Raw genomic sequence first — 144,179 nt, forward strand, 5'->3', positions numbered from 1 at the left:
GAACAATCCCCAAACGGTGTTAAGTGGTGGCAGGGGAGGGAGAGGAATTTATTAGAGAGAAAATATTTTACCACTTCCATTGATCTTAACCGATGTTGGCCGTGACTTCTCAGCAGAAAAAGTATAGAAATCTAAGATTATCGAGGAATTTGAGAAATAATAAGCCTATAACACACCTCAGATATTGTTCTGCCGTTTGTGCATATTGTATTTGCATGAAATATCTTGATTTTTAATCCTATTAAGGTCAAAATCAACGCGAAAAAATGAGTTCATTTTATTTATATAGATATATATTCTAGCGGGGGTACCCGGCATTGTTGCCCGAGTGTTTGTTTTCGGGACGGGGGGGGGGGAGTTTTAAAAAATGTTATGGTGGGTAAGTAGGAAGGATCAAACCCGGAGTCATGAGTAAAAGTAGGAAAATAAAGTGTGAAAAAAACAACAAAAAAAAAAAACATCTGCAACGTTAACAGTTCGGCCACCAAGAAAAGTACATTCCAGTTGTTTAGGAAAAAAAAAAAAAAACCGACTACGGTAGGTCGGCGCGAACGTGAAAATATAATGTTAATTGTCCAGCACGCTTACCACTACGCCACAGAGCACTGCAGCTTAGATTAGTGATTTTAAATAACTTGACATGAAAGAACTACGAAGCCAAACCGGTGTTCTCTTCTCAACTGTTCCTTGTGAATAATCCCCAAACGGTGTTAAGTGGTGGCAGGGGGGGGAGGAATTTATTAGAGAGAAAATATTTTACCACTTCCATTGATCCTAACCGATTTTGGCCGTGACTTCTCAGCAGAAAAAGTATAGAAATCTAAGATTTTCGAGGAATTTGAGAAATAATAAGCCTATAACACACCTCAGATATTGTTCTGCCGTTTGTGCATATTGTATTTGCATGAAATATCTTGATTTTTAATCCTATTAATGTCAAAATCAGACGGAGAAAAAATGAGTTCATTTTATTTATATAGAAAGAATAGAAGAAGACTAGCGGGGGTACCCGGCATTGTTGCCCGAGTGTTTGTTTTCGGGACGGGGGGGACTTTTAAAAAATGTTATGAAGGGTAAGTAGGAAGGATCAAACCCGGAGTCATGAGTAAAAGTAGGAAAATAAAGTGTGAAAAAAACAACAAAAAAAACATCTGCAACGTTAACAGTTCGGCCACCAAGAAAAGTCCATTCCAGTTGTTTAGGAAAAAAAAAAAAAAACGACTACGGTAGGTCGGCGCGAACGTGAAAATATAATGTTAACTGTCCAGCACGCTTACCACTACGCCACAGAGCACTGCAGCTTAGTTTAGTGATTTTAAATAACTTCACATGAAAGAACTACGAAGCCAAACCGGTGTTCTCTTCTCAACTGTTCCTTGTGAACAATCCCCAAACGGTGTTAAGTGGTGGTAGGGGGGGAGGAATTTATTAGAGAGAAAATATTTTACCACTTCCATTGATCTTAACCGATTTTGGCCGTGACTTCTCAGCAGAAAAAGTATAGAAATCTAAGATTATCGAGGAATTTGAGAAATAATAAGCCTATAACACACCTCAGATATTGTTCTGCCGTTTGTGCATATTGTATTTGCATGAAATATCTTGATTTTTAATCCTATTAAGGTCAAGAAAAGAGGCGAAACAATTAGTTCATTTTATTTATGTAGATATATATACTAGCGGGGGTACCCGCCATTGTTGCCCGAGTGTTTGTTTTCGGGACGGGGGGGGGGAGTTTTAAAAATGTTATGGTGGGTAAGTAGGAAAGATCAAACCCGGAGTCATGAGTAAAAGTAGGAAAATAAAGTGTGAAAAAAAAAACAACAAAAAAAAACATCTGCAACGTTAACAGTTCGGCCACCAAGAAAAGTCCATTCCAGTTGTTTAGGAAAAAAAAAAAAAACGACTACGGTAGGTCGGCGCGAACGTGAAAATATAATGTTAATTGTCCAGCACGCTTACCACTACGCGACAGAGCACTGCAACTTAGTTTAGTGATTTTAAATAACTTCACATGAAAAAACTACGAAGCCAAACCGGTGTTCTCTTCTCAACTGTTCCTTGTGAATAATCCCCAAACGGTGTTAAGTGGTGGAAGGGGGGGGGAGGAATTTATTAGAGAGAAAATATTTTACCATTTCCATTGATCTTAACCGATTTTGGCCGTGATTTCTCAGCAGAAAAAGTATAGAAATCTAAGATTTTCGAGGAATTTGAGAAATAATAAGCCTATAACACACCTCAGATATTGTTCTGCCGTTTGTGCATATTATATTTGCATGAAATATCTTGATTTTTAATCCTATTAATGTCAAAATCAGACGGGAAAAAATGAGTTCCTTTTATTTATATAGAAAGAATAGAAGAAGACTAGCGGGGGTACCCGGCATTGTTGCCCGAGTGTTTGTTTTCGGGACGGGGGGGACTTTAAAAAATGTTATGAAGGGTAAGTAGGAAGGATCAAACCCGGAGTCATGAGTAAAAGTAGGAAAATAAAGTGTGAAAAAAAACAACAAAAAAAAACATCTGCAACGTTAACAGTTAAGCCACCAAGAAAAGTCCATTCCAGTTGTTTAGGAAAAAAAAAAAAAACGACTACGGTAGGTCGGCGCGAACGTGAAAATATAATGTTAACTGTCCAGCACGTTTACCACTACGCCACAGAGCACTGCAGCTTAGTTTAGTGATTTTAAATAACTTGACATGAAAGAACTACGAAGCCAAACCGGTGTTCTCTTCTCAAGTGTTCCTTGTGAACAATCCCCAAACGGTGTTAAGTGGTGGCAGGGGGGGGAGGAATTTATTAGAGAGAAAATATTTTACCACTTCCATTGATCTTAACCGATGTTGGCCGTGATTTCTCAGCAGAAAAAGTATAGAAATCTAAGATTTTCGAGGAATTTGAGAAATAATAAGCCTATAACACACCTCAGATATTGTTCTGCCGTTTGTGCATATTGTATTTGCATGAAATATCTTGATTTTTAATCCTATTAATGTCAAAATCAGACGGGAAAAATGAGTTCCTTTTATTTATATAGAAAGAATAAAAGAAGACTAGCGGGGGTACCCGGCATTGTTGCCCGAGTATTTGTTTTCGGGACGGGGGGGACATTTAAAAAATGTTATGAAGGGTAAGTAGGAAGGATCAAACCCGGAGTCATGAGTAAAAGTAGGAAAATAAAGTGTGAAAAAAAACAACAAAAAAAACATCTGCAACGTTAACAGTTCGGCCACCAAGAAAAGTGCATTCCAGTTGTTTAGGAAAAAAAAAAAAAACGACTACGGTAGGTCGGCGCGAACGTGAAAATATAATGTTAACTGTCCAGCATGTTTACCACTACGCCACAGAGCACTGCAGCTTAGTTTAGTGATTTTAAATAACTGGACATGAAAGAACTACGAAGCCAAACCGGTGTTCTCTTCTCAACTGTTCCTTGTGAACAATCCCCAAACGGTGTTAAGTGGTGGCAGGGGGGGGGAGGAATTTATTAGAGAGAAAATATTTTACCACTTCCATTGATCTTAACCGATTTTGGCCGTGACTTCTCAGCAGAAAAAGTATAGAAATCTAAGATTATCAAGGAATTTGAGAAATAATAAGCCTATAACACACCTCAGATATTGTTCTGCCGTTTGTGCATATTGTATTTGCATGAAATATCTTGATTTTTAATCCTATTAAGGTCAAAATCAGAGGCGAAAAAATGAGTTCATTTTATTTATGTAGATATATATACTAGCGGGGGTACCCGCCATTGTTGCCCGAGTGTTTGTTTTCGGGACGGGGGGAGTTTTAAAAAGTGTTATGGTGGGTAAGTAGGAAGGATCAAACCCGGAGTCATGAGTAAAAGTAGGAAAATAAAGTGTGAAAAAAAAACAACAAAAAAAAACATCTGCAACGTTAACAGTTCGGCCACCAAGAAAAGTCCATTCCAGTTGTTTAGGAAAAAAAAAAAAAAAAACGACTACGGTAGGTCGGCGCGAACGTGAAAATATAATGTTAATTGTCCAGCACGCTTACCACTACGCGACAGAGCACTGCAACTTCGTTTAGTGATTTTAAATAACTTCACATGAAAGAACTACGAAGCCAAACCGGTGTTCTCTTCTCAACTGTTCCTTGTGAATAATCCCCAAACGGTGTTAAGTGGTGGCAGGGGGGGGGAGGAATTTATTAGAGAGAAAATATTTTACCACTTCCATTGATCTTAACCGATTTTGGCCGTTACTTCTCAGCAGAAAAAGTATAGAAATCTAAGATTATCGAGGAATTTGAGAAATAATAAGCCTATAACACACCTCAGATATTGTTCTGCCGTTTGTGCATATTATATTTGCATGAAATATCTTGATTTTTAATCCTATTAATGTCAAAATCAGACGGGAAAAAATGAGTTCATTTTATTTATATAGATATAGAAAGAATAGAAGAAGACTAGCGGGGTACCCGGCCTTGTTGCCCGAGTGTTTGTTTTCGGGACGGGGGGGGACTTTTAAAAAATGTTATGAAGGGTAAGTAGGAAGGATCAAACCCGGAGTCATGAGTAAAAGTAAGAAAATAAAGTGTGAAAAAAAAACAACAAAAAAAAACATCTGCAACGTTAACAGTTCGGCCACCAAGAAAAGTCCATTCCAGTTGTTTAGGAAAAAAAAAAAAAAAAAACGACTACGGTAGGTCGGCGCGAACGTGAAAACATAATGTTAATTGTCTAGCACGCTTACCACTACGCCACAGAGCACTGCAGCTTAGATTAGTGATTTTAAATAACTTGACATGAAAGAACTACGAAGCCAAACCGGTGTTCTCTTCTCAACTGTTTCTTGTGAACGATTCCCAAAACGGTGTTAAGTGGTGGCAGGGGGAGGAGGAATTTATTAGAGAGAAAATATTTTACGACTTCCATTGATCTTAACCGATTTTTGCCGTGACTTCTCAGCAGAAAAAGTATAGAAATCTAAGATTATCGAGGAATTTGAGAAATAATAAGCCTATAACACACCTCAGATATTGTTCTGCCGTTTGTGCATATTATATTTGCATGAAATATCTTGATTTTTAATCCTATTAATGTCAAAATCAGCGGGAAAAAATGAGTTCATTTTATTTATATAGAAGAATAGAAGAAGAAGATATATATATATATATAAGATAAGAAGATAGAAAAGATAGAATAGAAGAAGAGAAGAGAAGAAGAAGAATAGAAGAAGATAGAATAGAAGAGAAGATTATATTGGCCTCAATATCTAGTAATTATTTAAAATTAAAAAAAAAAGATTCGTGCACCACCACCGAGAATCGAAATGATAACGTTTAGCCTACGATTTAATTTTTCCTTTAACATTAATGCCTGAGTTACAGAGATATGCTTGCTGCAAGGCTAAAAATTAAATCATGAACTTATAGCTATTACGTTACGCATGCATACTCATAATATCGTCGTTCGACCTCCACCTTGCAAATTACATTTGTTTAATTTTCACATTTTGCACTGATTTTACTCGGCGAAAGTCCAAATATAAAGTTTCGCATGAGTTCGTATACGCTTTATATTAAGCTTCCTGTCTGTAGACCAAAAACTGACAAAGACGTTTGATAGGCAAAACTTTTAAACAAATATATAAATGCATACATAAATATACATAGAAAAAAAGTTGTGTTTACTATAACCTTTTTTCGCAAATATTACGCAAGTATAAATCATGTAGAATATCTGCATGGATAAAATTACATGTAATAGTAAACTAAATATGATCATCCTATAAGAAAGCCAAAAAAAACTAAGAGAGAATTAATTAAAATGAATCTTTTACAATCCTATAAATGAGGAGTCGGCCGATAGTCTACTTGTGTTGCATGTTTGGTATTCTGCACAGTCCACTTTTTTCGGCACCTCTCAACCAAAAACTAAAACTTTTAAATAAAATAAAATGGCAGTTCAATAATAAAAAATACCATTAAACCAGGCTTCAACTCAGACAAAAACCAATTTACCTCCTCCCTTGAGGCTTGCATTCATGAATCCGCGGGCTTAGAACTAATTTAGATGACGTTGAATCATTTCTTCTAGCAAACGCCCCGGATATCTAAGAGCTAACCCTAACCTAACCTACACTCCTTCATCCCCTCGAACCACGTTAACATGCCTGGTAATCTTCCACTTTGCCGTATGGACTCAGGCAGACATATGCACGGACTTGGAGTCGATATTCGAAACACCCTACCTTTGACTTGAGAAACAAAACTAGGATCAGCTGAACAAGCCTTTATGTGCTTTAGACTTAACATGCAACATAATATAAGATACTTATATTTTCTCTGTCTCTCTCCCTCGACCCAGGTCTGTACCCTAATAAACATCGTTTCTGACAGCAAAGATACAAAACTCTCTATCTATCTATCTCTCTCGATACTAGCGCACAATATATGCATTTGGTGACATCATTATCTACCATAGTAATTTGCTTAGATTCTCTACTTCCGCAGCTGGTAGCATGACACAGCTTCTCTATATTAAATTCCCTATCACAGATTGTTATGTTTCCGACACGTTTCCCAGATCAGCAAGATCAACGTGTCTCAATTCTATATCTATTTCTGACCACAGTTCCCAGTAATTGTGCAACGAATATCCAATGCCCACTCGGGAATGCTGCTCACACTGTTATAATGATAGAAATCGCCCTAAATTCTCGACCCGAAACTGAAGAGACATAGCTCAAAACAAAAAGTTATTATAGGAAGGCTGACTGGGAAGTCATCAAGGATCTCATTAGAGATGCCCCATGGGGAAATATGTTCTCTTCCCGCTGAACAGTGCGCAAATGAAACCACTAAATGGTTCAAAACGACAATTTGAGTACATTCTATAGCAAACCCCACTCTCCCCAATGGTGTACTTCTACTTGTGCAGCTGCTCAAAGGCAGCATGAATACTGCAGATTTAACCGGTACAAACAGACAACACTTTATAGAAGCTAGAAGTAATTGTAAGAAAGAAATAACGATAGCTAAAAGGGGATATACCGAAACCAGCAGAAAATGTATCGAAGCACATAAATTAGAAATACGTGATTTCTAGAAAATCTACAACAGTGTAGTAAATAATGGGCAATCACCAATTCCCCACTATCCAACGATCATAAGATTATTTGCACGGCAACCGAGAAGGCTAACAGTCAGTTTGCTTCAACTCCACATTGGAGCCAGCAAATTACTCGTTCCCTGACTTTCCTTTGCGGACAGACGCCATACTGGATGATCTGCAAATCATCCCTTCTCAGGTGCATGGTATCATATAAAACCCAAAACATTTCAAAACCAAATCTCATCTCGGGTGTGCTATTAGAAAATGCCCCGCTTGGGTTTCTCCAGTCCTCTCCAAGCTTTACAACAAATGCCTTAACGAATCTTGCTTTCCTGACTGCTGGAAAAATGCTTCTCTAGTACTAGATTACAACAATTCTGGCGAAAGAACTTACCTCTTAAATTATCGCCTCATTAGCCTCCTCCCTCTTTTTGCCAACATATTTGAGTCCATAATTAACCAAGTTTAACTCCATCACCTTACAGCTGCTGAACTTCTAACTGACCAACAATAGGGATTAAGGAAAGCCCGTTCTATAGCTGATATCCTAACTGTAATCTCTGAACGTATATACCGTACACTGAACAAAGCAGAGGAGGGTAGAGCGGTTACTCTAGATATATATAAGGCTTTTGACTGACAAGGTTTGGCACGATTTTCTCAGGAAAATAAGATCATAAGGTGTCACTGGACGAGTACTTAACATAATTAAATCCTTCTTAAATAAGAGAATAATCCAGTCGTTCATTTACACACTTTGATATAAATGCGGTGTACCTCATAGGTCTATCTTTGAACCTTTATTATTGCTCATATTCATAAATGACTTCTCGGATAAAATAGTCTCTGAAATTGGTATATTTGCTGATACCACGCTCTGTAACAGGCAAGAGGGGAATATCTAAAGAAATGGCAAAAACACGAGAGGAAGACCTCCAATCTGTGGTGGAATGAGGACAAAAATGGATGATCACATTTAATGCTGCCAAGACTAAGCTTGTTTTCTTCAATAATTACAAGAAACCTTCTCAACCACTAATAGCTTTGCCTTATGATACATTATCTGAAAGTACTTCTTTCAAACTCCTCGGCTTAACGTTCACAAGGAACATGAGCTGGAACAGATACATTGAGAGTATTGCCAGGGCCACTGCGAGAAAGGTGAGATCTCTCTTCCCTGCTTGAAAGTCACGTACTACAAGGCCACCATTCGCCCATGTATGGAGTATTGTTGTCACATTTAAACTGGTGCATCCGCTACTTGTCTCTCACTCCTGGACAGACTCCAAAAGAGAGTCGCCAATCTGATAAGTTCTGAACTGTCATCTTGGATTCAGCCTTTGTCCCATCGACGAAATGTTGCACCCCTCTGCCTGTTCTACAAGTACTATAGCGATGAATGTTCCGACGAACTGCAAACACTTGTACCTCCTCGACGTAAATACCCCCGACAAACCCGACAAGCAGCAAAATCCCACCCCTACAAAGTAGAGATTCCCAGATGTAAGTAAGCCTTATACTCTAATAGTTTCTTCCCTAGAACTGCTAGACTTTCTGCTTTCACTACTGCACTGGCATGCAGAAGTTCAAGTATAGTGTTAACATACATCTTGCTACTCACCTCCGTACAAGCATCCCCGCAACTTATGACCCCGCTAGTAGCACCCTACATTAAAGTCGCACTGTGTCGTGTTTGTGATGAAAATGAATAAAAAATAAAAAAAATACCTAGATCTTTTACATAGTAATGCAATTTCACGACTCATATATAGATGAGTGTATTTTTTTTTTAAATAAATAAAAAATGGGGTCTCATATGAATACCAATACCCACAAAAAATTATAGAAGCATATATATATATATATATATATATATATATATAGAGAGAGAGAGAGAGAGAGAGAGAGAGAGTCGTAGAATGTATACGCCGTATATAAATATATATACATATATAGTCGTAGAAATTTCCAGGTTGGTATCTGAGGGAGCATTAATTCACTTGGAGTGTTAAGACATGAATCTAGGAGATGAAAACTCATGGTTGGTTCTACACAAAACCTTCACCACTATAAACAAATCATCTGTGTGGATTTCCGAGCAACTTAATTGTTGTGGCGGAAGCTCATACGTCGAAATCGACGGGAGAGTCCATCATCATTATCAGCATAAAATACGCTTAAATATATTTTGATTGATGCTAATTGCGTATTTATTATCTACTAGCGGTACCCGCTGACTGGCGTTGCTCGGTGGAAGCGTGCACCTCCCCTTTGAAAAAAGTTTGCTGTTGGTGGTGTTATTGTTGCTGCCTAACCCCTTCTCATGTTACGAACGGTTTTCGGAATAAACATTCACAACTCCTCATGGAAAGAACGATTATCGAATGTCAAGAACGGCTGGATAGAGGTAGTGTTGTTAGGAAAACGAGCAATCCCCAGCCAGTGTTGCCAAATTAGATTTTAAAAACCCGCTAGATCAGGAAAAGAAATCTAAAAAAAATCGCTAGATTTTTTATTTTTGTCGCCTGAAATTTTCAAAAGCCGCTAATTCACACACACACACACACACACACACACACACACACACACACACACACCCACCCACCCACACACACACACACACACACACACACACACACACACACACGCACACACACACATACACACAAATCTCCAAATAGAAAAAACAACAACTGTATTTTAACTTCGTACTTAACATGTCAATATAGTATATTCAACATGCAACATGTTTCATGTTTTCCCAGTATATATTTCTGGAATTATATTGAAGCGGTTAGCTCTCCAGAAGGCTTTCGCTTTTTATCTCTTAGTTCTCCCTGTTTTTCGGAGAGGGTATATTTTGTTTTGTAAGAAACAAATCATTGAATAAAACAGTGGTTCCATTCTCTTAATTTTCACTCTTTTGCACTGATTTTACCTGAATAAAACCCAAATATAAAGTTTCGCATGAGTTTGAATACGCTATATATTGTTTCGTGTCTGTAGACCAATGAACGACAGAGGAGGAGGCAACATTTCTTAAAAAAAATATATATATATATACGCATACATAAGAATACATAAAACGAGGTTTGTATTAAATATAGACATTTTACGCAAATATTATTCAAGTATAAATTTACATAGAATATCTGCATGGACATAATTACACGTAATAGTTAACTAAATATCATTATGCCATAAGAAACCGAAAAAAAAACTAATAGAGAATTAATTAAAATGAATGTTTAAAAGAATATGCAAATTAGCTAGATCTTTTGCAGATGAATGCTATTTAATGATCCATAAAAAAACAAGGGTGTATTTTATTTTTAAAATTATAAAAAACAAGGGTGTATTTTATTTTGAAATAAATAGAAAAAAGCTGTCTTTTTCTGTTTTTCTTAGCCTTCAGGCTGGAATCAAAGTTCACTATTTTTATTGTTTACACGTCAATAAAAAAATGTTTTAAACGATTGGGTTCAAAATAGGAAGTCCCCCTGTACGAATTGGTGAATGCGGTATACTAGCTAAGATAATTTCTTGTTTAGTTCTAGAGTGACAAGGATGACCAACGGCCCCCATTCTTCCCCACCTTTTTTAGTTGGCCTTGTGCCTAAATATCTTGTTCAGGTTTAATTCATATTTTATTTGTTTAACCTGAATAAACTATTTAATAGCTCAACGTGTAGTATCTGTTCTAATGCTTGACTTAAATGAAGTTAATTGGTCCTTGGTCAATGTAGGGGAAACCCTTTCTATTGAGACAATTACTTTTTTTATACTGCCAGAGTGCTCCCATTTTTGCCCTTACTATTAATTATACATTATAAGCGACCTTGTGTCACATTTGCTTTCGTAGGGAAGCAAATAGATACCTAAATGAAAAGAAAAAAGTGTTTTTAATATGAATATCAATAAACACAAACACTTATAGGAGTATAGATTTTACATATTGAAGTTATGTGATATTGCTTTTTATTGTCAGTGACAATTTTAATGTTTACTTATACTTTAAAAAATATATTTTTATTTCTTTATTTATTCAGATATATATATATATATATATATATATATACATATATATATATATATATTTGTGTATTTATTTAAATTTTATGCAAAACCTCATTAATTTCTGTCGTTTATCCATTTTAAAATATATTCAACAAGGGCAATTATTATTGCCTTCTACCCCTATCGTCAGTTGTTCAATTATTAAATTTGTTGCCAAGGTTCTTTTTGAATTATGTTGAGTTGAAAACTCCACCAAATTGAAGAGAACTTCCGTTTTCAAGTGACAAATAAAAGCGTTTTCTTTTAATATTCCGCTTATTTTAATTTTAATGCTATATTAACATCTGAAAATTTTAATGCTATATTAACATCTAAAAATTTTAATGCTATATTAACATCTGAAAATTTCCCAATGCGCAGAATCAATTTTTATAAACATTCAAATATGAATAATAGTAAAACATTTACAAGTGTTTTCTATTTCGCCATCGTTTTCTGCTGCTATTGGCATCGTTTTCACGTGCATTTAAAGAGTTTATGCATCGAATTTCGCTTTCTTTGTGTCCGATTCTAATTTGAAAACAATAACCTGGCCATGAGAGGATTGTTTACCGTTTAAACATCTTCTCTTGTTTTTCAAGTCTCTTGCAAACATGTGATAACGAATCATAATATTATGCAGCTTTGAAATGTAGATTCATGATAGCTGTTTTAAAAAATTTGAAATAACTATTTAAAGGTTGTGCTTCATTTTTTATCTGGAATTTGGTTTCTGTGATAATAAAACGGAATAATATCAAATGATTTAAAGAGAATTAACAAACGTTCCACACTTCTAATACCTTTATTGTCATAGAAATCGGTAAAATCGCTCATTCGTCAATCAACTAAATTGACTTGAATTAAGTTAAAAATGTAAAATTCAAGTACAATGGTCTAATTATACTTTTAACAGAAACGCTCATTTTGAACATGCCCCTGTCTTATCAAAGATTTTATAGGCTGAGCTATTCTTCTTGTGTTGTGATAAAACGTCTTGAATGCAATCATTTTGTTAGACTGCATAAAAGTGTTAACTTTGACCAAAATTGGACTGTTTCTCCTTTAATCAGATTTCTTCGATTATCGATTTTTGATAACTTATCTGATGTATTCCAATACAAAACATATCTAAAAATACTCCCAGCCACATAAGGTACATGTGTGTGAAATTAAAAAAAAAAACTGTCCCAGTACCATTGTAGTCTATAGGAACGAACTCAAACACACAAACACACACACACACACACACACACACACACACACACACACACACACACACACACACAGAGGCAAAGTGCCTTTTATATATAAGTAAAGAAGAAATAAATTTCTTTCCCGTTAACGAAAAAAAAAAAAACATTAAGAAATTTACGTGCGGGGTTGGAATCTACAGACCACGTAATGAAAAAAAAACATGTAAATTTTCAAGTCTTATAAAATTCTTCGCAGTTAATGAAAAAAAAGAAGAAATTTATGAGCGGAGTTTGAACCTACAGACCACGCCATGCAAAAAAAAAAAAAAAAAAAAAAAAAAAAAAAAACACCCTATCAACTTACACACAGCAAAATTTTCACGGCCCGTTGTTCTCTATTGTTGTAAGGCGACGATATAAAAAAGATGGCTTTACTGATGATGAATTCAAATAACGGTTTCGACTATCAGTTATCGGAAATTATCGCGGTTATTCTGAGACAAAAATTAACCAAGATCACATCCAGACTAAAACACTAAAGTTCTGTAAATTTTAAAGAAAATCTGTGCAGCCGTTTCGGAGTCTATAAGGAAGGAACTCACACACAGACACAAATTTATATATATATTAAATTTGCTTTACATAAGCAATAGTTTGTTGCTACACAGTCATGAGCATGTTTCGGTCTACTAGTATTTACTAACTAGAGACCTCTTCAGGCAACAACCCTTATTTTCGAAAATAAGGGTTGTTGCCTGATGAGGTCACTAGTTAGTAAATACTAGTAGACTGAAACATGCTCATGACTGTGTAGCAACAAACTATTGCTTATGTAAAGACAAATTTAAAATTAACTTGCTCTAATGCTGTATTGAGCACTCTTGTATAAACCTCGTTATATTTCACTGGTTACCCTACCTTTGAAAAATAGCAACCATCAATTATATATATATATATATATATATATATATATATATATATATATATATATATATATATATACATATATATATGTGTGTGTGTGTGTGTGTGTGTGTGTGATTTATGATGTAAAATTCTTGTCGCAGACTAAATGTTTTTTTCCCTAAATTATTTTACCTTATACCTTATATATGTATTATGTGTGTGTGTGTGTGTGTGTGTGTGTGTGTGTGTGTGTGTGTGTGTGTGTGTGTGTGCTGTGCATTTAAAAATAAGTCATAATTGAAAAGCAAACGAAAACAAACCAAAGCCTCGTGTTGATTTGCAGTAATATTTGAATTACCGGGGCGTACATTTGTGTAAGTTGGGATTGAAATGACTGACCGTTTCTAGGTAGGTGGGAGAACTAAATGCATAGTGATCACGCGGAGAGACGACAAAAAGTAGGCTTGGACGCCATTGGCAAAGATGGCTGACCGACATCAACGATTGAAAAGTTTATAAATTTTATTGATTTCGACATGAATGTCACGATCAGATTTGGTGAACGTTATTGAATATTACAGGTGGTTCTGTCCGGGCGCAGATCGATATTAACGACTGTGAAATTGTCTGGCGGATACATACAAGCACAACACTTCAAAGGAAGTTGGATGAATACAGCAGCAATTGCTGAAGTCAGTGGACTTCCGGTGGAGGTGATGACGATGTATGGCGAACGGCACGATCGGTTGCAGTGATGACGTCATTGGCAGTTCATGAACGGATAGAATTCAGTTACGTTAATTCAGTCTGCGTGTTTGCACATATATCGATTTTTAACACGATATAAAAATTATTATATAACGACTAAAATGATATTTGTATTAAAGAATGGCATAGCGTCTATTTAATATTAAGGAAAATGTTATTTAAAACTTTGGTGTTACAGATCAACATAAATGCTATTTAAAATTTCAAACGTTACCATTACAAAACAATGAAAATTCTATTTCAAACTTATGTGCCATAAAGTGAAATGTATGCTATTTAAAAATTTAAGCGATATTTCAAACATTAGTGTAATTGACCTAACACAACCGACAAAAATGTTATTTAGAACTTAATCATGACAGAGCAAAATTAAAGCTTAACCGTGAAAAACCAAATTTCAAGTATAACCGTGACAGACCAAATTTCAAACTTAACCGTGACAGACCAATTTCGAATATAACTGTGACAAACCAACGATATTTCGCACATATGCGCGATTAAGAGACATAAATTCTGTTTGAAACTTAATCCTGACAGAAAAACATGTCTGTCATTTCAAACGTTAGCTTGACAGATCAACATAACTTATTAATATAACTACGACAAAGCAAATCTTTAATCTTACTGTGATCAACCAACGGAAACGCTATTTTAAAATTAAAACTACCCATGGTAGATAAATCCGTGACAGAACAACGAAAATCCTACATATATGCAATTTATATCTTAACTAGTGAACATAGAAATACATTTTATTTCAAATTTACCAGTGCCAGATGACATGAATGCTATTTTTATCTTAACCATTGATTTTAAAAGTACTATGTCAAAGTTAACCGTGACAGACTAAGAAAAATTATATTTCAAACTCAAGCATAACATACCAACATAAATGATATGTTAAAATCAAGCATAAAATACCAACATAAATGCTATGTTAAAATCAAGCATAACATACAAACATAAATGCTATGTTAAAATCAAGCAGAACATACCAACATAAATGCTATGTTAAAATCAAGCATAAAATATCAATATAAATGCTATGTTAAAATCAAGCATAACATACCAACATAAATGTTATGTAAAAATCAAGCATAACACACCAACTTAAATGCTATGTTAAAATCAAGCATAACATATCTACATAAATGTTATGTTAAAATCAAGCATAACACACCAACATAAATGCTATGTTAAAATCAAGCATAAAATACCAACATAAATGCTATGTAAAAATCAAGCATAAAATACCAATATAAATGCTATGTTAAAATCAAGCATAAAATCAAGCATAACACACCAACATAAATGCTATGTTAAAATCAAGCATAAAATACCCATATAAATACTATGTAAAAATCAAGCATAAAATACCAACATAAATGCTATGTTAAAATCAAGCATAACATACAAACATAAATGCTATGTTAAAATCAAGCATAAAATACCAACATAAATGCTATGTTAAAATCAAGCATAACATACCAACATAAATGCTATGTTAAAACCAAGCATAAAATACCAACATAAATGCTATGTTAAAATCAAGCATAAAATACCCACATAAATGCTATGTAAAAATCAAGCATAACATACCAACATAAATGTTATGTTAAAATAAAGAATAACATACAAACATAAATGTTATGTTAAAATCAAGCATAAAATACCAACATAAATGCTATGTTAAAATCAAACATAAAATACCAACATAAATGCTATTTTAAAATCCATCATAACATACCAACATAAATGCTATGTTAAAAGCAGTTCACACACCAACATAAATGCTATGTTAAAATCAATCATAACATACCAACATAAATGCTACGTTAAAATCAATCATAACACACCAACATAAATGCTATTTTAAAATCAATCATAACACACCAACATAAATGCTATGTTAAAATCAATCATAACATACCTACATAAATGCTATGTTAAAATCAAGCATAACACACCAACATAAATGCTATGTGAAAATCAATGATAACATACCAACATAAATGCTATGTTAAAATCAATCATCACACACCAACATAAATGCTATGTTAAAATCAATCATGACATACCAACATAAATGCTATGTTAAAATCAATCATGACATACCAACATAAATGCTATGTTAAAATCAATCATATCACACCAACATAAATGCTATGTTAAAATCAATCATAACATACCAACATAAATGCTATGTTAAAATCAAGCATAAAATACCAACATAAATGCTATGTTAAAATCAAGCATAACATACCAACATAAATGTTATGTTAAAATCAAGAATAACATACAAACATAAATGCTATGTTAAAATCAAGCATAAAATACCAACATAAATGCTATGTTAAAATCAATCATAACATACCAACATAAATGCTATGTTAAAATCAAACATAAAATACCAACATAAATGCTATTTAAAAATCCATCATAACATACCAACATAAATGCTATGTTAAAATCAGTTCACACACCAACATAAATGCTATGTTAAAATCAAGCATAAAATACCAACATAAATGCTACGTTAAAATCAATCATAACACACCAACATAAATGCTATGTTAAAATCAATCATAACACACCAACATAAATGCTATGTTAAAATCAATCATAACATACCAACATAAATGCTACGTTAAAATCAATCATGACATACCAACATAAATGCTATGTTAAAATTAAGCATAACACACCAACATAAATGCTATGTTAAAATCAATCGTCACACACCAACATAAATGCTATGTTAAAATCAATCATAACACACCAACATAAATGATATGTTAAAATCAATGATAACATACCAACATAAATGCTATGTTAAAATCAATCATAACATACCAACATAAATGCTATGTTAAAATCAATCATGACATACCAACATAAATGCTACGTTAAAATCAATCATGACAAACCAACATAAATGCTATGTTAAAATCAATCATAACATACCTACATAAATGCTATGTTAAAATCAAGCATAACACACCAACATAAATGCTATGTTAAAATCAAGCATAACACACCAACATAAATGCTATGTTAAAATCAATCATCACACACCAACATTAATGCTATGTTAAAATCAATCATAACACACCAACATAAATGCTATGTTAAAATCAATCATAACATACCAACATTAATGCTATGTTTAAATCAATCATAACACACCAACATAAATGCTATGTTAAAATCAATCATAACACACCAACATAAATGCTATGTTAAAATCAATCATAACATACCAACATAAATGCTACGTTAAAATCAATCATGACATACCAACATAAATGCTATGTTAAAATCAATCATATCACACCAACATAAATGCTGTGTTAAAATCTAGCATAACAAATTAGCATGAATTGCGTTGCACAATCAAGCGTGAAACAATATTTGTTGCGATGATCTAAAATATGTCACTAATAAATTTGCAAATCTTGTTTGAAACATATGTGACCGACCGACCGACGAACCGACAAATAGAGCCTCTTATTAGAATACAAGGACGCAATTTAAGCTGAAATAAAAAGTGTGTAGGTTTGGCTCGAAGCTCTTCTATTTTAAAGAATCTGACGATACAATTGGGAAATAGTTCATGTCTCTATTCGACTCGACAGACGTTAACTTCGTTGACGCATGAGACACCAGCTTGACAGATTTCTTTATCGTCTTGTGTAGAAAATGAAACTCTCACTGGTGATCGGGACACAATTGATCGATGCTGACAAAATCAATAATCACCTCTCCACGTATGTAAGGAAACTTCACTTTGCAAGACCCACTTGTAAAATATAATTATTCGATATTAAACAACGCCGTGAATCTTTTTTTTTGTTATTTCTAAAAACGTAAACTTTTCTTATGAAATCCGAAGAGTACATTTGCTAGAACGGGTAAAATTTATTCACCGAAAGAAACAGATTTGCACCACTTTCATCCCTTTTTATGATAATTAAAGAAACACTGATATTAAACGTCATGCTTGAAATACGAAATCTAATTTTAATCCAACTATTACTAAAATGGTCTTAAATTTTAAAGTAATTGCATTTATGTTGCTTAATGACTATCAATAAAATTCAATACGCATCTCTAATATTTTAATTTCGAAAAATTAACTTGTTTCCATATTGCACTGCCTTATTTCCTTTAAATAATATATTTTAATAATTATTATTGCAGTTTCACAAAAATCAGAGTTATCTAAATTTTCGAAAAAGGCTTTCCCTTTTGCACAAAACTATATTGAACCAACTATAAATCTACGTGTCTGTAACACAGTACGTGGGAGCACGTGCAAAGTATCAGCACCAGCGAAAAATGGCGGGCATTTGAAAAGATTAGCAGCAGTAGCAGAAGCGTACAATCGCGCATATGCAAATTAAAAAGAAGAGGAAGGAGACAAAGGAGAAAAATGCAACACAAGTTTGGGAGGAGAAAAGACGATGCCGAAGGAAATAAAGGTGTGAATTTGTAGACGAGAATATGCCAGCTGTGCCTGGCGTGTGGTTGGAAGAAGTAGAAACGCCAACGAGGCTAAAATAGGCACGTGACAGCGAGAGATTTTTTAAGTGGTGCCGTAAATTATAAATTATAAAAGAAAAAAATGCCGACCCAGATTTTTATTTATGTATTTTTTGCCTTTGTTTGTATATAACGGCAACTTTGCATTATATTTATTTTGGGTGGCGTGAACTTGCCTCTTATCAAAAATGGGACAAAAAAAAAGAAAGAGAAAAACATTAACACGGAAAATACAGTCACAAAAGCGGGGCGAAAATAATGCAGTCGCAAAAAAAAGACTTAAAAATCAACCCGCTCAAGAATCGAAAACTTCAAAAAGATATTGCATCATTCAGTGAATGAATTTGTTTACTTTTCTTGTCTGCTCACTTTTGAATTTTCGTCTGTTCCTGTAAGTCATATGTTAAAGACAAATGTTCTAGTCTTGTATTAACATAAGTAATATTGTTTCATACATGTTTTACATAAGTAATATTGTTTCATACATGTTTTACATAAGTAATATTGTTTCATACTAGTTTTACATAAATAATATTGTTTCATACTAGTTTTACCGTTGTAAATAGCTTGTTTTATTTTAGAGAGAAATTTGGAATAAACCATTTTCAGTTGAAGATATTTTTTATAAGTTTGTGTTTGGACTTTTTATGTAGTATCTATAGTTTTATTGTTATGAATAACTAAAGTTTTAAATTTGAAAAACGTAGCTGGACATTTTGGAAGAATGGATAAAATGTTTAAACAATTGGTGTGTAAAAGTACAAATACGTACTAAAATAAGTACTTAAAATAAGTACTAAATATGAAATAAAAAATAAATTAGACCTTTTTCTCTAAAGAGTAGTAATTTCGTCCTAAGCTTATGGGTCGTTTATTTTGGATTAATTTCCTGACATTGTGAAAAATTATTATTAAATATGATTATATTATATTTTTCCTTCATTTGACACTGAAAAAAGACATGCTTAATTTAAGCACGGACTATACTAAGCAGCTTATAAATAATTTTCCTTTTATTCGTGAAGTTTATCTCGTGTTTTTGTTTGTAGGTATTTTGCTTCCTGGATTCAGATAAATACGGAATACTGAAATGTTAAAATGTTAAATCGTTCTAATCTTGAAAAAAAGCAAACAAAGCAATAGAAAAATCACATGAAAATATTTTTTATAACTGAAACTCTTCATGACGATAAGGCGCATCACTTTGCATTAAAACTGGTGTAGAAATATAAGCATTTTGGGTGCTCGCAGTCCGCAGTTATGCAGATTGAGGATATAAATAGCGACGGATTTGTTTCTGTAAAGTGTCCGAAAGTTGTCAACAAAATTCGGGCAATGAATCAAATTTCCATGATATGCACGTAACCTAGCTATTTGAGGTTTTTGACTGGAATTTGGTTGCACGGTTAAACAGATAGTAAAAAGTAGAGGGCTGTGAATGAAAATTAGTGAGTCAGAATTAGAGAATAGTGAGTAAGAATTAGAGAGTATTAAGTGAAAAAACAGTGCTCGATGCTTAATGATAAGGTTAAAGTTTATTGTGACACGAAAAGGGGGGAAATGCAATATTTGTCGTATAATGTTGATATGCGACTGACTCGGGGGTACGGATAATGCCTCTGGTCCGGTGGGTCAGTGTCAAACGTAATTGTATCGAATAATCTCGTAAAAAGTTACTGAGCACGCCAGAGACAAAATAGGTTGAATAATCTAGACAGGGGCTGGGTCGTTAAAAGATAAAAGGGTTAGAATAACTCGTGCTTTCTCAAATGATCTCGTTTAAAGAAAATGAGCAATAAAGAGATGAGTCATAGGACTTGGAACAATATTATAACAAGTTTAGTCAAGGGTCTCAAGAATAAGTTTTAACCAAATTAAAATATTTGGACAATCGGCGTCAATATCTATTAATGAGCAAGGAGAGATATAAATGCTATGACTGATAGGGTATTGAAGGGGAATCGGGGGGTTATGTAAGAGAATAAAAAGCTGTACGAGAAAAAACCTCACACGAAAAAAAATGTATAAATGTGTCTTGAAACACAATTAACATTATAATATATGTTATGAAGACTGCCAAAAAGCAAATAAACTTACTTTGTTACTAAAATAAAAATATAACGTTTCAGTTTGATGACTTTTCTAAACAGGACAACAAGCATGCACACTCTGATTTGGTCTTGCAATGATTTGACTGTTTTTTATAAAATATTGTTAACATTTGAAAATGTATTCTTGTATAATCAAGCTGAAACATTGCGACACTGCTTCGGTGAAATTTCTGAAAATACAAAAATAAACAAACATTCTTTCTACATAAGCAATTTTCTGATTTTCCCCCTTAAAGCGTATTAAAGAATTGCCTTTAAATATTTACAAGCGTATTAAAACATTGCCTTTAAATATTCACAAATGAAGAGAAAGAATAAATAAGGAAAATAACTTTTGACGGAAAAAAGTTATATAACGGGAATATCGAACAGAATATGAACTAAGATAGTTTATTTGAATTTAATTATTTATGTTTTATTGTGTGAAATTTTGAGTTTTTTCTTGCTTCCTTTTATTCGCTCAGACAAAATTCTTGTAAAGAACATTTTGTTGGAAAAGAAGGTTTGTAACATAGTGCGCGCGAGCGCGTGCAAAGTATCAGCAGCAGCGAAAGATGGCCGACATGCGGCGAAATTAGCAGCAGCCGCAGCAGAAAATAGAGAATATGCAAATTAGGCAGTGTGTGCGAGAAGAGGAAGGAAAATAGGAGAAAAATGCAATATGAACTCGAGAAAGAAGAAAGACGACCATCGAAGGAAATGGACTTGTTAAGTCGCAGATTAAAATCAGTCGGCTGTTATCGGCGTGCCGTGAGAAGTAGAAACGTGCGCCAGGCTTAATTGGACATATGGCAGCAAGAATGCTTTTCAAGTGGTAACATTAATAATGGTAATACAAAATATTTAAAAAACGAAAAAAATATTACCAACATTTTTATTTATTTCTTCCTTGCCTTCGTTTCTAACGTCAACGTTACACGTGCACCACTTGGCATCGAACATTGTAAGTAGGAAAGTGCGAGTTCACAATAAGCCAGCCAGTGACATGCACATTAGGGGAGGGTTGAGTTCACTCAAAGTAGATGAAAGAGTATGAACTCTTGTTGACGTTAGCTGAAGCAATGTAAAATTAGACAACAAATTGACGCGCTTATCACAGCAGTCGTTGGACGTAATGAAGAAAGGAAAGCGACATGAGCCTTTATTCATAAACAAAGCTGAGCTGGACGCGGCCATATAATCATTGCTATTTACAATAGTATAACACAGTGAAGACCGTAGTGTTCACCAATACATGAGTGCCGTTCTAGGTGGCCTTGATTCGAAAATCTATTGAAGCTCAATAGATTAGTCTTGGTAGGTTTTACGCTGACGGAGTTGGTGTGAGATTCCTGTATTCTTTACTCAACTTTACTCGCAGGTAAAGAACAAAAGCATAAAAAATATATGGAAAAACATTCAGAAAGTCCAAAGTACAGAATTCAAAGTTTCCATCCTCTCCTCTTGCTTGCTGTCTGCTCAAAGAAATTACTTGGTATCATTCATTTGCAAATTAATTACAAATTCTAATCTTGCGTTCCATTTGTATAGATTAATTATTAAATAATTCTGATAAAGGAAATAATGTTGTGCTAACAATTATGTACAATAGAAAAGAAAAAAAATAAACACATGCTATGTCTATTTCTTTCACAAGAATCTGCTTAAACAGTTATGTAAACGTGACCTTTTTTCGACAACCAATTATCTCTTCTCCCTTTATCAGACAGTCAGTGAACGGGGACTACATAATAAAAATAGAGAAATTTATATAAGAGGTCATGCTACTTCGACAAAAGTGGCATATTCCGTATGTAAAACTGTTTTTTATAAACATATAAAGCGCTATGAATTAGCAAAGCATTTTGTTACACAAAAATTTTCCTAATTACCTTATACATATAAAAGATATACTGCATGTAAGCTGCCATTTATCAGTTTCAAAAATGAAACAAAATCAATTAAATAAAGACACAAGCTTAAAATTAAAGAATTGTATGTCATTTGCTTTGTAAAAACAATAAGATTGATTTCTGCGATGATTTTTTTTGGTCCCAACATTAACAACGTCGTTTTATTGCATTTCTTATGTTAAGTGCATTCCATTATAAATCGATTTGAGTCGTATGTTTTATTTGACTTTATTAAGGTCATGCGGTACATGGAAACGGAACGTCGAGCAGCTATAAGTTATAATAAATGTTTTGACTCAAAAATGTGTACATAAAACATCATTTACTTCCGTTAAAGCCTAATGTATTTTTGGCAATGAAAATCATGAAATTGGTATGGCCCCCCGTTTGAAAGAGAGAGAGAGAGAGACCCGTTGCAAAGTAAATGTTTTAAAGTGCTTTTTCCATAAGTGACTTTTAAGGATAATTTCATCTGTAGTCGATTTTTCATACACATAAATATGGAAAACAAAAAAAAAAAAACAGACAATGGGTGTTGCCTTTCATAGTAAGATAACTACCATCCTTATTTTAATGAATACGCGCGCACACAAAGACACGGACACCCACACAAAAACACACACACACACACACACATATATATATATGTGCCTTTTGTTTGTTCTTATGTTTTTCCATCAGTGTTTAAAAAGCAGGATGTCGTCAATGATTCTGAAATATTCTATATTTGAGAGTAATCTGAAATTTAATAGAGTAAATTCTAATCCTTATATAAATTAACCGGCTGGTACTTCTCTTTTTATTCGTAGAAACATTTTACAAGTTAGAAATAAGTCATGTCAGCGGTACATCACAAGAAACATATTGTATATTTATATGCATAGGAGTGCTGGAAAGGAATAGCAAACACATAGTGATTATTTTTAAATGTGTTTAAGTTTAACCATTTTTTGATGCGGACATTGGTACACGAGAAAATTATGTGTAGTCGTGTATGGTTTTGTTTAGTATGCCAATATTTAAAAAAAAAAATTAGTCACCAAAAATTTCAACTGGATAGTGGTGATGGTATAACTATTATGCGTGGTACTACAGATATTCATCGGTTCATGCGGATATCCGGTTAATGCGTTTGTGGAAGACCATATAATGTGAGAATATCAAGGTTTTACTTGGTATATCATCCATTTTTTCTCATTTTGATATGTTTTTGACGAATATGTTACAGATATCGATGTATTTATATATTTCTCAAGTCTGTGTGTGTATGTGTGGCATGATCGCCTAGGGGAGCGATATCGCTCCCAATTGAGGAGATTAAGACCCCCGAAAACTGAGTAAGGCCAGATAATTATGCTGATAATTAAGCGTAAATTGGATGCGCGGACAGCGGCCGGTAACCTATCTGAAGGGTTGAATTTATTGTGTTTTTGTAAAATAGACATATATTTTATGGTTTGAGAAAAGTAACAAGAGATGTCAGATTATAGTTAGAATGAAATGATATATTCGTTCTTGGCCTGACGAACCTGTGCTCAGGATGTCTGGCTTTCTGAGTGCGAGAGGTCAAAGTGTTACCTTTCTTGGCGTGTGAATAAATTTGAGTTTTGATCCCAGTTTCGCAGGGCTATGAAAGCTCTGTTGGGTTTGCACTCACGCAAGATTCGGGAATTCCCCGATTGAAGTGCTGAATCCTGATTGGTTTAGCAGATTACCCCAACTAACTCTTTCCCTTGGAATATAAGCGAATGCCCGAGATTAAATTATCAGATCGAAGCCGAATCTCGAGAGAAAAAACATCCACCCAAGAAAACGCCACCCACCCCACTTTTCCATCTCGTCACCGTGGAGATCGAAGAATAAGATTTCGGACTGTTTTCTGATATAATCGAACTGAACATTGTATATATGTAAAAACACCTGCAATTTTCCTGAATTAACTTTTAGGAGACTAGAACCCTCTGAGTTTGTTTTCTTTTGATCTGCATGAGAAGCTAATTGAATTTCAGCGGACGCGGACAACGAAGTCTACGAAACGAGAAAATCCTGGGAAGTACTTCCAGAAGACGATCACGACCATTCCAGTTTCGACAGGGTCAGAGGCTACATCTGCTGACTTGCGGCGTGAGGCTCACATATGTATCTACGAATGGGGAGCAACTAGAATGCAATCTTTTCCCTTAAAAATCGCTAAGGGAGCGAAAAAATACCACAGATGCGCTAATAGAAAATAAATAAATAAACAATTACAAACATTATAAATATCTCCCAAATGGAGGGCGACTAGAATGTAAACAAAGGGCAAATAACTTTCTTCTTCAAAAATCGCTCAGGGAACGAAAAGAAAAAACACTACAGAATCACTAATAAATAAAAAAAATAAATAAACCACAATATATATATATATATATATATATATATATATATATATATATATATATAACACATAAAACCGCCGCATCTAACATGTGACAGTTCTAATGTCATATATATATTGCTCCATTTGCAACAATGGAGGATATATTGGAGAAACACTAACACGTTTTCCAATCCGCCTAAACAATCATAAAGCGACAATCAGACAAAAAATCTCCCACTCCACTAGCAAACCACTTCAATTTACCTGGCCACACTATAAACAATATTAGATGCCTCCTAATAGACTCAAATTTCCTATCAACAAAAATACGAAAACAAAAAGAAATACAATGGATCATCCGACTAAAAAGGTCTAAACACGGACCTCGGCCAGCTTAAATTCTACAAATACTTCAAAAATATTTAAGTAACACAATCACCTACACGTACATATATACTTATACGTATGTATTAACTTGTTCTTGTTCTATATTGATTTCAATATGTATATTACATCTTTTCGTTTTATAGCTAACACACGTTATTTACATGCTATTCTTATTATAACTTTATTTATTATTATTATTATTATTATTATTATTATTATTACTATTACTACTATTATTATTATTATTATTATTATTATTATTATTATTATTATTATTATCATAATCATCATTATTACTAATATTAATTTCGTTATACCTAACCTTCTATCTGCACCATTTTCCTATATATATTTATAGCTATTTTTACATCGTTGGCTTCATATCTCTACTTATTCACTCACTTTATTTTATATATGTTTTAAATAGTGATTTATATTGTTGTTTGATGATATAAGTATATGCATATACGCCTATGTATGTATGTGTATGTTTATATGGGTATATATATATATGTATATATGTATATATATATGCATATATCTGTATATATCTGTATATTGTTTACATATGTACGTGTGTTGTTTGAATATGTCGTAATATATATATATATATGTGTGTGTGTGTGTGTGGATTTGGATGTGTGTTTGTGTATATATATGTGTATGTATGTATATATATATGTATATATGTATACATGTGTGTATACGGGTATGTATATATGTATTTAATATCTACTAGGCTAGTTACCTGCTTGATTCGTTTCAAATATCATTCGTATTTACGTATGTATATGTATGGTTATATGTATATGTATGTATGCATATGTATGTGGATATGTGGGTATATGCATGTTTGTGAGTGAATATGTAGATGTGTATATATATTTATACATGTGTGTGTACATGTATGTACATATATGTATATGCTGGTATCAATACGCACACAGAGTTTTAAGTGTAGACCTTAATATTAAGCATGCATTATTAATGTTATTTTTATTATTTATAATTTATATGCATATATATATAAATATATATATATATATATATATATATATATATATCAAAATTTATATATTTATGTGCATTTTTGTGTATAAGTTATATGTATATGTCTCTATGATATATTTATGTAAGTGTGTATATGTACATTTCTGTCCATGTTATGCATAATAATGTTGATGTGCACATCTTTGTGTTGCCTTACATGCTCTTGTATTTCGATGTAAGCTTATATTTTTTTACATGTATGTATAATATATTTGTGCATGTATGTATAATATATTTGTACATGTATGTATATGTGTATTTATGTGTATGCGCTTGTATGTATATATGGCATGTGCATGCATGTGCGCATATGGGTATATGGTCATGCATGTATGTGTATGCATGTATGTGCATGCGTATGAATGTATATATGCATGCCTGGATCTGTACATGTCTGTGCACGCATGTGCACGTTTATGGATATGTATGAGTGTATATCTTTTTATGCATATAATTATTTACATGTATGTATACGGGAATGATTGTATTATGTATGTATGTTCGTTGCATGTGGCTATGCATTGATGCGTATATGTTGGTGTTAATTGTGTATGCATATATATATCTGTACACTTATGCACGGGATTTTTTATGTAGAAGCAACTATTGGTCTATGCTTTTAATATAAATATTATTATTTATACTATTGTTATTATTTTATAAATATTGTCATTATTATTAATACGCTCAGAGTGAGTTTCGGGTCAAAAGCACATACATTTAAGTACCTGCTCGGATATTATCCTCGGTCTATGTATGAGAATTCCTTTGGGGCCGAGACAATTTTCCTTCACGACCGAGACTATTTTATTCCCATTTAATTATTAACAAATATTCTCATATAATTATTAAGTAACATTAATTATTATTATTATTATTATTATTATTATTATTATTATTATTATTATTATTATTATTATTATTTATTTATTTATTTATTTATTTGTTTATTTATTTTCGTCCCTATACTGTATGCCTTCTTTATAGAGGGAGGAACGGAATTTACTCCCCCCATTAAAAAGCCGACATTGTCTGTAACTCTGCCCTCGTGGGGAGTTTCATTATTATTATTTAAAACTATCACCTTTGTTATTAATACTTTAATGTACTATAATTAGCATAACTATTAATTACATTACTTTTACCGTTTACCAATTTTGTTTCAATTTCATTATACATATTGAAATCAATAGCATCTCATTTTTGCCGTTTGAATTAAACGCTATTACGTTGCAACATTTAAAAAAAATAAATAAATAAAATATACAAACTTCTTCCACAAACGGCTGAAATAATCCACGTGAACTTTTTCGAACAAGATTGTTAGAAATGAACGCTGTCCATACTACACATTTTCAGTTTTTACAACGGCTTTTTTTTTTCTTTTTCATTTCGATACTTTTTGTGACCAAGAGCGGGGTACGCTTGAAATATAAAAAAATAACAATAGAAATATTAAGTACAAAAAGTAACATCGTTTTTCATGCTTCAAAAAACCTTGATAACCTTTAAATCACTATATATATATATATATATATATATATATATATATATATATATATATATATATATGTATATATATAATAGCTGTACCCGGCCACGCGTTGCTGTGGCTCAGTTTGTTAAAATGGAACACATGTGAAAGTAGAGAAAAGTTTGATTCTTTTTTTCAAGAGAATGTACAAATTATATATTTTTTTTAACAGATGTTAAGAAAATAAACAGAAAAATACTTCCATCATTAATCATGCAAAAAAATAAATAAAATATTGATTTAGTGTTTCAATATGCTTATAAATTACGATAAAACTTGCTGAGTATGCACTGTTTTACGGTTGTTGTAAAAATGGAACGGAAACTTAAATTTCGCTTCGTTTTAATCTTTCTTAATTTTTTAATTGTGCCCCCCCCAAACGAATATAATCAAAACAGTAACATTCAACAATTGTACTTTATGTATATAAAACACAAAATATTTATTAAAAAAAAAATTTTTTTTAAAGTTAATAACGAAAGGGAAATAATTCCATTTTTAAACGAAAAAGTCAGTTTGGTATATCTTTTTGTTATTTTTTACATAAGTCCAGCTTACCATTCACATTGGAAATGTCTACATTTATAGGTTGTCGGGTACGTTTACAACGAATAAATACTCCAATCTAGTAGATGTATCAGAATGTTTGTAGGAATTTTTTACACCCCTATCACGAAACTGCGAATAAAATATAAAAATCTCGTAATTTCTCTTTTAAAAGTGGGTTGTTTATTTTCTTTATGGATTATACTTCCAAAATAAACTCTTAAAGTTGTTTTAAAAGTAATAGAAATATTTTTTTTATTTTTTAAAAAACAGTAATGAATTTTACGAACTTAATATTTTTCAATTTTTAAACTTTAAAAATCTATCAGAATTTTTCTATCGATTCTATTTTTACGATATTTTCAGGGTCGATGTGAAATTTTATGCTCTTTCCAATAAACCGAATATATTATTTTAGACAAACGTTGTTTTTAATTCACGCCGTTCCCCATTTTCAAGTGTCTAGTAAAAAGTAAATAATTAATTTACACACCAAAGTTTTATATATCACAAATTGAAGAGAAAAGGTCAATAAGTAATATATTCAAATTTAAAACAAAAAAAGTAGTGTTTTTTTAGAAATTTACCTGTAAAGTTCGAAGTTTAAAACCTTTCTTTTAAACCACGTTGTTTGTTTTTTCTTTTGTTTTTTTTATGAAACCTTGGTCCTTGCTCCTTTAATTGAAAACAAAATTAGGGCTTCAATTACATTTTTCGAGTAGTTATAAGATTGGAAAGACAGGGGGTAGAATAATTCACGCCTCCCATTTTGAAATGTCTATTAAAAAGTAAATAATTTATTCACCAAAGTGTTATATATCACAAATTGGAGAGAAAAGGTCAATAAATAATATATTCATATTTAAAACAAAAAAGTAGTGTTTTTAAAAAATTTACCTGTAAAGTCCGGAGTTAAAACCCTTTTTTTTTATAAAAAAAAATATGTTTTTTTTTTTTAATGAAACCTTGATCCTTGCTCCTTTAATTGGAAAAAAAATTAGGGCTTGAGTTATAAGCTTGGAAAGACGGGGTGGAATTATTCACTATTTTTCACGAAATTTCTTACACACCTACCAATCTACCCATGTTAAGAACGGCTTTCGGAATAGACACCCCTAATCTTGCCAGAATACCCGAAAAGCTATAAAAGTTGACGTGTCGAATGTGAACGATGAGTTGGACGTAATGTAAAAATGTACCGAATTTAAAAGGGAACGAAATTCAAATTTTTTACAACCGTAAAGCAGAGCATTCTATGCAAATTTTACCTAACTTACTGTATTAATGCTATTTTTTTAAGCAAAAAAAAAGGTAAATATCCAGATACGCTACTACAGAACACCGACCACTCTAATTTGTTTTTTTTATAGGTAATTGAGGTCGCTGACAACGAATCTGATAGTCAAACTTGGGGCAAATTTACCGTTCGCATGGTATTTACCCCTGAACCCACGAACTTCTTTCCACCATTTTGCAGCTTCCGTTTATGCTACGCGCATGCACGCTGTAGCATAAACGACGGCTTCACCAAGCAAACTACGTTGGGGGGAGGGGATTTTTTTTTTCCAGGACATAGAATTTTCTAATTTTCAAAAATACATTATAGCGCTTTTTGGGTGGAAAATTTAAAATTAGCTGAAAAAGAAATGAGATAAGAAAAGGAAAGCACACCAAGTTGGAGTAGGGGGGGTAATTTATTTGTTTTTTTTTTTACCTGGAACATAGAATTTTCAAATTTTCCGTAAGTAACGCACCGACATTTACCAATTAGAACACTATTTAACATTTTCCGAAGATTTTACTTTGTACATTGGGGGCGCGAGCGGGGGGGGGTGCTGTTATAAAAACGCGAGACAACCACAAAATTCGCGCATAAGTCTGATGAATCCTAGCGTGGATGAAACGCGGAATATTCTGTGTAGCTTAATTACCATATATATTTTATAACTTACTACCTAGCTCTACATACGTATTGAGCCCTGTTTAAGTAAATACTTAAAGTTTACGCATAAATTTATACTTTCGTAAATAAATTTATGTGAGTAAACTAATAGTTATATATATATATATATATATATATATATATATATATATATATATATACACTTGTGCCCGATATTATTCATACCCCTCGGATCTTTGAGATTTCTATAAGAATATTGCTCAAACCAGAAGGTAGACAATATTAAAGGGATTTCAAACAATAAATCAAGCATAAGCATTTAATTTAAACTCAACAAATAAATAAATTATGCAAGTTTGAAACATTATACAATGAAAAACAATAATGGCACTAGTTCAAAATTATTCATACCTCTCTTACTAATTGTCAATAGCATGCCCTTTATTCTTAATAACTGCCTGTAACCGTTTGGGATATTTATCAACAAGGTTTTTACAAGCATCAACACTGATTTTTGACCATTCTTCAATGCAGTAGTTCTCCAAATCCCTCAAATTTCTAGGTTTCCGCTTTTTAACCTCAGTTTTCAATATGTGCCAGAGGTTTTCGATAGGGTTCAGGTCGGGACTCTGGCTAGGCCATTCCAAAACATTAATTTGATTATCCTCAAACCATTTCTTGACTATTTTGGCAGTATGTTTTGGATCATTATCCTGTTGAAGGACCCAGTTTGGTCCTAAATGGAGCTTCTCCGCATCCTGTCTAATGTTTTTCTGGAGTATCTCCAAATATTGCTCCTTCTTCATGGTTCCATCTATCTTGACCAAACTACCTGGACCACTAGCCGAAAAGGAGCCCCAAAACATTAGGCTACCACCACCATGTTTCACCGTGGGTATGGTGTTCTTTGGGTTGTAAGCTTCTCCTTTCTTCCTTCAAACGTAAGAAGCATCCATATGGCCAACAATTCAATTTTTGTTTCGTCAGTCCACAAAATACTTGAGAAAACGGACTCTGGAGAATTCACATGGGTCCTAGCAAACTTTAGACGTGCTGCAAGGTGTTTTCCGGTGTTCAATGGAGTCCTTCTTGGTCTTCTTCCTTTCAGACCATTTTCATGCAGAGTCCTTTGCAATGTTTGCCTTGATATTTTTATGCCAGAAGACTCCAGATTTTCTAAAATGTCCTTATAATGGTGGTTGGATTTGCATTAACACTTCTTACAATATTCCTGGTGGCTCTAGCAGACAGTTTCCTTTTCCTTCCTCTACCAATCAAGTTGTTTGTTGTGTGGTGGCTCTGGAATTTTTTGATGATGCTCTGTACTGTTGCTGTAGGGACCTCAAATTTCTTGGAAATTGACTTGTAACCTAAACCATCCTTATGTGAATTCACAATTTTAGTCCTAAGATCATTACTAAGCTCTTTTTTCTTCCCCATTCTAATAATTTTTATTCTTTTATTGGTTTTCAGTTGATATCATTTTAATTTCTGAAAAATGCAAAAAACGAAATGAAATTAATCAAAGGTTGTATAAAAGCATTCAAAATAAGAATCAAACAGAAAACAAACAGTCAGAAACTCGATTAATACTGAAAAAATAAGGGGGTATGATTATTTTTGAACATTGCAGATTTTATAAATAGCTGTATATTTCTTTTATTACAAGTATCCCGAGATTTTAAAATGGCGAAAATGATCAGAAGAGGTTTATTAAGAATATGTATCAATATGGACGTAAACAATAAATTCTTACAAAAGTTACACCTAATAAACTCAATTTTCAAGGGGGGTATGAATAATATCGGGCACAAGTGTATATATACTATTAGCTATTATTTCAAAAACTAAAAGACGGAATTATTTCATACTCATATTTTTAAGTGGGAATTTTAAGATCAAATTAATACAAATCTGATGGTTTTTAATTTTAAAATTTGGTAGTTGCTCATATTACGCTCCGTAAATCCCTGTTGCAATAGTCATAAAGCTGTAATGTTTAGAATATTTATTAATTGATGTCTAATAAGTAATATACAATATATATTATATCTACCCTGGTTTGTAGAAGGTTTCTGTTCTGCTTTTTGTATCTTCGATCGATAGTTTGAAGTGTTTGCTTTTGCTGTTTTATAGTGGATTTTATCATTTTTGTTCTCTGCCCTGCAGAACATGAATGAGTTTTTTCAATGGGAGAGACAAAAGGGTTATAGCATTAATGTATGCTATGTTTTGAGTTAGGAAACAAGTAAGAAGTGAGAGAGATAGAAAAAGAAAGAAAAAAATGGGAAGAAGGAAAAAGGGTTAAAAGGTGTTTTTTTTTTGTTTTTGGTTTTGCAAAAGGAAGTAGAAAAACAAAAAAAAGAAACATCAATGTTAGGTGTATTTCGTTTCAGGACGCCAATATCTTCAGACAACCTGATCCGGTAGCACCAGTTTCTCATGAGATTAAAAGAAACTTAATATAGATCATAGTTAGACATTCTCCCTGCTCCTAGTAGCTGTGCTCCAAAATTGATAATGATTGTTGAAATAGTTTTTGTTTGAATTTTATTAATACAAATATAAAAGATGTAATAGTGTAATTTACCCTGGCTTTAGTTAAGATCGCATTCAAATTGTATGCGGACAAATCGGGCTGCAATAATTACGTTATTATTTAGAACCTCATTGTTAATTACGGGGAATGAGCCTTTGTTAACTATTCTTGACTTTTACCTAAAAATTTAGTAAGCAAAAGGTATCGTACAATTGATTGTACTTGGAAATCCTACTTAAAAGAAATAGTAAGGTCCGTATTACAGAAATACCGTATATGTGCGTGTGTATTATCAGCAGGCAGCTTCTTCGGCGTATCACGGTTCTTCAGTGCGGCTACACGTGTCAAAGTGCATTGTATTACATTTTATATGTGTTGGGGACTTATACAGAAGATGGATCGCGATATTATTTTTAGATAAGATTTTCCGATTAAATTCAGTTCTTATGGCATGATTTGTTTATTTAATTGTTCAGCAAAAGTACTAGTTTATATTAGTATCTAAATATGTTGGTGTATGTGTGTACGTCCCCAATTATGCATGGTCTAGGCCAACGTCGGGGATATTATGTATACTTTAAAAATAGATTAACTGCTATAAAACGTAAATTACTATACAAATAAAATAGATTTAAAACACTAATAATTAAAAAGAAAAGGTTTATAAACAAAGGCAACAGGGTTTATAAAAGTGACGTGATTTATATATTTATCTGTCCTTATTTAATTTAATGTTGTTATCTATTGAAGTAAACGTTCGAGAAATTATATGTGTGTTAGAGAGGGGGAGAAAGAAAGATGTTGGATACACGTGTTTTCGATCTTACATGAGTGGAATGATGGATGTATTGACTGAAATGGACGACGGGCGAAATAATATATCTCAGTGATGCCACGGCGGTGTAATTTGTTGTTATTGTGTTTATAGTTGATAGCATGTTTTAACTTTGTAAAAGAAAACAAGTACACCCGTTATTGAATGTTTGTTTAATGATTTTCTCTCTCTTGTATTTTTTTAATCTTAACTGACTGAAATGACCTATGCATTAAATGAACTTGACGCCAAGCAGAAGAATATGTCTCTTAGTAACGCCATATTGTAATGTTAGTAAGCTTTCGTTTATAAAGTGAAGAACTGGATTTCGGATTATGAGAACTACTACGTTGGTGCAAAATTAATGCAGTTTTTCTGACGTTCAACCTCAAAAGATCATAACTCCTATCATAATAAACTTTATTAATCGAAATAAAAACCACTAAAGTCGACAGATTTTTGCCAACGAGAAACAGGTTTATTTCTCCCATCATTATAAAACTCCGAAGTTCTTGAAGGGATAAAGTCATTAAAGGCCGATTCGGTATCATCTCGGCTTTTGAAGCATTTTTCGCGCTGGAAGTTGTCTAGATGCTTGAAAAGTGATAATCGGTGGGCGAGAGGTCCAGTGAATATGGCAGATGAGACAGAGTCTCGTAACATAATTCGTTCATCTTCTGCAGGATCAGTTCAGCAACATGCGTGCGAGCGTTATCATGAAAGAGAATCGGTCCCTTCATATTGACCAATCTCGAGCACATACGTTGAAGCTTCTAGTGCATTTCGTCAGTTTGTCGGCAGTACTTCTTCGTCGCAATCGTTTCGCCTGGATTTTAGAAATTGGGATGTATGAGACCAGCCGCAGAGAACACAACAGTCACCATAAACAGTTTGATACAATTTCGGCTTCGGGGAGTGTTGTAGAGCTTTTCCGGCATAAACCACTGTGCCGAACGTCGCCTGCTGTCGTAGAGGATCCACTGCTCATCACACGTCACAATCCGCTCAAGAAATGAGTAGTTTCTGTTGCACAGAAAGAGCGTAGAAGGAACCTCAAAACGACGTTTTTTTTTTGTTTTAATTTTCAATATTATCGTTCAATTCCTGCGGAACCCATTTTTTCCAAGATTTTTTACTTCCCTATTTGCTTTAAATACTGAACGACTGTTGACTGGTCGACCTGGATTTTCAACAGCAATGTCTCGTGTAGTTAAGGCTTTCAAGTGTTCGTTATCAACCGCAATCGGCCGACCGCGGCCGTCTTCATCTTCGAAGCTATTGTCACCATTGCGAAATTTCTTGAACCACTGTTGTGCCGCACGTTCGCCAGTGGTCTCTGAGCAAAACGACTCATTTATATTACGAGCTGTCTCGTCAGCTTTTCAGTTTGAACTGGAACTTTTCCATGCTGTCGAAAAGCCTGCAAAATATGAATGAAAAGATTGACAACGGAGTTAATAACACGATTCGATAGAACAGAAAAAACGCGTTTCAATATGATGTAAACCATGGCTATATATATATATATATATATATATGTATATATATATATATATATATTTATATATATGAATTGATTCAGAAAATTAAGATATGTGAGAAAAAGATATTGTTTTTGCACCAGAAACCAGTCAATCAGAATTGACGGACGCTGGCGAGGGAGGCCTGATTATTTATGAATCAGAAATGTTAAAGATTATGTAAGTTCTACGAATGTATGAGCCAGTCATATTCGATGTATTCACACAATCTGTGTAACGTGTAGAATTCTTCTCGGTGACTCCTGGTAGTATTGGTAGGACTCAGTATTGGTTTTCCTCTTACGATGTTGCGATTGTGATGGGGTTGCTCGTGGGATCTAATGTAGTATTTTATTATCACAACTGAATTTGTCTGAAATTGTGTTTGAATGTTACATAGGAGAGTATCCATTAGCCTTGCTGTATTGAATTTTATGTGGCATCTGTTGGTTGCAAACCTACGAAACTTTTGTCCGGATGTGAATTCCTGTGGCTTCTTTATTAATACGTTTTCCATTGTTGAATGAGAATCAAAGAAATGTTCAACACCTTGAATACATTTATTGTAATCAAATCGATGAAAACACCCATTTTTCTATCAAATTGATTGGTTGCTTTAGTTGGTGGCTTATCGCGGTGCACTGTGAGGAAGTAAGCCTCTCCACAATACATTTTAGTCTGTATTTCATTGTAGCGAACCTTTTGTTGATTTTATAACATTATTTTAATATGATGACTTGAATTCAAATTTAAAATGCAAAAGTCAACTATAATCGTTCAACTGTGCTCTAAAAGGAAACATTCATTTTGAACGCATTCCTGAGTTATTAATGAACCAACTGTAGATTCTATATGCCAGAGCCTTTTGCGTGTGTGGTAATAAAACTCCTCAAATATATTTGAGATTTTAGGCTGTATAAGAGTGTTAACTTTAGTTAACATCGCATTGTTCCTTCTTTAATCAGATTTTGTCTATGATCAATAATTATCGGAGTCATTCCGATACAAATCCTATCTTAGAACACATTAAGTTCATTTGTGTAAAATTTCGGAAAAATCGGCCCAACCGTTTCGGATTCCATAGAGAATGAATTCACGCGCAAACACACAGACAAAGTGCCTTTTAAATACATCTAGAGATTTCATATAGAAATTTATTTCTTGTGTAATTGGATGACTCCAAAAATCTTTGTATTTCGCTCTTTTTTGGTATGGTGTTGCGGTTTTATAGTACGAACATGCTTAATGGAAGGTTTTACAGCGAGGTCTTTGTTCGCATTACATTTTAATTTTTTCCGTGTTCATAAAGTCGGGGAAAAACAAAACAAGGAGGAATTTCAAATGCAAGCTTTTCGAAGAAAACCCCATTTCGTCCGAGATCTAGTGACCGTAATAATGAAGGGGAAAATTTAATTGATTCTCGAGTTGGACGAGAGCGTATTATGTAGATTACAAATCCTTCTGAAATTATAATATTATTATTTAGAAACTCATTTTTACTTTGGGAAAGGGACATTTTGTAACGATTCTGAACTAACACCTAACAATTAATAGACTAAATATTCTGTAAAACGTAAACGTAATTTGAAAATCCTTTAAAAAATAGCAGGGTCGGTATTTTGCATATGTATGGATGGGGATATTTACATTAAAGGGGCAGGAAAACAGCAGGTTCATCGGAGCACATTCCACTGAAGTACTTGCCAAATTAGCACAGAAACTCAATATTGTGTCGATGGGACACAGGCTTGATCTTATTAGACATTTGACTTGTGGCGCTTTTCGAACCCTTTATTTGCACCAGCCCAGATGCGACAACAGTGCCATGTGCATGGTTAAATGGTGGCTTTAAAGAAATATGTTACTGGCAGGTGAGATAAATTTTCAATTCTGGTAGAGGGTTCCTTCTTTGCAACACGCTTAATACTATCTTCTATGTTTTTATTCCAATTCATATTATCAGTGAATGCTAGGTCGATGAAGTTAAATGTTGGTCGATGGTGTAAAAGGTTTTTTTATGGTTGTTAAAAGTGTGGTGTTGTCTTAGTTAATGTCAATTCAACATTTTTATACACGTTGGACTTGTTTCACATTTTAAGTAATATGAATGTTACTGTCTATAGTTTCTAAGAACAAGAAATATTTTTCACTATTCTGCATTTGCCTTCTATTTGATGTAAGAATAATAACCCGTTGCATTACAGGTAAAACTAATTACCTGAACAGAAAAGCGTTTGCACCACTTTTATCTTACTTTACAAAGGTTAAAATCAAAATATGATGCTACTAATATCCGTGTCTAGAATATTGTGTTCGAAATCTATTGAATGAATTTGAATCTTAAATATTTAAATTAATCATAAAAAGAATTCAAAAGAAAAACATCTTGCTTAATTCGTATCTAATTTGATGCAAATCTGAAATATTTAAATTTCAAATGGACGAAGCTGTCAATATGATGTCACTTTTAAAATGATCAAAAAAATGTGAATATTTATTTATTCGTGTCTAATATGATCTTGTTAAGACTAATTTTCAAATTTCATTGAAGATTTCACTCCCACACTTGCTTAGATTCCATATAACAGCAAACGTAAGATCTCTATATAAACTAATACAGTGATTTGATATGTCTTACTTAAGGGGGCGGTTCATAAGGAATTTGTTTATGTTGGACTTGAAGTATAAGAGAAATAAGTTTTAAGTATTCCGTTGAGTGTAAATCTTCATTTAAATATCACAATCTAATTCAAGTTTCTATTCATTAGTTATTATTATCAACAAATATTTTATATTAAGTAATATTAAAAATTCTTTTATAAAAAATGTTTGTGCAATGTAAAAAAAAGTTTGTCGAGACTTGTTTGTTTTCTGTGTTTTTTTTTCTTTACCGAATAAACGATTCCAAATAAATTAAATAACAAACAACATAGTCGGCGAGGTAGAAAAATCGATTTTACCCTTTTATAAACAGCAGTAAGTAAATTCTTTTTATATTAATATTAAAAAAAATATACGGTCTCATTTATGAACATAATAAACGCTTTAAAATAAGTGAAACCACTAAGAACTTAGCCAGTTAGGTAGAAAACGGACACTCAGAAAATCGATTTTATTTAAAAAAAAACATTAAACAAGTAAAAGTATTTTAAAAAAATATTATGGGAGGCTATAGTCTATTTTAAAAAACAATATCTCCTTCAAGAACGATCATAAAATGTGTTGTATATCGATATGTATTCAATAAGGGACCCGTTTTCCTACCTAGCGAAAGGGGACGAGTTTTCCAGGGTCGAGTTTTCCGGGTACGAGTTTTCCGGGTACGAGTTTTCCGGGTACGAGTTTTCCGGAGACGAGTTTTCCCGGGACGAGTTTTCCGGGCACCGAGCAAATTGCAAGGGGAAACTATTTATCAATAATTCCTATAAGTGCTGTTTTTAAAAAGCCAAAGAATTCGATACGTTCAAATACCTAGTCTGGAGAAGGCTTTACTGTTTTCAGGATCAGTTGCACAATGCACAAAAAATTTTCCCAAACTCATAGTTGATCGGCATTAAAGTGTGTTTCCTACAAAACATACTTAATAGATTCAGACTCAATATGATTACAATACTGAACTGCTATCTACTGCTGTAAAACGTTAGGTATAAAGGTTTCCTTTGGAAGAGAATGAGTGTATCAGCAAAACTCCGTTTCCGGTCAAACCTCCGGGAAAATCTGAAATTGGCTGTTTGGAAATTACTACTTCATCAGTCATACGATATAAATCTAATTCACTTTATTGCATCCCAATAAATTTTTATATGTAGGGAGCGGTTTGAAAAGACACCAGACGTAACGCATGCAGCACCAATCATAATCTGATTGCCAGTATCAAACTGATGTTCAGGCATCTGGATACGATGGGACTGAGTTCATTAGATTCACGTCCAACCTGAGAAGCTGCAGGTTCACCATGACATTTCCGAGTGAGCTTTTCTCCGCACGCCGTCCTCAGAAATATATTCGACATTGCAAAATACCAATTATTATTTTTTTTACACATAAGTGGGACGGACAAAGCTGAAACGTGATGGAATGACCGACTGGCGAGCAGGACCTCTCATGAAATCTTTCGGCGTTTCTAAAAAAACAGCCGAAGAAGCGATTGAGATGAAGGAAGTTCCTTGAATATCCAATAAAAGTAACAACCAATTTCGTTTCAGATGATTGCATTACAATATGAGATGTTATTGGAAAAACATGGCGTCGATTGCTAAATCCGATGTTGGACGACCACAGCTCTATCGGATTTGATTAATTCATCACCCCCTGCCAATGAATGGAAGAAACTGGTTGCTTTTCCCAGCCAAATTTTACCTTTCATGTACAAGAGAAGCAAAAAGCATCCATGCTGAGATTTTCATGGCCTTTTTTGGAGACATAAGTCTGTTATAAATTAGATTCTCTTTGAAGCCGTTACTTTTTGAGGCCACGTTTCAGTAGCGCCGGCCATTTCGTCTATAATCGTTGGTAGCGGCGGCGCGGTTATGCTTGGCCATAGACGATCAACGAGGATATCTTTATTAAAACCTTTGAAAGCAAAAGTCGGAAACACGATAAAATGATCGCCTGTTCGGTTAATACTTAAATATTGAGTTTACTCACTCGCACTCACCCTCTTCCCTGCTCTATCTTCTCTGTACCATTTTTCTTATTCGCTCTCACTCACTCATTTTTTTTTTCTTGCGACGACTGCTTCACTCGTTTTTCCTCTCTCTCACTTTTGAGTTCTCTTTGTCTTTGTCTCTGCCTGTCTGGCTTTCTCACTCTATCTATCTTAATCTCTTTCGCTTACTTTCTCTTCGCGACATTTCTCTTAATCGTTCATATGCGTCCGCTTTTCCGTGTGCGCCTTCCCCTTTCCCATCTCCCATTTATATATCCCTCTCCTTTCTTTATTGTGCATGCGCTATTGACCGCGCTCTCCATTTCTCACTTTAACACTTTGTCTCTCTCTCTCTTTCTGTCTCCCTCTCCCTCTCAGTATATCTAACTATCTCTTCTTCCCTCTCCCTCTCTCTCTCCCTCTCCCTTTCTCTCTCTCTTTCTCTCTCTCTCTCTCTCTCTCTCTCTCTCTATATATATATATCTTATTCGCGCGCTTTCCTTCTCTCGAATTCTCTCTCCAGTACGAAGTTTTTCTCTCTCTTGCACGCACCTCTCTCATTTATGCTTTCTCTATTACTATCTCTCTCTCTCTCTCTCTCTCTCTCTCTCTCTCTCTCTCGTAAGCACATTTTCGCCTTTCCTTATGCTCTTTGCCTCGTTTTAATCGACGCCATGCTATATTTGATGCGTCTAGTTCTACTATACGAGACTCTTTGTCTGGCATTCCATTGGTGTATCACGTTCAATTTTGAAATATAAGTTTCCTCTGTTTGTTTTGAACCTAATTTCCTATGATATGTCACTCTTGAGTTTAATCTCTATAAGTAGCTCTACCTATCGACATTTTTGTTAAATTAGTTAAACTACTAAAAACTTAGCCAGCTAGATAGAAAACTAACAATCGATTTGATCTTTTTTAAAAGAACAGTAGAAAGATAGAAATATTTAAAAATATTATGGGGTGTAGTGTCTTTTAAACGCAATATCTCCTTAAAGAACGGTCATAAAATGTGTTTTAAATCGATATTTATTTAATAATTGATTAGTTTTCCTACCTAGCAAAAATAGACGAGTTTTCCATCGAAAAATTTTTCATGAACGAGTTTTCCATGTACGAGTTTTCCATGGATTAGTTTTCCGCAGATGAGTCTTTTATGTATCATTCAAAGTTTTGATAAACTCCTCGGAGCTTTTCATCTATATTTTTCACTTGCGTCTAAAGAGAACCGTCATAAAACTTTATTTATTTCAGAAGAAGCTGATGACAGACACCGTCAATATACAGATGGTGCCAACTAAATTTAAAAGCTCCGTCCAGAGAATGGTGGCGTCTAGACATTTAGCGAATAAATGCGAAAAGTTTAGAAAGGGAATAGGCAAGTTATCTCTTAATAAACGACCAATGAATAAAATAAATTAAACTCTGTGAATCCATGTTAAATCTGTAAATGAGATTTATAACCAATTCTGTGGCCCCTCATAAAAGATTGTTAAAAGCCAACAATAAAGTAATATTACTACAAGGACTGTAGAGCGTCAGATAAAGCTTAATCAAACCAATTGAATTTACGTAAAAGATTTAAAAAAATTATTTTTTTGTTAGTTTCATAAGCAATATTACACGTGTATCTCGCTGCCAGAAAGTCAGGAAGCAGAAAAGTTGTTTTTATTATTTGAATATGCCGAATGCAACTCTATGGTATACTTTTCTCGTAATGCCAGATAGTGTGTGAGAAATTGACTTATTCAACTTTTTTAACACATTTCAACAACTCTTACCCAGTAATCAGTCAATATTTGAAATGGAATTAAAATGTTTTATGGCGATAGCGTAGCAATATTGTCACAAGTAATACTTTTTGCATTACGTATATGTGTTGTATTGTCCTATCATAAAGGAGATGAGTGTTTGTTGCGTTATGTCTAATAATGGATTAGAAGAGATGAAGTGTTTTATTATATATTTATGTTGTATCGTAAAGGGAAATCGTATGTGATCGCTAGTCAGAGTTAATGTCGTGTGTGAGTGACATTTATTTCCAGACCCTACCTCTGCTTCTTCGATGTTGGACCATTTGGAATTTCTCGTCCTGGAGGGATACTTGATACCTGTTTTTGGATGAAGATTCAATCACTCCAAGACAAGGAATTGGTTCTATAGTTTATTTCACTTTCCCAGATGTCTTGCAGAAGGTGGAAAGTGAATCCGGCCAGTGTGGGTTCTTCTTCTACACACGTCACCATTCGTCCCCCCAGTGAAGGGGAGGAGACAACGGGAAGCCGTCCGTTCTCTTTAAAGTCCAAATCAAATCTCCACGATTCAGCCAACCTGATCACGTGACTCACACGCAATCCAATCAGCTGATCTTGACTTCCGGTCTACGTGTCTAACTATATGATTTAAACACCCCCCTCTCTCTCTTTCTCTCTCTCTTTCTTGGTCCATTCTCTAACATATGCTATTATGCTGTGAAAGAAATACATGTATTTATTTCATTTTCGATAATTGCCGTTGATTCAAAACTTTTACAGATTTGATACGATTTGAATCATCTATATAGATAAAATCCATATGCTGTTTAATGAAACACTCCGAGAGGAAAAATGTATAAAAAAACAGAACGCTACTAATAATCTTTAATAACGTCATATATCTGTCCAAATATAATAAAATCCTTCTTATATGGTAAACACCATTAATCTAACGTTATATGTATTAAAATATTAACCTGTATTAAAATCAAAACAAACGTATTGTGTAACAAAATAATATATGATTTTACTAATTTCAGACCAGACATTAAACACCTAAAATGTTGTAGTAATAAACAATTACTGCACACTGCTTGAAACTTTAAGAAAGACATCTTATATGTTCCAATTCAGTTTGAAAGAACATAACCGCTATAATAATAATTATAAGAATAAGATGAAGAAGAGGGGGGAACAGAAAAAAGATCATAATAGATACATTGGTGTTGTTATAACTACATTTTTTTCGTAAGTTATTTTGCACATAATAAATTTATATTCAATTCAATATCTGAAATGATAAAATTTATCAAATTTTAATTAACATTACGGTAATATTAAATTTCGAAACTATAAATAAAAGTGCTGTAAGCTATCAAATAAAAGTGCTGTAAGCTATCCTTATTTCAATCCCGCAACCTAAAATAAACAGTATTATATATGGAATCAATAACAAGTTTTTAATGGAATATAAACTGCAAAGCAATTTTCTGCAAATACACCGACGCGTTTTTCTAGTCATAAAACACTTCACATACGCCATTTTGTATATTTTTAATTTTTCCACAAGTATTTTTCTCATTTTTTGTGACTTGAACATTACTTAACGAAGAATCACGTCAATCGTTTTGATTTTGACAATTCAGATTATCATTTAGAAAATATAAAACATATGTAGTGCATAACCAAGCAATGCATTCTGTTATAAGGTGCAGCATCCTTATCAAATATACATAACATGATACATTATATAACACATACTATAATACTACTTGTTTCAAATACATTTAATTCACTGAGTACTTTTCACTAAAATTGTTGAATATACACGCATAAGCTTTACAAGAATTACCAAACATCCACAGCGATAGTTGATCCATTTTGTAGAAATGTGTATATTTAAAACTATGGACAGGAACAATTGTTCGTGAATAAAATTCCCTTTTGAATGTGCTAGAATTATAACATATAAATTAAGAAATTTAATCAAAGTAAACACTATTATTATAAAATTATTTTCTTAGTAAAGTCCGTCTATTTATCGACTTTTGTTATCCATATCTGTTGTCCTAAAAATGAATATCTGTTGCTGACAAGCTATTTACTTAGTTGAAAGTAGCTTTAATTTTGTGTTTAATGTATTTAAAATACACAGAATGTCTTCCATGCGTAATCAACTTCTGTTGTCATGATTAACTGTAGATTATAATGACCGCCATATTTAACTTCAACTGAAAATATAAAAAATAAATGTAAATGAAGAAAATAAACATTTTCCGTTTAATACAAACAAATAAGTCAAACAATGTACACTATTACTCTTGAATAAAACAAACGTACAAAAGATATGAAACTTTTAGAAACTATTCTATTTCACCTTAATTGGCATTACATGTATTCCTAATGCAAAGCTTCGACTATGATCTAAACATATTAACTTTCTTTTTCAAAAACTGCCTGTTGCAACAAGAATTTCATTTGTTATTGTTTATATATCCCATCATACTCAACGTAATATATATATCCAGATTGTCTTTGTGTATTTCTGTGTGTGTGTACATTTCCCTACTAAACTAATTCGACAATTTTCAGTCTACAAACTCGAGATTTGACATAGATATTGAGATGTGGGGGAAACATTTTACACGGTTTTCGGCCAGAAATTTGGCTGTCAAGGGGTCAAAGTTCAACCATTTTACATTGAAAACTCTACCAAACTCCTCCATCAATTTTGGGTCTAAACACTTAGAATTTTAGATGTAGGTTACGTGGACACGGGTCAACTTTTTTTAAAATTTTATTTGAGTCCAAAACAATAAATTTTAAGGCGTCAAAATTGAGGGCAAATCTAGAAAAAAATGACCTCTACGATCTCTATCAAATTACTTAGCCAATTCTTGGTCTAAACATTTGAAATTTTACATAAAGCAAGCTTTTTAATCGGTTTTTGGCCGAAAATTATGTTTTCAAGGGGTCAAAATTAAAAAGATTTGACCGTTGCTGTATCTAATAAACTATTAAGCCAATTTTAGGTCCAAACATTTGAAATTTTGGATAAAGAGTATTTAGTCATGCAACAAACTTTTTAATTTGATTTTGGGCGAAGATTTTGTCTTTCAAAATATGGACAAAAATTATTTATTACATAGATACAAATCAGTTTCTAAGGAACTATAAATTTTATTTCGTTTTATTAAACTGTTATGTGTTTTACTTATTTTGTAACATTAAATATTAAATTTAAAATATGTTCAGTATGGAAACCGATATTATTTTTACTTTGAATTTTTATTTTGTGATTATATTGATTCGATTTTCGTTCCGTTTGCAATTGCTCTTTTTCGAATAATCCTAGAAAGCATTTTGCGATGATGACAAAAAAATTAAACTCATACATTTTTCATATATTTGCCTCGACAAGTATATATTTAACAAAAAATATTAGTTTATGCGTTAATTTCATTTTCCGTTGCATTTCTCTTTTTTATGAAAAGTCTAGAAGCGAATTCGATTGTGATGGCGACGAAACATTTGGCACTTGCTTCATTTGAAAGGGATTTTATAAAACCAAAACGTATGTTTCTGTGTTAACTTCATGTTCCATTCTGTAATTTGTTCCTGTTTTTAGAATAGGTCTACATAGGGGGTCACTCATAATCACTATTAATTTCGATTACTATTAAAGGATTTCTAATGGATCAAAACAATATCGGTTATTTACCCTCGCCAATAAATATAATTATTTGATTAAATGTAGAAAGTTGAATCTCGAGATTTTGATTTGACCTATGGTATTAAACTATAATGCAACCTCGACAATTCTACTGTTTCTTTTATTCTTAAACTATGCAATATAATAGATGTTTAGATATTAAAAAAGCATTTAATGTAAATTATTTATGGTTAAACGTCAGATAAATTAGACAAACATTCTAGTTACAGTGGAAAATAGAATATCGAGTGGTTGACTCTTGAACACGAATTATAATGTCACTTCTTTTGAAACTTTTAAAATCATAATGCTTTCTCAATCCGTGTAATACTTAAACGATAAATATATAACAGATATACGGGTAATTGAAACAAACATTTTCAGTTTGCTTAAATTATTGAAGTTTCAAACCTTTAAACATACTTTGTACTTTTGAAAATGTGTGATTTTTTTAGTGAGTATTTATGACTATGCATATTCAAACACACAGTATTTCGAACGTTTTAAACTCAAATAATGTGCATTTATGCATATATATATGTGTGTGTGTGTGTATGTGTGTGTGTGTCTGCAGGCCTTATTGGTAAACTTATCTACGGACCTTATGCACTTTAGAACATAGTTTAAGACAAGATGGTGTCATGTGGGTTGTATTAAGTTTAATTCCATTTTATGATGGGTAAACAGGAGCAGAGGACATTTGGAAAATTCACATATTGCTAACTTTGAGAACTCTTACAATAAGCATAAGATTGCACCTGATAAATATTCCCTAATTTTGAGTTGCTTTTTAGTGTGTTTAAAGGAGCACGATTTCCCATCTGAAAATTTAAATATCAAGGATTCATACAAGGTGTTTTTTTTTATTGGAAACCAATAAAACAAGTTTTATTAAGACTCTTTACGCTATAACTTTGAAGCATTGGCTTAACTATACATCATACAATGGAGTTTTATTAAAATTGGAATAATGATGCGAGACCATGTTTAGTATCGTTACATCTTCATTTTTGTAAAACGAGACATAAAAGTAAAGTGAAACTGTTCTGTTCAAATAATTAATTTAATACGTCCAAGGTCAAGTAATGATAAAAGCTTGTTAATCTTTCGTCAAAAAATCATACACCTGTGTGGCTGTACATAAGAATCCCAAGGTGTACCTGACTATGATTTCCCAGTCTTTCTAATTTCTATCTGCATTCCAATTCTCTTGTTCTTCCTTTTACTAATGATTGATTTTACTAACAACTGCAAGTCGCCTTATCTAGATTTGAGTAGCAATAATCCCCTCATTACATTATGTATCTTTACTTGTCTTTCTATCACCCCCAGGATATGCATGGTCATTTCTGTCATAACAAATTGTTGTGTTATTACATGTTCTGTTCTTGCTTTACTTTTAGATTGAGTGTGCCATATTATAGCATTTATATATATATATATATATATATATATATATATATATATATATATATATATATAAGTTATGTTCGTCCTACGCTGTTTTGAGGTCGAATTTTATTTTATTGTAAATTTTTTCTGTTTCTGTATAGTTGTTTTCGCACTCTACAATTTTGTTCATACGGCGCCTCTTTTTTTCTATGCTGTAGTTCGTCTGCTACGATTTGTTCAGTGTTTCCATGATGTACGTCTAAAATTATAGATATTAAAGTTGTTTGCTCCTTCCATATTTACTAGGACGGTTTAAATAATATTATTAGTTTTCCTTTTTTGTAAATTATTATTGTATTTAATGTTATTGCTTTAATGAGTTAGTCTGTAAGCATTTTGTAGTCAGAGTGTTTTTCAATATTTATAATAGTATATAGAAGGTAGATACATATGTTATAATAGTAGGTGCTAATAAAGGAAGTATAATATAACAAATTTAATTCAAATCAACTAGGTGAACTCCAAGGTTAAACTTTTGGGAGCAGTTGGGATTGACAGAAACATGGTTCAAGGGGAAGGTGATTGAAAAAAGACGACAGCTGATCTGGACCACTACCTATGTAAACATGTTGTAGAAAAAGTCTGACTTAGGAAATATTGCTTTCTTTCTTTCATGCCGGCATTCCTCAGTGATTTGAAAGAAAGGTCAAGACGAATATATCTCGACGTCTTCAACTGTTTTCTTGACTTAGTCGTTCTTATCTTTAGATATCATTTTCTCAGTCTGAAATGACCCAGTGCGTCACGTAAGAAGCAAGCAGCTTACAAAGATATAATTATTTATGGCAAGCGATTGAAACGGAACAGTTATTCGACGGATGATTTAATGCTGTCAAATGAAGCCGGTTGAACATGTTGCTAACCCAGCCAACTTTAATGAATTATGGATTACTATATAACTAGCAAAATACCCATCCTATAACCGGTACAATTTATTTCCCTTGCAGTTTCGCGCTACTTTTGTGTCTCTTCTACGAAAATTAAAATCAAGATATAATGATACTAAACCTGTTGTCTGGAAAATTAATTACCAACCCCATTACATGATTTTGATTGTAGAAAATCTCTAAGATTTATAGCTTGACTTTAAGAAAAAAATATGATTCAGGGAATTTTGCTTACTTGCTGTTTTATATCTATATACTTATAGACCCAATGTAAATGTGAAATATTGGAATTTAAATTGGGAGGTTGTACCCACATTATGCCTATCTAAAATGCGTTTGAAATACGAAATTAAAGAACGTGGAATTGTAGGAATATTTGTTGATTTATATCTACTCCGTATTGTTAAACATTCACAAAAATCAGCATCACCAGAGTTTTCAGGTAGAGATTTAATTTTTATAAAATTTCCTCTCATTAAAGTGAATTAAAATAAATACGACCCATAGTACAACTTTGTAAAGAAAGCAGTTGTGTTCCAAGATTAATTACAGTTAGCTATTTAGTTCATGATTGAATCGTCTGCACACAAATATAAAAAATATATTCACATACCTAACTTTATATAAATAGATGTTGAACGAATCCATTCTCTTAACAAATAATAACACATAATTAAAAAAGAAAACGTAGATTAGCACTTTTAATTGATTTTATTGCTTGTTTATATAGACTTGTGGTAATTAATCTTTAAAAAAGAGGTGGAAATGAAGCAAACAATGTTCACTTTTGAGTTAATGTCAGCTTTGATAAATGGTCCGTTCACAAAGTATCGGCTGCGAAATTTGGAAAAGTGGCGACGACGGAAGTCAAAAATGATGAATTGGATTCGTCGATGAAAAGAGAAGGGATGAATCATTCTGAAACAAAAGCGAAGATCACAAACGAAAATAAATCATTTCAAAATGACGGATAATAAAAATATATTTTTAAAAATGTGTGAACGGAAGAAGGGAGATAACGCTAAAACAATTTATTGAATGTTTATAAATCACCAGTAAACGAATTATTAATTTTCGACTGGCATAATGAGTTAAGATTTTAGCGACAATAGTCGCGGCTCAGCTGGAAGTGCTGTGAAACTGCAGCATTCGATCTTTATTTTTGCGTTTATTGCAAGCATTTGTTTTAACTAGGAGTAAAGCGTAGTATATGTTCTGATATTAAAGTTCATCTTTTCTGTTCTTGATTAACGAAAAAGAGATCCTTCTCGACTAAGAAATTGCTGTTAGTTTCACAATCCATATTTCCCATTTTTCGCGTACAAGATTTGCCCCACGTTGAAAACCGACCTTATTTCTCACCTTACCCTTATATGGAGGCAAGTAAATAGCGACAACCCCGAGACACGATATTTATGGGCTCCGTTCAGAAGTCCGATTCACTCCCCGTCCTCTCCTTTTACCTTGTGCTCATTTCACTCGTCTTTTTTCAACAACAATCAACAACAATGACGATATCAACGAGGATGGTGACAGTATCGGTCGGTGCGTTTTCATCTTTGTAAATATATTTTTCTTATTCATAACATTATATACCCTACATATAGTCAATTTCACGAAACGACTGTTCTAGATACGTTAACTAATTTCTAGTACACATAAGAAATCACTCTATCGCAGGAATATGTAACATACGGTCGTAAAATAAGCTAGCCTCGAAGAAGAGCACACTTACAAAAACGCATGAGACTTCCCGGTGTCAATACCTAAGTAGCGGCTCTTCAATCAAGTAGTAATAAACTAACATTTTTTATAAGGGAAGATAAAACCTGAAGGTGTTGATCTCCTAGAACTGTACCTAAATCCAATAACCGAGAGTGCGTCGAACTGACTGTTTAAGACGTATCTTTAAGTTTAGAGAGAAAACCCAAGTACGTGTAATATCAGGTTGACCCTGAGTTAAGCTTGATGTTTTTCAATTGGTATGCCATGTTTAAGTTTTTTATGTCTAAACACAGATTGATAATATATTCTTTTTGTAAATTAGTTGTCACCATTTGGTTTCAAACAACATTTTCAACGCTAAATACATGGTCAGAACTTGTGTATATTCGGTTTTATTTTATTAACAAGCTTTCATTAAAAAGTGCTTTTCTTAATACAGTACTACCCCGGTCGTCGAACATTTTCGTTGGCCAAACAAGTCGGTGTTCGAACCAATAGTTAGAGATTTTCTTGCCTTGGCGGTCGAACGAACTTCCGAAGTTCGAATCACCGACTCTGAATGCAAAAAGCAATACTTTTCCCCAGTCGAACCTTTGTGATTCGTACTGATCAGATCGGGCGGTTTGGTGCGTAATATTTTTTAAGTGTAGTGCGATAATTCACCCACACTCCAACGACGTCGCCATACGAGTGGAACTTAGACGGTATCTGAATTATTTTTGGCACACCAGCGTAGAAACAGAACTCTACAATTCGATCGGTCAACCCCTTATGTCGTGAGACGTCAACCTCTTATGTCGGTCAACCTCGTGAGACGACAGAAAACCAGAAAATCCCCCAAAAGTTAAGAAAAAACCAGTACTTCGACACGGCATGAACGAAATGGACTTGTTACGAGACAAAACCCATTAATTGCGCGAAACATTAAAAAAAGATTACGATTTGCCTTCTGTTTTGATAAAAGCTGATCCTCCGCACAAGCAGTGAACCCCTTATTCCTCCCTGCCTCTACAGCCATGCACTTGAACCATCACCTTATCATTGAAAGATAAGAAATAAAATAATTTTAATTGAAATTACATTTTATTCTCTTAGTGCAGGTATACAGCATATTATTATAATCATCTGAACATGTTTTTCTTGGTGATATATTTAATTAAATGTATAAACTCGTCAAAGTTTGAAGATAAAAAGGGATTATTAATTCTATTACTCTTAATTTAAAGGTGGAATGTCATCCGACATCTGTTTGAACAAACCTTTGGAGCCAATTATGGTCGAGTATCGAAGTACTTGTGTATTAACATTGTAAAGCTTAAAATGACATACATTCTTTCATATTAACATCGTAATTATAGGATATATTAATAGAGCTAATTAAAATGTGATTTCAGATTCGAAAATACACATGAAATCCAGGAGATGCTGGAAATATATATTTAATTGTGTTCAATAGAAAAATTGTCTCCCTTGGCTGACAACTTAAGAAATCAGAGAACGTGTCCTCTTTCCAGGGTCCAATTGAGGGTAAATGCGTTTTTGTACAGTGTAACATATTGTAACGGGATAAGCAATCTGCTTGTCTATAGCTTTCTCTGTTTTTCTCTCTGTTTCTGTGTCTGTCTGTCTCTCTTGCTTTCTCTCTCTTTCTCTCCCTCTCTCGACGATCTGCATATTAATATCTTGTTATCCTCCCTTCTTTATGAATGGACCAATTTTCTACATCAATAATTCTTCTTATATACTAATAAACCATAGATTGTTCACAACAATAACAGAGATGTACAAAAGGTTTATCCATCAGCAAGTGAAAATTGCATTTAACTTTTTTGACACATAAAAGGAAGGAACGCAAAACGTAATTAATTGTTTATGAAATTATTTCTTTTTCTATTTAGGGGGAAGAAGAAGTGCAGATTATTTATTATATCGCCTTCGTTCTAATTAACGTTGCTCGTACGAATATAGGCCACAATCGATATTATTCTTCTCTAGAAACAAAAAAATGAATATAACGTTTCTGATTTTTTTTTTAGTAGGATTCATTATTCGTATCATTTGGATTCTTCGAACTATCGTTATGACCTTCAGTGTCATTTTCACAACGGATCTTGTTGAACTCCAAAATCCTTCTATCGAACTCGGCAATACGCATAGCATTTTCAACGGAACCTTTTCTTTAATTCATGGACGGAGTATGCTCTCGTTTTGCCAGTTATAATTGGAGAAATATCCTAAATAATTCGCCAGTATATTTGGAGTCAACCACATCGATAATTAAACCTTCGAAATCGTCATTTTACAACTGAATTTTTCCAAGTACTCCAACCACTGTGCCACACGTACTTGCGATCAATTTTAGTACGAATTTAAGATGCCTTAACATGTGTTATTTCTCTATGTAAGTATCAATATTTATTACTACGTATTATTACTATATGTGCATATATGTGTGTGTATATTACTATCTACTCTTAACTAATACACATGCATATATACACATATATATGTGTTTGTGTGTATATAATTTATAATTAACGGTTCTCATATCAAGGTAGATTCTATACGAAGTCTACTTAATAATTGATCGTACCCAACATATGCGCAGCTTCTTTAAGTCGCTTTACTCTCGGCCGTTCTTCTCTGTCTATAATTTATACTCTGTCCCATAAGGGTATATTGGTTTCTTTTTCTCCCATATTAAGTCAACCGTACTCGATTTATTTCATCTCTTCACATCTTACGGCATTTCAATATTCTAGCCTTAGTTTTAGTGACATGCCTCACCGTTATATAGCTTTTCACATTACCATTGAATTTCACACCCACATTCGTTAATTATGTTTTTTATAGTTGACTTGACTCGCCTAAGATGTTTCCAGAGCGTCAAATCGCTCCTGAATACCGCTTGATGTCATGTGTGTTACATATTTTTTGAAGATTTTCCGACAAGCCCCTCTTGTATGGTATACAAACTGTGGTGAGTTTTCGAGTGGTGTCTTTTTGTGTCTGCTCCAGATTTCTTGATGTCGATGTTATGCACTCTAGATAGTTGTTTCATTAGACTGTTCATCTCCTTTTGATAGGCATTGCTTTTACTATATATTGCTTTTACTATATATTGCTTTTACTATATATATTGCTTTTACTATATATTGCTTTTACTATATATATTGCTTTTGCTTAGTGGTGTAGGCAATGGGTAATAATACTCACAGTTAAATTCAAATTTTGATATATCTTTTAATTTTAACACGAAAAAAAATAATTGGAGCGCTGAAAACGTACACAGTAAAACAATGCGTTTTATTGTCGCGTTGATTATTTATTTGTAACGCAAATTAAAAAGAAAACAACATATTTTCGGTGTTATTTATTTATGTTGGTTGTGTATAAGAAAATGTATGAATGCTTTTAAGAAGAGTGTATTAAAAATGGAGAATAAATATAAAAAAATGAAGGCGATGGGTAAATCGCCGTTGTAAAATGCTCTCATGGTTGTCAACGGGTTAAAGTAGATTTATTTGTAAGAAAATTGCGTTAAAATAACTTAAACGTAATACGGAAATGAACGATGTTAAAACTTCAGAAAGTATAACAATTGTTTATTTGGATAATTTAAACGCGAAAAAATGAAACAATTGGGACGCTGAAAACGTACACAGTAAAACGATACGTTTTATTGTCGCGTTGATTATTTGTTCATGTACGTACGCATAACCGAAATTTTAAACCGGATGTTGGGTTACAACACTCGTTACAAGGTAATTTGATTTTTATAATTATATATATATATGTGTGTGAGTGTGTATGTGTGTGTGTGTGTGTGTGTGTGTGTGAGAGTTTGGGCAGCATTTTGTATCTTATGCATAATTCGTTAAATTGAATAGGCGTTTTTAGTCTATTATTTTTATATTGGATAATTTCCATTTTTCGTATTGTAGTCTTTACTTCAGGTGGGAACTGGCTGATGTAATTACCATAACTTTTATTTGTCCACGTATTTTTAAATCCTTATGGATTCATCTTCAGTGATTAATTAAACTGCTTGTATTTTTACTATTTATATAGTAAGTAAGGTTAAGACTAATAGTAAAGTTTATATTGTTAATGTTAGTATTTTTTAGTTTTTATTAGAATAACTTCGATTATTTAAAGTTTACGTTTATTGTTACATTGTACTAGAATGCTAATGTTATCAACTAGGAGCTTTCTAAATTGGGACAAGGAACGGAAAGCTGGTTTGTCAGGTGTTTAAAGCTGGCACTTTGTTCAGAGCGATATAATGTTAGTCTCTTAGACAATGTCGTGGTAGTCATACCTATGTATATGTTTCTGTCAGAGTCAGAGTTTCCAAATGAGCATTTGGATTCATATGCAAGTTACGTCTTACCAAGTGACTTTGTCGAAAAGGGGGAATTGTTTCTTATTTTAATGTTACAACGTTTAAATTAAATTAAATTTATTTATAAGTGTCAATACAGTGTACATTATTATTAATAATACTTTTCAGAGCTTTTTCATCTATCCTGTAATTATGATGCATTTCATTTTTATAGAATAGTTTATCATATTCAGAGGCTATTAGTGTTAAATCTATCTTATTCTGATTAACAGTTTTAAATTTCGTTATTTGTTGATCGATAAAATGGTTAGAAAATTCATTGTAAACTAAGGTTTGTTTAATGTTATTGATTTCTTGAAAAATAGTCGAGGAAGAGGATATTAAGTAGGCTCGGGTTAGTAAATTGTTAAATATAGTAGTTTATATTGGAAACGCCATTCACTAAAATACTTTAGAGAAGAAGGGGTTTTATTGGTCAGTTTTTCATATGGAAATTTTTGAATATTTTTACATGGAAAGTTCCCTATTATAGGCATCGATAAGGAAATGGATTATCAAGTTAGTGCTTAATTCGTATGTGAATTCAATGTTAAATTAATAGACTAAAAACGTCTATTCAATTCAACGAATTATATATATATGTATATGTATATATATATATATATATAATCTATCACGAAGTATGTAGTTTCTACACATAGGGTCAACATCTCGCTTATTATCTTGCTCAATTGGGATGCAAGCGCGTTTCTTAAGTGAAGTATCCAAAGTCAGCGTTAGAGTCTCATCGTTCGGTACTTTTGTGAACAAAGTCAGTACATCTAGACTTACAATTTGGTTGGAATGAATGTGAGCATTGTTGAGTATTTCCAGTAGTGAGCTGACTTCTTGATGTACGAGAGAGATATGCCTATAATTGGAGTGATTATATTTATCAGGAATCGGCTCAATAAATGGCATGCTGAACCTCCGGCACTGACAGTGGACCATCAATGGAATACCATCTTTGTTCCGGAAAAGCGAGGGAAAAACAAGGAAATAAACACGAATTAAAGAAATCTAGAATTGTGCATCAACCTAGTTTGATACCAAAGCAGGTCAAAGGCGTCAAGCAAACTCCTAATTTTCATCAATTTCCAACTGTTTCAATAACAGTCTTATCTTAACTCTGTCAAAACGTTTGCATATTTGGAAAGTGCAGAATACTTACATGCACTGCAGTATGATAAAATTGCCAACTGGATAGTCACGACATTTAATAGATTTGGTAAATGATGCCATTGCTTGTGGAATGACATATATATCAGATTAGGCATAAAAATCCAGGTTTATAAATTTGCTATTCTCTCAATGCTCTTGTTTGGGTCTTAAACTTGGATCTATTTACGGGCACAGCTAAAACATACTAATAATGTCTTCATTTACGGACACAGATAAAACATACTAATAATGTCTTCATTTGGCTACACACTTGAAGATAAAATCCCAAATTATGAAATTTTTGAATACCTGAATATTTAGAGTATCGAAACGTCCCATTCCAGGCACGACGTAAATAGCCTGACCACATTGCCAGAATGTGTGATGAACGCACACCAAAAATTCTATAAGGAGCTTAAAATGATAGACTAGCAGGAAAAACTTACATCAATTGAGCTCTCAATATTGCAATTAAATATTTTGAGGACTTAGTACTTGATATTGACATATGCAGGCGTAAGTGTCAGATAAATATCAATACTTTTGAAGCAGGACGAATAAGGACCAAGATACATTCCACACAACCATCACTGAAATTTTGTCATATTGTGTATTTTTTTAACCGAATTCATTATTTTCTATTTTATACTTAATTGTTCAGCTTTCTTGACCTTTCGCGGACTAACTCGCCTTCTATCGACTACCGTTTATTCCGCTTTTATAAAGGACACAACCATAAACCACCCCGCCCATCCGTCGTCTATAAGTATCAATTTCAGCGTATAATTGTTATTTTTAAAATCTGATGTTGTACAAGATATATATTGACGGTAAGGTAAGTCCAAACTATTCTTACCACTTCATCCAGATTCTGGCTTTCCGTATCTGCCACAATTGCACACAAAATATTCAATTAAGATTAAAATATCGATAACGATTTGATTGATCATGTCTGCCAAAATGACACCCTAACAATTCAAGGGTATTAAAATATTAATAATCCAGATGATTTGCAGGGTTATATTAGAATAAAGTTCTATAACTTATTAAAATACACGAAATATCCCTTAATTAGAGGTCACTTTATTTTAGTAACAATTAGGTTTCTCTTGAACCAATGAAAAAAGATGGGCATGATGCATAATTCGAATGACACCAATCTTTTTCTAAACTTATTTCATTTTTATACTCTCTTTTCTGTCGCACCGGACGAATTTTTCCCAGACTGGTTTTCCTTCGAATAACTTCCCGTCTGTGAGGAGCATAAACCCGGGATTTTATTGCTGCAAAGTACAACATGGTCGTCTTAAAATCAATTGCCAGCTATCAATTATGATAAACCGACCCTACATGAATGTGTATTCATTTTATTGCTCATTTTAATCTTCTCATTATATTCTTCATAGTTCAACTGATAAACCCTTATCTTTGACCCCCCCATCAAATATGTCGTTTAAGAAGTAATACCTCATTAGTCAACAAATTTAAGAATATTTTTAAAGCTTTATTAGATATGTTCATTTAAATGTAAATCGCTACCTTCGTTTCTTCCAACAGAAAAGTTTTTTATTAATTAGTGCCGATCGACTAAGAAGACATCAGCTCTCAAATATAAGAGCAACAGCTACTTTGGCTTCGTGAAGAGTTGTGAGAAGAAAGTTAGGAGATAGAAATACGTGTTCATGATTGGCATTGGGTGCAAAGCATGTGACCGAGATCGGTAGTGATGGTAACGGTGACACATAGGTAATCAAAACGAAGTTAGTCTGCTAATGACGGTTTAACGTACTATGGAGAGCAGAACGCGTTTTAATTACCATTAAGCGGTGAAATATCACCATGTTTTTTTAGATCTGAAGAAGTCCAGATTAGCTGCAGGTTTATAAAATGTTGTTAGTGCATTGTGTTATATGTAGATGTTGAGTCACCGTTAATTGTAAGCAACAATATATATATATATATATATATATATATATATATATATATATATATATATATATATTATTTACGGAAGGTTTAGATGCTATGTCGTCGGTATCATCGGTTTCGAACCTGATATTAGGGGACCGTTTTAGATACCTATATCAAGCTCTGTTCAGCCGATACTGATGTCTCTATTTTAAACATTACGCTCTTATTTTCGGAATTTTTCCTCATAATAAAGCACTCTTCTGGAATTTTTTGCCAATATATATATATATATATATATATATATAAAGAGAGAGAGAGAGAGAGAGAGAGAGAGAGAGAGAGAGAGAGAGAGAGATTCCAGAAGGATACTAATCTTATGGTGTGTAAAATTTACAACAGATTAATCTGACCTTTAACAGTAGTTTTAAAGTTAAATAAAATGATAAATGATGTTTTAACTCCTAATTCTAATGTTGGTCAAAATCCATTACATTATTTTGATGTTAAACATTGTGTTAAATTCAAGGCTTAAGCTAGTTATTAAAAATAATAAAAATCAATCAAGGGGCTCTCATCTAAATCATATTTTATGAATATGAATTATATGCAAGGCAAATCTGAAACATTTAAACTTTCAAATGACTAATCGTATTAGATACCTATAAAGTAAGATTCCATGAATGTTATTTCTTTTAAGTTCTTCTTCAAACCAATGTAATAGATTCTAATCAATCAACATGCTGGTCTGCAACTACAATGTCAACAAATACTTGTCGAGCTGTACTCTTTAGATTATTACATTTTGTTAAATTTTATTCACTGTTTAATACTAGTATTAATCATCTGACCTATTTTCTATTTTGTTAAAGTGACATTTTGGCTTGATAGTTGCATTATTATTATTACTATAAAATTATTAACGAAAAATAAACTAAATAATCGAAAGAATAAAATGCATAAAAGAAGTTAGATAGAAAATACGTAAGGAAATATGAAGGAAAACGAAACCTGCACCGCTTAAAACCAGAAAACATCGCGAAAACTATTTTACCTGTAAGTTAAGTAAATCTTAACATTCCTGGCAGATAAATAACCCAGACACAAGCGAACATATATAAATTCTAACCCTAAACGAATGCTTACCCTAAAATAACTCTAAACCAAATTTAAGCTTACAAAAACCTACTTGTTTTAATCTGCAGTTTCAAAGACCTACTCAAAAAACAAAAATATCAGTAAAAATTATTCTTGCATTGGTTATGAAAAGGATACAATTCATCGAAAATAAAGTTTAGGTTTTATATTCTCGTAAAAAAAACAAAATTATATGTATTTGCGTGTTATTGTACTTTAAACAGTATCAACGAAACTACCTGAGCCGACTCCAATCATCTTTGCCAACTGTGCCCTCACAAAGATTGCTAACGCCGGATTATTTAAAACAGGATTATCAAAATTGTTAATATACACTTAATTATGTTTGAATTTTCTTTCAATTTAAAAAAGCCGCACAATTTTTACAGCCTGATACTTTCAGAGGTCATTCATGTTTATAAATTTGTTATTCTCTCAATGCTCTTGTTTGAGTCTTAAATTTGGATCTATTTACGGGCACAGCTTTCAAAACAACATTATAAAAGCAATATGATATATGTATATTAACAGTTTGAAGTAATTTCTGTCTCCGTCGGTCATAAAAAGGTGGGTACAAATAGGTATTCAGCACCGAAAAAGTTACGTAATGATTCGGGACTACTTCCATTGTTTTTTTCCAGAGAAGTTTTTACATATGTAATTAATTTTATAAAAATATGAATATATTTTAGTTACTAATTCTAAAACATTTACGTATAACTTAAAGATTTTGAACTACTTCCATTGTTTGCTCTTGATAATTATATATATGACCTTAAGAGGAAAGCAAACATTGGTAAGAATATATTAAATTATTCTTTATAGACTAGTTAATATAAAGCCAAACTGCCCTAACACAAAAAATGAAACATTTTGAAAGTTTTATATTAGGTGTGGTCTACGCTATCTCATACTAAAAGTTGGACAAGTTTTGGAAATGTTTGAAATTTTGAGGTTTACCATTTTTATTTACAAGTCATTTTTCATTACGTTTTAAAATACTAACTCAGTCAGTTTTCATGATACACCAATAAATTTTGCATTTTTACCCATGTTTTCTGGGTCAATCTTCCACATGAAATGGTTGCCAGCAATCTTGGAGCAATTTTTGTATCATATCTAACGTCACGCCTACCCTTCCCCGTCTACTACTGAGCGAGCCAAAAATACACACTTTCGGTATGGGTCCCAGGTTATATGATCTGCATTTCTATTAAAACTTCGTCCTTTCGAGATAAGAGGAATATATTCTAATTTTTGCTCCCCCACCCCCGTAGTGTTGCACTCAACTTGATCCACATGCCTTTGCTAAAACAATGAATATATTTTTTATGGTAAAACATGAATTCATCCTTTTATGTGAATAAGCCTTGAACAGTGAAGAGAGCGTGGTGGTTCGAAGAAAAGGCATCAACTAAGCAGGCAATGAAAGAAATGTGAAAGTCCGGGCGGAAGCGGGAACTTGTGTTCATAAAATGTATTAGGAAAACCACATCAACAAACAGAACATTATTATTGCCTCCAGCAAGGGCGATTCTGTTCGATCAGTGAAAATGAGCGCTCGAGTTTCTCTGGGACCACATAGCACACATAGCTTATTTTGTGGAACATTTGTTTCGAAAAAAGATCCAAAACGAAAAAGTGACTCAAGGATTTTCTATGTGAAGACAAATACATTTGTTCAAACCAAATTCTTCCATTGCAAAACCAGAGGGGATGAGTGGGGCAGTGCTGCTCAAAGCCGGATCGAATATTTTGGTGGTGATCTTCACGTAGCAGATTGTGTTTTCAAGTAGTCATGTAGCATCAACTTCCGTACAATGTGGAATATTCCAATACAATTTACGTTAGCTGACTCCATCAAAGACAAAAAAGTGAAAGGCTAAAACGATTACGACTTACTGTCATAGTGGCGTACAAACATTGTGATATTCAGAGAAAAAACCCTGTGACATTCTTTGTGAATAGTACAGTTCTTTGTGACATTCTTTGTAAATAGTACAATTCTTGTGGCATTCTTTGTGAATAGTACAATTATTTGTGACATTCTTTTTGAATAGTATAATTCATCTCGGAAGAACAATGAGGAAGTACTGAAATGAGAAATTCTCCAAACTGCAACAAAACGCGTAAAAACTTATATCAAAACATCAGTTGCGCTAATGGACTATAAACGCATCCACGCACACATACACATACACACAATATATATATATATATATATATATATATATATATATATATATATATAGATATAGATATAGATATAGATATATCATTCAAACACGGCAGTGTTTGAATATATGGTAAAGTGGCAGTTTTAGTCATTTAGAACTGCTTTAAAGCTTCAACGCTCACTCAGTTTTCGACAAAATTTCAAACAATTATTATAGTGTATATATCATATTCTCAGCTATATTGTGCAAAATCCCATTTTCGTTCAGTAAAACAAAAGTTATGATACTTTTTTTGATGTTATAAAACATTAAAATATGTAAGGAGCTGAGCGACGTTATTATAACTGGTTTCCATAGCAACCACATCGCTTCTGCGACTACTCTTGCTACTAATTCGAAAAGAGAAGTAACAAGTAAAACAGAGAGAATGAAAGCATGAAAGGAGAATAATTGGGGAATTCATTGGCAGCAGATGAGTGCCCTACATTGTTATTACATATGTGTTTATGGGGAAAAATAGACTAAAATTAAACAAAGTACAAGTAAATTAATTGGAATACTGGAAAAATCATAGATTACAAAAGGAAAATGCAAGCATAAAAAGTAATTATGCTTAAGCTTAAACATAAAAAAACTAGTTGCTTAAACTGGAAAAGCAAAAGACAAGGTATTCTAGTAAAAATATAATAAATTTATAACTTAAAATATTACAGCATTCAGAATTTTATTTTTCAATTCAATTTATAACATTATACAATCAATTGTTAATGCTGCAATATTTTCAGTTATTAATTTATTAAATTTTACTAGAATATCTTGTTTTTTTCTTTTCCAGTTTTAACAACTAGTTTTTTTTTATTTTTCCAGGTTCAGGCTTAACCATATTACTTTTCATGCTTGCATTTTTCTATTGTAGTATATATATATATATATATATATATATATATATATATATATATATATATATATATATATATATATATATGAATGAACGTTTTCTTTTGAAACCGTTTCTTATTTATTTATCGATGGAGTCGTTATATTGTATAACACAACGAGAATGAAGGAAATCGTAAGCTTTTTCGGTGATTTTTGGCAGAAGAACCACATTATATATATATATATATATATATATATATATATATATATATATATATATATATATATATATATATATATATATATATATATATTCAGACGAGTATTGTTAAATAGCCCGAAGTATTATTGCTTAATAAGCTTTCTTTGTAGTTTTTCAAATTTTTTCAATTGTATTTCTTGTTTCTCGGTTGAATCTGTGTAAAAAGGCTCCGTAGTCGTCCTAGTCCAATTTACCTTTAGTTCTTTCCAAGTTCTTTCGACTGGGCTTTCAACAGTCGTTTTCATGCAGTTTTAATTATTGCTCGTTTAAAATCAAGATTCTGTTATATGCTTCAGCTAAAATTATATTTTAACTTCTTGAACTGATATATATATATATATATATATATATATATATATATATATATATATATATATATATATATATGAATTTTTTAACGTGTTAAAAACGAGGCTAGAATAAATGTACAATGGTATTAAAAGTGTGATTTACTTACCGAATACCAAATTGAATTTCTAAACCTAGGACCCAATTGTCACATATTTTCCGCATTGAATCACCAAATTAAAATATCTTAAATAGAACGTCTATATGAAAATATTATTACATTAAAAACGAACAAAAACAACTACGTACCCAGAAATAAAAGACACACTCAAATTAGAATCCATTAAAATCAGGTTTAATAAAAACAAAAGATCATCGTAACTAGTAATCTGAAAAAAGCAGGTAATGAACTTAAAACGGACCCAAACATTGTCATTAGAAAAATCGACAAAGCTAACATATATGTAATACTTAACAAAGCTGATTATTTAAAAAAAAACGAGAAACCATTTTAGGTGACAACACAAAATTAAAAGAAAAATGATAGAAATCCAATAGATCAATTAAAAATTCAATAGTCAATAAACTCATAACTGCGAACACTGCTATAATAGATAAACAAAAATCTCTAAAATAATTGGTGATTATAAACCCAGATACTTGTATGGTAATACACCCATAAACCTAACTCTCTACTCCCTCCCATTATTTCACAACTTCTATTTATAAATTAACCAAATCAATCAATGAACTCATAACCTACAACACAAATACAGGTAAAATCTACCGAAGAACTTATGCAAATTCTCCAAACAACAAAAGGTAATAACAAAATCAATCCCTCACTAAATGTAGAAAGCCTCTTTACCAACGTCCCAGTTCACGAAACTATTGATATCATCATGGACAATGTATACAATAATCCATCTTTCCCTCCACTGAAAATCCTACAATTCTAAAAAAATATTACTTATATGTAAAACCGAGGTCCTATCATAAAGGCAACATTTACACGCAAATGGATAGGGTAGCAATGGGATCCATATTAGGACCCACCTTTAGTAACTTTAATATGTTCAACTTGGAGAATAAAATATTTAATACTATTAAAAAACCGTCTATTCACGTTAGGTACGTCGACGATATCTTTATTCTAGTTGACAATAATAACGAAATAGATGAACTAAAGGATCATTTTCAAACAAACTCCGTACTAATCCTCACTAATGAATTGAACTCAAATAATAGCATTCCATTTCAAGACGTTCTCATAGACTCCAGCAAAAATGAATTTATAACTTCGCCATATAAAAAGACTGTTGCAACCAATTCCTGTATCTTACACTTTACAAAAGTGAATGTCCCTACCGATACAAGACCGCAATTATAAAAAATCTTATTAATCGAGCCAAATTGATCTCCTCAAATAAAAAAATATATTCTACAGGGAATTAAAGAATATCAAACAAGTCTTGATTATTAACCAATTCCCCAATTTCTTAGTAGATAAACAAATGAAACTAACAATTAGAAACTCAAACCAAACTAATAATAACCCAATTAGTAATCCCCACCCCATCAAAATATTTTATCGCAACCAACTACACCACAACTTTAAATCAGATGAAAAGGTACTAAGAAATATAATACATAGATATATATCCCAGTAAATAATAAGATCCGATTTATCATTTACTATTAGAAATTAACAACTGCTAATCTTATAATTAAAACCAACACTTCGTGGACAACAAAATCAATCGATGAAACCAATATAGTCTATCAATTCAAATGCCCCTTGGGAGAATGAATCTCCAACACCAATAGTTACACACGACTAATACATTGTCCAGATGATTTACCCTACACCTTGCCGACATAAGCTAAATTTCCCAACACCTAAGACATGGCTGCCTACATTCTGAAAGGTCACAGAGGATAATACAAAAATCCTCCATATGGATTCAAACGTTGAAAGATTAAAACTATTGGAAGCACAATTAGGTAAATTTTGAAAATAGTAGTAACATTCTGAAGAGCCTTGGTATGTGATATATATATATATATATATATATATATATATATATATATATATTGTAATGTTAAGTTATAAATAATAATACTAAAAAAATCCCTATAAAATCCATACCATATTGTAAGTCACATATTTAAAACCATTTTACACTTATTTTAGCCACGTAAAAAAAACGTGTATATATATATATATATATATATATATATATATATATATATATATATATATATATATATATATATATATATATATATATATAATGCCATCAGAAATCAAGACCTATTCCTGGGAGAAGAAAGAGCCACACACTTACAGCCAACATCTCAGGTATGCTTTTCCCCTTTATACTCAGACCTTAATGATTGGCCCATCATCATGTGACTGTTTCTAAGACTTTTATTGTAACGCGGACGTCGATCACACACCAGTGACCGGCTGATAGTGTCACAATGGAACTTTCTTACACAACTGAGAAACAAATTGAAAAACTACAAAGAAAGCTTGTTAAGCAAGAACACTCCGTGCTATTTAATGATACTTTATGAATGAGAACATGCTGCCTTAATACAATATATATATATATATATATATATATATATATATATATATATATATTGAGTAAGATGATTGATAATTTATAATTAAAATTATAATATTTATAGAACTTATATTAATAAAAATAGTACATATAAATTCAAAGTGAAATATATAATAAAATAAAATAGAAAATAATGGTAAAATATCAGATAAGATAATAATAATAATTAAATAACACTATAATGATAATAGTTATTAATTTATAAAATATAAATTTTAAAATAGATTAGTGATAAGAAAATGTTATCGAACCTAAACCAACGTTTATGAATGCATCCCTAAAAATTCCGTCTTTTAAGTTTAAGAGAATGGCTTTATTTTTATTATATTTAAAAATCTTAAGGGCTTAATATCTACAAATTATTACAAATAATTAATATTAAAAATATTATTATTATTATTATTATTATTTAATTACTACCAATAAGGTTCATTTATTACTATAATTGATTTTATTGCTATTAATATATCTAAAGCATTATATAAAAAATTCAACTTATAACTAATTAGTGGCTATATTCCTTTCAACAGTAAAATTCATTATTTTTCTATTTGACTATAATTATCTTCGTTTGTTATTGAAATATCTAAGTTGATTTCATATATAGCGTTACTTACGATTTTAAACTGGTAATATTATTCTATTGGCGTTTCCTTTGAAAGTTTGTATACATCAACATTTTCAAGCATTAACAAACTACATTTAACATCCCATCATTTACGATGATACTTACGAGCTTTAGAAGGCGAATTATTAAAAGGTATATATATTTTTATTAGAAATATTAAAAATATCCTCTCTTAACCTTACCTTTTCACCCGATTTTATTCTATTCTATTTTTATTTTACCTTACTTTGTTTATCAACATCAAAAAAGTAACTATTTTCCTTTATATTTTAAATATTTTCCAGATACACCTGCCTTACCTAAGAAAATGCAAGGATTATTTTTGGTGTCTTAAAAAAACACCCAATATTTTTGCTGATGAGGAGACTTTGTTTCAAAAAACTATATGATAAAATTATTGTCCAAGACTTATTGTTTATCTCAATAAAAACATCTTTTTCCGAAACGATCGTACAATTTATTGATTTGTTTGTTCTTCCTTGTGAAACCGATTTTTAATTTTTAATTTTAATTACAAATTATCAATCATCTTACTCAATATTAAAATAGCTCTAGGATATATATATATATATATATATATATATATATATATATATATATATATATATATATATATATACCTATTGAGTTTATTATATATCTACATTACAACGAGCACTGTTTTCTTTTCTTTTCTTTTAATTGTACTAATGAATTTACGAATACATTAAAATATACTCTGCTCTTTTGACAGTTGTTCTAAATCCCTTTAATATATATATATATATATATATATATATATATATATATATATATATATATATATATATATATAAAGACAGACAGATTAATACAAAGAAATAGAAAGAAAGAGAATGAGATAAATAGTATATATATATATATATATATATATATATATATACTCACAGAGAGAGAGAGAGAGAGAGGTGGGGGAAGAGAAAGAGGGAGAGAGAGAGATCGTCCTCGAAATACTGTCGGACAGGTGTTGAATGCATCAACATGCTTGTCTGGCAAAATTTGTCAGACTGTCATTGGAATCCTATCAATTCTTTTCTGTCCCGATGTTTGTACTGTATTTGTGCGATTTTACACATTTTTTTCTTTGATTTTCTTTTTTTAATCTTAGTTTTTGTATTTTTCTATTATTTATCAGATGTTTTTTATTTCTTCTCATTCATTTGGCCGTTGTCCAGAAAGACGTCGTCGTCGACCGCAGTCAAATAGCTCCTCTAACCTGATTTGGAAACACATCCTTTATCAGGAAGCTACCGACCCGTTGTTGAATGATTATTTTTTTCTAGCTCTTGTCTGGTTGAAATTTATCGGCAGCTGAGACCAATGATGCAAGGTGGGGGCGCAGATAAATAACGTGTCTGAAAAAATAAAACGAGATTACTGTTCTAAAGGTGGCAGATGCACAATCCGTCCGCTTTTTATTTTACTCGTTGAGAGCGTTCTCTATCAGAAGGGTTGAGTGGGTTCTATGGGCACTACCTCAGCATATCTTGCGAAGTAATAGATCTTCCTTGAAAAGAGACTAACACTCTAAGAGTTTATAGGGAAAACAATTTCTTGATTCGATACTTTTATTTAATCCGTTGGAAATGAGACATAGAAACGTAAGGAAGATTATTCGTTTTATTTTCACAAGTCATAGTTTATCAAGGTACACAGACTACTTGATGATCAGCGTTAATGGTTTTGTCATATTTACGCTCGTAACGATCGTTAAAATTTGGCAAAAGTTGATTATTTAACACTAAACAAAGATCTTTTAACAGTGAACTTGAAAACAACCATGTGGAAATTAGCTAAGAAGCAAACCCGTGGTGTTGGGGTTCACAATTGGATAATTTTAGCAAATAAATTTTGCTTGTGTAAGTTCCGACTATTTTTACGTAAACAGGTTGAGTTTTAGAAATGCAGTAACAAGCTAGACGAGTTTTACTTTTGAATGTTTTACACACACACACACACACATACACACACACACACATATATATATCAGATTAATCGAACATCTGCATTAAAAAGAACGATAGAATAGAGGAACTAGCAACATTTTTTTACAGAAAGGGGGTGTAATTCCCACTATACGGACTATTCTATTAAATATACACTAATTGAAGTACACTGAGGGGAGAACTTGAATGCCTACTAGACACGATCCTCGAGTGTCTAAGGTCTCTCTGTACAGCGGTTTGTCAGAACAACCTGGCTTGAGGATAATTTTTTCCATAGAAGTAAATCTTGACGAAATATTCAAAGTCACATAGTATTCGCTGCCCAAATAAGATCTCCTCACAATGGCTAACCCACATAAACTTTTCCGAGGAATGGTGCACTTTCTTCAAGTGATGGTACTTCAAATAATAGCACGAAGCTGGATACTCCACCAGACTAAATAAATTCTTTTCCTGGAATCCAGTGAGACCAAGAGACAAAAATGAAAGATATACTACAACGTATAACAATGGTCAATCGGGGAGGGGAAAATTATGTTCTCAATTTCTTTACTAACTCACTGTTTGAGAGATAAAGAACTTAAATGGAACATTCGAATATCTATGTATCTCATAGATTTCAAGTGTTAGCTCCAGGTTGTGGGCCTCTTGACTTCTGGGAACTTCGACTGAAGCAAAAGAAAAAAATCAGGTTTACTAAACATTTTTCTTTTGTAGCTCATTTTTACATTAACGCTCAATAAATGTGTTTTAACTCCAGCGCACGTATGAATAAAAATAAAAATTTAAGATTCCCGTAAGAGATCTTTTCTTGCCAATCCGCTTTCTTGATAACTTAGACAATAGGGATAAATTTGATAAATCCTGGCTTTCCTACGAGTAAAATTCATTTAAAGAAATATACCACAATCGTGGTCATTATAATGAGAAAATAACAACAACAACAACAAAAAATAAAACTCACACAATCAGAAAATTTACGCATTTAAATTCAATCAAGAATATAAGTTTTCGTTAATTTTCACGAACCTACGGAGTCAATAATTGCATATATCCGAACTTAAACTTGAATATATATATATATATATATATATATATATATATATATATATATATATATATATATATATATAAAAGTATATGAGTATGGTCCAAACAGAAAAGTTGTTTCTAATTAGAGTAATTAGACGCATATGAATTTCAGGGAGAAACATCCCTCTGCAATGTTTACCCAGAGAGTATGATTTGAGGAAAATTCGGAAAGTAGAGAGATTTAACAATCAGTGAGCAGAGTTCTTTTTAGGGCACGGAAGGGCATTGACCAAATGACCAAAACAGTTCAATGGATGATGACATGGTTTTCATGACAACTTATCACTGCAAATATAGCAGTTGGGGTAGTAGAGAGCGAAATGGAATGGGTCAGCGAATTCCGTTTGCTGAAATTACGAGAAGGAGTTGACGAGGTTAAAGCAAATGCATTTTAAAAAAATGGGAGGCTGAAAGCTGTTTGTGAGAAAAAAAAAAACTATCTGAAAACCTGGAAAAATTATTGAAAGTTGTAGTGGATTATAAGGGTTGAGAAATAATTAAGAGGGAATTAGAGGAGGATAAAGAGGAGGGCTGGCACACGCAGACACAGCCATAGTACAAACGCCAAAAAGAACTACACTCGAATGCCTGCACCAATGCATACATAGCTATATATAAGAACAATCATATTCACACCTAAATAGAAACATGATAGCGCATTTACACGCCAAGTCATAAATGCCTAAGTATACACATACACGGGAGGGAAGTACATCTATAAATGCATATGCTTTCTAGCAGAGTCCGTAGGAGGATGCCCAGCTAACCGAGGAGGAAAGAATAAAATAGGAAAATTATAAATTAATTAAGTAATATAAAGTGCTAAGAAAGTAAATGAAAGAGACCTATAATTTATTGCATTGATAGTTTTAAAGTTTAGTAATTTTAAATTGACCATATTTAAATTTAGTCTTATGTTTGCAATAACAGAATAGTCAGCTTTTAGAGTGTTTGTGGAAGTAATTATTGTTATAGCTTCAGATGTGCAAAGGTGACATGACTTAGAGACTAGAGTATAAGGCTCAACTTTTTCTAGTATAGCCTATTTAATTGAAAAAGAAGTACATAGATTTAAGTGTTTTTTTTAATTGAAGTAGTTAAAGAAATCCATTGCTTATTATAATGGTTTTGTTGTTGAAAGAAGGTGTGTTGTTAGATATTTTGGTCTTTATTAGAGTTAAGGTAGCACCGATATTAGTGTATATTTTATAAAATGCTCGGGTTCAGTCAAGTGTTTCAGGTACGTAATGGCTTTAATTTTGTCCATCAATGTGAGTGTAAGTCTGATAATTAAGTGCAAGAATATTACTTAGGGGGTTATGAGTGTTATTAGTGTTAGGATTAGTATCATTATTATTATCTATATATAAATAGGGTAGCGTGTGTGTTCTTTTGTGTGTCACGCTTACATCCGGGTCGTTTAACTGTTATGAAATTCCATTTCTTATCTTCATATTAATATCGTAATTCGCTTCGGCCGTTATCATGCTGTGCATCCCTAAAAAAGGAAAGTGGAATATTCCAAATAAACCTTGTCGCCCCTTAAGAGGAAAGTGGAAAATTCCTATTTCTAATGAAACAAACCAAAAAAATGGTGACGCTGTTGAGGTAAAGCTTATAAAAATGATTTATTCTTCTTGACCAAGATCAAAGTGTAGCATCTGTTCTCCAAATGCTACATTTCAATTTCTTCTCTCTCAGTGAAGGAGACATCCTTCACGACTGAGATAATTTTTTGTACCTTTTATCCACGTTAAAAAACGGCCCTGGTGTCTAAATTTGTTCCGTGGGGAGGAATTGTAAATAGGTACTATATTTAATATAACAAAGTTTTAATATTACTAAAGTTAATGGAAAAGTAATTTCTGATCTAATTACAAAGTACCCTGGAAATGTCCCTTCTGATTAATTATAAAATGCACTGGAAATGTCCCTTCTGATTTTTTGTTTACTTGCCTCTTCACAAGGGCAGAGTTGGACATCAGGTAGATTAAAATTTTTTTTTTGGGGGGGGGACCAGCTCCCCAAAAAGGGCATTCGGGTTAGTAACAAAAATAAAAAAATTGGATCAGTAATGAACGATTTATCCTCCATTAACCAATACCAAAAAAGGGGGATTTAAGTCACTGGAATGCTGAGGCACTCAGAATGTTTCAGCAATGGTTGCCTAACTTCAAACCGTGTTAATTTTTTACGTATTAATTTCGAGAAGCTGCGGAAACAGTTTATGATTTAAACATTACTTTATTTCATGTATATTTTAGACAATGGGTTGGGAGGATATGAAATCAGTCCCAGAAATGGCTGAAACCGTTTAGGCATTAAACATTACTTTATTTAATATATCATGTTAACAGTGGGGTGTGGAATATAAAGTCGGTCCCGGAAATGGCTGCAACCATTCTCGTTTTAGTCATTACTTTATTTAATGTATATTTTTAACAGTAGGATGGGAGATAAGAAGTCAGCCCCGGAAATGGCTAAAAAGTTTACGATTTAAAAATTACTTTATTTCATGCATATTTTTAACGGTGAGGTGAGGGATATGAAGTCAGTCCCGGAAATGGCTAAAACATTTTATGATTTAAACATTACGTTATTTCATGTATATTTTATACATTGGGGTGGCAGAGATTAATCAGGCCCGGGATTGAATGAGATGAGTACAAATATATACTAGTTGAAAGCGCCGCCCAGTATTAAATGAGATAGGTGGAAAACATATAGTAGCAGAATACCCGGCATCGCCCGGTATCAAATGAGATAGGTGGAAGATATATACTAGCAAAATATGCGGCGTCACACGGGATTGGATAAGATAGGTGGAACATATACTATAAGAATACCCGAAATTAATGTATGTGTTTGTAATGAAATAATCAGCCCAGTCAATATATCAAAGTTATTATGTTAGTAAGGGGGGGCGAAATAGTGGATCGAAGTTATGAAAATTATTGGGGAAATTAGTAACATATCCAAGAATTATGAAAAATGATAAAATGTGAATTACTTGATTTGTGTGTTTGTAATGAAATAATAAGCCTAGACAATATATCACAGTTCTTATATTAGTAGAAAGGGGGCATAATGTGAGTTTTTAATTATAAAAAAATAATTGTGGAAATTAGTAACATATCCAAGAATTACAAAAAATGATGAAATGTGAGTACATTGTTTGGTGTGTTGAAAATAAAATAATCTTCCCAGGCAATATATCAAAGTTATTATTTTAATAAGGAGAAGGCTATAAGGTGTGTTAAACTTATGAAAAATAATTGTCGAAATTAGTAACATATCCAAGAATTGTGAAAAATGATTAAATGTGAGTTAATTGATTGATGTGTTTGTGATGAAATAATCAGCCCAGGAAATATATAAAATTCATTATTTTAGTAAGAGAAGGCGAAGAGTTGTGTTTAAATTATGAAAAAATTGTTTGTCGAAATTAGTAACATTTCAAAGAATTACGAAAAATGATGAAATGTGAGTTAATTGATTGGTGTGTTTATAATAAAATAATCATCCCAGACAATATATAAAAGTGATATAATGGACTGATCCAACACCCCTCAAATGAATGGACTGTTACATCTATAAAAAGACAAGCAAACTCTCCTCACGTGGGAGACAGAATTTAGTACTAAGCTGTCAATGGACGCTTAGAAATGTGTATACCTTTTTACCTAAATAAACCCTCTCTGTACAACCCCAGTAATGACTTTTTATTCATATAATCTACGATATAACAACTGGCGACGAAGAATTCGAACGAAACTCACTAAAAAAAAACAAAGCGAAGGAAAAAGCACACAAGAAGATTAACGAGCAGAAAACAAAAGAAATCCAAAGAAGGAAGAAGAGAAAAAACTTCGACAGAGCCAACATTTAAAAAGTAAGTGTTTCAGTCTGTTACGGTCCTAAAAAAAAAGAAGAGAAATTGACATTTTGAAGCGAACATTTTTTTTAAAAGAACATTAAAAAAAAGAAGTGTCCATTTCAAGTTTTATTCGGCTGGAAGTATTTTTTCTCTTCGGAAGGAAATTGTGCTTTTAATTCATTGAATTTATAGGACATTTGAGTTAATCTTTTGTTTAATTGTGTGGTTTTGTAAAAAAAATTTTTTTAACATGGAGCAATTAGCGGAATTCACTAGAACTATACAATCGGCATTGTTTGCACAACAAAAGCAAATGGAATTACTTCAGCAACAACAATTGAAGCAAAGCGAAATACTACAGAGTATTTTAACGCAGCAGAAAGACTGTCGTTTCACTCCTGAAGGAATAGCAAATTCTTTATCCGAATTTGTATACGAGCCGACAAATGGGTTAACTTTTCCGGCATATTTTCGGAGATACGAAAATATTTTTGCTAAGAGATGTCAGTCTTGGACAGACGAAGAGAAGATTATCCTTCTTCTTCAAAAACTTGGATCTCAGGAAAATACAAAGTATACGAATTTTATCCTGCCAAAGAAACCTGAAGAGATTTCTTTTAGTGAAACAATAAAAATATTGTCAAACATTTTCAGTGAACGAGATAGTCTAGTCTATACACGTTATAAATGTTTAAATATCACGAAGCAGGAAGACGAATATTTTATTACTTATGCAGGGAAAGTGAATGCACATTGTGAATCCTTGTAATTAAAAGACCTCAAAGAGGATATGTTTAAAAGTCTAATCTTTGCGCAAGGTTTAACAGCCTCTAAAGATAAGGATATTCGTTCAAGGATATTATCCATTATGAACCAAGACACAGAAATAACGTTGCAAAAAGTTACGGAAGAGTGTTAGAAACTGTTAAATTTAAAGCAGGAAAATACAAGCATCGAAGGAAAAATTTTGAAGAAAAAATATGGAAAAAAAATGGAAAGGGTGATGAAATGTGCACACGAAACATCCTGTAAGATATGTGGGGGAAAAACCACTTCACTAAAGATTGTTAGTTTAAATACAAAATATGTAACAAATGTAATAAAAAGGGCCATAAATCAACGGTATGCAGGAAAGGAAAATACCGAAAAGCAGATATAAAGACCATTGGTTCTAAAAATGAGTCTAGGTGTGATAAAAGAAAATATATTGAAATTAAAATTAATGGCTGTAATGTGAACTGTCTTCTAGATACGGGAAGCGACATAAGTATAATTGACGAAGTAACTTGGAAAAAAATTGGGTTTCCAAAGTTACAAAATACAAAAAAAATTGCCAGAAGTGTGTCTGGAAATAAACTAAAGTTTAAGGGTGAATTTTTTTACCAATGTGTCTCTAAAGGAGAATGCTGTGAAAACCAAGTTATATGTCGTACCGGGGAAAAATTCTAATTTGTTCGGTATAGACTTAATAATTGTTTTAAATTTATGGGGAAAACCCATAAGCTCATTTTGCAATAAAGTAAGTCTGGCGGGTTTAGAAAAGTCTAAACTACCAGGAAAGTTTATTGACGAATTAAAAAAAGACTTTAAAGAAGTATTCTCTGAAGGTTTGGGTTGCTGCACGAAAACGGAGGTGAAATTTGAACTAAAGGACGAAGCTAAACCAGTTTTCAAACCCAAAATAAAGGTTCCATATTCAGCATTAGAAACTATAGAGAAAGAATTAAAGAGACTTCAAGATATTGAAGTAATAGAAAAAGTGGACTACTCTGAATGGGCTTCACCCACGGTTTACGTTAAGAAGAAAAATAATAAAATCAGGGTATGCGCGGACTTTTCGACAGGTCTAAATGATTGTCTCAAGGAGCATAACTACCCGCTTCCTACCCAGAGGAAATTTTTTCGAAGTTAAGCGGAGGAAAATTTTTTACAAAAACTGATTTGTCTGAAGCGTATTGGCAAGTAAAAGTCCAGGAAGATTGTGCTAAGTACCTGACATTAAATACCCATAAAGGACTATTTTCACTAAAACGTTTGCCTTTTGGTTTAAAAATAGCCCCAAATTTGTTCCAGCAAATTATGGATACAATGCTAGCAGGTTTGGATTTTACTATGGCTTATCTAGATGACATACTTATAAGAAGTAAAAATGTGGAAGAGCATAAAATCCACATTGGCAAAGTATTCGAGAGAATATCAAACTATGGATTGAAAGTGGCTCTCGAAAAATCTAATTTTGGGATGGACAAAATTGAATATTTGGCACAAGTGATTGATCGAAATGGTAGAAAACCTAATCCTAATAGGACTGAAGCAATCAAAAACATGCCTAGACCAGAAAATATAGTGCAGCTACAGTCATTTTTGGGACTAGCAAATTATTATAATTCTTATATCCCAAATATGCATGAACTAAGAGCACCTTTAAACGAATTATTGGAAAAAGAATAAAAAATGGCTCTGGACAAAAGAATGTGATGAAGCATTCCTAAAGATTAAAAAATGTCTGTTATCGGATTTAGCACTAGCTCACTACGACCCGAAAAAATAATCAATTGTAGCAGCAGATGCGAGCGAATACGGTTTAGGTGCTGTGGTACTACACAGACTCAAAGATGGATCGACTAAACCAATTATTCATGCCTCAAGGGTTTTGCTACCCGCAGAAAAAAAAATTATAGTCAGATAGAAAAAGAAGGTCTGGCAATTGTATACGCCATGAGGAAATTTCATAGGTTCATCCATGGAAGATTTTTTATATTGGAAACGGACCACAAAACTTTGTTATCGATTTTTGGTTCCAAAAAAGGAGTTCCTACTCATACGGCTAATAGGTTACAAAGATGGAGCATGATTCTGTTAAATTACACTTTTAAAATGAAACACCTAGCATCCAGCAAAATTGCACACGCAGATGGTTTGTCCAGGTTGATCCCAAATAAAACTTAATTACTTGAAGAAACTGTTATAGCTGCACTAAAAGAAGAAAATTAACTAACAGATATATTAATAAATACTGTTAGGGAACTTCCGGTAACACTTGAGGAAATAAAGAAAGCAGCAAGAACAGATGAATACATTAACAAGATAAAAACACAAGTGGGACAAACAGAAAAGAAGAGGAAAGGATTAACAGTTTTTCCATTTTCAAAGTGCGATGACACTCTAATGTACGCAGATAGAGTGGTAATACCTCAAGTATTACAGAAGAGAATTTTAAAAGAATTCCACATGGGACATCCTGGAATCTCCAGAATGAAAGCACTAATGAGAGCATATACGTACTGGCCTGTAATGGACCAGGACATAGAAAAATGATAAAATTATGAAAGGGTTACCAACTAGCAGCAAAAGCGCCGCCCACTAAGACGCAACCTTGGCCTAAAACAGATATACCATGGATGCGGATCCATATAGATTACGCAGGACCTCTAAAAGGATATTATTACCTGGTAATAGTAGATAGCATGTCGAAATGGCCAGAAATTTTTAAATTCAAACATCCTACAGCGGCAAACACAATAAAGGCGTTGGACGAGGTATTTGGGCGTTTTGGCGTACCAAAAACAATTGTTAGTGATAATGGCACCATGTTCAAAGGTCAAAAATTTAAGATCTACTGTGAGTCACTGGCCATAGAGCATATCACAACACCAACTTTTAGTAGCCCTCGATCTAACGGACAAGCTGAAAGATTTGTCGATACTTTTAAACGAGCGTTAAAAAAGAACGATAACATCGACACTGAAGAAAAAAGTCTTCAGAAATTTTTAGCAGTGTACAGGATAACGCCTAATCCGAATACAAATGCAAATTTATCCCCAGCGTAAATAATGTTTGCCAGAAAAGTGCGCTCTGTGTTCGACCGGTTAATTCCGAGTAAAAAAGTAAAAGAAAGTGTAAAAGATAATGTACGATACAAGATATAAAAGGACGGGGATAAAGTTTTTTTCAACAATTATCGGGCATGGAAGAGTTTTTGGGAAGATGGCATAATCTCAAAAAGAATTGGAAGAATGGTCCACATTATAAAAGGTCAGACATTTTCTCACAAAAAACATATAAACCAACTCAGACCCCGATATATTGAAATAGTTAAAAACAATGAAGTACCGATGGAAGTACTGTATGCCATTTTTCACATAGAGCCTCCAAAAAAGGAAGGACCAGTAACTGAAAATACAAGTCACTCTCCAAAATCAAAAAATTCGCAAACGCAAATTTTAAGGAGAAGTGAAAGAAAAAGAAAAAGAACTGATTTTTTTAGACAAAGTCCAAAAAGAAAAAAAATGGTGAAGCGAAATTCTAGGGAAGAATTTAGCTTGGGAGGAAGGTGATATAATTGACTGATCCAACACCCCTCAAATGAATGGACTGTTACGTCTATAAAAAGACAAGCAAACTCTCCTCACGTGGGAGACAGAATTTAGTACTAAGCTGTCAGTGGACGCTTAGAAACGTGTGTACCTTTTTACCTAAATAAACCCTTTCTGTACAACCCCAGTAATGACTTGTTATTCATATAATCTACGATATAACAAAAAGTTATCATGTTGGTAAGAGAGGGCGATAATGATGGTTTAAATTATAAAAAAAAACGATTATCGAAATTAGTAACATATGCAAAAATTATGGAAGACGATAATATGTGATTTAATGCATTAGTGTGTTTGCAATGAAAAAACCAGATCAGACTGTATATCAAAGCTATTATTTTAGTAAGGGGGCGATGATGTCGGTTAAAATGTTAAAAATAATTGTCGAAATTGGTAACATATCCAAGAATTATGAAAAAATGACTAAATGTGAGTTCATTGATTGGTGTGTTTGTAATTAAATAATCAGCCCAGATAATATATCAAAGTTATTATTTTAGTAGTGTGGGTTGATATCGGTTCAAAATATAAAAAGTGATTGTCAAAATTACAATAATTATGAAAAATTATGAATGGTGAGGTAATTGATATTTGATTTTTTAATGAAATAATCAGTCCAGACAATATATTAAAGCTCTCTCTTTGTAAGAGAGAGCGATGAGGATAGTTGGAATTTTAAAAAAATATTGTCGAAATTAGTAACATATCCAAGAGATGCTAAAAATGATGAAATGTGAGTAAATTGATTAGTGTTTATGATAAAATAATCAGCCCAGACAATATAACAAAGTTATTATGTAAGGGAGTATGCGATAAGGAAGGCTTAAATTATGAAAAACTAGTCTCTAAATTAGTAACATATCCAATAATTACGAAAAATGAAAAAAAGTTAGTTAATTGATTGATGTGTTTGTAATGAAATAACCAACCCAGGAAATATATCAAAGTTATTATTTTAGTTAGAGAGGGCGAGAGGGATGGTTTTATTTTCAAAAATTATGATCGAAATGAGTAACATGTCCATAAATTTCGAAAAATGATAAAATGTGAGTTAATTGATGTGTTTATAATAAACTAATCAGCTCAGACAATATGTCAAAGTTATTATATTAGTAAGAGAGGGGGATAAGGATGGTTTTATTTATGAAAAATGATTGTCGAATGTAGTAACATATCCAAGAAATATGAAAAATTATAATATGTGATTTAATGCATTAGTCCGTTTGCAATGAAATAATCAGACCAGAGAATATATCAACGCCATTATTTTAGTAAGATGATGCCGGTTAAAATGATAAAAATGATTGTCGAAATTGGTAACATATTCAAGTATTATGAAAATGATGAAATGTGACTTCATTGATTGGTGTGTTTGTAATAAATGAGCCTAGACAATAAATAAAAGTTATTATTTAGTAAAAGGGAAGGTGCAAAAATGTGGGTTAAAATTATGTAAAATGATTGTTGAAATTAGCAACATATCAAAGAATTATGAAAAATGATAAAATGTGATTTAATGCATTAGCGTGTTTGTAATGAAATAACCGTCCCAGATAATACATCAAAGTTATTAATTTATTAAGAAGGGACGATAATATGGGTGCAAATTATAAAAAATGGTTGTCGAAATTAGTAACATGTCTAAAATATATGAAAAATGATGAAATGGAGGTTAATTGATTGGTGTGTTCGTAATGAAATAAGCAGCCCAGCAAATAAATCAAAGTTATTATTTTATTAAGGTTGGGCGATAATGTTGGTTAAAAATATAGAAAAAATATTGTCGAAATTAGTAACATATCCAAGAATAATTAAAAATGATGAAATGTGAGTTCATTGATTGGTGTTTGTAATGAAATAATCAGCCTAGACAATATATTAAAGTTATTATTTTAGAAAGGTATGCGATATGGTGAATTGAAAAATAAAAAAAAATATTGTCGAAATTAGTATCATGTCCCAGAATTATGAAAAATGATGAAATGCGAGTTAATTGTTAGTTGTGTTTTTTTATGAAATAATCAGCCCATACAATATATCAAATTTATTATTTTAGTCAGGCGAGTTGTGATTATGTTAGTCAAAATAATGAAAAATTATTTTCGAATATAGTAACATATTAAATACTTATGAAAAATGATGAAATGTGAGTCAATTGACCGATGTGTTTGTAATGAGATAATCAACCCAGGAATATATCAGAGTTATTATTTTAGTAAGGAGGCGATACAGTTTTAATACAAGGGCTGGAATTATATAATTATGCCTTCATTCATGCTGAACAGAACGCCCACAGAATCCCCAGCAAAAATATATTACATATGAAAAATGCTGCTGTGGAATTTTCACAGGTCCAGCTAGTTATTATTATTATTATTATTATTATTATTTTAGTTAATTAGTTAGTTAGTTAGTTAGTTAGTTAGTAGTAGTAGTAGTAGTAGTAGTAGTAGTAGTAGTAGTAGTAGTAGTAGTAGTAGTAATGAAATAGTTGATATACTGACTGTTCGCTTATTGGATCAGTGATTCTATCAGATGGATAATAAGAAGAGAAAGACGTTGTTAACAGCATATTAGAGTTTGCGGGAATTACAGGATAGCTCTGGGATCGTACTAGAATATATACCATCTCTATGGATGCAACCATTATTGATTTGTCAATTTAGTTTGTTATTGCAATTGTAATTTGGGGGGGGGGCTTAATTAGGAAAGAGATTTTTGGGCAGATTTGACTTTTTAATGTGTGTTAAGAGTTTTTGTTTTAAATTAGGCATAGTGTTTGGATGATCGGAATCAGAATCTTTTAATTTTGCTTAAAACAAAATCTTCTACTACTAGTAGTAATAATAAAATAAATATGTATTGAGTTTAAAAGTGAGTTTTTACGTTAGCGAAAATATATGGGCATTTGTTTTTACGGTAATCAAGACAAGATACAAACTTAATAGTTAAATAGTTAAAGATTTCTTAAGAATCGGAATTGACATCGGTAATTGTATCGGAATCAGGAATTTAGCAAAGAATCCGTAATTGTTCTGGAATCGAGAAATACTGGACTCGTCCTACCACATCGTTAATTCATTACCCACACAGCATCAGCCGTATAGCGTAATGGTGAGAAGCCTTGACTGTCACTTGGGCGGTCGGGTTTCGATCCTAGCTTGATGCAGTTGCCTCTCTGGTCGCACTGATGAGCAGCGAAACAGCACCGTATGTGGATGATTATATATATATATATATATATATACAGAGAGAGAGAGAGAGAGAGAGAGAGAGAGAGAGAGAGAACATAGTATAAAACCTTAATATTGCTATATAAAGTTTGAAATCCTATTTTAATAGTGGATTTAACAGTATCTTTACGATAGCTATTATTGCAAAAAGACTTTTACCATCTGTCATTTAATTTAATCATCTAGTAAGGTTTTCCAATAAAATGAGTCCCAAAGCTAGTTTCTGATACACTGAAATGCGAAAACCAGGGCGAACTTTACAAAGTAGCACATTAAAAAATTACAGAAAAGAATTAGCTTCCTTATGTAAAGTAAATTTGAGGGATGGAAGTATGTTATTGAAGGACATAAAATGCGTGTGCCTCCGTTTCATTGTTGAACAATCAAATCTAAACGTCTGATTATTGAACAGTACATAACAGTCTATCTTCAGTAAACCTACAAAAATATTATCCACTTACGATTCCCGACAAGCAAATTCCATTAATTTTATGAAAATAATTTAGTGAATAGTAGGAGTTGGAAGTGACTACGATGTTGGGTGTCTGCACATATATTAATGATACTTCCAGCTTTTGCATGTTTAGCACTAAAGTACTGTGATAAAGCGACATAGTTTGTCTATGACCGGCTATATGTGTCTTTTCATTAAGTTTCCACTTCAATAATTGAAATCCAAGACTAATATTTCCGATAGTGCAAAACTCTTTATAAAAAAGGAATGAAGCGATTTTTATTAATTTACTGTGTTTATATGAACACTGATATTTTGTTTCATTATTGCCAGTGATTGGCGTACTAATGGTTTAAGCTGGCTGCCAACTCATTCGCCGAGTTTCAATCCCGGCTGAAAGCACTAGTCCGTCTAGTTTCACTAACCACAGGTCTCGGAATGACTAATATGAGATTATGGTGGAGCTGACCTTGTTACTCTTGAGATAAGGAATGGTTGCATGGGGTTCTAGACTATTTACAACCTAGGTCTTGCCTTCTTTCCTTGAGAAGAAATCAGTTTATTATAAATCATCTGTGGCTCCTATACCGAGAATGTCAACATAACTGTCGAAGCATATTTTATTGGCCAGAATGCGTTTACGTTAGTTTGTAGGCTTCTGAAAAAAATCTTGACCTTGTGGCTAACCTTTTGGCAAGAATGAAAATGCGCAGATTATCTACAACACATATTTAGTTTTTCTTAAAAAAACCTTTAGCTTTTATTTGTTCATATATAGGAGATGTCACTATTCTTCTTCTTCTTCTTCTTCTTCTTCTTATTATTATTATTATTTGGAAATAACAACTCCGATTAAATTCAGACTATGTCCGATCGATAGCAAACACTTGAAGGTGATTGACTATATTTTTTTATTAGTCTTTCCTCGTCGTCGTTTTGCATAGTGTGAGCTGAAGATATAGTTGGCTTATCGCTTCTGCAACTCCAGTCGCTCGCTCCCCTATTCCTTCTCTTACCGATGTTCTTTACTCCACGCAACGCACTATCTAAAATGACGTCATGTAGAAATTAGAATAACGAAAACTTCGTTTTCTCTTATTTGACTCTCGTACCTCGTAGTTAATCACTCTATTTACACCCAACTACATCATCACTTACCCCTGATGCGCACATAAATGAAAAAGTACATAAACGCGCGCGCGCACACACACACACACACACACACACACACACACACATATATATATATATATATATATATATATATATATATATATATATATATATATAGCCTGCATATAATAACCATATATATGAAATAGATGTTTGCAGGTATATATCATTATAAATAGACCTAACGATGAAAGTGAGATTCCATTTCATTTTATACTGGAAAATATTAAATAAAATTATGTTCCTTTAACGTTTAGTTCGTTTCTACTTTTATTGATATTTCTGAAGATTTTTGCTAGTTTTTTCTTTGTTCCAACTATATGCGTATATATACAGGGTGACCAAAAAAAAAACAGAGGACATTCATCGGTTTTTCTGAGAATTTTGCAATCAACGGAGAAAAACGTCCAAATACCCCAGTGTTTTGATGTGATGTTTTAATATAATGAAGTAGTTATGACCAAAGTTTCATTTCCTTCGGACTAAAGACTAAGAAACGGGCCTAATCAGAGTTGGGGCCCGTTCGTTTTGGGTCACCCTTATATATATATATATATATATATATATATATATATATATATATATATATGCACATCAATATAAAAGAAATAATAATACCGTGCTAGAAAACTACTGACACCTGAAAGTATCCTGTGCTTCTATAAGGCCACCATTCGCCCATGTATCGGGTATTTCTGTCACATTTTGGCTGGTGCATCTGCTACTAGTCTCTCGCTCCTAGACAAGGTTAAAAAAGAGTCGCCAATCTGATAGGCCCTGAACTGGCATCTAAGCTTCAGCGTCTGTCCTATCGACGAAACGTTGCATCCCTCTGCCTGTTCTACAAGTATTTTAATGGTGAATGCTCTGACGAATTGCAGACACTTGTGCCCCCACACAGTAGACACCCTCGACAAACCCGACAGGCAGCTAAATCCCACCCCCACACAGTAGAGATCTCTAGATGTAAAAGATCTTTCTACTCCAGTAGTTTCTTCCCCAGAACCGCTGGACTCTGGAATTCCATTCCAGGTTCCTGCTTCCCTAACTGTACTGACATGCAGAAGTTCAAGTGCAACGTTAACCGACATCTTACTGCCCAAATCCCAACATAGTGCCCCAGTAGTTGCTGCCCCTGATGGTATCCCCCTACACCAAAGTGGCAATGCGCCTTGTTTGGGGTGAAAATGTAATAAAAAATTTTTTTAAAAAGTCTTTATAAATTTTAGTCGTATTCTCTCTCGGCGGAGAGTTATGCAAGGATACAACATCCGAGTAAACCATCTCAAGATTAATTCAGGAACAGAATATCCTATGTAGAAAAACCATCTGAAAAACAATATCAGAAAAGAATCTTTGGCAATAAATCATACAACATCGACTATGACGATGCAATCCCTAGAAAACCTAGCAGGTAAACTTGAAATAGTTATATGGGAAAAGAGGGGCTAAGTAAGAATCCCAGTTAAAGTTATTATCCTAAATTTTGCTATTATAAAAGCAGCCAAGAAAAAAAAGAATATATCTAAGTACAAAGGTATTAAGAACAACGTGAAAAGAAACTGGAATTGTAGGAAGATCATTCCTGCAATCATATGAGCAATGAAAATAATGAAAAACAATTTCAAAAACAACTTGCTGAATATACACGTGTTAATCAAATACAGCCCAGATACAAATAATTGCACTAAAAAAGAAAGACAAAATGATCTCGCGATTAGAGTTTTTAAAATAGTGGGTAAATGTCTATCATCCGGTAGAAACCCAATCCCAAGCAAAAATAAAGCATTTTAGTATATATATATATATATATATATATATATATATATATATATATATATATATATATATATATATATTTATATATATGGCATCATAGATTAGGACGTATATGACGCCATGCATCACTGCAAACATAGCGTAATATATAACGTCATAGCAGATGACGTCTTATAATATATAAACTGTGTTGACTGACAGCAAGTATATATATGTATGTGGATATATATATATATATATATATATATATATATATATATAGTATATATTTTTCACTTTTTTGTTTTATTTTACTTCAGTCGAAGTTCTCAGAAATCAAGGGGCCCACGACCTGGGGCTAACACTTGAAGTCTATATGAGATACATAGAGATTCGAATGTTCCATTAAAGTTCTTTATCTCTCAAGCACTGAATTAGTAAAGAAATTGAGAACATAATTTTCCTCTCCCCAATTAACCATTTTTTATACGTTGTAGTGTATCTTTCATGTTGGTCTCTTGGTCTTACTGGATTCCAGGACAAGAATTTGTCTAGTCTGGTGGAGTATCCAGCTTCGTGCTATTACTTGAGGTAATATCACTTGGAGAAGGTGCACCATTCCTCGGAAAGCTGTGGGGTAGCCGTAGTGAGGAGATCTTATTTGGGCTGCGAATACTATGTGATTTTGAATATTTGGTCAGGGTTTACTTCTATGGAAAAAGTATCCTCATGCCAGATCTTTCTGACAAACCGCTGTACAGAGTGACCTTAGACACTCGATAATAATGTCTAGTAGGCATTCAAGCTCTCCCCATATATATATATATATATATGTATGTGTGTGTATGTGTGTGTAAATATATATATACATATATATATATATATATATATATATATATATATATATATATATATATGTACATACATGCACAACAAACATACATTTCTTTCAAGTTCTTATTGCTTTGATCTAGATTATCTACCGAATGCCATACATTCTTCGGTTATTTCATGAATTTTGAGATCATTTCAAATTTTTAACCGCCCTTTAAAGCGCATTTGTTTGAACATTTCTTGCAAATAGATAACCACGTATATTTGTCAGATATTTCCGATATTATATTTCATGGGTTTTGTTGCTTCTATAATTACTGAAATAATGTATATATTTCTAAAATTCCAGTTTGGTTTTTGTTGTACTTAAAACCTTGATATTTCGGTATCGTTTCCTTCTCAGCTTTGCTTAATCCAGATTCATTGGGAACATATACTAAGGTTAGTTCTTTTTCTTATATCACTGTCAGGTATGATTACTTTTTTTCGTACGTAGTTGTAGGTGTTGCATAGTTATAATAAATGATGTATAATACATTTTATACTTAGAGTTTGTGTTTCTCAGTAGAAGCGTTGGTTGAGTTTGAATAAAATGAAATACCTATTAGATATGTTTGAAGCCGAAACAAGGCATTATTACAAAATAAAGAGATATTTGTTTGAAATTTATATTGAAATTCATAAATATATAAAAAAGACATACTGAAGATAAAGTTTAGCTTCGAAATATATTTATAAATTCCGATATTAATTTCAAACGAAATAAATATCTTTTTATTTTGTAATAATGCGTCCTTCTGGCTTTATACGTATCTAATACATATTTCATTTTATATTTCCTACTATTTTTTCTAGTATATATATTTTTATGGAAATCGTACACGACATGGTATGAAGCCACAATATATAAGAAGCTAACAAGAATATTACATGCTTCGTTACTTTAGTCTTGAAAAAAAAAACAACGCTGTAAGTAGAACCAAAACAGTGAATAGCAAGAGAGTTGCTAAAATTTTCAGCTATTCGAATACGAAGTAGAATTAATGAGATGATAAAACAGCGAATTGATACCAACAACTCAAACGAGTAGCAACAACAACAAAATGGATAAGACAATTGTGAGAAACACATGCTATTACGTAGACAAGATAGTCCTGCAGAATTTTTAATTTTGATTCAATAGATGTATTTTCAAAACAGTTTTCGTTATAATACCTTTACTTTACTTTATAGATCATTTTAAATGGCGTTTATCGTTTTATTTAATCGTCTAAATGACAAGTTTTAAAACAATTATGCTTTCTTTTTAATAAAAAAAAGGAAATTCACACAATTTTTTATTTCAATTCAAGCTCGGCGGAAAAGCTGCCAAAACAGCTCGCAATATGAACGAAACGTTTAGCCAAGGAACCACTACTGAACGCACAGCACAATTGGTGGTTTAAGGAATTTAGTGTCGGCGGCAGTAGTCTTGAAGAGGATAAGTGTAAACGTTTCGTTCATATTGCGAGCTATTTTGGCAGCTTTTCCGCCGAGCTTGAATTGAAATAAAAAATTGTGTGAATTTCCTTTTTTTTTACTATTAAAAAGAAAGCATAATTGTTTGTTCATCCGATGTTGACAACAGACCAATTGAGTCTTAGTTGAAGCCTATTCACACACAACTATTAAAGAACTTGTGTCTGAATTGGACGTAATGTATACGACGATTTCCAACTACTTGAGAGGAATGAGAAAGACAAGAGTCGTGATAAATGGGTGTCTCATTCATTTCACGACAACCTAAAGTAAAGCTGTTTCTCAACCGGTTGAGACTTGTGATGCAAAGTGGGCTCTTCACTAAAAACGACGACGCGCAGCTCAGTGGTTAGACACCGACGAAGCTCCATGACACTTCCAACGCCAGAAACAGTACAAAAAATGATAATGCTGACTTATTGGTGGTCTGCAACCAGTTTCATCCATTACAGTATTTTGATTGAAGGCGAAACCATAACGGAAGAGCATGACTGTAAACAATATATGAAATGTATCAGAAACTTCGAAAACAACACTCAGCATTAGTCAACAAAAAGTTCCAATTCCCCTCCACAAAAATGCCCAACCAACCTGATCATGTAAAAATTGAACAAATTGGGCTACAACATTTAGCCTCTACATTGATACTTTCCAGACCCCTCACTTACTGAATACCACTTTTTTTTAAGAATCTCGACAATTTTCTACGTGAGAAATGGCTAAAAAAAATAATCGATCTAAAAAAAACTCCTTCAGCAGGTTCATCAATACCAGAACGTAAGATGTTTACATTACTGACCTAAATGCACTTGTTTTGCGTTGCGATTTTGATTTTGAACACTAAATTTTTGTTTGAGCCGAGATATGGTCATCATACTTTAAATTAAAAGAACACAAGAACTTTTTTGTCAACTCAATAAACAATGTGTCGTTTAATAAGCATAAATATTATATTTTATTATTAGATGATTTAGTATTATGGATCCAATTTCCTATCGACATATACAATATATAGTAAAGATTTCAAAAGTTATTAAAAAAAATGACTTGGGTAATATCCGCCAGATTCGAAATCATAACGTTTAGCGCTCCAAACTTAGTCGTTTCTTATCCTTTGAGCATCCGTAATTATTACCGACAGATTGATACAACACGTTGAAAATTAAGCGACTTTGAGCTATACGAGATGCGTGCAATAAATAATGCCCCTGACCCACTTCCCAAAGCAGTAGAGCAACGAAAATTGGCACAGTTATTAGTCTTTCTCTACATGGGAATCACCCAGAGTTATGCCTTTCTCCCATCGTTTGATGCAGCGTCGCAGACCGTTTTTGTAGAAAATCCCAGATGGTCCGCCAACCACGACGTAACTTCAGAAATAAAGGCTGCATCTTCTGGGAAACGCTTTCCTTTCAAAAACAACTTCATGGGTGGGAAAGGGGGAAAGTCAGAGGATGCAAGTTCATGAGAGTAGGGGGATGGGGGCGGATTTCATAATCACACGCCCGTGCTTCTGATCTAGCGACATGCGAGTTGTGGACCGGAGCGTTGTCCTGCAGGAGGAGGGTACCTGATCTTGCCCCGCCTCTTGGTTTTGATAGCCTGCCTTAATTTCCTCAAAAATGACGCATAATAGGCTCCTGTAATTGTAGTACCCTTTGCCAGGAAATCTGTCATCACTACTCCGTCCTGGTCCGAGAAGACTGTGAACATGAATTTGCCAGCGGAGGGCTGCACCCTTTCCTTCTTTGGAGGTGGTGAGTCCAAGTGCTTCCACTGCATTGACTGGACTTTGGTCTATGGATCATAGTGATGGACCCAGGTTTCATCCTGTGTAATCAGTCTTTGAAAAACTTTGACTCATCTTCTTGGTACATCTCCAAATTCATTCTCGAGCATTCGACGCGTTCTCGCATCTGGAATGGTGTGATCAACATGGGAATCCATCTGACAGACACCTTATGCATATGCAAATGGTCATGAATAATAGTTTCCACAGACCCTGTACTAATCTTGACATCTTGGGCTATTTGTCGAATAGTAATGCGCCGATCTTCCAAAATGGCAGCCTCAACTTGACGGACAGATGCCTCATCAATGGCAGAAGGAGGGGGGAACCAGGTCTGGCAGCTGTTTCCACAGACTTCCGGCCATGTTTGAATTCACGATGCCAGCGTTTTACAAGGATATATAATGGGGCATTATCACCATAAGTTTCTTTCATTTCATCAAAAGTCTCCTGTGCTGTGCGTCCTTTCAAATACAAAAACCGGATCACTGCTCGACATTCAACAGGCTCCATTTCACACCTGACTCAGTTCAAACACCTGCAAAATAGAAACCACAATTAGTTCAGAGCTGTAATGTGCCACATAACACGTAGAGATATAAATCATTACACATGCAAAATTTAAGCTGGATTAGACAAATGGAAGTGGGTTAGGGACATTACTTATTGCCTACCCCTCGTAAATGTTTAATAATTCACACATTCAAAACTAACAACATGAGTAAATTTTTTCCGAGTTAGAGGGTTTTTTAACCTTAGCGACAAATGTTGCCGGCTAAAATCCAAAACTTTAGCAACAAATGTTGCCGGCTAAAATCCAAAACTTTAGCAACAAATATTACCGGCTAAAATCCAAAACTTTAGCAACAAATGTTGCCGGCTAAAATCCAAAACTTCAGCGACAAATGTTGCCGGCTAAAATCCAAAACTTCAGCAACAAATGTTGCCGGCTAAAATTCAAAACTTTAGCAACAAATGTTGCCGGCTAAAATCCAAAACTTTAGCAAGATAGAGGGTCAAATGCTCTTTATATATATCCGTGTTCTAGAACGTTTTCGTTCGAACTTCTTCGCCATTATGCAGAATACGGAAATGATGTATAAATATAATTTGCAAATTATTTAATCTTCCTATGCATTACTTAGTATATTAAGGAGCCGATTCGATAATTTTACAAATAGAAATGTTGGCTTATATAAATATATAAGCTACGAAATAAGTCATTGTCATATATCTATCTATCTATCTATCTATCTATCTATCTATCTATCTATATATATATATATTCATCTATCTATGTATCTCTCTCTCTCTCTCTATATATATATATATATAGTAGTAGTAAGTTATAAAATATATGTGGAAATTAAGCTACACAGAATATTCCACGTTTCATCAACGCAAGGATTCCTCGGACTTATGCGAAGAGTTCTGGTTGTCTCGCGTTTTTATATACGCACATTCTATTGAGTTTTTAGTTAGCCAATCAGATTCCTAGTTTCCACCGCTCCCTTCCTAACCAGCCAATGGGTAGGCACTTACAGGACAAAGACTCAGTTGACCTTGAGTTCACCCCTTTCTTTGTGTGTGCTTTTTAGCGAGAAGCGTAGATAACTCTTTTTAACCCAAGGTGGAGGTAAATTTGTTTTTTTATTATGTTAGTTTATATATACATATATATTATTGTTAATTTTAAAACCATCTTGTATCGCTATCCTAGAGTAAAGTTTAGTCTGTGTACACAGTTGTTCGCTATTTCTTTCCTACATTTTAATAGATGTGTAGGTTCTTTAAATTATAGGATAGCAAATTTTCATGAAGGCATAATCTACATGGATCGTCTAGGTCTCTACATGTGTTTGCTTGTCTTACTATTTTCCAGCGACTACCGGCGAACGTCCGCTTTCTTTGATTTCCCAGTATTATTTTCATCCTGTGTTTTAAATTTTGAACGTATTTTGTGGTCATAATATCGGGGTTTGATATCTAAGGAAGTCATACTTACGTAATATTTCTTATTATTCGGGGTTTCTTTCGCAAATACTGTGGCCTGGTAAACTATTCTTTTGGTTAGATATTTATTTTGAAGTGGGTAATATGTGCGAGATCTACATTTGTATTTATCTTGTTCATTATTAGTATTTTTATTTTTATTTCTAGTATGGTTGTCGTTGTCCGGAGTTGATTTATTATTATTATTATTATTATTATTATTATTATTATTATTATTATTATTATTATTATTATTATTATTATTATATTATTATTATTATTATTATTATTATTTCTACTAGTTACATGTATGTTCTTTGAGTTAGTTTTATTTTTGTCATGATGACCAACTTTGTTGTTGTTTTCATTGCTTTTATTTAATATTTTGTTATTATGTGCTTTAATTATGATCTCTAAATTTTCACAGCAGTTGTATGATAACTTTAGGTTATTGTTATTGAACATTTTTTGTAAAGGATTTGTTACGGGGAATTTCTTTTTGATGAGATCTAGAAATTTCTTTTTGTTTTTAACATTTGATTTAGTGGCGCCGTATACTGGATTATATTTCTTTATCTTCTATTTTTAATTTTATTATAGCTATTAGTGTTTCTTTTTACGTTAATGCCTGAGCTATGAAGACACGTTAGCTGCAAGGTTTAAAATAAAACATGAACCGATAGCTGTTACGTTACGCGTGCATATGTCTAATGCTGTCGTTGAACCTTCTGGCAAATTCCATTTTTTACTTCTCACAATTTTGCACCGATTTTCCCTGGGTACAAGCAAAATATAAAGTTTTGCATGGATTCGAATAACCTATTCATTACGTTTTATGTCTGTAGACCAAAAACTGGCAGAGAAGTTTGGTAGGCAAATTTCTTTAAACAAATACATACACGCGTACATAAATATATATAGAAAGAGGTTTGTGTTTACTATAACATATATACGCAAATATTATGCAAGTACGAATCATGTAAGATATCTGCACTAATATAATTACACGTAATATTTAACTAAAGATAGTCGTTCTATAAGAATACCGACAAAAACTGATGGGGAATTACTTTAAAAAAATGTTTAAAAGAATATGCAAATTAGTTTTGTTTTGCAGATTAATGAAATTCCACGACCAATATATAACAAAAGTTGTATTTTCTTTTTAAATAAACAGAAAAAGGGTGTTCATATGAATATTAATACCCAAAAAACCCAAATTTATAGGACAGTATATATATATATATATATATATATATATATATATATATATATATATATATATATATATATATACTAGCGGGGGTACCCGGCGTTGCCCGAGTGTTTGTTTCCGGGACGGGGAGGGGGAGTTGTAAAAAATGTTATGGTAGGTAAGTAGGAAGGATCAAACCCGGAGGCATGAGTAAAAGTAGGAAAATAAAGTGTGAAAAAAAAAAAAAACATCTGCAACGTTAACAGTTCGGCCACCAACAAAAGTCCATTCCAGTTGTTCAGGAAAAAAAAAACAAAAAAAAAAACGACTACGGTAGGTCGGCGCGAACGTGAAAATATAATGTGAATATAATGTGAATTGTCCAGCACGCTAACCACTACGCCACAGAGCACTGCAGCTTAGTTTAGTGATTTTAAATAACTTCACATGAAAGAACTACGAAGCCAAACCGGTGTTCTCTTCTCAACTGTTCCTTGTGAACGATCCCCAAACGGTGTTAAGTGGTGGCAGGAGGAGGAGGAATTTATTAGAGAGAAAATATTTTACCACTTCCATTGATCTTAACCGATTTTGGCCGTGACTTCTCAGCAGAAAAAGTATAGAAATCTAAGATTATCGAGGAATTTGAGAAATAATAAGCCTATAACACACCTCAGATATTGTTCTGCCGTTTGTGTATATTATATTTGCATGAAATATCTTGATTTTTAATCCTATTAATGTCAAAATCAGACGGGAAAAAATGAGTTCATTTTATTTATATAGAGAAGATAAATCAATAAATGTTTAGAGGTACAGAATTTATATATAGTTTTAAAAATAATAAGCGGTAGTTTCTCGAGAGCTCTTTCGGCTATCATCTCGTCAGGAGAAAATCGATAGCGAACAAAATAATATTGTGTCGAAAAATAAAGAGTTCTAATGGGGAACTTATTAAATGTGCCAAAAGTACGGGGACACTAAAATAAATTTATTAACGTTTAAAAACGATTAAAATGTTGGCACAACGAGGTAGGAAAAAAAAGCGGGAGAAAAGATTCAAAGTTCCCCAAAGAGAAACAATGCGTTTGATGTTTCTTTTTGCCGGCACAAAGAAGGTTGATGCACCGCAATAGAGACAAACTCCAAAATCTTTAAATGGTTTTTGGAGTCCGCTCTATGTAGCACCTCGAACCAATCTATGTTATATCTATCGGCACAGCACGGGTTGTCAACCAAATGCTGGCAAATAGCAGAGTCCAAAAAGATTTTGGAGTCTGTCTCTATTGCGGTGCGTCAACCTTCTTTGTGCCGGCAAAAAGAAACATCAAACGCATTGTTTCTCTTTGGGGAACTTTGAATCTTTTCTCCCGCTTTTTTTCCCTCCCTCGCTGTGCCAATATTTTAATCGTTTTTAAACGTTAATAAATTTATTTTAGTGTCCCCGTACTTTTGGCACATTCAATAAGTTCCCCATTAGAACTCTTTATTTTTCGACACAATATTATTTTGTTCGCTATCGATTTTCTCCTGCCGAGATGATAGCCGAAAGAGCTCTCGAGAAATTTCCGCTTATTATTTTTAAAACTATATATATATATATATATATATATATATATATATATATATATATATATATATATATATATATATATACTAAGCTTTATCAATTTTAAAAATGCCTATTCATCAACTTTACAAAGTAAGGTATAAACATTTAAATTAAATATTAACATATATTTCGATTTGTTTTAATCTATGCACATTTTGTTGCACTTAAAAACTATTTTTTACTATATTTAACTATTGATGATATAGATATATAATTTTCAACTAAAACATTCAAAATACAAATATTCTATGAAATCTACGACATAATCGCATTGAGATACCGATTTTTGTTGGATCTATGAATTTAAGTAACGTTAAGCTTTGTCAGTATAATGGTAGACATTTTAAGTATTCTAGGTGCTGTCTGTAACTTCTATTTCGCTTGGCATAACTTCCAGTTTTCCTAGACTTATTATTACTGGATTTAAGCAGTGTAGACTCAGAAGAAATTTTGTTGCAGATTGCGCAACTTTTATCTCACAATTACACGCGCAGCCAACCTAGCTTTCGAGGCTGAGGGAAGCCGATGATATCAATGAATATATTCAAATTAATTGCAACACATGGCGTTTATCACCGTTCTTTAATATGAGATGTGCCTTAAAATCGACTGATGCGATATATGGAAACTTGATTATCCGCGAAAACAAAATATGTTTATGACAAATAAATATAATCAACATCATTTTTGTGCCTATTTAGATTTTAGCATTTGGTATTAGTTGCATTTATTGTTTGAACAAAATTATTTACTTTTTAAGTAATAGGAATCGAATATTAATTGAATGTTTGTCACTGGCGTATAAGGTTTATTACACAGACAGAAAAAAATTCTGATACAAAATAAACTAAAAATATATGTTTACAGATAAACCTTGTTGAAAACGAAATGAATATATAAAAATTAGAACATTTTGTTTAATATTTCAACAGTTCATTAGAATAAAAAATATATTTCGAAACTTTAGAATAACTTTCTGGAGTAAATGACTAGGTCATTATACTCGTTTTCTATTTGTAAGAAATTGTCAAGTTTTTTGTAGTGAATTAAATAATATGTAAGGCAAGTACTAAATACATATGCATGACTTTTAAATAAAGTATTATAGTTGACAATGTTTGGACTAACGCGACAATTAAATATTATAGTTAACAATATTTGGAATAACGCGACAATAACATATTATGGTTAACAATGTTTGGAATAATGCGACAATTAAATATTATAGTAAACAATGTTTGGAATAATGCGACAATTAAATATTATAGTTAACAATTTTTGGAATAACGCGACAATTAAATATTATAGTTAACAATGTTTGGAATAACACAACAATAAAATATTGTAGTTAACAATGTTTGTAATAATGCGACAGTTAAATACTTTAGTAAACAATGTTTGAAATAATGCGACAATTACATATTATAGTTAACAATGTTCGGAATAACGGGACAATTAAATATTATAGTTAACAATGTTTGGAATAACGCGACAATTAAATATTATAGTTAATAATGTTTCGAATAACCGACAATTAAATATTATAGCTAACAATGTTGGGAATAACGCGACAATTACATATTGTAGTTAACAATGTTTTGAATAACGCGACAATTAAATATTATAGTTAACAATGTTTGGAATAACGCGACAATTAAATATTATAATTAACAATATTTGAAATAACACGACAATTAAATATTATACTAAACCATGTTTATAACAACGCGAACATTAAATATTATAGTTAACAATGTTTAAAATAACGCGACAATTAAATATTATAGTACGCAATGTTTATAATAACGCGACAATTAAATAATTTAGTTAAAAATATTTGGAATAACGCGACAATAAAATATTATAGTTAGCAATGTTTATAATAACGCTACAATTACATATTATAGTTAACAATGTATTGAATAACGCGACAATTAAATATTATAGTAAACAATGTTATGAATAACGCGACAATTAAATATTACAGGTAACAATATTTGGAATAATGCGACGATTTAATATTATTGTTAACAATATTTGGAATAACGCGACAATTAAATATTATAGTTAACAATGTTTGGAATAATGCGACAATTTAATATTATAATTAAAAGGTTTGGAATAATGCGACAATTAAATATTATAGCTAATTATGTTTGGAATAAGGCGACAATTAAATATTATAGTTAACAATGTTTGAAATAATGCGACAATCAAATATTAAAGTTGACAATGTTTGGAATAACAGGACAATTAAATATTATAGTTAACAATGTTTGAAATAACGCGACAATTTAATATTATAGTAAACCATGTTGGTAATACCGCGACAATTGAATATTATAGTTACCATTTTTGAAATAGCGCGACAATTAAATATTATAGTACGCAATGTTTATAAAATCGCTACAATGAAACATTATAGTAAACAATGTTTGGAATAACGGGATAATTGAATATAATAGTTAATAATGTTTGGAATAAGGCGACAATTAAATATTATAGTTAACAATGTTTGGAATAACGCGACAATTAAATATTATAGTTAACAATGTTTGGCATAACGCGACGATTAAATATTATAGTAAAAAATGTTTGGAATAACGCGACAATTAAATATTATAGTTAACAATGTTTGGAATAATGCGACAATTGAATATTATAGTTAACAATATTTGGAATAACGCGACAATTATAAATTATAGTTAACAATGTTTGGAATAACGCGACAATTAAATATTATAGTAAACAATATTTGGACTAATGCGACAATTAAATAGTATAGCTAACAATGTTTGGAATAACTCAACAATTAAATATTATAGTTAACAATATTTGGAATAACGCGGCAATTAACTATTATATTTAACAATGTTTTGAATAACGCGACAATTTCATATTATAGTTAACAATGTTTGGAATAAGGCGACTATTAAATATTATAGTTAACTGTGTTTGGAATAACGCGACAATTACATATTATAGTTTACAATGTTTGGAAAAACGCGACAAGTAAATATGATAGTTAACAATGTTTGGAATAACGCGACAATTATATATTACAGTTAACAATGTTTGAAATAACGCTACAATTAAATATTATAGTAAACATTGTTTGGAATCATGTTACAATTAAATATTATAGTTAACAATGTTTGGAATAACGCGACAATTAAATATTATAGTTAGCAAAGCTTGCAGGAACGCGACAATTACCGAATAAGAAAGTGGTGGCATTAAAAAACTGATGAAAACCCTAGAAGTATTATTCGTACGTTTGCATTACAGGTTGCTTTGAAAAAAAAGCTAAATAAATTTTGCTGAAGGCTTATAATATGACATTCGGTAAAATATAAAATATGTTGATGTAACAGCATTTAACTTTGGGTTGCGATCCAAAACATCAAATGTTGATTTCTGGAATATCTGTTTTTTTGGCACATCATACAAATATCAAAAATGGGGAGAAATCAATGATTACACCTGGTGAAAACGTTAGCATTTGGTAACACGATAGACAAAGTATATACATCCTGGAATGATGAGTTGAATAATACAGTGTTTGAAAGATGGTATCTTGCAAAACGATGTACATGTTTAGGATGCATTCTGTAGTAAACATTACAATACAAATATTAGTTGCAGTCTGTAGTAAACGTTACAATACAAATATTAGATGCAGTCTGTAGTAAACGTTACAGTACAAATATTAGATGCAGACTGTAGACAATACGTTACAATACAAATATTAGATGCAGTCTGTAGTAAACGTTACAATACAAATATTAGTTGCAGTCTGTAGCAAACGTTACAATACAAATATTAGATGCAGTCTGTAGTAAACGTTAAAATACAAATATTAGATGCAGTCTGTAGTAAACATTACAATACAGATATTAGATGCAGTCTGTAGTAAACGTTACAATACAAATATTAGATGCAGTCTGTAGACAATGCGTTACAATACAAATATTAGATGCAGTCTGTAGCAAACGTTACAATACAAATATTAGATGCAGTCTGTAGTAAACGTTACAATACAAATATTAGATGCAGTCTTTAGTAAACATTACAATACAAATATTAGATGCAGTCTGTAGACAATACGTTACAATACAAACATTAGATGCAGTCTGTAGTAAACGTTACAATACAAATATTAGTTGAAGTCTGTAGCAAACGTTACAATACAAATATTAGATGCAGTCTGTAGTAAACGTTACAATACAAATATTAGATGCAGTCTGTAGACAATACGTTACAATACAAATATTAGATGCAGTCTGTAGTAAACGTTACAATACAAATATGGGTTGCAGTCTGTAGCAAACGTTACAATACAAATATTAGATGCAGTCTGTAGTAAACGTTACAATACAAATATTAGATGCAGTCTGTAGTAAACATTACAATACAAATATTAGATGCAGTATGTAGACAATACGTTACAATACAAATATTAGATGCAGTCTGTAGTAAACGTTACAATACAAATATTAGTTGCAGTCTGTAGCAAACGTTACAATACAAATATTAGATGCAGTCTGTAGTAAACGTTACAATACAAATATTAGTTGCAGTCTGTAGCAAACGTTACAATACAAATATTAGTTGCAGTATGTAGCAAACGTTACAATACAAATATTAGTTGCAGTCTGTAGTAAACGTTACAATACAAATATTAGAACCTACAAACATAAAAACACATAAAGTAAAACTCAAAGTATTCATTCACCAATGAATTTACTTTTAAGAAAACCTCACCATTTTTATTTTGATAATGTTAGTTCTTTGTGCTAATTATTGTAACACGAAATATATAGAAAATAAACACGTATCCCGTGACATGCTATCATAAATCAAGTATGATGATTACTTCTTTATCAATGAGGGCTAGTCATGCAAATGCATTGGTAGTTTGGTTTTAAGTTTTTTAACACAAATTACAGACACATTGGTTTTCCATCACAGATGACGAAATGCTAACATTTTTACGAACTTCTTTAGCTACCCAACAAAATATTTTCACTTTTATAAAAGGTCGATACATCAAAAATCGATGATGAACTCGCCTGTGGAATTATCTTCCGTTTTCCTGCTTTCCAGCTGACTACAAATTGGTTGTCTTCAAGTCTAACGTAAACAAGTTTTTGATTAACCGTTCCATATACGTTAACAAATTTACCGAATTTCCATTATTAACGCTTACTATATTGTCCAATTCCTACTGTACACTCTTTAAGCCTTATCCTCGAGTGACCTCTTGGCCTTGACAAGTGGTGATACCTATGTAAAAAAATATACACAATCTGGATGGATGTGATATTTTTCATGGGATCGGTTTTGTTGATTTATTAAAATCAAGTACGATTAACAATTATGCAATATCCAACCACACAATGACTATTAATGAGATATTTATGTCTGAATAAGTAACATTTATTATTAGCATTATCCTATATATATATATATATATATATATATATATATATATATATATATATATATATATATATATATATATACATTTTTCTGAACTCAATAACGTTAAGCTTTTTGGCCATTTTTCCCAATCCCACTATTTTATTGATATTATGTTGGCAACTTTACTGTTTATGCAATGACCACAGCCATGCTTTTCTGCATTAAGGCAAATGATATACAAGAGAAAACTGCAACTGTATTGATTTTATCTATGATTTAAATCTATCAAATATTTCATGAATTTATTTTACACTAATATCCTAATTGAAAAAGTAAAATTTGTAAACCCGACTGCTGTTAAAACATTTGGATTTTCACGTTCTTATCGTGTTCAAACAATTATAGTTGATGATCCATAAAGTAGTATTTCAAAATATGTATGATTGTGTATTAAAGCATTACACCTGGAAATGACGTCGTTTTTGTATATGATATCCAATAGATGAATGTAGAATCACCAGAAGATTTAGAAGATATATATGACTGCAGCTTAATAATAAATATGCTTAGTACAGATGTTGCAATTTATATATTACATTTTACAAACAGATTGAAATTCCTTGTGCATCATAATTCTGTATCTGAAACTGAAACTGCAGAAGACTTGCAAGTGAACAAAACTACATACAAGAACGTTCTTATTTGTAAGAAAAGTATGTCAGCTGAAACAGAGTAGAAGAGGAAATCTATAATTGCATCTCTGGAAATCCATGAAAAGAAGAAATAAGAAAAAAGAGAGGAAATTTGATTAAACGTAGTTGCTGTTTATAGTTGCAATATATTGGAATAATAAACAGTTTGAAGCGTTTCTCTCGGTTGACACAAGAAATTGTGGTCTCTTCCTTGCAACGCTGACTAACATGCTACCATTTGTTGCGGCTTCAAGTTACAATTTGTATGGTAAATAATATTTTTATATGCCTAACAAATGCTTTTCAAGAGAAGATCTTGATTTATATCCTATTTGTTGAATGGTTTACATGTTTGTCAAAGGGATATTTGGCAAGACTGGTATTGTTTATGCAAAGTATCAAATCCACTGTCCAGCTCATAATGGGTAGAAAAAGAAATTATGTAAATTGAGTCTTTACGAGTTTGTTCCGAGCTAAATGAAATAATGCAACAGTTTTTCGGTGCCAATAACAACATTAGTGAAAAGCAAAACGCAGTAAAAACTGCATAAATATAGAAAAGCTTGCCAGATTTTGAAGGACAATAATTTCACCTAACAAATCACTGCAGAATTGTTATTGGGCAGAATTCAATAAATTTGGATCAGGCAAAAAAAAAATGGCTATAAGATTATTTAATCCATGAAAGTCAAAGAGACATTACACTATATATACAAACGAAGTGAAAACAGTTACTATGGACAAAAACAGATGTAGTTATGAGCAAATAAGTAATTTATATCTATCCAAAAAAACAAAAAAAAACAAAAAAAATCAAGAAATATTTTTTGTTTAAAAGACAGATATCTATATATATCTATTTAAACATCTACGGACATGCCTGTTTTGGGGCGCAAGCCCTTTTCAGTGACTGTATCTAGGAATCGAACTCCGGAATTATATATTACAGTCTGGTGTCTAATCTATTACGCTATGAAGCTATAGGCAATTAATACTGTTTATTTGTATCGTTTATATATTTATATAGATTTGTTGCTGGTTTTATTTCAAACGAAATTAATACGCTTAACTTATCGTCTTTACCTTGAATCTCATGTTTCTTAGGAAATCGTCCATATTTTTTGGGACGTAAACAAGTAATATATTTTTTCATTTAGTTATTATTTTTTAAACAGCCATCTACGGGCATGCACGATTAAGGGCCCTACCCCTCTGCAGACTGTATCTAGGTATCGAACCCCGGACCTTATATATTACAGTCCGGTGTCTAATCTCTTACGCTTGACGCCATAGCTAATTTCACTGTTTATTCTTATCGGTTATATATTTATGTAGATTTGTTATTGATTTTTTTAAACGATAATATGATTAACTTAGCGTCTTCACCTTGAAGCTCATATTTCTTAGGAAATCGCCCATATTTTTATTTGGATGTAAGCAAATAATATGTTTTATTATTTAATTACCGTTTTTATTTTTAAACAGTAATCCACGGAAATGCATTTTAGAGGCGCTACTCCTCTTCAGCGTAGCTTGCTTGTATCTAGATATTGAACCCTGAACCTTATATATTACAGCCCGGTGTCTAATTCATTACTGTTTGTTTTTATCGTTTATATATTTACGTAGATTTGTTGTTGATGAAAATATATGAAGCTGAAAGATAGAAATAATATGAAAATGACACACACACACACACACACACACATATATATATATATATATATATATATATATATATATATATATATATGTAAAAGAAGTAAATGATACTGAAGACTTAGCTTTCGAAGGTGGAAAAGATAAATATATAGACTTTTGTAACTCTAAAGCTTTCTGGTTTAAAAATAAAAATAGCAAAACGAGTGTTACTAAAGGTATTTTTAAAATAAGTTATCTTATTAAAGAATGCTATTTTCAAATAGGAAATACAATATTACTTCAAACGATAGGTATCCCTATGGGATTGGATCCTGCACCATTTTGGGCAAATATGTATTTACATAGACTCGAGTATATATATATATATATATATATATATATATATATATATATATATCATCATTAATAAATATATTAATGATGAGATATATATATATATATCATTAATATATATATATATATATATATCATTAATAAAAACTGATACATCTAAAACATATAACTTTCATGGCTGTAGGGGATTTATAGATGATCTTATATGTATAAACGATAATGATGAATTCGAAAAAAATAAGCATCTTATCCAAAGGAATTAGAATTGAATTGTGACCATAAAGGACAACAGACTACAAGTCTGGATTTAGATATAAAAATTTAGGATGGGATTTTTCTTTATAAAATATTTGATAAAAGAAACGCTTTCCCCTTTCAAATAGTACGTATGCCGCACAAAGATAGTACCTGCCCTGTTTTTATGTTTTATGGAACCATTATGTCTGAGTTTTTGAGAATAGCTCGCGTTACTTTAAAATTAATAGATTTTATACCACCAGTTTCTAGCTTAATAATAAGAATGATTAAACAAGGTGGGGATAAAACTAAAATATTTAAACAATTAAAGAAACCATTTGTTCGGTATCCTGATGCTATTGAATCGTTTAAGATTAACTAGAATATGCATATAAATCCAAAACTATACTAGCAATGTATAAAATGTATTTATAATTACATTTAAGAAAAAATATGTATATGTGTATAAATATTTTTAACCTTTATATATTTAATTTTAAATAAATATGAATGTAAACATTACAAAATACTAATCATAGTGGGGGTGATAAGTAGTTAAATGGATCAATCCTTATCTTATAAATACAAGATTGGTAAATTAAAAAATATATCCACTTTAATTTGGAAACTGATGAATCACACAGGTAAGAAATTCATTTTTATAGCGTGAAAAGGTTAGATAATGCAATTAAGAATAGGAAATTAGATCAAATATTTGTAACATGTCTTCTTCCTAAGATTAAGGGAGGTGGTGTTTGATCAACACTGCTGGGGAGCCATGATGTAATATGCTGTTTTGTTTTTAAATCCCCGAAAAAGTGTTTCATGGTAAACAACTGATGATCCCTTAAAAAATAAATTATTAGTGCTATGGTAACTTCTAGAGCCGTCTGATGCAGTGATGGCAGGTGATTAAATGACTTACTGAGTAGATGGTTTTCTAACGAATGATAAAAAAATATATTTATTGTATAGTTTTAAAGGTTAAAAACTTCTAAGACTATATATATATATATATATATATATATATATATATATATATATATATATATATATATATATATAATTATTATTTTTTACCATAATAATTAAATACCTACAGACATTAGTGTTTCACCATTTCGGGGATCTTCAGTGCAGGGTGTCATGATTAACACAGATTCGAACTTGGCAACAGGAGCTATCTCTGGCTCAATTAGCTAAGATCGTATCTTATCGGCTACTATTAACTGCGCGAAATAACGTTGAATTTAAACATTTTAATTTGAAATGTTCTTTAGGTAAGTCAGACAGGGATCTAATCGTTATACGATGATCTATGCATAAGAGCTAAATTGACCGACTTAATTAAATTGAAAGTGCTCAACAATACGAAACGCGTTTCTTAAAGGGGCTCTCATAATTAATTTTTTTTACTATAATAATTAATACCTACATACACTAGTGTTTCATCCTTTCGGGAATCTTCAATGCAGAGTGTCACGATTAACACCAGTCGACAGATTCGAACTCGGCAACACAAGCTATGTCTGGCTCGATTAGCAAAGACCGTATCCATTCGGCTACCATTAACTGCGTGAAATAACGTTGAATTTATTAATTTTAATTTTAAATGTTCTTTACGTCAGTCAGACAGTGATCTAATCGTTATACGATAATCTATGCATAATTTCTATAATTAGAGAGAAGATATATATATATATATATATATATGTGTGTGTGTGTGTGTGTGTGTGTGTGTGTGCCCGCTGCCTGCTGTCCACATAGTGTGTGAGAGCGTGCAGTTGTGTATATATGTCGACGTATTTGTTCACGAGTATTGGTATCTGTATGTGCGCGTGAACTTGCATGTATGCGTGGGGTGCAAGTATGCCTGAATCAATATGCGCATATGGGCCCTCACAATTGCCTCCTTGGGGGCAGGGGGGTCGATGTGTATATGTATCTGTGTATGAGCGCATCCATGCCCACGCGCGCGTACCCAATTTTAGCACCTTAAAGAAAATTGGACGTAAGCGAGAGCAACGCGGGTGTCTATGCATGCAGGCGCACATATGTGCATATATTTGCACGCCAGGGCTGGGATGCATGTGTACATATGACCGTTTCTTTTAAGTATATATGTGTGTTCGTGCGCATGTATGTACCCTTGCCCGCGACCGCTAGCTGACCCTCTCCAAACAATAAACAACAAAATAAAAACTAAAAATAAATAAACCGAATTATAGCCCTCCCCCCGCCTCCAAACATAAGCGAACACACAACAGGTCAGGACATACTTACCAAGAAATCATCTCACCAACGAGATGCATAAAAACTTTAGCATTAAGACTCGAATTTTAAAGTAACCCCCCTCCTCCCACCCCCACATATTCCCCTTTCCCCTCCATGTATCCCTATGCCCTCAGCCACACCAGAAATGAACTTCCGAGAACCTTCCCCACAAGTTCCTTAAACCCCAAAACTAAAACATTACTGACATACCAAACGCCCTCACCCACCTTCACCCCTTGTTCCCTTCCTCTCTTTCTTCCGCCCTCCTCGCACCCCCGACCTCATTCACTCTTTCACTCTTTCATCCCAAAATAGCGAACATTTCTGTAAAAGTCTGATGAAGCTACAGACGGCCAAAAAAACGGCCGAGTAGCTGAAACTATAATGTAACTTAACAGAAAGATACGGTAATAAAAAATAAAACGCATATTTGCTCTACAACAGTATTGAGCACTTTCTTCAGTTTTTATTAATTACCATTTCTACTATAAATATATATATATATATATATATATATATATATATATATATATATATATATATATATATATATATATATATATGAATGTAATTCTTGGTTTGTTACAAGTGAATAAAAACATATTTCTACGTTACCAATTTATTTGAAATTTTCAGAGAACCCATCTTTAGAGTCGCGGGATGTTTTTATGTTATTAAAATAAATTTACCTCGCGAATTATTAAAATATTAAATAAAATAAATATATTTTTTTAATCGTTAGTGCAAACTTGCTTTGTTTATAAAACTGAACTTCCGGTTTTATTCATTTCACAACCATGAATTGACGAAAAAGAAGTAGATTTCATTTTCTGTTTACACGATAAGTAAAAAAAAATCATTTGTTAATCTTCCAAATTTTTTAATTTACACATTTTTTCTTTATTATATAAGGCCAAAAAAAGTTTGTCGCTTGCTTTTTGAGTATTTTTTTTTGTTTTCCATATAAGATTGGATGGTAAAAGTACAGCTTTTTATTTGGTGCAAAGAGTGGTCCGCGCTATTTTTTAAATCGTATTTCCAGGTTTAATTAAAATTTTATTATATGTGTTTTTATTCAATTGTAAGGTTAAAATACACCCTCCCCTCCCCATGTTAAGAATGACTTTTTAAATATTAACGTTATTATTACAACACGGATCACTCTCTGCATGAGTACTGTACTTTCATCTAACAATTTAATAAACAAAACATGGTACTTATGCAGAGAAAGTACCATAATAATATAATAATAGAATAATAACGTTATTTATTTAGAAAGCCATTCTTAAGATGGGGGATGACATTTTGTTACAATTCTATACTTTCACCTAACAATTTAATTAACAAAAGATGGTACTTATGCAGATAAGGTACCGTGCTTAAATAACGCTATTAAGAAAGCCATTCTTAACATGGGAAAGGGAGAGTGTTCTGTAACTATTTTATATTTTCACCTAACAATTTAATAAACAAAAGATAGTACTTATGCAGAGAAGGTACCGTGCTGAAATAATACCGTTATTTAGAAAGTTATTCTTAACATATACTTTCACCTAACAATTTTATAAACAAAAATAGATAGTACGTATGCATAGAAAATACCGTGCTGAAATAATGTTATTTAGAAAGACATTCTTAACATGGGGATGGTATTTTGTAACTATTCTGTCCTTTCACCTAACAATTTAAAAACAAAACATGGTACTTATGCAGAGAAGCTACCCCGCGTAAATAATGACGTTATTGTTTAGAAAGCCATTCTTAACATGGGGATAGGGGTGTTTTGTAAATATTCTGGACTTTCTACCTAACAATTTAATAAACAAATGTTAAACTTAAGCAGACAAGGAACAGTACTGAATTATTAACATTATTTAGAAAGCTATTCTAAACATTGGGAGGGAGGATGTTTTCTAACTATTCTGTACTTTCGGTGCTGATGCAAAGAGTGATCTGCGCTATTTTTTAAATCGCATTTCCACGTTTAATTAAAGTTTTATGATATGGTTTTATTCAATTGTAAGGTTAAAGTACAGAATAGGTACAAAACCCCCTCCCCATGTTAAGAATGGCTTTTTAAATAATAACGTTATTATTTCAGCAAGGATCACTCTCTGCATGAATACCGATTAACGTTTTGTTCTTTGCTTTTTTAATGTATTTTTTTGTTTTTTAAAAAAAAAACTTTTTTTAACAAAGATTGAAAGTGCACGTTTTTTCTTTTTTTTACAGAAATTGTTTTTATATAAGAAAATATGAATGCTTATAAAGAAATTGGGTACTCGTGCACTTATTGATCCTTGCTGAAATAATAACGTTATTATTTAAAAAGCCATTCTTAACATTGGGAGATGAGGGTGTTTTGTACCTATTCTGTACATACAATTGAATGAAAAAAAACGGTAAATTTTTTAGATTAGGTGCACCTGCACAATTTTCTTTTAAATGACGACTTTTGTAGGTTTTCGACTATGCTGAATACGGACATCGCATTGAAATTTTGCAGAAATAATTAGTTATCGAGATATTAAAAATTTGTATAATGCATTGTAATCTCTGGCAGCCGTCTTTTTTACACGCTTGCGCGCGTCATAAACAAATCTATGCGCGTAACAAAGATGGCCGCCAAAGAATACAATGCATAAAACAACTATCTATATCTCGAAAACTACTTATTTCTGCAAAATTTCAATGCGATTTCTGTAATCAGCATAGTCGGAAAACTTTAAAAGTCGTCATTTAAAAGAAAATTGTGGAGGTGGACCTAATCTAAAAAAAATACCAAAAAAACATAAAACTTTAATTAAGCTTGGAAATACGATTTAAAAAAAATAGCGCGGATCAGTAAGTGCATTAGCACCCATAAATCGACTCACGTGACCTTATTAACAAATATTATCAAAGGCAAAGTATGTTACTTTATTACCGAAATGGATAATTTTTTTTTTATGCAAAATTTTTATTCGGCTTAAAAAACACTGTTATATTTGAAAATTACAAATGGCGGCAAACTGTGTTTACACACTAGGTTTGGGAAAATGAGTTAAAACTAAAAAAAAATATACAAAATACTGTTAAAAACCACTGAATACATGTCTGCCTATGTCACAGTAACATATATTGAGTGAGTTCCTGACAGTATTTTGTATAGTTTTTTTTAGTTTTAACTCATTTTCCAAAGTTAATGTGTTCACCAGTCTGCCGCCATTTGTATTTTTCAAATATACAGATAAACAATACATTTTTTTCAAACCGATTAAACATTTTACACTAAATAAAAACACTAAAATCTTATCCAGTTAGGTAGAAAAGTAACTTATATTGCCTTTGATAACATTTATTTGTTATATTTATTTTTCAACAACTTTTTCGTTTCTGTGTTAAGTAATACAAACACGTTTTATTTACTATAATGTTTAGTCAGCTCGAAGAACAGTGTTTATCAGTGTATTTGAAAAATACAAACGGACACTGTTGATGATGTTGAGTTTGAGAAAATGATTTAAAACTAAAAAACTATACAAAATACTATCAGAAACCCACCGAATATGTCAGCCTATGTCACAATAACATATAATCAGTAGGTGTCTGACATTGCTTTGTATAGTTTTTAACTGATTTTCCCAAACTTAACGTATTCAACAGAGTCCGCGACCATTTGTCTTTTTCAAATACATAGATAAACACTGCGTTTTTCAGCCGATTAAACATTTTACATTAAATAAAAACACTAAAAAATTATCCAGTTAGATAGAAACGTAATTTACCTTACCTTTGCTTTCATTTATTCGTTTTTGAACAACTTTTTCGAATCTGTGTATCGTAACCCCCCTTACCCAAATTATAATTAAAAACTCACATTTTTGAATACAATAAAAAAGAAAACTATTTAGCGTTTCAATGGTTTAGCAACTTTCGGCTTAATCCACTGAATGTTGGTCGAGCCCAAGCCATGATTGATGGTAACTCCCGAAGATCCGGATCCAATTCTGCAAGAGTACCATTTTTTTTTATTTTCGCCTGTTTTTTTTTTTACTTTTTGGAGTGGATTGCTGTACTAAGAATATAAGAAACCTGCATTTCCTCTTTTTATTAGAATTTTCCATTACACGAAATTAAGCCACAGCAACGCGTGGCAGGGTACAGCTAGTATATATATATATATATATATATATATATATATGTGTGTGTGTGTGTGTGTGTGTGTGTGTGTGTGTATTTGTGTGTGTGTGTCTTCTCTCCAATTATAGAAATGCAACTTTGTCTGTGGGTGTGCGTATAAGTTCGTTGCTTATAGACTCCCAAACTCTTGGACAGATTTTCTTTAAAATTCGCAGAACTTTAGTGTTTAAGTCTGGGAGTGATCTTAGTTAAGTTTCGTCTCAGAATACGGGCCCCGATAATTACCAATGGTCGATCATCTAAACCGTTATTTTAACTTTTCTATCATCGATAAAGCCATTTTTTTTTCAATGTCATGGCTTAACAACAATGATAGAACATCGGGAAGTGAAAATTCTATTGTGCATAAGTCGATAGCTTTTTTTTTCGATGACGTCGTCTGTAGGTTCAAACTTCACACGTAAATTTCTGAATTTTTTTTCATTAACTGCAAAGAATTTTATAAGATTTTAAAATTTACCTGTTTTTTTCTTTTCTTTTTTTTTGCATGACGGGGTCTGCAGGGTCAAATACCTGAAATAAGTTAATGGTTTTTTTTTCATTAACTGAAAAGAAGTTTATATACAATAATTTTATAAAAGAAACAGTAACTTCTCTAGCGTGCAATGCAGAAAAACATATTTCAAACTAAGTTACTGCATAGAGGCATGTGAAGCTTCATCTCAGGTGATTTCACGAACTTCCATGGAAATAAAAATATAGGGACTTGAAATATTCCCTGATTATCATTCAATCCCGGGTAACGTCGGGTCGCCCTGCTAGTATATATATATATATATATATATATATATATATATATATATATATACTAGCAAAAGTACCCGTCGTTGACTGGGTTTAAAAAAAGCCTGGAGAAATGGACTCTAATTTATGAAAGTATGATAGGTTATGAAAAGGAAGAGTTGTAAGTTTGGGTTGAATTTGGGGGTATCAAAACCAAAGCAAAATATGATGAAAGTACAAATGAAATAGATAAACCCCATAACTGTTCACATTGTTAACATTTATCGAAATATTCTGTGGATCTATATAATAAAACCATTGTTAAACTTTGTGATATATTTCCATTCTGTAGAGATCAGGTGCGAACGAACACCACATAATTTTATTATACCATATTTCTTCAAACTGAAACATAATTATCAAAGTATACTTACACAGATAGTTATGAAAAGTCTTTATTAAAGTTTGTACCTATTTCCATTCTATGGAGGTCGGGCGCAAACGCAGCCCCCATAATTTTATTATACCATCCCTATTTAAGTTAAAACATACTTATCAAATTACTCTTATGTACATTTATATCAAAAACACTTGTAAAACATTTTTTTAAATTTTAAAATTTTTTATTTCCATACTTTGTAGACCAGGCGCGAACGCAGACTCCACAATTTTAATGAACCACTATCCTGTGTCTCGATACATCTTCTCTCATTATATGTAATCAGTTTTTTAAAATAGTCAATCATATAGGAGGCTATTCGTGACCAGACACACACACATACACACACAGACATCCAGCTTTATACTGTATATATATGATCGGTTTCAAATCTCGCAAGTATAAACAGCAATGAAGTTGTTCTCAAAATTAAACTAGTATAAAAATACTAATTCCTTGAATTAAAATAAATGCTAAATCATAACATGGGCGGTCATATTCAGAATGTAATAGGCTATAAACTGAGCTAATATATATATATATATATATATATATATATATATATATATATATATATATATATATATATATTATATTCTAAAATAATATATATATATAATTAGTGGAAAAATATCAATATTTCACTAAATATACGTCACAAAAAAATAAAAATTGTATCATAAAAGCAGGTTTTAAGGTTAGTCATTTCCCAAAATGTTATTCAAATTCATACGATATTCACGAGATTATGACATTTTATTTTTATCGAGGAATATCACGTTCAATCGCTTTATTGCAGATCTCTTAAAATGTTATTTTAAGGAAAAAGTAATGTAAAATCATGAAAATTTGTATTATATTTGTCTGTCAAAGAAAAATAAACAGAAACATCCTTGGTGCTAAGCCTGAAAAAAGTCAATTTTTTATCGACATATACACCATTTCTTATATAAGATTCAGGAACATTTTGTCTTTCATGGAAGTAAATTGTTTAATCTGAAAAGTAGTTATGATTCTGGCGACATCATCTATGTTTTTCCACAGGGAATCCTTTGAAGTAAATTGCTCTCCTCCCTCATAAAACCCTCTTTTCAATATTGACCAGAGATGTTCAATTGGATTAAGGTCTATAGAACACGGTGTCCAGGTCACGAATTTTTCTCCAACGAAGCCTATGGATTTAAGAAAGGCTGCAGTCGCCTTAGTAGAATGGGACAGTGTATTGTCATGTACAAAAATCATCAGAAAGCGATGTCACAATGGTAGGTCATCTAGCCATGGCGACAAATGATTATCCTAAAGGCCGTGTGCACCTTGATGGTAAGCTTTACACCTTTTGGCACTCGAAATGGTCCAATAAACCAATGACTCCCGCCTAAAACATAACAACTCAACCTCCTTGTTGGAGATGAACTCTGTAAGAGGTCGGAGTTCTGTTCGAGTTCCAAACTTTGATCCATCCACCCGGACCTTCAAGAGTAACGCGGGCCTCATTCGTAAATAGGACACGTTGGAAATCCATTTTCCTGTAAATCTCTGCTCAAGCAATTCGTTTTCAATATGTTCTTTGCTCAATAGAGGCCTAGTAGGAATTTCATGTTCCTTGGCATCTCATTCAACACATCGCATTGAGCCTGTCTGGATGTTGGAGTGATTCCAGCTCTTTCAAAAATGGAAGCAATGGTGCTGTCTATGTTTCGGTTGACTTTCCTATAAATAACACGATGTGAAAGGTTTCTCCTGGTGCCCTTATCTTTTCTAGATTTGGTGTTTTTCACAAAAGAATTCAAGGTTCTTGAATTCCTTTCTAGCTCCTTGGCTAAACCTTTGATGGACAATCTTTCTATGCATCCAGCAACAATTCTTTGCTCTTCGATAACCTTCAATCGCCTGTTTTTGACATTGTAAGAGATCTACAATAAAGCGAATGGCAGTATAAATTCCTTTATGATAAATAAAATGAAATAACTTCGTGAATATCGCATAAATTGGATAAAAATGTTAGGAGATAACTAACTTTATAGCAGTTTTTGGATGATACAATGTAATCATTTTTTGTAGTGAAATATTGATATTTTACTAATGTAGTGAAATATTGATATTTTACTAATCTTCAATAAAGCGATTGACATAGTATATATATATATATATATATATATATATATATATATATATATATATATATGTTTTTACATGGGTAGTAATATATTGCTACAGTCATGACCATGTTTCGATCAGTTAGTTTGTAGAAACTAGATACCTTTTTATTCAGTCTTGCCTATATGAAAGCATCTTTTGCAATTGGTATTTCAGGTCAGCTTTCGGTGAAAGCTATGTCTAAACAGAAGACAAGCGTGGAAGTAATCAATGTAAAGCAATGTGTAAACTTGACTAAAAAGGGTAACGGTAGAGTGGGCATGGTGGTGGTCTGAAACATTAGAAGTGGGGGCATTTAGATAGTATCAACTAAGAAAGAGTTGATCCTATCAGCATGTGTGCGTGCTACTTATCCAAGGATACTCTTATATATTAGGTTTAATTTAGGGAGTAGCTGTGAGTTTTTATTAGTATTTCAGAATCTTTCTGTGAAATTTGCTTAAAATTTCAAGATAGATCATTTGATTATCAGTAGTCCGTAAAATGATTTGCTGTGGTTGAAGAGCGTAACCCTTATGTTACCATCACCACTTTGCCTGATAAACCCTTATATATTGTGCTACCCAGGTTGGTCAAAGGAAAAAAGAAAAGAAAGGAAAAGAGACATAAAGGAGAAGATGAGTGAAGAAGAAAAAGAAGAAGAGTAAGGAAAGAATGAAGGAGGAGATGACGTACAAAGGAAGGAAAGAAAAGGGGAAGAGGCCCGTAGTTCACTTGTTAGTCGTAGTTAAAAACATCCCTTGCCAGTTACTAATTTCCCCACAGAAACTGGCTTGGATTCTCTATTTACACATTATATCTCATTCCGTATCACAGCGGGTAACATTTCCGACACGTTTCCCAAACCAGCACAAGGTCAACATACCCCACTTCTAGATCTATTTCTGACCACAGTTTCCGATGATTGTATAACCAATGGCTACAGCCAACTCGGGAATGCTGATCACGTTGTGATAATGATAGAACTGTCTATAAATTCTCGACCCAAAACTGGAGAGGCATTGCTGAAAACAACGAGGTATTACAAAAAGTCTGGGAAACCATCAAGGATCTCATCAGAGATGGAGAAATATATTTCTTCTCCCAACTGAACAGTGCGCAAATGAGACCACTGAATGGTTCAAAACTGCAATTGAACCAAATACTCCCACAGACGCCACACTAGATGTTGTTAAAATCACCCCTTCTCATGTACATTGTATCATAAAAAACCTAGACCCCTCCAAAACATGTAGACCGATCTCATCCCGGCTGTGCTATTAAAAAAATGCTCCGCTGAGTTTGCTCCAGTTCTCTCTATACTTGGAAACAACTTAACGAATCTTGCTTCTCTAGTACCAGTTTTCAAGAATTCTGGCGAAAGGACTCATTAAAGTAAATGCGGGAGTACCTCCTCATATTCATAAATGATATCCCTGATAAAATTGTTTCTAAGATGGGTATATTTGCTGATGACACCACTCCCTATAACAGTCACGAGAGGAAAACAACTGAACACACATCTAAGGAAATGGCAGATACTAGAGGAATACCTCCAATCTGTAGTGGGATGAGGACAAAAATGGATGGTCACATCCAATGCTGCCAAGGCTAAACTTGTTTCCTTCAATAATTACAAGAAACCTTCTCTATCAGCAATAACACTGGCCAAGAACACATTAAATGAATTCACTTCCTTTAAAATCCTCGGCCTTACATTCACAGTGAATAGGAACTGGAATAGATACATTGAGAGCATTACGAAGGCTTCTGCGAAGAAGGGGGCGCTCTCTACCGCCCTAGAAAATTCCTTACGCCTGAAAGTATTCTGTACCTCTATAAGGCCATCATTCGCCCATATATAGAGTACTTTGGACTGTTGCATTTGCTACTTGTCTCTCACTCCTGGACAGGGTTCAAAAAAGAGTCCCCAACATGATAGGTCCTAAACTGTCATCTAGGCTTCCGCCTCTGTCGCATCGACGAAATATTGCATCCCTACAAGTACTTTAATGGTTAATGCTCCGACGAACAACAAGCACTTGTAATCGTAAATACCCCGGACAAGCCCGACAAGCAGCTAAATCCTACTCCTTCACAGTAGAGATCCCTAGGTGTAAGAAAGCCTTCTCCTCCAATAGTTTCTTCCCCAGAACTGCTAGACCGGGATTCTGCTTTCCCAACTGTACTGACATGCAGAAGTGGAAGTGTAATGTGAACAGACATCTTCCTACTTATCTCCCTATCCATACAACTTATGTCACCGATAGTAGCCCTCTACTTCAAAGTGGCACTGTGCCTTGTTTGGGGTGAAAATTGAATTAAAAAGAACAATACTTTTATTGAAGGTGATAATGACTGTTCATGTATAAGCTCCAAATCTTGAGGTGCCTACTCATACATATATACGTACGTAAATCTATCTATCTATCTATCTATCTCTTTATATATATATATATATATATATATATATATATATATATATATATATATATATATATATATATATAAATCAGTTTACCGTTTCACTCAAAATGGATTTAGTGGTCGCAGGATATAAAAAAAATAAGTCGAGTTTAGACTTAGTGATTTAGGAAGTTCATTGTTATCGTGTAAAACCAATCGATGGTATTAATAATATAGAGCCAATATTTATAGTTAACGTTTAGGTTACGTAATAATTATGATCTCTAATTGTTTGTGTTAAGTCGTACTAGCTGTAATCTTGCTTCACTAGTATCGGAGCTACAGCATAGACAACAGACAACGCGCAGGCAATAAACGTCTAAAATTTTTAGATATTTATATTGCGGGCAAGCATAATTAGCCGAGTTTGAGGGAGAATTGACTGGGGATATAACATGCACGCATATGACAGGTATCAATCTTAAAGTGGAACGGTTGAGGAGAATATTTCGATATTCAGAGTATGTGAAGAAATCGTTTGTTAGTAATGGGTGTGATGAGATTGAATGATTTCTGTGAGCGATATTATTATTAAACAAATTTTATTATACCATATTTCTTCAAACTGAAACATAATTATCACAGTATACTTACGCAGATAGACATTAAAGTCTTTATTAATGTCTGTGCCTATTTATATTCTATGGAGGCCAGGCGCGAATGCAGACCCCACAATTTTAATATACCATCCTTATTTAAGTTAAAACATGCTTATCAAAGTATTCTTATGTACATTTATATCAAAAACACATGTAAACGTTTGTTTTTTTTAATTTTTTTTCCATACTTTGTGGATCAGGCGCGACCTCAGACCCCACAATTTTAATAAACCACCGTTCTGCAGGATCAAACATACCAATTCCTGTGTCTCAATAAATCTTCTCTCATTATATGCAATCAGTTTTTTTTAAATAGTCAACCATATAGGAGCCTATTCGTGACCCCCCACACACATTCAGCTTTATATTATATATATACATACATACGGAAATGTATGTATATGTATATATATACATAAATACGCAAATACACACACATATATATATATATGTGTGTGTGTGTGTGTGCCTCATGTGTGTATGTGTGTAAGAGAAAACGTGGAAGAGAAAGAGAGATATAGCGGAAAAGAAATTTATAACAACCAACAATTTGATAAAAAATATTTGATCTCTTTTCAAATGTCAGGCTTGTTGTTTCAGATTTTCTATTGTTATCACAAAAGTGAGTTCATAGTATAACAAAGGAGAACAACGCTTTCTTACGTAGATTACATGTTCCACTTTCATCTTATTATAAACAATAATAGATCTTTGGTTTTTCTTCTTTGGCTGTACTTAATCAGAATATATATAATTAGCCATGCATATTTGTCCCGGAAATTAGCAGAACAAATATTTCTATGGGTTGAAAGCAATCTATTAAGAGTTAAGAGTTTCGTCCGGAATAGATGATAACATCATTACGAAAAGACAGAACGTAGCTGAATGGAGCTTTGCTGCACTTTATGGTTCGTATATCAGTGTGTTCCGTTTCACGTAGAAAGATGATTTTCATTAGGGCATGGGTCTAGAGAATGATGTATCTTATTAAAGATGCGTCCAATAAATACATATGATGGTCTTTTTCGTTAGTTTTGTCACGCTCAATTTTAAAATAGCACGTAAGAAAGCATTTTTCTTTTATTTATTTCTCTATCAATATCGTAAATAATGTATCCGTTACGTTGGATATTGAATTATTTTTCTGTAGCAACGAAAAATTAAACTAGAGTTTCAACATGTTTGAAATCGGTTGAGGTGAAAGGGAGTTGTTGTGTGCAATTTAAAATATCTCATTAAAATTGTATTTAACAACATTGAAGTATACCATGAAACGAAAACGCATCAGATCTGCGGTTGAACGTGAAGGTAGTGTTAGTCAACGAAAAATAGCAGGCAATCTTTCAATACCTCTTTCTACTGTTAATAGACTATTCGTACAATTCAAAAGAGAGGACAGAGAGTGCCCAGACGCTGTGAAAGAAACTTGTGATTTGTGAAAATATATGTTCAAGATGACCCTCGGTGCAAAGCCTCTGACATTGCAACACAAGCTGGTGTCAATTCCAGAACAGTTGTCGGGTACATTCACAAGTTGGGCTACTATGGTTGAGCTGCGAAAAGGAAACCCTTCTTTCTCCTGCCATGCGCAGAAAAGATTAGGCTCGTGAGATGGTGGACAGACCTATGATATCTTGGACCAATGTCATTTTCTCTGATGATTCACGATTTGCATAATTTTCCGAAGTAGAAGCGTATGAGTATGAAGACTCCTCCAGGAAGACTTTAAAAGACAGCAGCCAACGCTGAAACATGGGGGGTTATCGGTTATGGTATAGGGTGCAATTTGGAGTGATGATTGCTCAGACCTGGCGGAGTTCAAAGAAGACATAATTTTTGCTAAATATTTTTTTAATATTACATGAATGATTTCTATTAATATTCCCAAATGAAACACGAACCGAGTTTACACCCTATTTATGGTAGAGGAAACTCCTTGTCACTATGCTGTTTTGACACAACATTGATTGAACTAAAATGGGATTAATAAACGTCCACAGCCAAGTCAGTCCTCGGATATGAACCCCAATGAAAACCATCTGGGGCATATTAGACAAGACATTCCCAAAAAAAGAAGCCATCTTCTCAGCCTGGACTTTTAGCATTATTGAGCGGGCATGGCAAGAAATTCTTAAAGATAATATTCGTCAACTAATCAATGCCATGATTAGAATGCCCCTAACATTTATAACAGCAAAAGGAATGTCAAGCAAGTATTATTAATTGAGATTTCCGGACTGACTTCCTCATCTTGGGTATTATAGGCACAACGTTTCCGCCATTTTGCCCTCCGGCCTTCATCAGGTGCTTTTTGTATCGAACTGGGGTACCGTTTGTTAGGAGTCTCAAACCCAACCCATTATTATTATTACGGGGGGCCCGTGTTCGGATTCCAGCTAGGCTCTGGGACATAGTTGCTGATTCTCTGTTTTGAATGTTACTTTTTACTGCCTTCGTTCAAGATTGAACTCAGCACCTTTGGGTAACTGTAAACTTTGATACAACGTCTAGGACCACTCGGCCATATGTCACTAGGACAATTCTTAGTTGGTTTTTGTTAATGTTGAACCTATGTTTTTATTCAAGGTTTTCTCTTTCTATCAGAGGTGTCCAAATTGCATTCAGTTCTATGCTTGGTTTATTCAGTAGGTTGTTATGTCCGAACATGTGAGCTGTTTCTTTAAGTTTTCTCACTTTCCAGTGGGTCTCTCTGTTTATTATTTTTACTTCATCCCATAGGGGGCGATGGTCCCCCCTCTCCATCCAGACATGGTTGGCTATACCCGATTTTTCCGTCTCCCCTTTAGTTACCGCTTTTCTGTGTTCTTCCACCCTTACTTTAAGGGGGCGGCATGTTTCACCCTTGTAAACCTTTCTGCAACTGCATGGGATGGAGTATATGAAGTTCTTGGTCATGTTCTCCTCCATGCGGGGCTTCGCTCGTACCAGGTGTCGTCTGATTGTTGACTCGCTCTTGAATACCGTCCTTATATTATAGGGGCACATATTCTCTGAATCTTTTCGGAGATGCCTCGTATGTATAGTAGGCAGACCGTTGGAGGTTTTTGGGTTTCATTCTCCTCTCTTATACTATTAACACGTCTGGTGGATAGTATGCTATCGGGGTAGTTGTTACGACGGAGGGTATTCTTCAACCTGACCATTTCTTGGTGGTATGTAATGGTGTCGCTACTTATTGTCTCTGCTCGATGTTGTAAGCAGCGTGCGATTCCATGTTTGATACTGTATGGGTGATGGGAGTTGAAGTTAAAGTATTGTCCGGTGAAGGTAGGCTTGCGATATACGGATGTCTTAAACCGATGCTCTGTGAGTGATATGAGTATATCAAGGAAGGCCAGTTGGTTATCGTTTTCTTTCTCCATTGTGAGCTGTATCGATGGTCTTATTGAGTTCACATGGTCTAGGAGAGCCTGGATGTCTCCCTGATGGGACCAGAGTATGAAGGTGTCATCAACGTATCTTAGCCACATGGTTGGCTTTAAGGGAGCTGGACCTAAGGCCATGTCTTCGAAGTATTCCATGTATATGTTCGCCATCACTGGTGATAATGGTGAGCCCATAGCTATCCCCTCCTCTTGTCGATATAGGTCAGTACCCATTCGTAAGTAGGTTGTTTCTATGCAGAATGTCAGCATTTCCATTAAGTTTGGCAATGGTACACATGTGCGCTCTTCTATGGAGAGGTCCGCAGCTAGTTTGTCTAGAATTACTGCTAGTGCCTCACTAGTTGAGACTTTAGTGAACAGGCTAATCACATCTAGGCTTACCATTTGGTTTGTACTGATGGGTGCTCCCTTGATCAGTTCCGTGAAGTGGGCAGAATTCTTTACATGTGTTGCTGACTTGAATGCTAATGGGTTTATTATATCCACAAGGTACCTGCTCAGTGGGTGGCATGCTGAGCCTCGGCAGCTCACTATGGTTCTGAGTGGAATACCGTCTTTGTGTATCTTGGGGAGATCGTACATATGTGGTAGCTTACTGTAATGCTGGGTCAGCTGTCTATATCTCATCGGAGCGATGTGTTTCTTGCTTTTGGTAAGGATTTGTAACAGCTTTCTTTCTGTTTTCAAAGGTGGGTGCTTCTTTATTTTACCGTAGCTACCATCTGCGATTAGGCCTGCAACTTTTCCAGAGTACTCCGACATGTCCATCACCACAGTAACATTGCCTTTGTCTGCTGGCAGAATTATTATACTGCTGTCACTCTGTAGGGTTCTTATAGCCAGCCTATCTTCCCGAGAGATGTTTGATTTAGGAGGCTTGGCTTTCTCGAGTACTTGTCTCACTTTCCATCTTATTCCATCACCTTCGGTTGATGGGATTCTCAAGGCTATATCTTCCATGTGTGTTATGATATCTAAGAATGGAACGCGTTTGGTTGTTGTTGCGAAGGTGAGACCTTTATTTAGTACTGCTTTCTCTGAGTGACTTGGCGGCTGCTGAGGTTGATGACTGCTTTCACAGGTGAGCGGTGCTTTGATGTTACATTCGTCTGGTTTTTGAGCGTTATGAGCTTCTTGATTTGACCTTCTCATATTCTTGTCTGTACGATGTATCCAGATCTGATTGGATTCTCACCCTGTCTTCCTCTTGAGTCACCTTGACAAGGAACGATGCTAAGGTGTCGGAAATTTCATTCCTTAGTTTTTGTTTATTCCAGCAGGTGGTTTGGATACTTTCTCGAACGAGGGCATGCCCTGCCCTTTCCGCGACTCTACGTGCCTTCCTGGAGTCCGAAAACAGTACTCCCGTAATAATAATAAAGAGTTAGGTTCGAGACTCTTAACAAACGGTTGCCCAGTTCGATACAAAACACCTCATTAAGGCCGGAGGGCAAAACGGCCGAGACGTTGTGACTATAACAACCAAGATGAGGAAATCAGTCCGACAATCTCAATCAATGAAAACACCTCATCTAAAAAATACAGACAATTACTAAGCAAATATCAGTTATTAAATTTTTGATCAGTTAATTTTGATTTTGGGATATAAATTATATGTTTATTGAAATATATTGTTGCTATGGTGGCTTATTCTTTTCTCTCATATCTGTGTACATATAATGGGCGAGAGTTAAACATCTGTGGCTCGATATGTTGTTAAGGCATTGCAACCATTTTAAACCATAAAAATGAAAGTATTCCACAATCCCAAAATTTGACGTGAATTTTGTCTGATTAACATATACAACAGACATTGGTTTACCCAGTATATATATATATATATATATATATATATATATATATATATATATATATATATATATATATATATATATACTAGCAATCGGTGCCCGGCGTTGCCCAGGTGTTTTGAGGTTAATGCTGAGAAAAAAAAGTCAATTTTTTAAAACTTTGACCCCTATTATGACCTCTTAACATTTATTGTTTAGGGATCAAGTAAAGTTAATAAGTTAGATCCATGTCCAAGGAATCTGTATCTAAAATATCACGTGTTTACTGTTTAGACCCAAAATTATAGGAGGAGTTTGGTAGAGTTCTCAAAGGTCAAATCGTTGAATATTGACCACTTAATCGCCAAATTTCTGTCGAAAACCTATCACATCGATTTTCCCAAATCTCAGTACCCTGTATATCAAATTTCGAATCTCTAGGCTTAAAATTGACAGAGTTTTAGCGTAGGGAAATGCACACAGACACACACAGACACTATCAATTATATATATATATATATATATATATATATATATATATAAACATGTGTGTGGCATCCGTCAGTCGAAACGACTATGGATCAGCGCCGTATTAAGATGTTGTTATAAACATAAACATCATATATATAAGGATAATAGTACGCCATATATATAACAAAAGACCATTATTTACTCAAGTGAAAGGAAAACCCGGGGGAACTTTACCCAAAAATAAATCTATATATTTTTTGTGTGTATTGATAGTCTTATAAGCGAGTAATTATTAATTCAGCCATCTTGATTCTTAACCAAACAGAAAGTTCAAGTAGGGGGATTTCCCTTTTTTTATAGCGAGGCCAAATTTCGCGAATTTGGCCTTTTTTTAAAGCAGTTTGGCCTTCAAAATTTATGTTTGGCTTTTTTCTTCACCGATGAAATCTGGGGACGCAACGGGAATTTTCGGCAAAAAATGTTGTTACTATGCACATCTATGTATTGAAATACAATTTGTGGCAAAATTTCAGGAAAAACTAATGGATGGTTATCTCGCAATAGTCCGGACAATTCGCTAAATTATCTCGTCAAAACCTTAAATCTCGAATTTTTGTGCATTTCTTTTTTTTTTGAGGGGGGGGGCTAATTTGGCATAATAGTGTCCATTTAATAGTATTATCTTGAAAAAATAAAAAATAAGGAAAATTACCAAAAAAAAACAAACAAGAACAACAAAAGTGTGCCGTATTTTTAAAAGTTTTATTGCGTTGTTTTTATTTGCTTTTTTTATTTCATCGGTGAAGAAAAAGGCCAAACAGAAATTTTGAAGGCCAAACTGCTTTAAAAAAAAAGGCCAAATTCGCGAAATTTGGCCTCGCTATCAAAAAAAAAAGGGAAATCCCCCTACTTGAACTTTCTGTTTGGTTTAAAATGAAGATGGCTGAATTAATAATTACTCGCTTGTAGCGTTGATTTTTTTTTCTTTTTTCGCTATAAAAAAATAACTACTTGATGAAATTACGTGATTTTTTTCTGTAGGAAAACTTTATCCCATGACGAGTACGTACAATATATTTTTTTAAAAAATATTTCCATTTTTTAATGTCAATGGAAAACTGCACACGTACCCAAACCCGAAATGAAAAGACCACGAGTGAACGCGCAATTTTTTTTTTTTAGTTTAGTTTCATAATGGCGGCCGTGATGTCGGAGGTTCGATTGTTAGATTGTAAGTTTCGTATTTTTGTAATTTGTAAATCGCAAGTTAGGAAAAAATTAAACCCTTCCAAGATGGACAATAAATAAAGCCATAATATTTTATGGTAAAGTTAAGAGCCTACGAACCATAGTTTTTTAGGAGATGTGATTATTGGATTACCAATCAGAAATCGTCTGTGGCACACACATCTCTGTTTATATATATATATATATATATATATATATATATATATATATATATATATATATATATATATATCAATTGAAACCTATTCAAATAATCGGTCAATCAATAAATTAGAGTTCAAAAATAATACTACCAGGAACAGTTTCTTGTGTTATTCTCTCTTTTTCGCGGTTGTTGTTCGTCTATTTTTCCTCTTTCTTTTTTGTTTGGTCTTATTTTTTTCTGTTTGTTTGGTTGTTGTTTTTTTCTTCTTTTTCTCTCTACTACCTGTGCAACTACAACTACTACAACTACTTACTATTTTCTTTTTATTGTTGTCCCCATTCATTCTATTCTTATTCTACGTTAGATTCACGTCCATTTCCTCCCTCTGATGCACTTGTATTCTTCGTTTCCTTTTTACTTCCTTGTTTGCTTACAGAGTAAATCGTCTCGTTTGATCAACATTCGAAACATCATTATAAAACTATACTTGGTTCGCTTTTTCATTTATTTGTTTTCTTTTTCTAGCACCCCCATCATATACCAATTATAAATGAGTATGGCACTAGAATGGGGTTTTTCACAAAATAATGAGACTAGCAATGATAATTGGTGTCTTACATCAGATTTGACAATGTAAAACAACAGACGGAAACATTATTCTGCAAATGTTTACAAAATAAAAATAGTTTTCGGCGAAAAGATGCACATATTATCTTGATGTTAAATAGTCTTTCCTTGTTTGTTTCGTATATTTTTCTAGAAAAAAACGGACGAGTTGAGGAAATAGAAGTAGAAGAAGAGGGAAATATGGAGATGAGAAAACGGGAAAAAATGAAGAGCAAGAAGTATAAAGAATATAACAGCTGGATAAGGGAAATGAAGAAGATAGACGAAAATCGAAAAAGAAGGAAAAAAAGATTGTGGCCGAATGTAACGGAGGAGGAGACGAAAATATAAATAAATGAATTGAAAAATAAGACAAGTAGTAGTAGTAGTAGTAGTAGTAGTAGTAGTAGTAGTAGTAGAATATGAAAAAAATAATAATAAGATTGACGAAGATGAGGAAGAAATAGAAACGGAGTCGAAGAAAAAGCAGGAGAAAAAGAAAAAAGAAATAATAGAAGAATAAGACGTAAAGTGAAGATGAGGAAGATGATCAAGAAGAATAACAAGGAAAAAAAGGAACGATGAAGATTAAAAAGACGGATGTTCGACGAAAAAAATAGAAGTTACTGCTGATGCTGCCAATGATTATAATGATAATACTCTTTTGGCCAGGAGTAAATTGTAATATATGTTCCTCTACAAAACTTTATCTTTGTTGTCATCGAATAATGAAGGAGAATTTGTTGTAAAAAAAAAAGTTAAAACAATTCATAGTGTCCTTTTGGAGACGATCCCCAATCAAACAAGATATTGTTTTATAACTTTGCCCTGTGGAGGGGGGAGACAAATAAAAGGTGCGAGTAGAGGTAGTAATAGGAAGGGTAGGGAAAACGCATAGGAGAAAAAACCGATAAAGAAAAACGGCAACAAACTGGACTTTTATCATGTTTTCTCAGCCATTTATTTGTTATTTATAACCAGTCTTATTAAAAACAATAATTGCGAATGAAGTATAACAATGAAATAAATAAAAGAGAAAGGAGAATACGAAGAATAGGAATGACAAGTGGAAAATTAGTTTTGTGTAAAAGAAGTGCGGGTAGAGAAGAGTGAAAACGATGACGACACAGAAGAAGAGGAAAGAGGAAAAAAGAAAAGAAAAAGAAAGTTAAATTAAATGAATTTTCCAATCCAATGATTTGTTAGTTGTAGAGTGGAAAAAACGATTTCATCGGCCAATCGGATTAAGAATCAAAAAGATTTTAATTAAAATAATGGCCAACAGGAAAGCAGCACGTTCCAAGAAAAAAAAAGATAGAACGTGATGGAGAGAGAGAGAGAGAGAGAGAGAGAGAGAGAGAGAGAGAGAGAGAGAGAGAGAGAGAGAGAGAGAGAGTAAGTGAGAATAAAATTGCCCAAGTTTGAATGAAGGACGTCATGTGTGACAAGACTAAATGGCAAAAGACAATTAATAAATGACAGAATGAAAGAAAGACAAAGGAAACGTCAATCGATGTTTGTAGATAAGTTGTCTGATAAAGTATTTTTTCATCATAGAAAAATCCAGCGACACATGAAAGACTGAATACTGTAAAACAAATGAAAAGAAAATATTTGCAGAACTAGGGTGGCACTTATTGATCGAGCTAATGTCAGCAGTGAAGTATGGCTCCAGTCCCGGCATAGGAGGCCATTTTTCCATGCATTGCTCAAAATGGATAATGATGCAGCAGTGAACAAATGATGCGATGGAATAAGTGAAGTTTCGCACACTTTTTTCATTGAAATAAATATTGTATTATTTCTCTTGTCTGTGTCTGTGTATTAAGAAATGGTTCTAATAAACATTCGATTTATAATTCCTAAAATTTAATGTACGAATTAAATAACAAACATAATAGTTAATTATTAAACAATTATACAAACATCAAGTTTCATTGGCTGCTTTGTTATCTTGACAGGCTAGGAGCAGTCTCAGTGCGTTTCTACGAAAAGTAGTGAAGGGCAATCACTCGAAAATTTAATTCAGTTCATAATGACTCTGTGTGGTACGTGATTAAAAAAATCAAAGCCCTCGAGGAAGCAACACATGACGGTTCGTATTGATTTACTAGTGTCCACAACAATCGATTGGAAAAGAAACCTGTTATCGATTACGACACAAAATTGGTTTTAATACAACTGAAAGTCAGCTCTTTAAAAAGGGGGAGAATTAGGTTAGAACCAAAAATCAAATTGCTCAAATTGCTGGACATTTTCAAAAAATACCGTAAAAACAACAAGCGAACTTCTACTTGCTGATTCTATGCTTCAACAACAACATGACAAAAAGACATACTGAAGATGAAGTGTATCTTCGAAATATATTTATAAATTCTAATATAAATTTCAAACAAAATAAATATATGTTTATTTTGTAATAATGCGTTGTTTCGGCTTCAAACGTAACAAGTATTTCATTTTATTCAAACTTAACCAGAGCTTCTATCAAGGATCACAAACCCTTACGTTGCTTCAATATTTTGAAGGATTTCCTATTTACTGATGGAGGGAAGATAATTGAATGGTAGCATCAGAACAGATCCCAGATAGCTCCTAGTCTTTTGTATTGCGACTCTCGGATATCGCTGGAAGACCTAATGGATCGAAAAAAAAGAACAACTAAAAATGGCTCTGGAAGATGTTAAAATTTTTGTTATTAAAATGGAATATTTTGATAGAAGAATGCGTTAGAAGGGAAATAGTTAAGCACAATAAAATAATTCCACAATATTTATATAATAAAATATTAGAATTAAGTGAGGTCAGTCAACTATTTGTGTAATAAGAGATTTTAGGATATTAGGAATATAAACATTAACATAACTAAAGATGACATAATAGATCGAGAAACAAACAAAATATAGCGCTAGGATATGTTATAATGTGTTGTTATTGAAATGAAATATTTCGATAGCAGATAAAATGCGTCAGAGGATAAATAGATGAACGCATAAAAATAACTACATATAATTATATAATACAATATTAGACTCTAGTGAGGCCAATTAAATATTTGTGTAATAAGAGATTTTAGGACTTTTGTTACATAAACAAAAGAGTAATGTAAGGTGACCATGACGGAAGTCTGACCAGGTTATGTAACGTAAGAAAACTAACAACGAGAACGAGTTCTCATATATTAACGTCACAAACTAGTCAATGAAGTCAGTAAGTAAGATAAGGTTCACAAACATAGTTTTTCAGTCAGTTGGCTCGGAAGAAATGTTATCGTCTGAGTCCGGGAAACATCGGCGCAATCAACTAGAGAAGATGTAGGAACTAAAGAAAAATGCATTCAACTCTGAAGAAAATCATAAAAAGAAAACAAATGCTACCTATGAATTATCAACGTTGTCTGATGGTTTCTCCGGAGAAAGAAATATTCATTCCAGCATGACAACAACAAAAAAGCAAGGAACAAGAAATAGAGTATGTTGCCCTTTTGTCTGGTGTGCCACACATATAAAGATGTTTATCTGCCATATTAAAAGAACTGTCTCCCGTACCTCATTTATCCTGGTTCTGAACAGTGTTACTATACACGGAGAAAACCTAATTGTATTACACTGTGTTTTAGTAAAAATAACAGAATTTTGTGAAAAAAATGTAAAGTAATCGTGCTAATCGTAATTGATGTTCCATTTGCGGTTTAAGGAAATGCTTGTTTTGTGTATTAAGGAAAATAATAAGAAAAAAGATGTGATGTTTTTTGCCGGAGTTGTTGAGAGTCCAGACCTTAGAAGCTTACAAGAGCTTGAATCAGTACATGCACCGTGTGAAATATAGAGACTGACTATTAGAGATATTGTAAATAGTTATTTTCTAGTTGATCCCCAAACTTAACCCGTATTAGACTACCCATGACCCGTTGTGTCAGTATGTTTTATTAGCTATGGAATTCATGTATGAGCGTGACACTTGTGACGTAAAGAATATATATATATATATATATATATATATATATATATATATATATTTTCACATAACAGAAACATTTCTATGAAAGTATATTTTAAAAAAATCACGGACGGATCACTCAAACATGAAAAAAATCCTCCCTATTCGTGTAAAGTTACCTATTTTTCCGAATAATCGCTCAAAAATCGAAAATTAAACATGATTTTCCTACGAATCGAACTCCGACGAAAGTCGTTTAGCAGCAAGAACGCACATGAACCTACCACTGAGAAATATAAGAATGAAAAACCCATATTGAAATCCTTCAACCAAGTTATAGAAACCTAAAATCTAAAAAAAAAAATGATGATTAATAAAACCTTAAGTAAAAGAAAAAAAAAACTAAATAAATAAAATAAAACTTATATTGAAACAGATTAGTAAATGTGTCAACAATTTCACCGTTCTCACACAACTATTTTGTATCGAGAAATGTAAACAAAAAATGAAAAAGAAGGAAGGAAGGAAGGAAAAGGGACGGATATAAAGTATTATTATTATTATTATTAGTAGTAGTAGTAGTAGTAGTAGTAGTAGTATTAGTAGTAGTAGTAGTAGTAATAGTCTTGGCTTTACTACAATTCTTCTTATGTTTGTCAACGGGTTAAAGTTGTTTAGTTGTAAGAAAATAGCGACAGTATAGTTGTAATAAAGAATAGTTGCAAAACACCCCCACTCTTCCCATGTTAAATAATAATTTCGAAATAATAACGTTAATATTTCAGTGCGCAGGTCAAAATCTGCAAAAGAAGCGATTTGTGTTTATATTAAAGTCAATGGGCAAGGACTAGCCCCCAAAATTAAGTGGGTTGGGATCTAACATTTTATTCATCGGGAGATGTGTGGGGGGAAAACACCTAGGGATTTTTTCTTCGTCAATAGGAGAAAGAGCTGCGGTAGAAAAATGTACGTACATTTTTTAAAAACATAGTAAAGAAAGAGTGTTGTGTATTGTGAGTCCCAGATAGCGCTGATGACACGATATGTCAGGGAAACAAACAAAAGATATATATGGAGTATGTTACAATGTGATATGTGCATACACCCGCACAAAGAGACAGCACTATAAGAACACATTATATATACACGTTAGATAGATGTATATACACACAGTCTAAAATGCCAATGGTTTGTTGCCGAGTATATTACAGATAAGAGTGCAGAAGAGAAGACACAAGTCGAATTGCATAAAGTAAACTTATACACACAGAAACAGCATTAGGTTGTTTCTGTGTGTATAAAAGACTGTTATTACTTCGGTTGATGCCAACTGGTTCAAGGATATACGGGAGGACAACGGAGTCAATGGCCACCGGGCGATATCTACATGAATAATCTAATAATTATTTAAACGAACAAGATTAACTATTCCACACGAAATATTGCACCTTTTACACAACACAGTATATAGGTATTAACTCATTATGTGGTACATCTTTGATTAGATGACTATTAGCTGCGAAATCTTTCAACATTATTTATAATGAAGTTCAATCTTTCTGTATGTCTTATATTCACACCAATCATTCCACATCATACTGCTTGATTATGTACAATGCACACTGATTCTCAGCATGTTCTTTTCTAAAAGAATATGAAAATTGGCCCTATCACAGAATTTGCAGGATAACAATGTTTGACCTTCAGCTTGTAAAAATTCTTAGTATGACGGCGAAAAGTTAAATGAAAATCAAATGAAAAATTATAAGGAGCATGATCACATGAGTGTTTATTTTTATATATGCGAAATTAGAAATTATTTTATCTGTCTGCATTAGCAGATTAGTTCGATTAGATGCGACCAATCTTGCATGGTTTAACAGTGTGGCAAGGTGTGCAATATTCGGTATGTAAGTACCCATGTTTTAGCATTTTATAATTTAGGAATGTTAAATGGGACCTTCTTCTAATATAGAAACATATTTAATGGGAGTAATGTTACTAAAACACTTACTAATCCCGAATCATCTGCATTCAAAAGAGAACTGCATATCACAACAGTATAATCATGTTTCTGTCCTAGCTGCGAGGTTTTATGTAAAATTGTTAATTTTAAGTTCCAGCATCAACATATTGTCTGAACATGAAAACAAATCGACAATGAGAATATATCAGTAAATGCTACACATTCTAAAATGATATAAGTCTGTTAAACATTTTGTTTGTCCAATCATTCCCCCACTTTCTATTGAACGAACCAAGGAATTGCTTCTTTGCTATTCTGCCCAAACAGCTTAGTTTCGGCAGAATAGCAAAGGAGCAGACATTTACGCAGGAACAGATATAATATCTTTACTTTGTCCAATGTCTTGCAATGAGACTTAGTCTCAACGTTTTGTCTTCATAAGACAAGTTCTGTTCATGGATTCTGGACACCCTAACTTAGAAACTATAAACTCTTTTAATATCTCTATTAAATTGTAAAATCATCCTATTAAATGTAGAAAATTATATTATATTATTTTCTTAGATTTGATATTTTGATAAAAAATGTGTGGCATTGCAGAAATTTGAAAACTTTTAACGCCCTTGTGTTCGCTGCATCATATTATTAAACCTAACATGAAATAAACAACAGATGAAACAACCAAACATTTTGTTCATAAATTTAGAATTAAGATTATATTGTGATGATGTAAAAATGCACTAACCGATCGCATGTTGACTGGATTGAATGTTTGCAATTCATGAAAATAACAAACTACTTGTGAAAAATATTTCACTAAGAAAACAGAAATCACGCAAAGCATAAATATTTCTGAATTTGGTTTTGGCCATTTAGAAGTCAGTTTGTATTTTTGCGAAAATAATGTTTCTTTCAAATACAGGTTATGTCTAGGGCTATGACAACAGAATATTCGTATCATTGTTTTGACTCTCGAGTATATATCCGGCAGAGTTTGACACAGTTCATCAGCCGAGAACCACATAACTCTATATAAAAACATATAAGATATCAACGGATACAAATTTGAGAGTCAAAACAATGAAAAGAATATGCTGTTGTCCTAGCCCTATTTATGACATAATTGAGTGTTAGCAAATTAATGTCGTATCCATTAGGCACTGTATTTACATGCTAATCTTTAAGATCTACTATTATATTCAATATGGCATCAAATTGATCTTTCTGTTATTGTCCAAGGATGACCTATATATATTCCAGGAGATAAGTAGGGACTTATTTGATTCTTTATGTATATTATGCCATTTAATTTTCTACGGTATTTTTTTTGGTGTTAAATAATGTTTGTGTTTGTAATAATCTGAATTTTGATTTTATCGAGTTAAGAATTCTCATAGGCGAATCTGTTATTCATTGGAAGAAAACAATAATCATAAAAAGTTTCAAACGATTTAAACTTAACTGATTGAACTTTATTTAACTATTCGTTCCGTTGCAGTACGCATTTGATTTGACAGTTGACGCTGGAAGCAGTTTCAAAATGAATTAAAAAATTTAGACCAGCAGAATGAGCAGACGAATATTACTTGTGCCGTGAATGCAAATAAATGCACGTTCATAGTATTTATCTCTGTTGTGTTTATGTATATATATAAATTAAATATATTTGCACAATTTGATATATTCTCGATGTGAAAGTCTTATAGCGAATGAACAATTTTCCAAATCAAAAGCCCTAGTTATTTACAAGTTCATTACTGAAAATATCATATTAACAATTAATTAATTGACTATGATATTATCCATGAATATCAATTAATAGAAATTATCTAACTAGAATTCTGTCGATACGTAAACGCATTAAAGTCGAAGAATATAAGTATTTTATAAAATTATAAATATTCCTTGTTGTGTATAAAATTTTATAAAATTATAAATATTCCTTGTTGTGTATAAAATTTTATAAAATTATAAATATTCCTTGTTGTGTATAAAATTTTATAAAATTATAAATATTCCTTGTTGTGTATAAAATTTTATAAAATTATAAATATTCCTTGTTGTGTATAAACCCCATTTTTCATTGAATATTTTGACTGCATTCAAAAGTACGGTAGGATTCCATTTTTAAATGAATGTAAACATAAATTTCTATCTTTCTATCTATCCATATATATATATATTTATTTACATACAGACATATATATATATATATGTATATATATATATATACTTATTATTTCATGTACAAAATTTTATGAAGAAAGCTATATTATGTATCGATTTTAAGTATATCGACAAGGATACGCTACAAAATTTATTTATTATAATAAAGCTTCTGTGTCTCATAAGTACAGAGAATGATCAGGCATACATACACACACGTGTATATACACACACGCACGTATATATATGTATATATATATATATATTCTAAATACTTAATGCTCAAGCAGTGAGGCTTCCACCTATCTCTAAAACCAGGACAAGGGACATAAAACAAAGGTTAAATGACCTATGACATAGCTATGCGAGTACACGAGTATACCATTCAGAGTTTAAATGGCGCAAAGAACACTTTGCACTCATTAATATTCTGTGAAATAATAAATCTCTAGTTATAACAAGACCGGACAAGAGCTCGGGAATGGTGGTACTAAATCATCATTATTATGTTGATAAAACGTCGGTGATTCTTGATGACACGGAAAAATTTATAAAATTAGGTCCTATTAATACTCATAATTCTACTGCTTCCTTATAATCGAAATTTCAGAAGAAATTAGTAAAGTGGGTGAAAAGTGGTGTACTCCCTTTTGACATAGCTAATGAGATCAGACCTCATGCTCTATCCGCCCCAGGCTGTATGGCTTACCTTAAACCCATAAAACGAATATTCCTTTAAGGCCTATTCTTCCTATGATGGGGTGTGCACAACACAAGGTTGCAAAATGAATATTCAACATTTTACAGCCAGTAACGATTTATTATATTAACTACTGCTTAAAGGATTCATTTGAGTTTGCTAATTTTATTCAAAATTATAAAGTTGCCAATAAATTCATGTTCTCTTATGATATTATCAACTTATTCCCTTGTGTTCCAATTTTGGAGACAACAGTAATCTGTACTGATTTTTTATATCATAGTCAGATATCACCTCCTTCCATTCCTAACAATATATTTATTGAATTAATGAAATTTTCCATAAAATCGGTTGAATTCAGTTTCAACGATATAATGTGTCGGCAAATAGATGGTGTGGCAATGGGCTCGGTTCTATGAGGGTGAAAGCAATTCTGATTTTACCTTCCTTGATGTATTGATAACAAAAACTCCATTCAAATATCTGACATCAATTTACCGTAAACCAACGTTCACTAGTCTGTATACAAGGTGCGATTCATTTTGCCCTAACAAATGAAAGTATAATTTTATTTGAACCTTAACACATCGTGCCCTCATGATTTGTTCACAATCCAAATTGGATGAAGAACTAAAAATGATTACTAATAATTAGTGTACTAATCGTTACCCTCTTGATGTGATCAACTCCGTCATAAAAAAGAAAATAAATGATTTTTCCCAAATAAAATCTAAGATGGCGGCTAAATGTCCAATTAACATTCGTTTACGTTCGTTAGGGATAGTAAGTGAATAATTCGCCAAACAGATTAACTCAGCTGTAGAACAATGCTATTTTGCTTCCAATGTACGTTTGGTGTTTGGGACAAAACCATTATTGCGATCCTCTCGAAAGGATGTTCTGCCCTCCATCATATGAATAATGTTATTTATCAATTTAAATGTAGTTGCAGTGCCAACTACGTGGGCAGAACAAGCCTCAGGGTAGATGGTTGCGTCCAACAACATGTACCTAGTAAAATCCGGAACGGAATATATCAACTAACTAGCATTTTGAGCAATACGATGTGCAATGAATTTCAGCAGTGACTCATTTTCAAAGTTACACTTACTCGTTATTTCATCTGAAGGTCTTAGAGACTATTCACGTTCGGTTAAGGAGACCTTCTTTCTGTAAGCAGAAGGAGTGTCTTTTAGGTTTGGACGTGATTTGTCTCTTCCCATATCATAACGAGAGATTTATTTTAGTCGTTCCTCTCATTTTTTCTCCCCTCCCCGATAATTTGATTTTATTTTTAGTCGCTCCCCACATTTAAATTCGTTTTCATATATTAATAAATAATAAAAGAAAACCCTCGATTTGGCTTTTGAAAAGGTAGGACAAAACCCGGTCGGCCGACTCTACCCCATTATCTATTTTTTGTTCCTTCCTACAATATTTCCCTCCATCCTTCTTTTTATCATGGATACAAAAAATTCAGTTTTCTCTTTTTTATAGTTATATTAAAGTTTTGTTGTACCCTCACCCCAAAAATCATTATATTTATATATGTATACACATATACATATATAAATATATATATATATATACATACATATATATATATACACTAATCATTATATATATACATATATATACACACACACCCACACCCACACACACACACACACACACACACATATATATATATATATATATATATATATATATATAGAGAGAGAGAGAGAGAGAGAGAGAGATAGAGAGAGAGATAAATTGAGCAAAATTTTATGAACTTGTGATGTAAAAATCCCCAATACCACATTTTCAAGATAAATGTAACTAAATATATTCAACACTACCTGATTGATTCGTCTAAAATTGAGTTAAAAGTCGGATAATTTATATTTCTGTACTATTTCTTTATATTGAATCCTTTTAGTGTCTCCAATACTGACCGACCACCTTTCCAATTGTTTTAGTCGCTCAGATATTTTTGCCTTGCAAAAGCAGTTATCTTCATGTCTAAATCGGCTTTATCGTTGTGACATAATAAATGATGCACACTCTGTTTCCTTGTTCTACTTTTGTCGAACATAAAGCACATTTTCATACCAATAAATGCCAGGCTCAACACATCAAAGATGAAATACAAAACGAATAAGTATTATGGATTTATTAAATTGCGATATTATGTCAGTCTTTTTGAAGCAACATCGAAATTTTTGTGATGAAATAGTTTTTATTATTTAAAGTAAATACCCTGAAGCGATGAATATTTCTGGGAAAATAAGCATTTCGAGGAATCAATAACCCAGTATTATATTGCTTCTAAATCAACTCAGCAACACAGCTCCATCTTTGTCAAATTCAGAAATGATTTTCAGCCCGAACCGGCTATTTATTTTTGCTTATTATAAGAAACAATCGTGCGTGACACAATAAAATGTCTACATTAGTCTAACATAGGTATAAACTCGTGTTCGAACAAAAGTAGTCAAACACTGTTACAATTGCACTAAACCGTTATTTTACCGTAATCTTTCATCTTCAGTGGCACTTGTGGCTTTTTGGCGAGGTTTCACATTACATTAGACATTAATTAGTAGATATTCTCCAAATTTAAAGGAGTTCTAGAATTATTCTGTGACCGAAGCCTCAGATTTTAAAATGCAAATATTGCTAATTTGCATTAAATCTAATCTATAATTACCAGACATAATACGGTTGAAACACCAATTCCCCTTAAAACATCGAAGTTAAGCAACACTAGGCATGGTCAGTACAAGATGGATGACTATTTGAGAATGTCAAACTCTATACAGTTTGCCAACAAAGTCTGGCTACATAATGTAGCCAGACTTTGTTGGCAACCTGTGAATTACGTGAGCAGATTTTGTGGGAACAGTGTATATAATTGAGCCAAACTTTTGAACAGTCTATATGTATGGTGGACTCGAGGATCAAGACGGAACGCAACAGGAAACTACCGCCTTTATTTGTCTTCATGAGGTTATCATTGCTCTACAGTTTGGAAAGCCATGGTCGCCGACGTTGTTAAAACAGCAAGGCAGCTGCATTTAAATGTAAGATATCGTCAACACCTCCCCCTACAAATGTCAAAACCCAACATCGTTTTAATAATGCGTTAATTTTATATTCCCTTAAATCTTCCTCTTCAAACAATCTAGTATGAATGCCGCTCGCATACATACCGCATATAATTTACAGCAACTGGCAATCGCATCCAGTGCCACGACCATTAGAAGACACCACTTCATAGTCTCTGGGTATAATCTACTGCTGTATTTCTTAAGTCGCAAACCTCTTCTATCAGGATATCGTATTTGTACTGGGATAAGTAACGTTTATGTCCTAGAAGCGTCATTTCTTTCACATAGGTTTTTTCTTGTTTACGTATTTCATAAACTTCCTTACCTGGGTATCTGTCCAACAAAAACGATGTCATAGGTTTATTGATTTCACTTAATATATCCTTGTGAATCCACAGCCAAATTCCATCGTTTCTTCTCGCATTCACTGAAGAGATCATTCATTTCATTCTTCCTATCTCCCGCAATTACAAAATTGTTTTCGCATGGTATAGACTTCTGTATCATAAGTCATAATTTTTACTTCCTTTTCATAAATATTACACGACATCTATCTATCTATCTATATATGTATATATATATATACATATATATATATATATATATATATATATATATATATATAGTTTTTGATATATTTTTCTCACATTGAAATTGTGTACATACTCTTTAATTGAGAAAAGTTTAGCTTCAATTTATAAAAATTTGTGACAAATAAGAAAGTGTACTACGATGGTTTTATTCTTTGCATACACTGAGGTTCATACGATTAAGCCCATCATGGCGGTTGAAGTAGAGATCTCAAAGAAACATCTTGTTCAGTTGTTTCTCTTCTGCTAAAGCACATTGCTTCTAGATTACAGAGACTTTATTTAACTGACAAATAAGACACTAAATTGAAATAAAAATCCGTGTTTTCATATTTTAATTACATAAAATGTCATCGTCTCTTTCAAGTGGCAAAGATGTCAGAATAATTAAAATAAAATTTGAAAAAATGGAGGTATTTCTGGTGCGTAAGGAAGCATAGACTGATAGTCACGTGGTGCGTGAAAAAGGTCAATAATTATTGTTGTATTTTTAAACGTGCCTGACGTCAGTTTTAATCGATGAAGAGAATTTTATTTAGCGAAAATAATTTTTGTCTTCGTCTTCTCAAATAAAGGTAGTGAAGTAGGAGGTCGAAAACGAATAAAGAAAAAGAAGAAAGCAGACCAAAACTATTTTTTAATGTAAAAAATGTGAATCGAATTACAATGAACGTGATAAAAATCAAATAAAATGGAAGAAATAAGACACGGAAAATCATGGAGCAAAATTGCGGATTCAATTGATTGTTTTTACGCCGCATTGATTGTGATATTTGTTTTGTAGGACGCGATTTCCGAGAGAATTGGAAGTAGAGAAAATAATGAAAATAGAGATAGGATGAAAAATAGATAGAATGCGAGCAAGTGACAGAAATATAGCGTATTGTATGGAGCTGAGTGAGAAATAGATAGTATAAAGAGAAAAAAAAAACAGAGAGAAGATGAAAAGAAACTGGGTGAATAGATTTATAATTAAATATTTGCATGGACAATTTTTTTTTATAAACAAATCAATGCTTAGCAAGACCACACAAGGATAAGCATTAATGACGTACATTATTCTGGTTCTTTGAACTACAGTTATCATTTTGAGTATCATTTCATATTTCGGTCGATCTTAACTTCGATCTTCTTCGGATGTAGAACTCGGTGATCTGCAGGAAAATGTATTGCAGTTTTCCAACTCCGACAGAATTTACTTCGCCGGGGTAGTATGCTTTCGTTCTGTTAGCGATGAATGGGTAGAGATCCTAAGTAATTCGAAATTGTATTTTTTCGGTGGCACCCACTAAAGATGGAACTCTGAACCTTTCGGAGAATATCACCTTCACAATTGAATACGTTTAAGTACTCTAAGCACTGCGCCACGGGTCTTAGCAGATAATTCTAGTACTGTAGTAGTATTTTATATCGATTTAAATATTTTACTATTTTTTACATACATACATCTATATATATATATATATATATATTACTGGATATGTGCATATGTATAAATATATATTTTATACTTTTTACTTTAGATATTAATTAAACGTATGATATTTTTATATACATTTTTATTAATTATTTTAGGTAAAGATTTCAAACACATTATTTTACCATCATGATCACTATGTATAAATGCTAAAATCAAACATTATAATACGCATCAAACGATTGTATATTGACTAATATAGTATAATGAACTTAAATATATCAAATTTTATCTTATATATATATATATATATATATATATATATATGAAAAGGTCTGGTCTCTAATCATCTATTGTCGTATTCAACTTTTTTATTTATTTAACAAGGGTGTGCCCGTCTAGTGTATACGTTTCTTAAAACAGCTGTGCTCATCTAGTCTCTGAGTAAGGGTGGGTGTGTATCGGAACATATAATAATACGTATGACGACACACCTGTCGTCTACTGGGCTTCTGGTGAATTCGCCGATCATTTTGAGGGAGCTCGAACCTGTTTTATCAAAGACGCTTTAAAACATACATATTTTCTTTATTCATTCCGAGGGGTTTCGTTACAGCAGATTAGAGTGAATGACGACCTCTACTTGTGGTTCTATTTGCAAACCGTCGCCCTCGTGTAAGGAGCCTGCTTACCCCATCATGCTTCGTCGGTGCCTAAGACCAAACTCACTAAAATTATCTCAGTTTCTTCAAACCGGAACCCTTGAAACGTCGGATTCGGTCCTCGTTTGTCATACCTTCTGATGCAATTTGATTGGTCTCAGAGTTTTATTATGTCACAGCATAACATTTTAACCCTTTCTGCACCTGTATCTCGCTCAATTAATCGTTTTCTACAATTTAATATATTGTTTATTTCGCTAGATAGATAATCACTTCGATAGACAGATAGATAGATAAACCGATAACACTATAAATGCTATCTATCCGGCGTTGCCCGGCGATTACTTAACACACACACACACAGACACACATATATATATATATATATATACATACATATATGTGTGTGTGAGTGTGTGTGTTTAAAATCATGACTGCTGCACAATTAATTATATAAATTAATCAATAAAGATTCAGTACCAATCATGCTATTATCATATTTGGGTTATTTAGTTGTGTCTTTCAAACTTAATACTTCAACCGCCAAAATTGTTTTTAAACTCATATATATATACACACACACACATATATATATATATATATACAAATATATATATATATATATGTGTGTGTGTGTGTGTGTGTGTGTGTGTGTGTGTGTGTGTGTGTGTGTGTGTGTGTGTGTGATTAATTTAGACAAGGAAACCTAATCAGGTTTCAGCCAAAGCAAAACATACCTTAATCTATAGAAACGATTTTGGAAAACCTTTTGTTGTTTAGTTAATACATTTACTTCAGGCATTTTATATGATATGATTTTATGGTGCAAAGAATTTAACGCCCAGATTTACTTGGTGAGTATTTGATAGCACTTTATAATATAAACAGTTTAAATTTATACTCTATATTATTAATTTTTAGTTCATTTACTCTAACTATTTACAATAGGTACTTGGTTCCTTAAATAAGCTGCCAGACTTTCTGTACAAGCAATTCAATTTGTCATAGATTCTTGAAAATTCAGTATGTTATTGCTATAAACATTATGAAATAACAGACCAATTATTAGGATTTCACATTCAAATGAACAACAACACTCTACTACATACACTCTATTAAAGCCTAATTGTCACAACTGGTGAATTTCAAAAATGCAATCTGGACATAGAGATACTTTAGAAGAATGATATGCAATAAAATTCTGTTTAAACTTGTAAAAATCTTACAGAAGTGTATTGAATGCTTAAGACTGTTTTTGGACCATCTTGAATGAATCCCACATCAGGCCAGGCATAAGACAATCAAAGAAAACAGGGAGTCTTTGGGGGATATTGAGAAATGTGAAAGAAGTAAGGAAGTCAGAACATCAGAGTTGATTGGCCAAATAAAAAATATCATGGATAAAGAGAGTCGTGTGTCTATAGAAACAATAAGCGCACAACTTGATGTCAGTGTGGGAACTGTACACACAATTATTCGGGAGGATCTGAAGATGTGGAAGATTTGCGCGAATGCACCAGTCCACAACTCTATCCTTGTCATATACTATTTGACAAAGGTAGGTATCACGACACTCCTCACCCTCTTTATAGTCCAGACCTTTATCCCTGTGAGTTTTGGTTATTACCCAAACTCAAGGATACCCTTAGAGACTATCGTTATAAGATAATGTAGGAGATGAAAGCTGTAGCGAGGGTCATTGCATGCTCTCACAAGAGGATTTACCAAAAGTTGTGGGAACAAAAACTGCATTGCAGCCGGAGTAGATTACTTCGAAGTGGACTAGAGTTTTACGTGTGCATTATCAAAAAAGTACACAAACAGTAAAGTTTGGACATTTATTTTAGACACTTCGTACTTTAAATGATGCTATATCGTTGCATAATCTGTTCTTGAACTGGCGTGTTCTCTGTTCAATTATTTTCAATGACTTCCTTTGTTTATACTATGTCAGAAATGAGACATTTACCTTGCAAAGGACATTCATTAATATTTCTACAATTCCCAAATGATTCTTTTTCAACACTCCGGCTGATTTATAACCAACCCTTCTTATTTGCCTTATTTATTTTTGCATTGTTAGAACTTATTATAATCTTCGCTAAGTTTGTTGTTGTTGAGAATGATAATTTGTATTTCAGGTTATTATTTTCCTAAATTGCCTCCATTATAAAAGTTCTTATTAAGAAATTTAGGGTTTGTTTTACTATACACATAGACTCAGAAAAAATGTTAAAAACAAAAATATAACAAATGAATGTAATCAAAGGCAAGGTAAGTTACTCTTCTACCTACCTGGAAAAGTTTTTAGTGTTTTTTACGAATTTAAAACGTGTAATACGTTCGGAAATCATACATTTACCGATTTATTTGAAAAGAAAACAAAGTTAAATGCATTAAATTTGGGAAAATGAGTTTAAACTAAAAAATATACAAATACTGTGAAAAACGCACTAAATATATGTCAACCTATTAAACATTAACATATATTGAATGAGTTTCTAACGGTATTTTATATAGTTTTTTGTTTGAACTCATTTTCCTTAAGATATTCAACTTGAAGCTCGCCGCCATTTGTTTTTCTTTTCAAATATGTCGAAAAACACTGCATGATTTTCGAACTGATTACACGTTTTAAATTGAGTAACACCACTAAACACTTTTTCAGAAAGGTAGAAAAGTTACCTTGCCTTTGATTCCATTTATTTGTTATATATTTCTTTTTGACAAGTTGACAACACAAACCCGAATTTTATAAAATTCCTTCGGCAAATAATATATATATATGTATATATATATATATATATATATATATATATATATATATGTGTGTGTATGTGTGTGTGAGAGTGTGTGTGCGTGCGTATGTTTTTGTCTGTGTACATGCAGAAAGGGGGTGAAAATTCATATGTATATATATATATAGAGAGAGAGAGAGAAAGAGAGAGAGAGAGAAGAAGTGAAAATAGAGGAATTTGTACATCTATTGATAGATAGATAGATAGATAGATAGGCATATAAATAGAAACAAATATAAATGAGAATAGATAAAAATCTTTGTAGAATCTATATATCACTAAAAGTAAAATTGTCTGTCCGTGTGAGTGTCGGTGTGTGTAGATTTACCTACCAAACTACTGTTAATTTTCAGTCTACAGACTCGAGATTTACCATATGGAGGTATTGAGATTTGGGAAAAGCTTTTTAATCTGTTTTCGCCCAGAAATTTGGCTGTCAAGGGGTTAAACGATTTGACCTTTAAAAACTTTACCAAACTCCTTCGCCAATTTTGGGTCCAAACACTTGAAATAGATGTAGGTTACTTGGACATTGATCAAACATTTTTATTTGATTTGAGCCCAAAACAATAGATATAAAGCGGTCAAAAGTAGGATCAAAGTTAACAAAAATTTTACCTCTGCGGCCTCTTTTTTTTTTTTTTTGCTAATTTTAGTGTAACCATTTGAAAGTTTACATAAAGTGTATTTAGATAGGGCAGGTTTCTTATCAATTTTTGGTCGGAATTTTGTCTGCCAAGGTGTCAATGTTCAAAAGATTTGACCTTTGCGGTCTCTAACAAACTATTCAGTAAATTTTGGGTCTAAAAAATATTTGAAATTTTACAAAAAAGTATTCAGAAATGCAGCACATGTTTTTTTGCCAGTTTTGGGGCGAAAATTTGGCTGCCAGGAGGTCAAAGTTGAAGAGCTGACCTTCGCAAACTCTACCAAACACCTCCGCCAATTTCAGGTCTAAACACAAATCTCAGGGTACTGAGATTTGGAAAATTCTTTGTAATCCGTTTTCGGCCAGAAATTTGTCTGTTAAGGGGTCAAAGTTCAACAAAGGGGTCATAATAGAGGTCAAAGTTAAAAAAAAATATTGATATCTGCGGTCTCTACCAAATTACTCAGACAATTTCTGGTCTAAACATTTGAAATTTGACATAAAGAGTATTCAGAGATGGGACAAGCTTTTTTAATCGGTTTGAGTCGAAAAGTTGCGCTACCAATATATAAATGTATGTATGTTTGCATGTATGCGTAAAACGTTCGACAAAAGCGACAGATTTTCACAAGATTAGTATCAGACGACAAATATCGAAAAATTGGCTAAAAACATTAATTTCTTCATCCTCAACTGGGCGCTTTTCAATAGGGAGGGGTCACTTTTTTCGTCGATATTTTCGAAAGTCATCCCTCTTTTTGATTGTCTAGCCTTAATTTAAACCTACGTCACTTCCGGGTTGCCGGTGGTCGTAACAGCAAAGACGTTACATTTTCCCCGTTCTTTTTATCCTTCGCGGTACGGCTTCCAGCCTGCCTTCCTATGACCACGTTTTGTTTTTTTGCTCAACACACAACTCTAAACACCCGGGCTATGTCGGCCACCCAGGCTAGTATATATATATATATATATATATATATATATATATATATATATATATATATATATATATATATATATATATATATATATATATATATATATTAATATATATATATGCACAGAATATAGGGCCTGAGCAAAGCCGAACTGAACTGCTAATATTCAAGAAATTGATTTATTAAGAGAAACAACATATGAATGCATTTCTTAATGTCGTTGCCATTCAGGTCAATGTACCTCTTACGTATATATTTCCAGATTCGCAGACCGTTTTTGAAGAAATTTAAAGGATCATTTAGAAGCTAATTAGTTATTTTTCTGTGTCATTAAATACGTTCTATTATGAATTTTTAATGGCTTGAAAAAAGTAAAGTCCTAAATTGAATCAAGTAAAATCAGAATTATATGGTAAGGACGAGTGCACTTTCTATCGAAATTCTCGAATAACACTTTGCGCAACCGTCGGAGAATGCATTGATGAATTGTTATGATAAAATGTAACATTGTTTTTCGTTTTTTAACTAAACCGTTTTCTTTAAATCTTAGATGTGTAAACTCTTGTTAATATTCCTTGTTTTACATCATAAAGTACTGAAAATGTTTTCGTTTTATAAATTGTAATTTAGGTTTAACCGTAATACAAATTACAAATTTAATGACAAAATTTCATTTGCTGATATATCATGAGGCAGTTCAAATTATAACGTAAATATCGTTCAATGAAGTTCGTTAGTAGTCGCTGTTGTCATTTTATTTTATCAAGTCGTCACTAATAAAAGGCATAAATAAAATTAAAATTCTTTAAATAGTAAATCACTTACTTGATATTAAAAGCAGGTAATAATCAAATTTTCTGGCGAAAAAAAATAAATGTTACCAACCCGATTTTCTCGTGCAAAAATTGAAAAATAATTAATTATCATTTGGCGTAAAATTAATAATCGGAAGGGTGATCCCCTATCTTAAAATATAAAATATTCTTGTTTGTAATTTTTTTCAGACTGTTTACATATAATAGTCAGGAAAAACTCCCCGCGCCTCTAGAAAAGAGATACCCTTATCGAATGGTATTATTCTGTTTGTGTTTGGCTTAATAATAAGCCACAAAAATATAAGAGGTCACTAAGTAAAACAAGTAATTTCTATTTTGTGTTATTAAAAAAGAAGAAGTTTAAATAATTAAAAAAAAAACAGAAATATAATTTGAGTTAAGAATGTTTTCGATGTGCATACTATTTAACTGTGTTAGCTTAATCTCAGCGATTTGTTGTGTGAAATGGTGTTTTTGTGGCTGCTATTTTCTAAAATTGTATATTTATATTTTTGGTGAAAAGTAGGAAGTAAGTGTTAGATAAAGAGCTTTCTCCGAACCTCATCAGATATGTTTTGAACAAAATCACGTCGGTTTCCGATAGAAAACATTTTTTCTATTTGTTTAGAGTTTAATATTACACCACCAAAAGTAATTTAGATATTTCTTTGTAGAAAATATATTTTAGTTTGTGTAATTAAAAAACATATAGTTAATGTGTTTATTAATAAATTATGCATAGAATTTAAATAAACATACGTCTTCTGGAATATTTAATTTGGGTTTACTTACCATGATCGTAAGAATTATGATCTGTGATATTCTTTTACTTATTTTTTATCGGAGTTGTGATTTAACTTATTATTAAGAGATATTCCGACTAATGAACCTTTCTGATATTAATTTACTCTTGGAATACACTGGCGACGTAATTTGTATGCAAAATCTAGTGAGGAAGCTGTTATGATTATTTTTATTTAATATAGTGTAACTTATATGGATCATTATGATCGAAAAATTAAAATTAAAAAAAAATCCGCTTATAAATAATTTTAATTGCTACGGATAAAACACAGTTATTGAAAATGAGTTAGTGGACTTGATGAATAGAAAGTGAACATATTTGCTATTTGCTCGCTGTAAATATGCATTTTAGTGATCTATTTTGCTTTGCTAAATAGCAATAATTTTAAAATAGCGATGAAATATACAAATAGTTTATTGAAACACGTCATAGGAATTACTTTTACTGGTAAGTGTGACGACATTGGTCAGGACGTGTGCGGATATTTTTTCTATAGTAATTGTTTATGCATGGATAAAATCGAGATTATTATATATATGATTTTATTTGTACGATAATATGTTCTTTTTTTATCTGTTTTCATGCATTTGTTTTTGTCTTTTTTCAAATATTTACAGTTCTCTTTTCATCTATTGTTCGTGTTTCCTACTTTTTCATAAATTGAATATTCCCTGCTCGTCACTATTTTTCATTTCTTTATAACTTGACTTTTTCTCTTTTCACATTTCATTTTTCGTCATTTTGTTTTCTTTTCATCTCCTTTCTCTATGTATTATTTCTGTATTTATTTTGTTATTTTTATGATCTGTCTTACGTTTATAGTTCTTTTCTTTATATTTCTTTTGTATTTTTCACTGTTTCCTTTATTTTCACTTTTCGTATTTCTGTCGTTTTTTTTTTCTTTCTTCATTTTTCTTTCTGCACTTTTTCTCTTTCTGTTTTTCTTCTCTTTTTTTTTGTATTATGGATTGATTTATCGATTTCATTTCTATGGGTATTTTTGCATTTTACTTTCTTTATCCCCTCTTATTTATTTCTATTTTATTTCTATTTTGTATATTTCTTTAATGTATTTATATTTCTACTTGGTTCCTTTTTCCTTTTTTTCGTTTTTCATTGTTTTGTCACCTTTCTTTCATCTTTTCCGTTTTATGTTTCTCCTCATTCCGTATTTTCTCGCAAGAAGTTATATTTGCCACCCAATAACCGCAGTGTCTGATTTTAAACAATTTTTATTGATTTATTTTTACTTTCAATCTTAGATTCGTGTATTCGTTTGAAGAAAGAGCAATAATTGATCTTAATTTGAATCATTCAAAGTAGTCAGTGCGCATGCGTGGAACTCAACTTCCGTTCTTAGGAAAAAACTAGCCGCGGCGCCCATTTTGTTTAGTTTAACGATCGAGAATAGCCATCTGCTTCGCCCCCACCATGATAACTATCGCTGCCAATTATCTGATAGGTGTCATCGATCAAATCAATACTAATCAGCATTAAAAACAACAACAGAAAACAACTTTAGTAATAGAAATGATGTGCGTGAAAAGTGCGAAAAAAGGAAACAGGCAATAAGTTTGAACTTAGTTGCACATGACATAATTGAAGGTGTGGATGCGCAGCTGGTACGTTGGACGTGTGATGGCTGACTGAATTCAAGTTTTATTGCGGAGATTATGGTATACATATAGAAACTGTTTAAATGATACATTCCTATCGAAACAATAGACAAAATATTAATTATTATTACAACCAATCTCGGATGATGTAACCTTCGTCATTCTTCAGGTGCGTTTTTATCGAATTCGGTAAAAAATCGCCTAACTTAAAATGTGCCGTGGAGCAACGAATAAACGTGCTAAGTATTTATCAGTTGTAAGCAATAGTATTCCGAGGGTAAACAATCTCATTCTTCGTACAGATGATACAATTATACGAATTACTCTTTATGAGTACATCTACGAATTATTCAAAGCTTTTACCCGATTTTGTTTGATTGAATTAAATATCACTTTTTGTTCTAATTCCGTACATCTTCGGCAAAATAACCAACGTAGACATTTAGAAGTTGCATCGCGCTAAACGTTTCGAGAATAAATTCAAAAGCGAGATTATCACTTAAATCATACACACCCTAAATAACACAAATGCCTTCGAGACGAACTCCAGTGGGGAAAATAGTCGGCAGGTCTTAACATATTGAAGAACTGTGTTGGTAAAAAACAGTTTTGACTATCCAATAGAAGAAAGTATGGCTTCACCTTAGTGTAAATATCCATAGTCGTTATTAAAGTAGAACTCTTTCATTAACCTATTTTACAAATGTAAACAGAAAAAAAGTAATTTTCTCTATAATCGACCTTTATTATCGGGTGTAATACTCAGTTTCAGATCTCATCGTAGTAACACACGTTTAGCCACAATGGAAATTCTTGATACGAGGAAAAAACTCTGTGAATAACTATATATCTATTTATATATTCTACTTACTATTTTAATGCTTATCCTTAGGAACAGTTTATTATGAGACCGTGAAAATAATGATGAAAATCCTAGATGGGGTCATCCATTAAAATAAAAAGATAACCAAGCACAGTGGAGAATGTCATGAAAATGATGACGTTAGCGATTCGAACTTACATATGACAGCGTGCAAAAGAATTGCCATGTCTAACAATGATAGGACGAACCTCTGCCTGTGAATGGCTGAAATATCTCACTATTCTTCTACAAAACGCTAATATTAAGCTATGGTTTATAATTATGATAAATGAAGTTTTATTTAAATTATATATAATAACGACACTTGTAACGCAATATTCTCAATACATATTTTCTTTATGTAAAAAATTACCATGCTGTGGTCTTCTTTTGTTATTTTGAATTGTGTGTATATTTATTTGTGAGAGAAGGTTAGGGGTTATATATAGAGAGACAGACGAACTGAGAGTTTCGTATAAACTTGCATAAAATTTAGTTTTGAAATCAGGAAAATGAAACAGTCCCCATAAAATTGAAAATGAAACAGTCCCCTCAAATTTCAAAAGATTGGAACAAAACTGTGCATTGTTTCGCTAAAAAATAACTAAACAGCAAAG

This window comes from Euprymna scolopes, chromosome 22 (genome assembly GCF_053919585.1).
Source record: "Euprymna scolopes isolate OS-2025 chromosome 22, ASM5391958v1, whole genome shotgun sequence".
Classification (NCBI taxonomy): Eukaryota; Metazoa; Mollusca; class Cephalopoda; order Sepiida; family Sepiolidae; genus Euprymna; species Euprymna scolopes.